Below are 144,179 nucleotides of genomic sequence, written 5' to 3' on the forward strand. Positions count from 1 at the left end.
TACACACCACCCCCTCCTGCTTCCCTTGTCCCCACCTCAACTGCTTCTCAGGCTCCCTCCTGGCATCCTCATGGTAAATATTCCTCAAACACCCAGGGGAAATTCTGATGCAGCTGGTCTGAGAAGGGCCAAGAATTTGCATCCCTTACAAGTTCCTGAGTGATGCTGCTGCTGCTGGTCCACAGACCACGCTTCAGAACCACCACTTTATAGAGGAAAGTTAGCCTTGGCCTGAGCCCTTCAGTGAATATAGCAGGCTCATCGCAAAGTGGGCCCCTGCCACCCAAGCTGGGGAAGGTTCTGGCTCCACTTGGGCTGAGCTCACAGCAGTGAGGCCTTTGACATTGGCTTGCACTGACTCTTGGCTAATTTTCCAACTTACTCCTAGTCATTGTTGCTGTGGCTAAAGAACAGAACATAGGCATTGAGGGTCATTATTGGTGCTCAAAGTGGAGGTAAGAGGCAGGGATGCCCATCAAAGGGTGTTCTGCCTGCTCCCAGGTCAGACTCAGGCCTTTCTGTTCTCCGCTGCATTTTCTCTTTGCCCCATCTTTCGTGTTTTAAGAGCACATCAAGCCATACTTCTTCAGAGACCTAAAAAATGTTATCTAGTAATTGCATTCAGAATTCTCCCTCAGTTTCCTCTGACTCCCTGAGCTCCATCCCCAGCACCCGCTTCTGGGTTGAGAGTCAGAGGACTCTCCAAGCAGGGCAGATGTCCCCCAAAGAGGAAACAGAATGCACGTATTCCTGCTATAGGAACATAGTGAAGTAGCTAGTCGTGTCCGACTCTTTGCGACCCCGTGGACTGTAGTCTGCCAGGCTCTTCCCTCCATGGTATTCTCCCGGCAAGAGTACTGGAGTGGGTTGCCATTTCCTTCTCCAGGAGATCGTCCCAGCTCAGGGATCGAACCCGGGTCTCCCGCATTGCAGGCAGACGCTTTAACCTCTGAGCCACCAGGGAATCCCCTTATAGGAACATAAGGACAGCCTAATACCGAGGCCAGGGTCATTCCGCAGGGTTGAGCCTCAGAGCTGCTAGGCTGCTTCCTCTTTGCCCTGCGTCTGCCCGAGGGGCTAAATAAATGAACTTCACCTTGGGCCCTTGCCAAGGGTCTGCCTGTTTCCCACAGCAGCATGGGCTGACCATATCTGCATAGGAAGGAGGGCTGACGTGCTTGTGCTCATGAATGTATGAAGTGTCTGAGGCAGGGGTTGACCTTGATCTTACTCAATTACTCAAAACAGCCACAGTTTACTAGAGTCTGTGGAACAGTCCCTGAATCCTTGCCTAGCACTCCAAAGATGCTCAATAAATATTTGTTGAGTGAATGAATGCATTCACTCCAGGATAATCTGTTCATTCCAAGAAATCTGACGCGATCCTGGCTGCTCTCATCTAAACCAAGTTTTTCCTGTTTCTTTTCATCTTTCCCTTTCTAAAGTTCTCAGATGGGGCATAAAACAAATCCTCTTTCATCCTGCCAGGGAACATGGAACATGGAATCAACACACACATGAAAATCCCTGACCATGGGCTCCCTGTGCACTCAGCCAACCCAGCCATCCCTCCAGCAGCCACACCACAGAGCGAGCCCATGGCAGCCCCCCAAATGAACATAAAGCTGCCTCTCCTTCTCTGGAGATCTGCAGCTCCTGGAATCTGCCAGGGCAGGTGTCTCCTGGCAACTGTGCAGGTGTCTCCTGGCAACTGTGCAGATGTCCCTCCCCTTGTAGATTCCTCGTGACGTGCGCCCTGCATTCTCAGGCCTCAGGAGATTTGGGGCCTCGAAGAAGGACTAAGAACAAAGAAGGGTCAGGGAAGTGAGCCAGGAGTCAATAAAAGCCAGATGAAAGATGTTTTTAATGAATTGATTTGATCACCAACTTGTAAAATAAACCTGCTTTTTGGAGCTAAGAGTTGGGAAGATCTTGCTCAACTCTGCTTCTTTCATGCCTGGTTCCCCTTATGGACCAAGCTGTCACCACACAGCCCTCCCCATAAGGTCACAGTGTTGCTGGGCAGACAAAGCCATCTTCATCAAATAGCCACACAACGTGACAATGTGGCAGAGGTTAAAGAAATCATTCTACAGCCTGTCACAGTATCATGAATGATTACTGGTGAGTTTGGTGTCACATTTTTCTAGCTTTGAATGAGTTAGAAAAAAATTTATAACCATTTACAAAAATGCTAAAGTCCATGTGGCTAAACTCACACCAAGTGCCCCCCACCGAATGTGCTCCTTTCCTTGGACAGTGTGACTTCCAGCCCCTGGCCTAAGAAGACTCCCCATATGCGGCTCTAGCAGGTAACTATTGCCCCCGAGGCCAGCCAGGCAGACATGGAGCATGCTGGATGAGACTGGATTGCGCTGCCCTACTGGGCCATATGACCCAAAATCAGAGCCCAGGTTTTCCTCTCTGGGCTCAGATGCCTAAGTGACTTGTTGGAGCAAAGCCCTGGAGCACAGTAAGCAGGAAGTCTGTTCACCACTCAGCCAAGGCTGGGGTCTACCACCCTCCCATCCTGGCCCTTTGCCTCCACAAATAAAAGGCAGTCCAGCTCCACTCTCTCCCACTCCTTCTGTCAACATCCAATGCACTTCATGACCTGGCATCTTCAGGGAACTCATGACAAAAAGAAATAGGAGTCAACCTGCCAGCAATTTTAGCCCAGACTGATGTCGAGGGAAATGTGATTGCTGCCCCTCGAAGCTGGGGAGGGGCAGGAACCCAGTCCTCCACCCCTCCCAGGGCTGACTGGGGCGTGGACACCTCCCCAGAAACCCATGCAAGGTCATGGGGCAGACCTTGCTGCAGACATTGGTTTTGGGAGCAATCATCCCAAAGTATTTTACAAGTGTATGAGTAAACACCAGCCTAAAGTGTGACTCTTCAGAGGAAAAGTGAATAATTAATCTAAGTTTCAAATACTGAATATTTTTCAATAAATGTTGATTCTATTTGTATATCTCCAATCCACAAGTATTATTGAGAAGGTTTGGAAATGCTATTGAAGATGAAGAATAGAGAAAACATGTTTATCTCACTTACAGCTACGTACAGCAGTGTTGTTAACCTAGACAATGTCCAGCTATGAGCTCATGTGGGACTCAGTCACAGAGATGCTTTCCATGTCTATTGTGCTTATGATGTTGAGCTGAGGGCTTTTGCCATGATGCCTTCTTCCTTTCTAAAAATGTGTTCATTAAAAAAAAAAAAAAAAAAACAGGATGTTTAGGTTGTGATATGGAGAAGGCAATGGCAACCCATTCCAGTACTCTTGCCTGGAAAATCCCATGGATGGAGGAGCCTGGTAGGCTGCAGTCCATGGGGTCGCTAAGTGTCAGGCATGACTGAGTGACTTCACTTTCACTTTTCACTTTCATGCATTGGAGAAGGAAATGGCAACCCACTCCAGTGTTCTCGCCTGGAGAATCCCAGGGACAGAGGAGCCTAGTGGGCTGTCGTCTATGGGATCGCACAAAGTCGGACACAACTGAGGTGACTTAGCAGCAGCAGCAGGTTACGATAACAAAATACCATAGCCCGAGGCTAACAAGCAACAGAAATTTACTTCTCATACTTCTGGAGTCTGGAAGGCCAAGATCAAAGCATTGGCAGATTCCTGGTTTGTGGACAGCGTCTTCTCACTGTGTCCTCACAAGGGGAAGGAGGCTCTCTGCTGCTGCTGCTGCTGCTGCTAAGTCGCTTCAGTCGTGTCCGACTCTGTGTGACCCCATAGACGGCAGCCCACCAGGCTCCCCCGTCCCTGGGATTCTCCAGGCAAGAACACTGGAGTGGGTTGCCATTTCCTTCTCCAATGCATGAAAGTGAAAAGTGAAAGTGAAGTCGCTCAGTCGTGTCCGACTCTTAGCGACCCCATGGACTGCAGGCTACCAGGCTCCTCCGCCCATGGGATTTTCCAGGCAAGAGTACTGGAGTGGGGTGTCATCGCCTTCTCCGAGGAGGCTCTCTAGGGTCCTTTATATAAGGGCACTAATCCCATTCCTGAGGGCTCCACCTTCATGACCTCATTGCCTCCTAAAGGCCCCACCTCCAAATATCATCACTGTCAGGGTTAGGTGTCAATATATGAATTTGAGGGGCACAGCATTCAACCTATGCATGCAGGCATGCTAAGTCACATCAGTAATGTCCGACTCTGTGCAACCCTATGGACAGCAGCCCACCAGGCTCCTCTGTCCACAGGATTTTCTAGGCAAGAATACTGGAGTGGGTTGCCATTTCCTTTTCAATTCAATCTATAGCAATGCACAAAGAAGAGAAAGAAAAGCAAGAAAGATGATGGAAGCATACACCCAGAGCACTACATGTTTGGTGACCACTGCATAAACTGCTGTGCTGGAGTGACCTCTAGTTGGGGGGAGGGTTGAGGATCTGGGCATCCATAAGATAGGCTAGAGGCTGTATGCACTTTCTAGAACCCCAGAGAGGGGCATTATGCCAGGAGAGGCCTCCACTTGCCCACACACATGGATCATTGACCAAGCTCAGTTCTGACTGCCAGTTACAAGCTGCTTGCAGAGTCTCTGACACTGGGTGGCACACATCATAGATGTAAGTGCCACGTTAGGGTTCTCCAGAAAAATGCCAGATGCCCAGTTCAATTTGAATTTCCAACAAACAACAGTTTTGGGGTTTTTTTTTAAAGCATAAGTATGTCCTAAATATCTCATGGGACATGCTTGTACTAAAAAATTATTCATTGTTAACTGGACATTCACATTGAACTGTGTGCTCTTTATTTTTACACATTAAATCTAGCAACTCGCTATACTAGGTGTGAGGCCCTCGCTATACTGAGGGCCTTTCTGGACCAAGTCAGGGTGCTGGGGACAGGCATCCAACCTGGCCAGGCCTCCCCAGACACTGAGACCAGGCATATCCCCGGTCAGGTGACAGCAGAGCTGCTCTTGAATGACTTCTGAGAGGATGGGCCCACCGAATCCATTCCACCAGTGTGGGAGGGTCCCCATGTCACCATTTCACTTCTGACATATGTCAGTGGGGTCAAAATAAACAGTAGCAAATTTAATGTGAAGATTAAGGGTGGCAAACTGATGCTAGAATCTAGATGCTTTATGTCAAATGTATTATTCTTTCTTTTTTTCTTTTTGAGGTCACAGATGTCAAGAGTTTAATGGCAGCAGGACTTAACAGAGAGTTCTCTTTATGAACTTTTTCTGTTAATTGGAAAAAGACTGCCATTATTTTATTTGACATGGAGAACATACATACTCAAGCCTGAGGACTGTCAAGGACCCATCAGGACACTGCTTGTTAATAGATTCACAACCCAGATGGAGACCCCAGAGATGATAGGAAAAGAAGCCAGAAAAGCAAGCCTTAGGCAGAGCTGGACTGGTTCACAAGGGCCAGAAGAGGGGCAAGCAGTGCTTTGGGAGAGGGGGTGTTCCCTAAGGATGCATGGTGTCTGTGGAGCACACGGCCACCTGGGGACCATGTGCTCCCACATGTGTGTGGCATTGTTGTTGTTGGGGGGCACTCTGGAGAATGCAGAGCCCAGATGACTGTCCACTAGAGCCCAAGGCCCTGGAGGGCAGTGAGCAGGGGCAAGTCAGGCAGACCCCAAGTGATGCTGAAAGCTCAGCTTCTCTGTGTACCAGTGCTGAGTTGAATCTTGGAGACAGAGTTTTGGGTAAAGTCAAAAAGAATAGCTTTCTTACTTTGCCAGGCAAAGGGGGCCTCAGCAAGCCAATGCCCTCAAAACCATCTGTCCCAACTTGGGAGACAATAGTGAGAAGTTTTACAGTAATTGTTCAAAGAGGACATGGTCAGCCTGTGGACATTCTTCTCATTGGTTGGTGTGGAGGTGAATGGGAGTCGGCATCATCAACTTTCTGGTTCCAACTGGTCTGGGATCTACATGTTTGTGGGCAGCATACCATTGTTAACTGTTGACTTCTCCCACCCAGAGGGTGTTTCAGTATCTGCAAAATAGCTCAAATATATTGTGGTGTATCTACTGATGGGGAATCAGGACCTTGCCCCAAGGCTGCTCTTAACTGTTTCTCACTAGTCTCACATACTCTCCCTTCCCTAATTTGTAACTGCTTGAAATCTGTCCATTGGAACCCAGGAAGGTTTGGAGGCTGAGTGAAAACTGCTTCCTATAACCAAAGAAATAGTGGACACAGAAAGGCTTTGTGCCCAGGAGCCCCACAGGGTTCTGCTCAGTATCATAAGTGGAAGGTGGCATGGGAGGTTAGCCACCAGAGAGAAGTCCAGGTTTGCTCTTGGCTTGCCACACAGAAGGGACCCTCTTGAGAGTGGCAGGGGGAGTCTGTCTGAAGGGTTGGAGACTAGAGCTGAGAAGCCCAGGTTTATTATCCTGGCAGAAGTCTTGAGGGGACCTCAGAGGCTGTTGGGTGAGTGTGGCCCAAGTGGGAGTGACTGGGGCCTGCCTGGCACATCAGCAGGAGGGGGCAGTGAGGATGGTGACAGAGCGACCACAGAGAGCGGTACCCACACAGCCGGAGTGGACAGGGCTGAAAGGAGCCACATACACGGTCTGATTTAGACCCTTAGGACATGGGTCAGGGGTTCAGCTCCTGCCTTTACCTGCTGTTGGCCAATCGGCCGGGTGCCTTCCACCACGGCCTGACAGCGGGTCTGGTCCCAGTTCTGGCACTGACTCTGTATTCTTTGGAGAAACCATGTCTCCGCTCAGCAGCTATTTTCACAGCAACACAGGAGACCCCCTTCATGTGCTCTGGGAAGTCACAGCTTCATGTCGGGTCAGCCAGGCTGGCCCAGTACAGCCACGGGTGTGGACCAAGCATGTGGCTTCCACGCAGGATGGCCAGCCTTGGCACCTGAGCCGGGCACACATCACCACAGCTGTCCCACCATCCTGCCCCGGTGTTTCATCAAGGGAGTCTGAAAGTGAAAACAACGGGAAGAAAAGTGAAACCTCCCAAAGGGGCAGGCAAAGGTCGCTTCGTGTCCCTTGAAATGAGACCCAGAGGAACCTTTGTGACTTCCGCATTCCTGTCTTCCGCCGCACTTCCTGCGTGGCTCTGGTTCCTGGCACACACAGCCCTGTAGAGGCTGTCATCATAGCCCTGTCAGCCAGATGGCTGCTCCACCCAACCCTGCGCTGACAAAGGGTCGTCTCCCCACATGCCAGCCGCACACAGAACCGAGCATGTGGTTCTGCATGTGGCTCTCACAGAACTCACACCTGTGCACAGGACCTGTCCTCAGGTACCCCCGCAGTTCTCCCCAAACACAAGCCTGCACACACCCCTCCCCCAGCTCAGCCCTCACACACCCATCCTGGCAGAAGCACACTCATGAGCACAGACACGGAGCACCCTGTGTGTGCTAAGTCACTTTAGTCACATCCAACTGTTTGTGACCCTATGGGCAGTAGCCCACCAGGCTCCTCTGTCCATGGGATTCTCCAGGCAAGAATACTCGAGTGGGTTGCCATGTCCTCCTCCAGGGGATCTTCCCCACCCAAGGATTGAATCTGCGTCTCTTGCATCTCCTGCATTGGCAGGCGGGTTCTTTACCACTAGTGCCATCTGGGAAACCCTGCATTCTTGCATATCCAGTCTCCCTACGTGTGCTCATGCCCAGTACACAGACACGTACACGGGCCTCTCTGTTGATGGCTATCAAGCCCTTGGGTGGCTATTCCTCTGTGCACAGGGCAGGGACACCAGCCCCTCCCTCCACTGCCATCTAGAAACGGTCTCCACCACCTTCCTGAGCTCAACCTACTGGGCGGGGCCCCATAACTGCATCTGGTTCTGTTTGCACTGACTCAAAGGGCACTCCCTTTGAGACCCCGCCCTTCGAAGGCCAAGCCAACACCTGCCAGCTGTTTTTCCCACACATTGAACATGCAGTGCTGGAGGAACTGGCATCCTGGCTACCTGGACTCTGGAACAAATCAATACGGTTCTTCTTATCTCTGTGTTAGAGAGGCTAGTCCAAGCTGTCAGAAACACAGAAACATAGACACTCGGGTTATTTGGAATGGTGGCTGTTCATTGGAAGGAAGAAAAGAGGGCCAGAGAGAGATGCATGGGCAGGACCACAGCAGTGTCCTGCAGTTGGGACTTGAGTTTGGGTTTAACCCTAAGAAGAGTGTCTGCCCCACCTGGGTCCCGGACACAGCACCAGACGCCTAGTGTGTGTTATCAAGGGGCGCTCACAGCAGCCTTATGCAGGAGTTCCCGTCACTGTCCATTCAAAGAGGATGGTGAGGCTGAGATAGTCTGTGGCTTGCCTGAAGTCCTGCAGCTAGTGAGTGCAGGGCTGGGACGTGAGCCCCGCAGTCAGGGGCCCGTCCACGTACCAAGGAGGCCCCGCAATGCCACTCCCAGAAGCTGGTGTCTGTGGCTCTCGACCTGGTGGATCTGCCTTTCTCTTGAGATGACTTCCCCCCGTCTTTGAGTGTTTGTCTGTCTGTCTCTGCTTCCTACTCTGTGTGTCTCTATCTAAAACTTCCAAGAGGGGACCCTTAGTATCAGTCAGATTCTAGCCAGTGCAGAACCACTCTGAAAGTAAAACGAGCAAAGTTTCAGCCAGACTGGACCCATGCTCCACTCCCTTCCTTCCCACAGTGAGCAGATGCCTTGGGGCGAGGCGCTCAGCTGTGGTCAGGACAGCTAGTCACTCTCAGATGCCCTGGGGATGGGGCAAGACACACTACCAACCCCAGGTTGTCCAGTGTGGTTTCAAATACTGTTATTGGAAATTTTTTCTGAACATATTTCTCATTTTCTTGACTTGGTGAGATTAATCTAGTAAGCATAATTGAATAGCTACAAAAACTAGTCAGGATTTTAATGATTCCTGGGGCATCCTTCTGCATTCCAAGTGCATCAAGCAGCCAAAGCAGGAGGGATGGAGAGCTGATGGTGGTGACAACCAGGAAACTCCCTAAACATCTTTTTAAACATTCTTGATGAGTTTTTTGCCTTAACGTTAATTTAGAGGCAACAAAGAGGCAAATTTAGAGGCTGCAACTCCCTGGCAGCAGGTTCAGTGAGCTAAGCGTCGTGGCTGCAGATGCAGGCAGGGTCCCTGGGTCAGGCAGCTTCCTTCGCCTGGGACCTTTCAGCCTTGGCTGCAGAAGGCCGCCCACATCAAGGGGCCTCTGGGGGCACCTAGGCGTGGAGGGTCCCGGGCCAGCTCCTCAGTCATCTGCATTGCCAGGAGCCTCCTCCACTGATAGAGGACAGAGGTGGGGGTCTCGGGTCACTCAGCCCGTAACACCCGCAAGCACAGGCCACCAAGCCACCCTCCCTTGGGACTGTCAGGAGCAGCCCATTTCAATTTGATCGTTTGCATAAATACATTAGAGACCACAGACTTCATGTCAGCGTGTGGTCCAGATCCTGTTAGAAAATATCCGTATTTATAGAGAAGCTTAAAAGAAGGAGCAAAAGTCCCAAATCCTTCACTGAAAATGACTGAGTGGGAGGGAATATTCACACCCAAAGCTACAATCTGGATTCTGGACTCTGCCTAACGTCAAACAGTATTCCCTGTGGATCTGAAACCCCACATGCTAGCAGCTACTGCGGAAGCAGGGCTTTTCCAGGACAGCCATCTCCTTGGGAGCTGTGCCCTGAACTGACCGAGGATGACTGACCTTTAGTCTCCTTCAGCCCAGGAGGCAGCTAGGCACGAGGCTGTGGGGCTGGAATTCAGACCTCTCTCCCCACGGACCTGGGCGCATGGGTGTGGGTGGCTGGGGGAATGTTGGCCTGGCCTCGGGCTCCTGTTTTCCTAAGTCAGGAGCCAAACGAGGAGATGGCTTCAGACCATGTGCTGCAGGCTGACAGTTACCCGACAACAGACCAACATTCACAGTCACCTCGATTTTTTAAGGAGTGCATGTCAGTGGCCTTGCTTGGCAAGAAAAACCTTGATTTCCCACCCCACCCCACTTATTCTACAGCAGAAATAGGAAACTTTTTACCAAGTTTTTACAGGATTCCTAGCCCAGCACCTGACTTGGAAACTCTTCCAAGAGGGTCCACCTTCACAAAGTTGATGTGTGGGTCTCAGTCCCCTGATTTTAGCCTGCATTGTTGACAGAAGCACTTTAAAGAGGTGTGGGATCTGAATGGGGACAGAGGTGGGTGATTCTGGGGGAGGTGAGAGGACCCACTGCATGTCATGACTAAATAAGGTCCACTACAGGAGAGGAGGGTCTGGAGATGCTCTGCCCCAGTGGAAGTGACCTCAGAGAGGAGTGAGGACCATCTGAGGACAGGTCCCCAGAGCCCTGCACTCTCATGGGAGGGGTCTGAGCCATCTCTGCCCAGAGGAAATCCCTCCACACAATCAGTTCTCCCAAATCCGACAGCCCAGAACCCGAGGCAGGGCCTAGGAGCATGAGAGGGCTGAGTGGGTGGGCACAGGGCCTTGGGCAGTGCCAGTCCTTTCCAGAACGAACAGGCACCTGCTCTCCTTGCACTGCCAAGAGGAAAAAGGTGAGCAGAGGCTGCCCTTCCCCTCTCAGTCAATGTAACCAAGACCCTCCCAGACACCTCTCCTCCTGAAACCTCAATGGGGTGTATTCCTGAGGGTCTTTGCCCAGAGCAGCCCCATGGTGCCACCAGGACTCCCCTTAAATCACTGAACATTTCCCTGAGAGACTCAACTGGACAACTCCAGGACCCAGGGAGGCAGCGGTTGAACTCAGGGCCCCAGAGGACTGATGTTGGGGTCATCATCAGTTGTAGGTTTGGGGAGGGGTTCTAAGTTGGAGAGGAAGTGAGTTCCTGGGCTTCCTAACATTCCGTGAATCTCATCCAGACCTTCTCTCTTAGTTTCCTGGGGCTGCTGTAACTGTAGTTCCACAGGATGGGGTGCTGACACAATAGAACTTTATTGTCTCATAGCTCTAGAGGCCAGAAATCCAAGGTCAAGGTGATGGCAAGGGTGGTTTCTTCTGAGGCTTCTCTCCTTGACTTGTAGACAGCTGTCCTCTCCCTGAATCTTCACACGGTCTTCCTTCCCTGTGTGTCCATGACCAAAATTCCTCCTCTTATAGCACTAGCCATATAGGATTAGAATGGTCCTAAGGACCTTTTTTAAATTTAATTACCTCCTTACAGACCTGGTCTATAAGCAGACACTCTTTTCACAGCAAACACCCTGGTCACAGAAAACACCCTTTTCCAACATCACAAGAGACAACTCTACACATGGACATCACCTAATGGTCAATACCGAAATTAGACTGATTACATTCTTTGCATCTGAAGATGGAGAAGCTCTATACGGTCAGCAAAAACAAGATCTGGAGCTGACTGTGGCTCAGATCATCAGCACCTTATTGCAAAATTCAGGTTTAAACTGAAAAAGTGGGGAAATCCACTAGGCCATTCAGCAATGACTTAAATTGCTTATGATTATATAGTAGAGGTAATGAATAGATTCAAAGGATTAGACCTGGTAGACGAAGTGCCTGAAGAACTATGGATAGAGGTTTGTAACATTTTACAGGAAGCAGTGACCAAAAGCATCCCAAAGAAAAAGAAATGCAATAAGGCAAAGTGGTTGTCTGAGGAGGCCTTACAAATAGCTGAGGAAAGAAGAGAAGTGAAAAGCAAGGGAGAAAGAGAAAGATATACCCAACTGAATGCAGAGTTCCAAAGAATAGCAAGGAGACAGAAGGCCTTCTTTAATGAACAATGCAAAGAAATAGAGGGAAACAATAGAATGGGAAAGACTAGAGATCTTTTCAAGAAAATTGGAGACATCAAAGGATCATTTCACGCAATGATGTGCATGATAAAGGACAGAAATAGTAAGGACCTAACAGAGGCAGAAGAGATTAAGAAGAGGTGGCAAGAATACAAGAAGAACTATACAAAAAAAGGTCTTAATGACCCAGATAAGCACGATGGTGTCCTCACTCACCTAGAGCCAGACATCTCAAAATGTGAAGTCAAGTGGGCCTCAGGTAGCATTACTATGAACAAAGCTAGTGGAAGTGATGGAATTCCAGCTGAGCTATTTCAAATCCTAAAAGATGATGCTGTGAAAGTGCTGCACTCAATATGTCAGCAAATTTGGAAAACCCAGCAGTGGCCACAGGACTAGAAAAGGTCAATGTTTACCCCAATCCCAAAGAAGGGCAGTGCTAAAGAATGTTCAAACTACCGGACAATTGTGCTCATTTCCCATGCTAGTAAGGTCAAGCTCAAAATCCTTTAAGTTAGGCTTCAGCAATACTTGAATTGAGAACTTCTGGATGTCCAAGCTAGATTTAGAAAAGTCACAGGAACCAGAGATCAAACTGCCAACATTTGCTGGATCATAAAGAAAGCAATGGAATTCCAGTAAAACATCTACTTACACTTCATTGACTATGCTAAAGCCTTTCACTATGTAGATCACAACAAACTGTGAAAAATTCTTAAAGAGATAGGAATACCAGACCATCTTATCTGTCTTCTCAGAAACCTATACATGGGTCAAGAAGCAACAGTTAGGCCTCTACATGGACTGGTTCAAAATTGGGAAAGGAGTACAACAAGGCTACATATTGTCACCCTGATTATTTAACTTATATGCAGAGTACATCATGCCAAATGCCAGGCTGGATGAATTATAAGCTGGAATCAAGATCGCCAGGAGAAATATCAACAACCTCAGATATGCAGATAACACCACCCTAATGGCAGGAAGTCTAGTCAAGGCTATGGTTTTTCCAGTGGTCATGTATGGATGAGAGAGTTGGACTGTGAAGAAAGCTGAGCGCCGAAGAATTGATGCTTTTGAACTGTGGTGTTGGAGAAGACTCTTGAGAGTCCCTTGGACTGCAAGGAGATCCAACCAGTCCATTCTGAAGATCAGCCCTGGGATCTCTTTGGAAGCAATGATGCTAAAGCTGAAACTCCAGTACTTTGGCCACCTCATGCGAAGAGTTGACTCATTGGAAAAGACTCTGATGCTGGGAGGGATTGGGGGCAGAAGGAGAAGGGGACGACAGAGGATGAGATGGCTGGATGGCATCACTGACTTGATGGACGTGAGTCTGGGTGAACTCTGGGAGTTGGTGATGGACAGGGAGGCCTGGCATGCTGCGATTCATGGGGTCACAAAGAGTCAGACACGACTGAGTGACTGAACTGAAACTGAAAGGCAGGAAGTGAGGAGGAACTAAAGAGCCTCTTGATGAGGGTGAAAGACAAGAGTGAAAAAGCTGGCTTAAACTCAGCATTCAAAAAACTAAGATCAGGGCCCAGTCCCATCACTTCATGCCAAGTAGATGGGTAAAAAGTGGAAGCAGTGACAGATTTTCTCTTCGCGGTCTCCAAAATCACTGCAGATGGTGACTGCAGCCATGAAATTAGAAGATGCGTGCTTCTTGGAAGGAAAGCAAGGACAAACCTAGACAGCATATTAAAAAGCAAAGACGTCACTTGCTGACAAAGGTCCATAGAGTCAAAGCCATGGTCTTTCCAGCTGCCATGTACAGATGTGAGTGTTGGACCATAAAGAAGACAGAGCACCGAAGAATTGATACTTTCAAATTGTTACTGAAGAAGACTCTTGAGAGTCCCGTGGACTGCAAGGAGATCAAACCAGTCAATCCTAAAGGAAATCAACCCTGAATACTCATTGGAAGGACTGATGCTGAAGCTGAAGCTCCAATACTTTGGGCACCTGATGTGAAGAGCCAACTCATTGGAACAGACCCCGATGCTGGGAAAGACTGAGGGCAAGAGAAGAGGAGGTGACAGAGGATGAGACGGTTGGATGACATCACTGACTCAATAGACATGAATTTGAGCAAACTCTAGGAGATAGTGAGGGACAGGGAGGCCTGGCGTGCTGCAGTCCATGGGTTTGCAGAGTCAGACACGACTTAGTGACTGGACAACAGCATTACAGATCTTACTTCCAAGTATGGTCACGTTCTGTGGGCAGCGCTTCAACATGTGAATTTGAGATGGCGTAGCCCAGCCTATAATGGAGCCCAAGCAGCCCAAGCAGCAAGCATCTACTTCTGGATGGCATCTGGGTGCTCCCTCCATAAAGGCAATCCATGTTGCCCACTGGGTATTTCACAAGTGCTTTCTGCTTCAAACCCTATAACCTCCCCTGGAGTCAGCAGAGAAGCATCCTCATCTCATTTCATAGATGAGAAAACAGGTCATGAGAGCTAAAGTTAGTGTCCCCAAGCCCCCTGCCAGGAAGTGAATGTTCTGGGCTGAGACTGGGCTCCTCACTCCTTGGCTCTGTTCCTTCAAACTCCCTGCTTCAGGGACTACAACATTTCCCTTTAAGGAAGGAAGAAAATATTTCCTCTGATAAGAGCTTAACACCCAAGTCAAGTTTGCAGGCTTTCAGGCTCCTCGTCCTATTTAATGTGCCAGAGCTTCTTCTAGTTAACATTTATTTGCTAAATAAAGTCACTTCTCCCTACATTTGGCTCTCACACAGCTGCCGTGAGCCATGCGCTCTGCAAGGCCCCTCATATGTATTATATCAAAAATTAATCATATTTCATAGATGAGAAATGGCAGCTTAAGGAGGCAAAACTGAGCTGCTGGTCAGTGCTGGAAGGGTGCAGTGAAACCAGGAAAGGGTGATTCACAAGCCCTTATCTTTCGAGGGTAGCAACCCTCAACAAATTCAGTTACTCAGCAAGTGTTTATTAGATGTCTGCTCCATGCCAGGCACTGTTCAAGGTGACACTCTAGTTGTTTGGGTTTAATCTATTTACAAAAGAGACACTGAGCCCTGTGTTTATGGAGCTAGAGTTGTCCAGAGGGAGACAAACAATAAATATAGTAAATAGGTAAATTGTATTATGGTTTCCCTGGTGGCTCCGTGGTAAAGAATATGCCCGCAATGCAGGAGACTTACAGGAGGCACAGGTATGATCCCTGAGTTGGGAAGATCCCCTGGAGGATGAAATGGCAATCCACTCCAGTATTCTTGCCTGGGAAATCCCATGGACAAAGGAGCGTGGTGGGCTAAAGTCCATGGGGTCGCAAAAAAGTCGGACACGACTGACTGGCTAAACAACAACAATAAAATTGTAATATATGTTAGAAAGTGGTAAGTCCTATGCGGCAGAGTGGGGGTGATCAGGAACACTGGGCTGGGGAGATGAAGTTGCAGTATTGAACGGGGTGCTCAGGGAAGGTGTTCTGGAGCGTAGACTCAGGAAGGAAGAAGTTAGACAATGAGGATGCCTGGAAAAGAAGGTCTGAGCAGAGAGAACAAGTGCCAAGGCCCTGGGCCTGGAGGGTGCTTGGTGTTTCGTAGGGACAGCATGGGGCCCTGTGGCCAGACAGGCAGGGACGAGGGTGAGGACGGCGTGGAGGGGAAGTCGGAGCGGAAAAGGGCCTTCAGGGGCAGGCTCACAGCCACTGCCAGGACCTGGGCTTGGTCTAGAAGCGGGACCTCGGCAGGGCTCTGAGCAGAGTAGGCAGGCATGGTCTGACTGCTTTCTAGTGGGATCCCAGCTGCTGTGTTGAGAATACCTGGCAGGGGAACAGAGAGGAAGAGGGGATACCAGTTAATAGGACATTGGCGTGGACAAGGTGGTCCTGATGCTGACAGACTCTGCTGCTCTTGTTGCTCTTTCTCCCTCTCCCCATCTCTGCCTCCTTCTTTTTGGAAAGTCTCTGGAATGTGGCAGACTACATTCCAGTCCTGGTGTCCCCAGTGAGCAGCTCTCTGGGGTCAGAGATAGCTGCTTCCATGCTCAGAATATCAGATTTCTCCTTTAGTAAATGAAATAAAACAGGGTTAATGATGCCAGCCTCACAGAGCAGTTGGAGAATCACCCATGGATGGATAGATGTGGGCGTTTCAGTCAGTTCAGTCACTCAGTCATGCCTGACTCTGCGACCCCATGGACTGCAGCACACCAGGCTTCCCTGTCCATCACCAACTCCTGGAGCTACTCAAACTCACGTCCATCAAGTTGGTGATGCCATCCAACCATCTCATCCTCTGTCGTCCCTTTCTCCTGCCTTCAATCTTTCCCAGCATCAGGGTCTTTTCCGGTGAGTCAGTTCTTCACATCAGGTGGCTAAAGTATTGGAGTTTCAGGTTTAGCATCAGTCCTTCCAATGAATATTCAGGACTGATTTCCTTTAGGATGGAGTGGTTGGATCTCCTTGCAGTCCAGGGGACTGTAAAGAGTCTTCTCCAACACCACAGTTCAAAAGCATCAATTCTTTGGGGCATTCGGTCCCAGCCAGCTCAGTCAAGGCCCCTCAGATTGGGTTTCTGAGCCCTTGATCCCTTGCCCCAAATGGGAACCCTCCAGACATGGGGCTCACAGAAGGATACAGTCCTCTGTGAGCGTCAAAGGCAGAGCCCGTGATCACTGGGGAACCAGCTTAGAGAGGCCCAGGAATCCAGGTATGAACTTCATGTCTTCTGATCCTCAGGGGAGGGGGCTGTATGTGAGCACTGGATCAGGAGTCCAGCAACCTGCATTTGTTTATTTTTTTAATTGAGATATAATTGACATACAACACTATATTAGCTGCAAGTGTACAACATAATATCTGTTTATGTTGCAAATGGTCACCACAGTAAGTCTAGCTAGCAGCAACCTGCATTTCTTCGTCAACTCTGCCACGTCCCAACTCAGCAGACTTGAGAGACGACATCTCTCTGGGCTTGTTTCCCCACCTGACAAATGCACATGTTGATAACATTTCCATGCTTCTCTCCAGCCTTCTGGAAGTTTTCTGGGCCTGAGAGGAGCCCGGGCAGTTGTGGAGTCACAGAGTTACTCACTTCCTTGTTTTCCTACATGACTTGGCCCTATTTCCTGGCTTCCACCTCTACCCAGTCAATAACTTGGTCTGAGCCACTTATGCGGGGAAAGCTGGTGAGCTGAGCTGGGATCAGAAAAGTGCCGGACAGACCTGGGCCACACAGCCTCATGCCCTCCCCTGAGGGTGGGCCCTGCCTCTAAGGAGATGTGTGGATAGAAGTTCATGAAGGTCGTGCTGGAAGGTCTCTTAGAGACCCTCAACTTACAGCGGGGAAGCTGAGGGTAACAGAGGGGAAGAGACTTCTCCAGGATCTCACAGAGGTCACTGGAAACATCTGTTTGTTTTTTAATAAACAAGAAACAGCCTTATTACAGTATAAGTAGCATCTATTAAACTCTACATGAAGTGGCGTTGGGTGAGTTCTGACACACATACATCCCATCATCCAGCTCCACAGTCAGGATACTTATCGTTCCCATCACGTGGGGACTTCCTTGGTGGTCCAATGGCTAAGATTCTTCACTCCCAATGCAGGGGCCCAGGTTCAATCCCTGGTCAGGGTACTAGATTCCACATGCCCCAACTCAGAGGGCACAGGCAACAACTAAAGATCCTGCATGCCTCAACTAAGACCAGGCACAGCCAAATAAATCAAGCTAAAAAAATTTCCCATCGCCTCCAGAAGCTTCCTCATGGTCCTCTGTCCTGTCTCCCTCACTGACACTCCAGGCAAACTCCAGTCTGCTTTCTGCCACTACCGACGCATTTTTGCATCTGTTTTAAGGGAGCACTGATAGGGCTGGTGGGCAGGCTGGGTGTGGCCTGGGAAAGACAGGGGCCACCAGGATTGCGGCCTGAGGACTGGAAGGCTGGGGCAGCCATACTTTGAGGTGAGGGTCAGGGAGCTTCATGAGCTTAGCCTTAGGCCTTAGGTGACCTGTCTAGTCATCCTTGTACGGGGAAGGCTCCGGGGCAGTTGGGCACAGGAGCCTGGAGTTCCAGAGTCTGGACTGGAGATCTGCAGAGAGGGACGGGAAGTCAAGGACCGGCCAGACCTCCAAAGAACAAGTGTGGTGACAGCGGGGCCCTGGTCTCCCACTGGGCAGTTGGTCAGGGCCAGCTCTCTACAAAACGTCTGCTCCCCTCCAGGGGTCTGGCATCCCTGAGCCCAGGGAAGTGGGTCCTCCAAGGGCAGAGTGTTGTTGCATCTGCCTGGTGGCCACACAGTGCCTGGGCCCTGGGAAGAGCAACTGAATGGGCAAGGAAAACTCCCTTTACCTTGCCAATATTTGCAATATTGGCAAAAAGTATGTGTCAGAGGAGGGCAAGTACCCAGACAATTATGACCACTTTCCATGGGCCTCACCTCTGGCCAGATGTTCTGCAGAAAAGGAAAAAGCAAAGTGACATTTGACTCGCCTTTCACGAACACTCCCTCAGTTGACCTCCCAGTAACCCCATCAGCTAGGTCCCTCCTTTACAGAAGAGGAAAGTGGGGCTCCAGAGAGAAGATGGCACCAGATGTGGACCCACTGCCTCCTCGGTGGTCCCTGGGGGCACGAAGGCTTGAGCAAATCTGCCTTGGGCCATCCCCAGCTGGTCACTGCCCTTTCCCCAGGGCTCCCCTCTCTCTGCAAATCTACTCCAAGACATTTTGTCCTGTTTGGACTAACTGCCCCACCAGCCCTATACCTTGGCACCGCACCCTGGCCTGTCAGTGTGAGCCCACACTTCCCACCTGCCCTGTCCTAAAGGGCTTTCTCTGGGCCATGCGTGATGCCTCATACTCCAGGTGTGTGCAAGGCCTCATGGCAGTATCTCCAGAAACCCCATGCGGCTAGAATATTCGACATAACTGATAAACACAGTTGAGCAGCTTTCACTGTGTCTGGCCAGGCACACAAGAGGCAGGCACTATCCTAATCCTCCCGCGCCTGGAGACAGGAGGTCCGTGGGTCAACCTCAGGTCGTTAAAGTTGACTGTGAGGCATGTGTGCTCTGGAAGAAAAGGGTCAGTGCATAGGACAGGGGACCAACCATTCCAGGATCCATAAAGGGGTTCTGGGGAAGGGAGTGGGGAGCTGGGGCCGAAGGAAGAGCAGGAGTCACCAGGGGAAGATGGAGGAGAGGTTATTCCAGGCAGAGGAGGGAGGGGGCAGAGCTGTGAGGGCCAGAGGAGGCCTGTGTGCCTCAAGAGGGGACACCTCAGGTAGCTGAGGATGTCCAGAGGGCAGGTGGGACCGGAAGCGGTGTGTCTTGTCCACCAGCAGAGACACACGCCCTTCCCTAGAGCGGCTCAGGGACTGGGAGCAGGCAGGGGCCCTGGGCCTCATAGCACCTTGCGGAGGGAGGCTCCCAGGTCAGTTCCTGCTCAGCAGAGGCCAAGTAGCTCCAAGAGCTCTGCCCAGCAGAGAGGGGGCCGCTAGTCCCCACTGCCTGTCCACTGTCGGCTCCAAGCAGACCAGGAGGCCCGGGCCTTCCTTCTGCTGTGAGTTTTCTGATGGAGGCGGAAAGGCCAAACCCTGGAATGTGCTGACCTCTGCCCCCTGCAAGGTCCAGGAGCTAAGGCCCATTCTTCCCAGTGCCAAAGCCCTGCTAAAGCCAAGGGTGGGTGTGGCCCAGCATGGGGCAGGCCAAGCAGGAGAAACATTTCCCCTAGGATGGTTCCCAGAAGGGTCTCCTTCAGCATCCCCAGCCTCCTTCCCTAATGAGGAGAGGAAGGCCCCTGAGGCCAGGGTCAGCACAGCATACCCCGGCCAGTACTGGCTCAGCGCTTCCTGGGCAGGGCCCTAGCCCTTGAAACTGGCGGCCCTGGAGCTCCTTTCAGGAAACTTCACAGTTGGTTTTGGAATCCACTCCTGTCACATAGGAACAGAGCTCTGTGGCCTGTGTTGGGAGGGAAGTCATGGGCGGCTGGAAGGGGAGGGGGCTTCAGGGCAGGGCCTGGGCGTGGGAAGAAGATCAACCTTGGAGGAAGCCCAGCCTCGCGCTCTCCAAGCCTCAGTGGCCTCATCTGTGACATGGAAACCACGACTGCTCTGCCAATGCCAAAGGAAAGCTTTGAGGTCAGGGGAAACTGTATGGTGCTTTCCAAGTGCGAGATGAGCCTCTTATCAGGCTCCAGTCACCCAAGGGGAGGACACTGAGTTAAGGTAGCAACAGCCCTCAACGTAGAGCTGAGAAGCTGCAAAGCTGGGGTTCTGCTGCCTGAGGGGCCAAGCAAGGTCTGAAGACTCTCAGCACCCCTCATCCTGAAATGCAGAGCCCTGGGTTTCTTTTCTCCAGATGAACTGGGCTCTGAACCCTCCTGGCAAGCCAAGACATGGGCTTGCACTGGGGCTGGTGGTTCTTAAGGGAATCCTCTGAGAATCCTCGATGGGAGGGGAAAACACAGACTCCCAGGCGGGTAGGGCAGGGATGTACAAGGATCCAAGCTAAGGACCCCTAGAGGTGTGTGTGCAAGAGTTAGTATTAGACTGGGAACTTAGAAGAAGGCAGGAACCGCTGCCAGGAAGCTCCCACAGCCCTTTGGCTCGTGAAGCCTTCCCCGTGGTGAGTACTTGAGAGTGAGGACCACACTTTCTTCCTTAGAGCCACAGAGTATGCCCAGATAAGGGCCTCTGTACGTGTGCTGGGAAAATGAATAGAACAACTCTTGGTAAACTCTCAACTCAAGTCTCATCTACCTTTGTCTCTGGCATCTAGCACAGCACCTGCATTCAGCTGGTGCTCAGTATATGTCTAGCGGCTATTTGTTTCCCCAGTAAACCCTGCCCTGGACTCAATACGGACTACCTGAGCTTTTCCAAGCACGTCTTTTGTTCTCCAGCCTCTCAGCCCCTGTTCCTTCTGTGGGAGCGTCATCCCAGGCCCTTCTTCACCACCTGACATTCTGAGCATCCTTTGTGGGCCCCCTTTCCCAGGAGGCCTTCTCTGACCAGACTGACTTCCACTCGGTACCATCCAAAGTCCTCCAAGGACTTTCCTCATCCCACAAGGGACTGCCAGGCTCTCAACACTCACCACACTCCCAGTCCTAACCCTTTCCCTAGCCCTCACCTCAACCCAACACCCAGCTGAGGGTCTGTCCTGCCGGGAAGAAGTCAGCCACGTAGCGATGGAAGTGTATCCATCCACTCTCCCCTCGGGGCCAGGATACGCCCCCTCACGCGCTCACCCTTTCTCAGAAGACATAAGAGAGGATGACAAAGTGAGAGGCTCTGGACCAGTCACCAACTCCACCAAAAGGAAGTGGTGGTTTTGAAGAGCCTTGAGCTGGTGGTCAGGACGCCTGGGCGGGTGACCTTGGAAAAGTCACACACAGAGCCTCAGATTCCCGTCTGTGAAATGAAGAGCTGGACCACATCTCATAAACTCTGACACATTGAAAGTGCCCTATCCCAAGAAGGAAATTCCCCACAATGGCTGGAAAACGAGGAGTGGGGGTAGTATGTGCTCAAGGGCCCCCTGTCTACCAGGGCCAGTCTCCCTCTTTCCCAGGACTGCCCAGGAGCTCAGGACACTGCCAGAGGGTGGGTGTCCCGCCCCTGGTCAGGTTTGCTGTATTTTGCTGTGTGGCGAGTCCTGGCCTAAGGTCAGCTGTCCCCCTGCATCCAAGGCAGATTTCCTAGGAGGGAGCCCTGAAATTGGCTCCCAATTTCGGAGGAGGGAGAACAAGTTGATTCCAGGGAAAGAATATATTTTCCGGAACATTTAAGACAGCTGTTGTTTCTGCGGCCTGCGGGGGTGCCCCTCACTCTGTCATCCCCAGAGTTGTTGGCTCCCCCGAATCCTTGGGACCTGGGAAAACAGTGTCCTCCTTCCTTCCCACCACCCGCCTCTTACTTCCAACAAGCAGCACTTCCTCTGGGATTCTCCACCTTGGACTCGCTCCAGGGAATTTCTGGAAGCATAAAATGGTGCAGACAGATTGTTTTCATTATGATTATTCTGGGTTTAACCTCCTGGCCCTGCGTCACTGAGAATTGGGGTCTCTTTGTTAGAACCGCATGGGGCAAGAGGCCTTTCTTTTTCTTCTGTTTGCTGCCCGAATCAGTCTTATTTTCCTTCCCTCAATTCTGGATCCTCTCCTGCCTGGACCCATTCCTCCACACGCCCTCCCTGCCTCCTGCAGGATTTGTCTAATGAAGCCTCAGGGTGACCCTGCTCTCCTGCCTGACCTGCATTGTCATCAAATCCTTGCTTCTCTCTGCGGCTGCTTTCCAATGTGAAACCAACCTCTCTGAACCCGCCTCTGAAAGACTTAGAGGATCTGCCAACATTTGGTCTGAATGTATTTTAACATGAAAATTTTCCTGTTCATCAAAATTGTAGCGAAAACAACACACTCACACAAATGTGTTTCATGTACATTTCAGTACATTGAAAACTACCAACACATTAACTTGGACTGCTGCAAGAACGCATTTTTTTGTACAGATCTCAAAGCAAGAATTTTATTTAATTAAAGGTTGTTCTAGGAACAGCAAGAGAGCTAATTTAAAAAATAAAAACCACACTTTTAACAATTGCAAATACTTCTCCACGTGAAACAGAATTTCTTAATCTGGTACAATCAAAATAGATGGCAGTGGTTCTCAGCTGGGGTGATTTTACTCCTGACACCTGACTCTGGAGGAAGGGCCAGTGACTATTGGCTACTGTCACCATGCAGGGTCTTGAGTTGTGCCGTGAGGGCTCCCACTCTGGGCCCACCACTCCTAGACCATGTGACCCCAGGCTCAGTACCTCGTCTCGCCAAGCTTAGATTTCCTCAACTGCAAGATGGCACCACAGTATCATGTATTTCATTTGGCTGTTGTGAGGATTAGATGGTATCATTTATGCCAAGTGCTTAGAACAGTGTCAAACACACAATCAGTGTTAGCCACCACCATCATGATTCCTGCAAATTCCGGCAGCCTGCAGGTAAGAACTGGCCATTGGAGGACCCCTGTTTGCCTCCCCGACTCCAGGGTCCTTGTCTTGCTTCACAGCCCAGCCCTGTCATGGCCTTATGTGGGGAGTGGGGGCAGCCTATTGGAAGGCACTCCCCAGAACAAAGCTTTAAGCAGCAGTGTCCAGAGACACAGACACCTGATGATTTTTCTGGCCCCAAAACTTACAGATGCCCAGACTCACAAAACCCCCTCCCCACTTCCTCTTTGAAAGCTGGAGTCCTACTGGGCTGAAGAGGAGCTGGGGGGGAGGGGGGATGACGGTTAGGGTTCAGGCTCAACCCTGACCTTTAATTTTGGTGAAGAGCCTCCTTGGAAAAGCTATTCAACCTTGGCAGAGGGGAAGGGAGTGTCCTACCAGGACACCAAGGGAAAAAGGTGGTGTTTACATTTCTGCAAACTCTATTGTTTGAAAGGACACAGAGCAGCCATTTCCCACAGCAATGGCCAATAGGGTCAGAATTTCTCACATGTTGCAGTGAGACCAGCCTGGCTGGGCTGTTTATTTACAGCAAAAAGCATCACTTTACCAAAATGATTTACTAAAAGCTATCTTCCAGTATCAAATTTGAGAATTTGCTCTAAATGTGACAAATGGGTTTACTTGCTGCAGATGGTTTTCCTGCAAAGAACAGCCAGGATAGGCATTAAGAAGATGCTGAAGCCCATTCTGGAGAAGGTTTGTTTTGCTGAGCCAGTTGGCAAGGTTGGGGGCGTTCTAGGTCTGTCCTGGACACCTCAGTGCCTTCCCCGTCTCCTCCTTCCAGGACTTCCCTCCCTCCCACAACATCTTCTGGCTCTTCCTTCAGAATTTGTCCAGAACTAGACCACCTCCCATCAGCTCCACCGCCACCCTGGCTCAAGCACCGCCGTCTCCTGCCCGAGTCATTGCTGTGGCCCCTCCCTGGTCTCCCTGCTTCTGCTATGGCCCCTCTACAAACTATCACCCAGAGAAAGGTCATTTTAAAACATAAGTCTGATGTCACTCTTCTAGAACATTCGAGTCCAGAGGACCCTTCCCAGCTCACAAGGAGTCAAATTCAAAGTCCTTTCTGTGGCCTGTATGCTGTGTTCCCACCCTGGCATACTCACCTGGGCCTCTTCTCTTACCACTTGGCTCACTCCTCCCAGGCACACTGGGCCCTTGTTCTCCCCTGAACACCCCCTGGTACAGCCTGCCATTCCTTCTGCTCCCACATGGCCTCCCTGACTTCCTTTGAGTTCCTGCTCAGGTGTCTTCTCATCGAAGAGCCCTTCCCTTACCACCCTGACAATTGCCAGTGTCCACCCCACTGCAAACCCAGGTTTCCTCCTCTATTTGCTTCACGGCATTGCTGAACCTTCGCTCTCTGCTCATCACTTACTTGTGTGTTGGTGGTCTCCCTCCCTGGAGATCCATTCCTAAAGCGCGGGACATTGTGGTGTTCACAGCTCTATCCCCACTATCCCCATCCATGTCAGGAGCTCAACCAATACCTGTTGAGTAAGTGATGATTAGGTGAGTGAATTCTGAGGGCAGCCCCAGACAGCTGTGATTCCTCTCCTCTGCCCACAGCTGATGGGGCCAGTGACCACCAATCCCCAGGTGAACCAGCACCCAGACAGGTCAGGAGGAAAACGCTCAGCCCTCTTGCATCATGGGGATTTGTGGGTCAAGTCCTCATCGGTCTCCACCTCCCTCTTTCTCAGTATAAAGAGATTAGCCAGGAGATAGTGAGAAAGAGAAGTTACCTGCCAAGGGTTCCCAGCTGCAAAGACTATGGCTCCCCACAGATCCACGGATGAGGCCCCGGGCTGTCCCAGCCCTCTGGTTCCAGGTGTCATCAGAAGCCACAGGCCTGGGCGAAGAATGTTCCATCTACACATATAACATCATGCCACTGGTCAGGATTGGGAGCAGGGTCAGGGAGGGTCACTGTGTGAAAGTGTTAGGGTTCAGGGTGGTTCTGTGTGAGACAGAGGAATGCCTTTGGTGGCTTTTGGCTGGTCCAATTGGTCAGGAAAATCATTCCAGAGAAGGAGGGCCAGAGAGCATGATCTCAACTTCCACAAGCGATCATGAACTTGGGAGGATATTCCAGGTAAAAGAAACAATATAAGAAACAGCAAACTGGTTTCCTGAGCAGGGACTGAGAAGCTGGAAATTGATTCTGTAGATGGGCTAAAGTGTAGGCTTCATGCTGGGGGCCAGGAAAAAATGACCCCAGGTTTCTCCAGCACCTGCTGTGCCAGGCCCTGTCTCGGTGCTAGAAGATGAATAAGGCCCAACTTCCCTCACCCTGTCACACCCTGCACAAGGTGGTGGGTGTCAGAAATACATGTGCAGCCAGCATCACGGCACACACACACAACATGCATATACAAATTGCACTTCCACACATACACAGAAAAGAGGCACCTGGATGAGAGCTGACTCAGTGGCCCTTGTCAAGTCTCCAAAATGATTTCTCCCAACAGAAAATAGGCAGTGGTGCCAGAAGATCCACTTGGCATCTCACAGGCTGCACCCAGCTCCCCTCCAGCAGTCCCCTAGAGCCAGGCTTTCACCTTGAAACAAATCTCTTTTTTCTTTTTCTTTTTTTAATTTAAATTTATTTATTTTAATTGGAGGCTAATTACTTTACAATATTATATTGGTTTTGCCATACATCAACATGAATCTGCCACGGGTGTACAAACACCATCCTGAACCCCCCTCCCACCTCCCTCCCTGTACCATCCCTCTGAGTCATCCCAGTGCACCAGCACCAAGCATCCTGTATCCTACATTGAACCTGGACTGGTGATTAGTTTCTTATATGATATTATACATGTTTCAATGCCATTCTCCCAAATCATCCCACGCTCTCCCTCTCCCACAGGGTCCAAAACACTGTTCTATACATCTGTGTTTCTTTTGCTGTCTCACATACAGGGTTATCGTTACCATCTTTCTAAATTCCATATATATGCATTAGTATAATGTATTGGTATTTTTCTTTCTGGCTTACTTCACTCTGTATAATAGCCTCCAGTTTCATCCACCTCATTAGAACTGATTTAAATGTTTTCTTTTTAATGGCTGAGTAATACTCCATTGTGTATATGTACCACAGCTTTCTTATCCATTCATCTGCTGATCGACATCTAGGTTGCTTCCGTGTCCTGGCTATAATAAACAGTGCCTCGATGAACATTGGGGTACACGTGTCTCTTTCAATTCTGGTTTCCTCAGTGTGTATGCCCAGCAGTGGGATTGCTGGGTCATAAGGCAGTTGTATTTCTAGTTTTTAAAGGAATCTCCACACTGTTCTCCATAGGGGCTGTACTAGTTTGCATTCCCACCAACAATGTAAGAGTGTTCCCTTTTCTCCACACCCTCTCCAGAATTTATTGCTTATAGACTTTTGGATTGCAGCCATTCTGACTGGTGTGAAATGGTACCTCATTGTGGTTTTGATTTGCATTTCTCTGATAATGAGTGATGTTGAGCATCTTTTCACGTGTTTGTTAGCCATCTGTATGTCTTCTTTGGAAAAATGTCTATTTAGTTCTTTGACCCATTTTTTGATTGGGTCGTTTATTTTTCTGGAATTGAGCTGCAGGAGTTGCTTGTATATTTTTGAGATCAGTTATTTGTCAGTTGCTTCATTTGCTATTATTTTCTCCCATTCCGAAGGCTGTCTTTTCACCTTGCTTATAGTTTCCTTTGTTGTGCAGAAGCTTTTAATTTTAATTAGGTCCCATTTGTTTATTTTTGCTTTTATTTCCAGTATTCTGGGAGGTGGGTCATAGAGGATCCTGCTGTGCTTTGTGTCAGAGAGTGTTTTGCCTATGTTCTCCTCTAGGAGTTTTATAGTTTCTGGTCTTACGTTTAGACCTTTAATCCACTTTGAGTTTATTTTTGTGTATGGTGTTAGAAAGTGTTCCAGTTTCATTCTTTTACAAGTGTTTGACCAGTTTTCCCAGCACCACTTGTTAAAGAGATTGTCTTTAATCCATTGTATATTCTTGCCTCTTTTGTCAAAGATAAGGTGTCCATAGGTGCATGGAATTATCTCTGGGCTTTATATTTTGTTCCATTGATCTATATTTCTGTCTTTGTGCCAGTACCATACTGTCTTGATGACTATGGCTTTGTAGTAGAGCCTGAAGTCAGGCAGGTTGATTCCTCCAGTTCCATTCTTCTTTCTCAAGATTGCTTTGGCTATTCGAGGTTTTTTGTATTTCCATACAAATTGTGAAATTATTTGTTCTAGCTCTGTGAAAAATACCGTTGGTAGCTTGATAGGGATTGCATTGAATCTATAGATTGCTTTGGGTAGTATACTCATTTTCACTATATTGATTCTTCCGATCCATGAACACGGTATATTTCTCCATCTATTAGTGTCCTCTTTGATTTTTTTCACCAGTGTTTTATAGTTTTCTATGTATAGGTCTTTAGTTTCTTTAGGTAAATATATTCCTAAGTATTTTATTCTTTTTGTTGCAATGGTGAATGGAATTGTTTCCTTAATTTCTCTTTCTATTTTCTCATTATTAGTGTATAGGAATGCAAGGGATTTCTGTGTGTTGATTTTATATCCTGCAACTTTACTATATTCATCGATTAGTTCTAGTAATTTTCTGGTGGAGTCTTTAGGGTTTTCTATGTAGAGGATCATGTCATCTGCAAACAGTGAGAGTTTTACTTCTTCTTTTCCAGATTCCTTTTATTTCTTTTTCTGCTCTGATTTCTGTGGCCAAAACTTCCAAAACTATGTTGAATAGTAATGGTGAAAGTGGACACCCTTGTCTTGTTCCTGACTTTAGGGGAAATGCTTTCAATTTTTCACCTTTGAGGATAATGTTTGCTGTGGGTTTGTCATATATAGCTTTTATTATGTTGAGGTATGTTCCTTCTATTCCTGCTTTCTGGAGAGTTTTTATCATAAATGGATGTTGAATTTTGTCAAAGGCTTCCTCTGCATCTATTGAGATAATCATGTAGTTTATGTCTCTGCTTTTGAATATGCTATCTAGTTGTTCATAACTTTCCTCCCAAGGAGTAAGCGCCTTTTAATTTCATGGCTGCAATCACCATCTGCAGTGATTTTGGAGCCCAAAATCACTGACAATGTGGTCCACTGGAGAAGGGAATGGCAAACCACTTCAGTATTCTTGCCTTGAGAACCCCATGAACAGTATGAAAAGGCAAAATGATAGGGTACTGAAAGAGGAACTCCCCAGGTCAGTAGGTGACCAACATGCTACTGGAGATTAGTGGAGAAATAACTCCAGAAAGAATGAAGGGATGGAGCCAAAGCAAAAACAATACACAGTAAATATTGTCAAATGAGTAATAATTCTTCTTAGGTTATATTGTATGATAAATGTTGCTAATATAGATATCCTGGAAATTGTGAATTCCTTTTTCCAGTGGTCATGTATGGATGTGAGAGTTGGACTGTGAAGAAAGCTGAGCGCCGAAGAATTGATGCTTTTGAACTGTGGTGCTGGAAAAGACTCTTGAGAGTCCCTTGGACTGCAAGGAGATCCAACCAGTCCATTCTGAAGGAGATCAGTCCTGAGTGTTCTTTGGAAGAAATGATGCTAAAGCTGAAACTCCAGTACTTTGGCCACCTCATGCAAAGAGTGAACTCATTGGAAAAGACCATGATGCTGGGAGGGATTGGGGGCAGGAGGAGAAGGGAACGACAGAGGATGAGATGGCTGGATGGCATCACCGACTCGATGGACATGAGTTTGGGTAAACTCTGGGAATTGGTGATGGACAGGGAGGCCTGGAGTGCTGCGATTCATGGGGTTGCAAAAAGTCGGACATGACTGAGCAACTGAACTAAACTGAACTGACTGAAAATTCTGATAGATCCTAGTAAAATTTGTCAGTCATGATTCTAGTTATTATCTTAAAGTGTTCTATGTCATAGCAGTAACCAAGTTTCTTTGTTAATTGCATTGTAATTAGATTTTAAATGTGCCTTAAGTCTTTTGTCATCATAGACAGTTATGGTTTTATTCTGGTGTTTTTGCAAAAATGCTTCCTCTTCAAGAAGATTAATAGAAAGGCTGCTGCTGCTGCTAAGTCACTTCAGTCGTGTCCGACTCTTTGCGACCCCATAGACTGCAGCCCACCAGGCTCCCCCGTCCCCGGGATTCTCCAGGCAAGAACACTGGAGTGGGTTGCCATTTCCTTCTCCAATGCATGAAAGTGAAAAGTGAAAGTGAAGTCGCTCAGTCGTGTCCGACTCCCAGCGACCCCATGGACTGCAGCCTACCAAGCTCCTCCATCCGTGGGATTTTCCAGGCAAGAGTACTGGAGTGGGGTGCCATTGCCTTCTCCATAATAGAAAGGACTTCTGGATAAATACAGGTTTCTGACTTTCAGATCATAATGCTGAACTGAGTAAGAAATTAAACAGTCCTAATGAGAAACGCGATGACTTCATAAATTGCTAACAAAACAAGTTAATTACATAAGACTGAGTGACTGGTGAATATGGTTATAGTTTTTAGTTTCTGTCTGAAAAACTACTGGTTTGTATCTACGTTTTCCAGGTATAAGGAAACCTTTCCCTCAAACAAATTATGACTTTGATAAATTATACCTTTGTAAGCAGAATTGCTTATAAACAATTCTGAGCGGCAAGAGGCGGCTGTGTGGTGCTGGAGCGGTGAGTGGCTGAGAGGAGATACCCTGCATCCAAGGTCAGTAGCAGTGACCATGAGGAGATACCACACGTCCAAGGAAAGGAGCAACAGCTGCAAGTTGCTGGAGCAGCTGTAAAGAAATACCCCACGTCCAAGGTAAGAGAAATCCCAGTAAGATGGGATTTGAGATGGGTGCTGAGAGAGGGCATCAGAAAGCAGACAGACTGAAACCACAATCACAAAAACTGACCAATCTAATCACGTGGACCACAGCCTTGTCTAACTCAATGAAACTAAGCCAGTCCAGGTAAGCCACCCAAGACAGACAGGTCTTGGTAGAGAGTTCTGACAAAATGTGGTCACTGGAGAAGGGAATGGCAAACCACTTCAGTATTCGTCCTTGAGAACCCCATGAACAGTATGAAAAGGCAAAAAGATAGGACACTGACAGATGAACTCCCCAGGTCAGTAGGTGCCCAATATGCTACTGGAGATCAGTGGAGAAATAAGTCCAAAAAGAACGGAGAGACAGAGCCAAAGCAAAAACAACACCCAGTTGTGGATGTGACTGGTGATAGAAGCAAGGTCTGATGCTGTAAAACAGCAATATTGTATAGGAACCTAGAATGCTAGGTCCATGAATCAAGACAAATTGGAAGTGGTCAAACAGGAGATGGCAAGAGTGAAAGTCGACATTTTAGGAATAAGTGAACTAAAATGGACTGGAATGGGTGAATTTAATTCAGATGACCATTATATCTAGTATGGTGGGCAAGAATCCCTTAGAAGAAATGGAGTAGCCATCATAATCAACAAAAGACTCTGAAATGCAGTACTTGGATGCAATCTCAAAAACGACAGAATGATCTCTGTTCATTTCCAAGGCAAACCATCTATATCACAGTAATCCAAGTCTATGCCCTGACCAGTAATGCTGAAGAAGCTGAAGTTGAACTGTTCTATGAAGACCTAGAAGACCCTTTATAACTAACACCACATAAAGATGTCCTTTTCATTATAGGGGACTGGAATGCAAAAGTAGGAAGTTGAAAAACACCTGGAATAACAGGCAAATTTGGCCTTAGAGTACAGAATGAAGCAGAGCAAAGGCTATTAGAGTTTTGCCAAGAGAACGCACTGGTCATAGCAAACACCCTCTTCCAACAGCACAAGAGAAGACTCTACACATGGACATCACCAGATGGCCACCACCGAAATGAGATTGATTATATTCTTTGCAGCAAAAGATGGAGAAGCTCTATACAGTCAGCAAAAACAAGACCAGGAGCTAACTGTGGCTCAGATCATGAACCCCTTATTGCCAAATTCATATTAAAATTGAAGGTGGGGAAAACCACTAGACCATTCAGGTATGACTTAAATCACATCCCTTATGATTATACAGTGGAAGTGAGAAATAGATTTAAGGGACTAGATCTGATACACAGAGTGCCCAACGAACTGTGGATGCAGCTTCATGACATTGTACAGGAGACACGGATCAAGACCATCTCCAAGAAAAAAAAAAATGCAAAAAAGCAAAATGGCTGTCTGAGGAGGCCTTAAAAATAGCGGTGAAAAGAAGAGAAGTGAAAAACAAAGGATAAAAGGAAAGATATAAGCATCTGAATGCAGAGTTCCAAAGAATAGCAAGAAGAAATAAGAAAGCTTTCCTCAGTGATCAGTGCAAAGAAATAGAGGGAAAAAATAGAATGGGAAAGACTAGAAATTTCTTCAAGAAAATTAGATATACCAGATCAGATCAGATCAGATCAGTTGCTCAGTCGTGTCCGACTCTTTGCGACCCCATGAATCGCAGCACACCAGGCCTCCCTGTCCATCACCAACTCCCGGAGTTCACTCAGACTCAGGTCCATCGAGTCAGTGATGCTATCCAGCCATCTCATCCTCTGTTGTCCCCTTCTCCTCCTGCCCCCAACCCCTCCCAGCATCAGAGTCTTTTCCAATGAGTCAACTCTTCGCATGAGGTGGCCAAAGTACTGGAGTTTCAGCTTTAGCATCATTCCTTCCAAAGAAATCCCAGGGCTGATCTCCTTCAGAATGGACTGGTTGGATCTCCTTGCAGTCCAAGGCAATCTCAAGAGTCTTCTCCAACACCACAGTTCAAAAGCATCAATTCTTCGGCACTCAGCCTTCTTCACAGTCCAACTCTCACATCCATACATGACCACAGGAAAAACCATAGCCTTGACTAGATGAACCTTTGCTGGCAAAGTAATGTCTCTGCTTTTGAATATGCTATCTAATTTGGTCATAACTTTCCTTCCAAGGAGTAAGCGTCTTTTAATTTCATGGCTACAGTCACCATCTGTAGTGATTTTGGAGCCCAGAAAAATAATGTCTGACACTGTTTCCACTGTTTCCCCATCTATTTCCCATGAAGTTGTGGGACCGGATGCCATGATCTTCGTGTTCTGAATGTTGAGCTTTAAGCCAACTTTTTCACTCTCCTCTTTCACTTTCATCAAGAGGCTTTTAAGGGAATATTAAATCAAAGATGGGCTCAATAAAGGACAGAAATGGTATGGACCTAACAAGCAGAAGATATTAAGAAGAGATGGCGGGAATACACAGAAGAACTGTACAAAAAAGATCTTCATGACCCAGATAATCACGATGATGTGATCACTCACCTAGAGCCATACATCCCAGAATGTGAAGTCAAGTGGGCCTTAGGAGGCATAACTACGAACAAAGCTAGTGGAGGTGATGGAATTCCAGTTGAGCTATTTCAAATCCTGAAAGATGATGCTTTAAAATGCTGCACTCAATATGCCAGCAAATTTGGAAAACTCAGCAGTGGCCATAGGACTGGAAAAGGTCAGTTTTCACTCCAATCCCAAAGAAAGACAATATCAAAGAATGTTCAAACTATCACACAATTACACTCATCTCACATGCTGGTAAAGTCAGTCAGTTCAGTTGCTCAGTCGTGTCTGACTCTTTGCGACCCCATGAATCGCAGCACACCAGGCCTCCCTGTCCATCAACATCGCCCGGAGTTCACTCAAACTCAGGTCCATCGAGTCAGTGATGCCATCCAACCATCTCATCCTCTGTTGTCCCCTTCTCCTGCCCCCAATCCCTCCCAGCATCAGAGTCTTTTCCAATGAGTCAACTCTTCGCATGAGGTGGGCAAAGTACTGGAGTTTCAGCTTTAGCATCATTCCTTCCAAAGAAATCCCAGGGCTGATCTCCTTCAGAATGGACTGGTTGGATCTCCTTGCAGTCCAAGGGACTCTCAAGAGTCTTCTCCAACACCACAGTTCAAAAGCATCAATTCTTCGGCACTCAGCCTTCTTCACAGTCCAACTCTCACATCCATACATGACCACAGGAAAAACCATAGCCTTGACTAGACGAACCCTTGGTGGCAAAGTAATGTTTCTGCTTTTGAATATGCTATCATATTCATATTGGTTGATGATAACTTTGGTTGGTTGGTCATAACTTTCCTTCCAAGGAGTACGCGTCTTTTAATTTCATGGCTACAATCACCATCTGCAGTGATTTTGGAGCCAAAAAAATAAAGTCTGACACTATTTCTTCTCCAAGTCAGGTTTCAGCAATACGTGAACCATGAACTTCCAGATGTCCAAGCTGGTTTTAGAAAAAGCAGAGGACCCAGAGATCAAATTGCCAACATCTGTTGGATCATCAAAAAAAGCAAGAGAGTTCCAGAAAAACATCTATTTCTGCTTTATTGACTATGCCAAAGCCTTTGACTGTGTGGATCACAATCAACTGTGGAAAATTCTGAAAGAGATGGGAATACCAGACCACCTGACCTGCCTCTTGAGAAACCTGTATGCAGGTCAGGAAGCAATAGTTAGAACTGAACATGGAACAACAGACTGGTTCCAAATAGGAAAAGGAGTACGTCAAGGCTGTATATTGTCACCATGCTAATTTGACTTATATGCAGAGCATATCAGGAGAAACTCTGTGCTGGATGAAGCGGAAGCTGGAATCAAGTTTGCTGGGAGAAATATCAATAACCTCAGGTGTGCAGATGACACCACCCTTATGGCAGAAAGTGAAGAAGAACTAAGGAGCCTCTTGATGAAAGTGGAAGAGGAGAGTGAAAAAGTTGGCTTAAAGCTCAATATTCAAAAAACTAAGATGACCATCTCTTCATGGGAAATAGATGGGGAAACAGTGGAAACATTGGGTGACTTTATTTTGGGGGGTCCAAAATCACTGCAGATGGTGACTGCAGCCATGAAATTAAAAGACGCTTACTCCTTGGAAGGAAAGTTATGACCAACTTAGACAGCATATTAAAAAGCAGAAACATTACTTTGCCAACAAATGTCCATCTAATCAAGGCTATGTTTTTTCCAGTAGTCTCTTATGGATGTGGGAGTTGGAGTATAAAGAAAGCTGAGCACCAAAGAACTGATGCTTTTGAACTGTGGTGTTGGAGAAGACTCTTGAGTCCCTTGGACTGCAAGGAGGTCCAACCCAGGTCATCCTAAAGGAGATCAGTTCTGAGTGCTCATTGGAAGGACTGATATTGAAGATGAAACTCTAGTCCTTTGGCCACTTGATGCAAAGAGCTGACCGATTTGAAAACGCCCTGATGCTGGGAAAGATTGAAGGCAGGAGGAGAAAGGGATGACAGAGGATGAGATGGTTGGATGGCATCACTGACTCAATGGAAATGAGTTTGAGTAGACTTTGGGAGTTGGTGATTGACAGGGAGGCCTAGCATGCTGTGGTCCATGGGGTCATGAACAGTCAGACATGACTGAGCAAGTGAACTGAACTGAAGCAGAATAGAGGGTTTCCAGGTGGCACTAGTGTTAAATAAACCCCCTACCAATGCAGGAGTTACAGGAGATGCAGGTTCGATCCCTGGGTTGGGAAGACCCCCTAGAGAGGGATATGGCAATCCACTCCATTATTCTTACCTGGAGAATCCCATGGACAGAGGAGCCTGATGGGCTCCGGTACATGGGGTCACAAAGAGTTGGACATCACTGAAGTGACATAGCATGCACGAATGCAACTAGAATTGAAACATTTACCTTTTTTTCTCTATCTGCTTCCTCCACAGATTGTAAACTCTTAAGTTCCCAGCAACGTTACCAGAAAAATAAGGAAAGCCGCACACTAACAGCTACAGAAAGCTCAACGTAATTGGGGGACCTTTAAAAAAGACAAATTAACCAATATATCTGTTAGGTGAAATCTGTGACAAGCCCTTTGTGTACCTTTTCTAGCCCTGATAGGATCTTTAAGAGTTCACTCAGACTCCTTATAAAATTTTCAGCAAAGAGTGTATATGATCAAATATAAATTATCAGGCCAAATTTTTGAGATCAGAGTTATTTTGCAAAAAAAATAGTCAATTTTGTTATATTTGGTAGAAATGAGGGTAATTCTAGAGAAGAAAAGATGTTTCAATGAATTTTAAACCCCAGTTTGTTAACAGAGGTCTATATTTACTACGACTCACTTCCTGGATAGTTCCTTGCTGTTATATTAAAGTTTAATCGAATTGTTAAAAGAACACTCTAAGTTTGTTTCTGAAGCTTTCTTTATGGTCCAACTCTCATATCCATACATGACTACTGGAAACGCTATAGCTTTGACTGTATGGACCTTTGTAGGCAAAGTGATGTCTCTCCTTTTTAATATGCTGTCCAGATTTGTCACAGCTTTTCTTCCAAAGAGTATTTTTAATATCATGGCTGCAGTCACCATCTGCAGTGATTTTGGAGTCCAAGAAAATAAAATCTGTCACTGTTTCCACTTTTTCCCCTTCTATTTGCCATGAAGTAATGGGACCAGATGCCATGATCTTGGTTTTTTGAATGTTGAGTTTCAAGCCAGCTTTTTCTCCCTCCCCTTTCACCCTCATCAAGAGGCTCTTTAGTTCCTCTTCCCTTTCAGCCATTAGAGAGGTATTATCTGAATATCTGAGGTTGCTGATATTTCTCCTGGCAATCTTGATCCCAGCTTGTGATTCATTCAGCCTGACATTTTGCATGATGTACTTTTCATTTAAGTTAAATAAGTAGCATGACAATATGCAGCATTGAAATACTCCTTTCCCACTTTGAACAGTCCATTGTTCCATGAGCTGTATGAAAAGATATGACACCAGGAGATGAGCCCCTCAGGTCGGAAAGTGTCTAATATGCTCTTGGGTAGGAGTAGAGGACAATTACAAATAGCTCCAGAAAGAATGAAGCTCCAGAAAGAATGGACCAAAGTGAAAACAATGCTCATTTGTGGATGTGTCTGGTGGTGAAAGTAAAGTCCGATGGTGTAAAGAACAATATTGCATAGGAGCACAGAATGTTAGATCCATGAATCAAGGTAAGGTGAATGTAGTCAAGCAGGAGATGGCAAGACTGAATATCAATATCTTTGGAATCAGTGAACTAAAATGGACAGGAAAGGGCAAACTTAATTCTGATGATCATTACATCTACTACTGTGGGCAAGAATCCCTTAGAAAAAAATGGAGTAGCCCTCAGTCAAAAGAAGAGTCTGAAATACAGTACTTGGGTGCAGTCTCAAAAACGACAGACTGATCTTGCTTCATTTTCAGGGCAAATCATTCAACATCACAATAATCCAAGTCTATGTCCCAACCACTGATTCTGAAAAGCTGAAGTTGAGCAGTTCTATGAAGACCTAATGCAAAAGTAGGAAGCCAAGAGATACTTGTAGTATCTCTTGTTTGGCTTTGAAGTACAAAATGAAGCAGGGCAAAGTCTTACAGAGTTTTATCAAGAGAATGAACTGGTCATAGCAAACTGATCATCGCAAAAGACATTTCTACACATGGACATCACCAAATGGTCAATACTGAAATCAGACTTATATTCTTTGCAGCCAAAGATGGAGAAGCTCTATACAGTCAGCAAAAACAAAACCTGGAGTTGACTGTGGCTCAGATAATGAACTCCTTGTTGCAAAATTCAGATTTGAATTGAAGGAAGTAGGGAAAACCACTAGGCCTTTCAGGTATGACCTAAATCAAATCCCTTATTGTTATACACTGGAGGTGATGAATAGATTCAAGGGATTAGATCTGGTAGACTGAGTGCCTAGAGAACTATGGGCAGAGGTTTATAACATTGTACAAGAGGCAATGACCAAAACGATCACAAAGAAAAACAAATGCAAGAAGGCAAAGTGGTTGTCTGAAGAGGCTTTACAAATAGCTGAGAAAAGAAGAGCTGTGAAAGACAAAACAGAAAGGGAAAGGTATACCCAACTGAATGCAGAGGTCCAGAGACTAGCAGAGAGAGATAAGAAGGCCTTCTTAAATGAACACTGCAAAGAAATAGAGGAAAACAATAGAATGGGAACAACTAGAGATCTCTTCAAGAAAATTGGAGCTGTCAAGGGACTATTTTATGGAAGGATGAGCATGATAAAGGACAGAAACAGAAGAGATTAATAAGACGAGGCAAGAATACACAAAAGAACTCTACAAAAAAAGAACTGAATGAACCAGATAACCACGATGGTGTGGTCATTTACCTAGAGCAGACATCCTGGAGTGTGAAGTCAAGTGGGCCTTAGGAAGCATTACTACAGACAAAGCTAGTGGAGGTGATGGAATTCCAGCTGAACTATTTCAAATCCTAAAAGATGATGCTGTTGAAAGTGCTGTACTCAATATGTCAGCAAATTTGGAAAACTCAGCAGTGGCCACAGGACTGGAAAAGGTCAGTTTTCATTCCAATCCCAAAGAATGGAAATATGAAAGAATGTTCAAATTACTGTACAAGTGTGCTCTTTTCAAATGCTAATAAGTTAATGCTCAAAATCCGTCAAGCTAGGCCTCAGCAGTATGTGAATCAAGAACTTCCAGATGAACAAGATTGGTTTAGAAAAAGCAGAGGAACCAGAGATCAAATTGCCAACATTCATTTGATCATAGAGAGAGCAAGAGACTTTCAGAAGAGCATCTACTTCTGTATCATTGACTATGTGAAAGCCTTTAACGGTGTGGATCTCCAACTGAAAAATTCTTAAAGAGATGGGAATACCAGACTACCTTACCTGTCTCTTGAGAAGCTTGTATACCAGTCAAGAAGCAAAAGTCAGAACTGGAAACAGAATAACTGAGTGGTTCCAAATTGGGAAAGGAGTATGACAAACTGTATATTGTCACCCTGCTTATTTAACTTCTATGCAGAGTACATCTTGTGAGATGCTGGGCTGGATGAAGCACAAGCCGGAATCAAGATTGCCAGGAGAAGCATCAACAACCACAGATATGCAGATGATATCACTCTAATGCAGAAAGTGAAGAGGAAGTAAAGAGCTTCTTGATGAGGGTGAAAGAGGAGAGTGGAAAAGCAGGTTTGAAACTCAACATTCAAAAAACCAAGATCAAGGCATCCAATCCCATCACTTCATGGCAAATAGAAGGGAAAAAGTGAAAGCACTGGCAGATTTATTTTCTTGGGGGTCCCAAATCACTGCAGACAGTGACTGTAGCCTTGAAATGTAAAGATGTTCACTCCTCAGAAGAAAAGCTGTGACAAATCTGGACAGCATATTAAAAAGCAGAGACCTCACTTTGCTGATGAGGGTCTGTATAGTCAAAGCTCTGGTTTTTCCAGTAGTCATGTATGGATGTAAGAGTTGGACCATAACGAAGGCTGAGCACTGAAGAATTGATGCTCTTGAACTGTGGTGTTGGAGAAGACTCTTCAGAGTCCCTTAAACAGCAAGGGGTTCAAACCTGTCAATCCTAAAGGAAGTCAACCCTGAATATTCATTGGAAGGACTGTTGTGAAAGCTGAAGCTCCAATACTTTGGCCACTTGATGTGGAGAGTGGACTCATTGGCAAAGACTCTGATGCTGGGAAAGATTAAGGGCAGGAGGAATAGGGGGTGACAGAGCATGAGATGGTTGGATGACATCACGGACTCAATGGACATGAATTTTAGCAAATTCTAAGATACCTTGGAGGACAGCAGAGTCTGGTGTGCTGCAGTCCATGGGGTGGCAGAGTCAGACAGGACTTAGTGACTGAACAACAATATGTGGTTAACACCAGGCTGAGGTCATTTAAGTTTTAAGGCCCCTCCTCCCTTAATCTTTTATTGTTTACTCACTAAGTCATCTCTGACTCTTGTGACAACAGACTGTAACCCACCAGACTCCTTTGTACGTGGGATTTCCCAGGCAAGAATACTGGAGTGGGTTGCCGTTTCCTCTTCCCAGTGATCTTCCTGACCCAAGGATCAAACCCCATCTCCTGCATTGGAGGAAGATTCCTTTATCTTGGGAACAATTAAATTATATTAAGGATAAACAACCTAGTAATACTAGGCTGGGTGCCTTATGGACAGTGCCAATCCCAGGTGGTGCAGTGGGAAAGAACCCTCCCCCCTTGCCCCAAGCCAATGCAGGAGATGCAAGAAATGCATGTATCTTTGGATTGGAAAGATCCCCTGGAGGAAGGAATGGCAACCCACTCCAGTATTCTTACCTGGAAAATTCCATGGACAGATGAGGCTGGCAGTCTACAGTCAATGGGTCCACAAATAGTCAGACATGACTGAGCATACACAAAGTTTATTATTTCCATGAAAAATAAAGATTGGTACAGAATAGATGAAGTCAATCTGAGGATATACTGGACTACACCTAATGAAAGTTCTTGGCTTCTTACTGATAAGTTAAATAATACTGCTAGCTATGTTACTTGTACTTTATCTGTTTTACAAGATTGTTGTTTCTTGCATTACCAAAAGTGTGACTGAGCCTCTGATGAAAATATTTTTATATGATATCAATGATTGTAATAGTATAACTTTAGATATGGGAAGATACAACAAGAGGGAATTTTTTCCTGGACCTAAGAGGTTAGTAAGACAGGTGATCCAGAGTCCTGGTTACTGTTGATAAGACCTAGTCCAGTAACTGCATTGAGTGGTCTATCAGTAAAATCTTTGACAGATCTAAAAATGAACCTTCCTAGCACTGTGTGACAAAATGGTCATGAAATGCCTCCTGAAGCATGGTCGAATTTAATACCAGCAGGCTGCTGCTGCTAAGTCGCTTCAGTCGTGTCCAACTCTGTGCAACCCCATAGACGGCAGCCCACCAGGCTCCTCCGTCCCTGGGATTCTCCAGGCAAGAACATTGGAGTGGGTTGCCATTTCCTCCTTCAGTGCATGAAACTGGAAAGTGAAAGTGAAGTCGCTCAGTCGTGCCCGACTCTTAGTGACCCCATGGACTGCAGCCTACCAGGCTCCTCTGTCCATGGGATTTTCCAGGCAAGAGTACAGGAGTGGGGTGCCATTGCCTTCTCCGATACCAGGAGGGGGCCCTATCAAATTGGCACTTGCCATCTACCTCTCAGCTCAGCTCAGTTCAGTTGCTCAGTTGTGTTTGACTCTTTGCAACCCCGTGGACTGCAGCACACCAGGCCTCCCTGTCCATCACCAACTCCTGGAGTTTACTCAAACTCATGTCCGTTGAGTTGGTGATGCCATCCAACCAGCTCATCCTCTGGTTCTCCTTCTCTTGCCTTCAATCTTTCCCAGCATCAGGGTCTTTTCAAATGAGTCAGGTCTTCGCATCAGGTGGCCAAAGTATTGGAGTTTCAGCTTCAACATCAGTCCTTCCAATGAACACCCAGGACTGATCTCCTTTAAGATGGACTGGTTGGATCTCCTTGCTGTCAAGGGACTCTCAAGAGTCTTCTCCAACACCACAGTTCAAAAGCATCAATTCTTCAGTGCTCAGCTTTCTTTATAGTCCAACTCTCACATCCATACAAGACTACTGGAAAAACCATAGCTTTGATGAGACGGACCTTTGTTGACAAAGTAATGTCTCTGCTTTTTTTTATTATTATTATAAATTTATTTATTTTAATTGGAGGCTAATGTCTCTGCTTTTTAATATGCTGTCTAAGTTGGTCATAACTTTCCTTCCAAGGAGTAAGCATCTTTTAATTTCATGGCTGCAGTCACCATCTGCAGTGATTTTGGAGCCCACCCCCCCCCCCTAAATAAAGTCAGCCACTGTTTCCACTGTTTCTCCATCTATTTGCCATGAAGGGATGGGACCGGATGCCATGATCTTAGTTTTCTGAATGTTGAGCTTTAAGCCAATTTTTTCACTCTCCTCTTTCACTTTCATCAAGAGGCTCTTTAGTTCTTCTTCTCTTTCTGCCATAAGGGTGGTGTCATCTGCACATCTGAGGTAATTGATATTTCTCCTAGCAATCTTGATTTCAGCTTGTGCTTCATCCAGCCCAGGATTTGCATGATGTACTCTGCATATAAGTTAAATAAACAGGGTGACAATATACAGCTTTGACATACTCCTTTTCCTATTTGGAACAAGCCTGTTGTTCCATGTCCAGATCTAACTGTTGCTTCCTGACCTGCATACAGGTTTCTCAAGAGGCAGGTCAGGTAGTCTGGTATTCCCATCTCTTTCAGAACTTTCCACAGTTTGTGGTGATCCACAAAAGTAAAAGGCTTTGGCGGAGTCAGTAAAGCAGAAGTAGATGTTTTTCTGCCTTCTACCTCTACAAGGAATAAATCATGTGCTGCTTCAGCTACTCATTTCAACACTCCCTGAAAGGAGTTTAAGGTGGACAGCAGAAATGAGGCATTCGTGCTTTGGAAAAAGACCTGGCAGAATAGGGCTTCAGATGGATATTTTCAAAGATCCTATTTTATGACCCCAATTCTTGTATCTCCTCATATCTAGAAAAGCACTTAAATTCTTCATGGTGATGTCCACTCCTTGTGACTAGCAGAAACCTTCTGCAAAATATATGTGCTTGAATGCATATACTCCCCTTTCACCAAAGGCACATATATACTGACCTTCCATTCTACCACTTTGGAGTAGTTTCTAGGAACTATTTGAGGTGCTGTCACCCAGGCTATAGTCCTTGTTATTGTTGTTGCTGTTCTGTCACTCAGTCGTGTCTGACTCTTTGCAACCCCATGGAATGCAGCATGGAAGCCAACTGCATGGAACCCCAAGGAAGCCAGGCTTCCCTGTCCTTCAGTATTTCCTAGAGTTTGCTCAAACTCATGTCCATTAGGTTGATGATGCATTTCAACCATCTCATCCTCTGTCACCCACTTCTCCACCTGCCCTGAATCTTTCCCAGCATCAGTCTTTTCCAATGAGTTGGCTGTTTGGATTAGGTGGCCAAAGTATTGGAGCTTCAGCATCAGTACTTCCAATGAGTATTCAGGGTTGATTTCCTTTAGGATTGACTGGTTTGAAGGGGCTTCCTTCATAGATCAGTTGGTAAAGAATCTGCATTCAATGCAGGAATCCAACTGCAATGCAGGAAACCCAGGTTCAATTTCCAGGAGAAGGAAATGGCAACCAACTCCAGGATTCTTGCCTGGAAAATCCCATGGACAAAGGAACCTGGTGGGCTAAAGTCCATGGGGTCACAAGAGTCAGACATGACTTAGGGACTAAACCACCACTGGTCTGAACTTCTTGCATCCAAGGCACTCTTGAGTCTTCTTCAGAACCACAGTTTGAAAGCATCAATTCTCCAGCACTCAACCTTCTTTATGGTCCAACTCTCATCTCCATACATGACTACTGGAAAAACCATAACTTTGACCATACGGACCTGTGTTGGCAAAGTGATGTCTATACTTTTTAATACGCTGTTTTGGTTTGTTATAGCTTTTCTTCCAAGTGAAATGGAGCAGGACACCGTGTCCCTGCCCACTCCTCCATCATGTTTGCCTGCCTTTTGTCTGTGGAAAACTTTAGTCAAAGAATAAGCTTAATCAGAGAAGTGATAAATGTGGAGATAAAAGAAAACAGAAGAGACTTAGGAATAATGTAGTCATTAAGCATCATCAAGGACCTTTATCAAGGGCTGTAGATAATATTCTGAGCCATACACTATGAGCTGTTTTATAGATACTAAAACCCCAGGTGGAGAAGATAACTACACGATGACCAGACTGTATCCAGGACATGAACTGCCACAATTCCAAGGACTGATCACAAAGAAATTTGAACAAATGGACCCTGGAACTGAAGATTAACTGTGCCTAAAATGATCAAGATGATGCTCGTCAGATCACTGATGACCAATTTGAAGATGCTTGTTAGAGCTGTGTTGTTTCTGCATGTAGCCTCTGCCCCACCCCCACTCTGTTTATAAAAGTTCTTACCCCACTGCTTGTGGGGAGAGTCAGCTTTTGGAGAGATGTCTGCCATCCTCCCCCCACCCCAGTTGCCAGCATCTGAAATAAAGCACTTTCATTTCCATCAACCTGGCCTATTTAAGCATCTTTAAATTTCATGGCTACAGTCACTGGCCCCAGCGATTTTGGAGCCCAAGAAAACAAAGTCTGTCACTGTTTCCATTTTGTCCCCATCTATTGGCCATGAAGTGGCCAATGGGACCAGATGCAATGATCTTAGTTTTTGAATGTTGAGTTTTAAGCCTTCTTTTCATGCTTTTTTACCTTCATCTAGAGACTCTTTAGTTCCTCTTTGCTTTCTGCCATTAGGGTGGTGTCATCTGCATATCTCAGGTTATTGACATTTTTCCTGGCAATCTTGATTCCAGATTGAGCTTCAGCCAGCCAGGCATTTCACATTATGTACTCTGTAAATAAGCGGGGTGACAATGTACAGAGTTGACATACTCCTTTCCCAATTTGGAACCAGTCCATTGTTCCATGTCCAGTTCTGTTGCTTCTTGACTTGCATACACATTACTCAGGAGGCAGGTAAGGTCAGTTTTCATTCCAATCCCAAAGAAAGGCAATGGCAAAGAATGCTCAAATTACCATACAATTGCACGCATCTCACACACTAGTAAAGTAATGCTCAAAATTCTCCAAGCCTGGCTTCAGCAATACATGAACCGTGAACTTCCAGATGTTCAAGCTGGTTTTAGAAAAGGCAGAAGAACCAGAGATCAAATTGCCAACATTCACTGGATCATCAAAAAAGCAAGAGAGTTCCAGAAAAACATCTATTTCTGCTTTATTGACTATGCCAAAGCCTTTGACTATGTGGATCACAATAAACTGTGGGAAATTCTTCAAGAGATGGGAATACCAGATCAGCTGACCTGCCTCTTGAGAAATCTATATGCAGGTCAGGAAGCAACAGTTAGATCTGGACATGGAACAACAGGCTTGTTCCAAATAGGAAAAGGAGTATGTCAAGGCTGTATATTGCCACCCTGCTTATTTAACTTATATTCAGAGTACATCATGAGAAAAGCCAGGCTGGAAGAAGCACAAGCTGAAATCAATGTTGCTAGGAGAAATATCAATAACCTCAGATACGCAGATGACACTACCCTTATGGCAGAAAGAGAAGAACTAAAGAGCCTCTTGATGAAAGTGAAAGAGGAGAGTGAAAAAGTTGGTTTAAAGCTCAACATTCAGAAAACTAAGATCATGGCATCCGGTCCCATCACTTTATGGCAAATAGATGGGGAAATAGGGGAAACAGTGGCTGACTTTATTTGGGGGGGAGGCCTCCAAAATCACTGCAGATGGTGACTGCAGCTATGAAATTAAAAGATGCTTACTCCTTGGAAGGAAAGTTATGACCAACCTAGATAGCATATTAAAAAGCAGAGACATTACTTTGTCAACAAATGTCTGTCTAGTCAAAGCTATGGTTTTTCCAATAGTCATGTATGGATGTGAGAGTTGGACTATAAAGAAAGCTGAGCACCAAAGAATTGTTGCTTTTGAACTGTGGTGTTAGAGAAGACTCTTGAGAGTCCTTTGACAGCAAGGAGATCCAACCAGTCCATCCTAAAGGAGATCAGTCCTGGGTGTTCACTGGAAGGACTGATGTTGAAGCTGAAACTCCAATACTTTGGCTACCTGATGTGAAGAGCAGACTCATTTGAAAAGACCCTGATACTGGGAAAGATTGAGGGCAGGACAAGGGGATGACAGAGGATGAGGTGGTTGGATGGCATCACCGACTCAATGGACATGAGTATGGGTAAATGCTGGGAGTTGGTGATGGACACGGAGGCCTGGCGTGCTGCAGTTCATAAGGTAGAAAAGAGTCGGACATGACTGAGCAACTGAACTGAACTGAAGGTGCTCCGATATTCCCATCTCTTAAGAATTTTCCACAGTTTGTTGTGATCCAACAGTCAAAGGCTTGAGTATAGTCAATGAAGCAGACGTTTTTCTGGAATTCTCTTGCTTCTCTATGACCCAACAGATGTTGACAATTGGATCTCTGGTTCCTCTGCCTTTTCTAAATCCAGCTTGAGCATCTGAAAGTTCTTGGTTCACACACTGCTGAAGCCTAGCTTGAAGGATTTTGAGCATTACCACATTAGCATGTGAAATGAGTGCAACTGTGCCATAGTTTGAATATTCTTTGACATTCCCCTTTTGGGGAATGGAGTCAAAACTGACCTTTTCCAGTCCTGTGGCCACTGCTGAGTTTTCCAAATTTGCTGACACACTGAGTACAGCTCTTTCACAGCATCATCTTTTAAGATTTTAAATAGCTTACCTGGGATTCCATCACCTCCACTTTGTAGTAATGCTTCCTAAGGCCCACTTGACCACACACTCCAGGATGTCTGGCTCTAGGTGAGTGACCACACCATAGTGCTTATCTGGGTCTTCCAGACCTCTTTTATATAGTTCTTCTGTGTATTCTTGCCTTCTCTGCTTCTGTTACATCCATACTGTTTCTGTCCTTCAGTTCAGTTCAGTCGCTCAGTTGTGTCTGACTCTTTGCAACCCCATAAATCACAGCACGCCAGGCCTCCCTGTCCATCACCAACTCCCAGAGTTCACTCAAACTCATGTCCATCGAGTCAGTGATGCCATCCAGCCATCTTATCCCCTGTTGTCCTCTTCTCCTCCTGCCCCCAATCCCTCCCAACATCAGGGTCTTTTCCAATGAATCAACTCTTTGCATGAGGTGGCCAAAGTATTGGAGTTTCAGCTTCAGCATCTGTCCTTCCAATGAACACCAAGGACTCATTTCCTTTAGGACAGACTGGTTGGATCTCCTTGCAGTCCAAGGGACTCTCAAGAGTCTTCTCCAACACCACAGTTCAAAAGCATCAATTCTTCGGTGCTCAGCTTTCTTCACAGTCCAACTTCTCACATCCATACATGACCACTGGAAAAACCATAGCCTTGACTAGACAGACCTTTATTGGCAAAGTAATATCTGTCCTTATTTTGCCCCAAATAAAACTTAACTCGCCACTCTTAGGTTGTGCAGTTTTTAAAGTTGACAGTGGCCAACAATGACCATTTTCTAGAGGACTGCCCAGCAGAGTGAGCAGGAGCCCTGTGTCCACTGTCACTCACCCCACAAATAGTAATTATTATATCAGCTCAGATTTGCTCCTTCACAGTGAATTGTGGCAAGGTTGTCTCTCATTTTTTTTTTTTAAACAAGTGTAGTAACTTTGATGTATCTGTAAGGCTTTCCTCACCTCCTCCCTGACAACAGGCCTTTCAGTCCCAGTGTTTCTGATTCTGACTCACCTTCCACTTAAATGTTCACACACTTTGACCCAAGATGCTGTCTACCATCTTTAGACATTTAAAAAACCAAGGTACAGATCATTAAACTCTCAGGTTACTCAAGTCATGATTTTCTCTCAACAGTCAAGAATAAAATGAGGAGAAACGCTGACCAAGCAGTTTGTCATTGGCTATCAACAACTAGAGAATCTACAATCCTATTTCGCCTCCTCTCCCCATACCTTTTCCATTTGAACATTAGGTTCCATCCCACAATCTGCCCAACACTTGGGAAGCTACAGAGAAAAAAATGAGATGCTCACGGGGTGGGAGTAGTGAGGTAGGAGAATGGGGTGTTAGTCCTGGAGAGGGCACTACTAAAGTTGGCAAAGACCCCCTACGCACCAGGCGTGTAATTCACGTCATCCTGACATCTTTCTTTCCTTTAAGACACTTGGCTGTTGTAGTTGGTGAGCACATTTGGGCTATACTGGAGGAAAATAATCCAGTCCACCAGTCCATGGAGACAAAAAGACTTGGGTGCAGTCTTAAACTTCTACCACTTACTGTGACCTCGAACACTTCATTTAATTTCCCTAAGCCTCAGTTTTTACATCTGTAAAATGCGAATCAGTATTTGCCTCCCAGAGTTGTTTTAGATAACATATGGTGTCTCGGCATAAAGTATTTATTAAAGAAACCCTCTTTTACCTGTCTTTATTTTTTTGGATATGTTAGGGTCTGCTCTGAGGCATCAGTCCCCAATATTTTCTGTCACTAGTGACCGGTTTAGTAGAAGACTATTTTTCCCAGGGCAGGGGGAGCTCGGCAGTTCAGGCGGCAACGCGAGAAATGGGGGAGCGGCTCTGCTTCCACCACTAACCTTCCCTGGCCCTGGAGTAGCGAACTCCTGCTCTAAGATACCTCTGATCCGCCGCCTCAAAGCCCTAGCCCTCGGCGCTTCGCCAATTCCCAGCAAAGGCAAAACCCGTCCTTCCAGCTCCCAAGCCAAGCTTCTGCCACAGCCTCCCTGTAACACCTTAGCCTCCGGGTGGGAGCCAACCACTACCGCCGCTTTCTTTCGTCTCCGCCCTCCGCCCCCCGCAGCTGTCGTAGCGTCACTTCCGCCGGAAGGTACGGGCACAACTGCGCGGTTGGCGCGAAAGTCGGTTCGCGGTTCGGCAACTTCCGGGTCTGCGTTTGCTTTGGTCGGGGGCGCCGCTGGGTGCGGCGGGTGTGCGCCGGGCTGGCGCCCGACCCCAGCCGCAGTCCCGCGGGCCGCGCGGCCCCCTACTCGCCGGCCGGAGATCCCCTGGCTCCACCGAGGTGAGTGAAGCTCAGAGTGAGCACCCAGCTCCCTCCTCACCTCGTGAGGGGGTGGGGAGGCGGGGCGGGGGAGGGGTCCTCGACGCCGCCTCTGGCCTTAGGGGCCCTGGATTCCGGACCTTGTAACCGGCCCCCGGACCGGTGGATGGGACACCAGAGAGCACGTGACTGGGGCTGGACCGATAATCGGACTTTTCCCTGGCAGCTGGGGAGCGAGAGCGTCTGGCCTTTTAGGGCCCTAACTTGGATGGCTGGCTTTCATGTTTATATTTAAAGTTCATTTAGTGAGGGCTTAACCTATGTCGAGGGCCGCAGATGACCTCAGGGACCTTAATCGTTCTGAGCATTCTCAGGCTAAATGAAATTGAATGGCCATCGGCTTAGGAGACTTAGAGCTCCAGAGCAAAGGTCCTGGATGAATTCAGTTTAGCAACATTAATTTCGTATTTTGATTTACGAAGACTGGTTGTTGTCATCTTTTCCCTTGATTTTGTCCACATTCCACTGTTTCCTACAAACCATAGTAAACGAATTCAAGGGCAAGACCAGAATGTTTGTCCTTCGGCATTCTTATTTGCGCAGAAAAACAGGTGCTTTAAACCTTTAACTTTATATGTAATGTGTTTTTGCTCTTGTTAATGGTTCCTTTATTTTGACAGTTCAGAAATGTCCAAAAATGACAAAGAACCGTTTTTTGTGAAGTTTTTAAAGTCTTCAGACAATTCTGAATGTTTTTTTGAAGCTCTTGAGGTAAGACTACTTGACAATGTCTTGCTGTGAATTCATTTTCTTGTTTCTAGTGTTTTTGACTTAGGCCTTTTATGTCTTAGTCATGGTTATTTTATTTTCATAATAGTTTTACTCTAGTCTACATTCGTAGATATCTCATTGTTAACACACTTTTGAATTGATATTAGTATATCATGTATTTTGGGGGGCTTGAAGTCTTTACTGACTTTTATATTGAAAGTGATGGGCCTACTAGTCTTAGAAATTAAGTAGTTTTCTTTTGTCTACTAACCATAGACCTTTGTGTGTTGAAAAAACTTGAGGTAGTCATATATTGGTTACACTTCAGTTTTTGTTTTTGTAAATTGTTAAAACTATGTTTCATTATATAGTTTCATGTGGGAGGATGTAGGGGTAGTGTCTCCCCTAGTAGCATCACCGTGGCCTGAGAAATTGGACCCCAACTCAGACTTACCAACTGGAATCTACTTTTTAACAAGATCTTATGTATGTTTAAGAAACACTTGTAGCACGTTTTTCTTTAAAGTTCATTCATTCAGCAAATAATTATTGTGTTCATCATCCGATAAGCACTGTTCAAATACTTGGGATACACAGTGGTTTAGATAATGAGAGCAGGCAAAGATCCATACTTTCTCAGAGTTTACATTCTGGTCTAGCTAGAGGAAATAAACTAATCAGATATATAAGTGTGTGAACTATATAGTATGTTAAAGGTGCAAAGTGCTGTGGGAGGAGAAATGGGAAACAAGTTAAAACATTCCAGAAGATGTTTGTTAAGGAAGAAGGGAAGTTTACAATTTATTTTAAATATAGTGTGATATATTTTGTGGAGAAGTTGGTATTTGCAAACACTTGAAGGAGGTGAGATAATGAGCCATGTGAATATGTGGGGAAGGTTTCAGTTTCAGGCAGAGGGGATAATCATGCACAGGCCCTGGGAAGGTGCTTGCAGTGACTGTCCTGCTTTATTGTGGCTCAAGTGTAGTGTGAACAGGAGATGTGGGATGAATGCTAAGGTTTGCTTCAGAGAGTAAAATAAAGAAGTAATGAGGGCCTTGTGGTCTCTTTTAAGGACTTTGGCTTTTTCTTCCGGTGAGATGGAGAGCCACTAGGGGAGTTTAATCAGAAGAGTATTATGAGCTGACTTACTCGTTTTAAAAGGATTACCCTAAGTATTTACTGAAAGGACTTCAAAATTTGTTAAAATATTTGAGTGCTTATTGGGAGCCAGGATATGTTGCCAAACAAGATAGATCATGAAACGTTCTTCCTACAAGGGAGAGAGACAAAAACAGTGTGTATGTATGTATATATAATATTATACATATTATATATGCTAGTATACATAATACTACATCTGTGTTACTTTCTTCGTAAAATTGGGAAAGAATATTTTAGAAAAGTGGGGTCAGGAAAATCATCTCTGAGGAAGTGACATGGGAGCAGATGCGGTTGAAGTGAAACAAGTCAGGTGAAGTCCTGGGGGAAGAGTATTCCAGGTAGCAGGGGGAGAAAGCAAAACCTCTAAATGAGGTCATACTTAGCTTGTTCCAGGTCTGGAAAGAAAGCATGAGTGGCTAGAGAAGAGTAAGCAAAAGGGATTAGAGGAAGAAGTAAGCATGGGAAGACAGAGACAGGCAAGGGCCAGACTCTGTGGTCTTGTAGGTGATTGTAAGAAATGAGGATTTTATTCTGAGTGTGGTGGGAAGCTCCTGGAGGTTTTGACCAGAGTGACATGACCTGATTTGTATTGTTGAAAAGATTAGTAGCTGCTGTGTGGAGAATAGATTTAGGGCAAAGGATGAGAAGGAACCCCTTTGGAGACTCCTGCACAGGCCCCGTGAGAGATTATGGTTCCTTTTGATAGGAAGAAGGCTGGATTTGAGATGGATTTTTAAGATAAGAGTTCATAGGACATAAATACAGGTGAATAATTTCATATGCATTCTTATTTTTTCTTTCAGTCAATAAAAGAGTTCCAATCAGAAGAATATCTTCAGATTATTACAGAAGAAGAGGCATTGAAAATAAAGGAGAATGATAGATCACTGTATATCTGTGACCCCTTTAGTGGTGATGCCTTTGATCATCTCAAAAAGGTTTGCTAACTTTTAGTGTGTTCTTTCAGGTACTGTTTTTGGTTTGTTTTTGCTGGACATAAGTTCTTTACTGGTCATCATGTATTTTGTATATTATGAATTGAGAGGAATCTTTTGGTTTTGAAAGATCAGAATAGTATTTTTAAAGTGTAATTATGTTCCAGTAGGCTTTGGTTGGGCTTCCCTGTGGCTCAGACAGTAAAGAATCCACATGCAATGCAGGAAATCTGGGTTTGATCCCTAGGTTGGGAAGATCCCCTGGAGGAGGGCATGGCAACCCACTCCAGTATTCTTGCCTGGAGAATCCTCATGGAGGAGCCTGGCGGGCTACAGTCCATGGCGTCACAAAGAGTCAGACACGACTGAACGAGACTAAGTACAGCACAGAACAGACTTTGCTTAATATGTGATTTTTATATTTCAGGGAATTTAACCTCACTAAGTATAATTTAACCCTATAGTAATGAAGTATTTACTGATGAAGTTCTAATGTACTTAAACCCAGTTTGATTGTAGAGTAAGAAAGGATTTGTTTCCTTACTGTCTTTACTGTGTGCTCTTGAATTTTAGTACCTGTGCTTTGTATAGGGTATGAAAACTTATATGCTAAAAGGAAGCGAATTGGGGATGAGCATTGCTAATATATCATTGAGCCATCTTATTTCTTTTTGTTGATTCTAGAGTCTACTGACTCATTACTTTTTTGGTGTCTGGACAAGAGAGAAGCATTGAAATAAAAGTAAACTGGCTATAATTCCATCCAAATTACAAAGAAGTGACTCTTGTTTGAAGGAGAAGAAAACATAGAAGAGTAGCTAGATGCAGTACTATACAGTATATGGAAGGTCTGTGCCCATGTTTGCCAAAAGCATTATTGGTCTTACCCTCCTTTTGGAAATAACACCTCTTGTCAGATAGAAGCAATAGCATTGAATACTCAGTTTTCTTATGACTGACCAAAAAGATAGAAATAGACATTTACCCTGTAGACATTTACATCAGTTATGTTTTGGTAACTTTGGCAACTGTAGGCTTTTTAGTCTGGCCTGGATGTGCTGATGTTGAGCAAGATTGTTAACTTTTCTCAGTTATCAATGAAAGTGATACCTTACGAGAAGTTTTTGTGGGCCTTTCTTGGAAAAACACTGAGTTGTGAACAGTGTTTAAAAACGAATGTAGAAACTACCTAGGGTTATGCTTTTTTTGTAGCATAATAGGTATTTTAGAGGGGAATTATTTGGGTTCTTACACTTCACTGCCTCATTGGCTGGGTGCTTCATTTGAACAGTAAAGGTAGATGTTTCCTAAATATTATGGCATAAGGCTATTACTAGTATCCCCTATTGCTAAGATTTTGTTTTGGAGATTAAAATTTTAATGGCAGTTTAGAGTGAGTGTAACTTTTGGAGCTTATTTCTTTTGATAGCCTCCGTTGTTTGATTTGCTTGTGTGTTAATGTGTGGTATGTCTGAGAAATTATATAACATGTGTTTGTTTTTTTAACAATTTGGTGGGTTTTCTGCAGTGATCAACTTCTCTAAAGAATTGGTAAATACAGTGTTACAAAATATAATTTTCTAAAACCGTCTCTTCCTACTTAATAATCTTTCCTTGTTTTTGTAGCTTGGTTGCAGAATTGTTGGTCCTCAAGTAGTCATATTTTGTATGCACCACCAGCGATGTGTCCCAAGAGCTGAACATCCAGTTTATAACATGGTTATGTCTGATGTAACCGTGTCCTGTACAAGCCTGGAAAAAGACAGAAGGGTAGGTGTTGCTGTATTAAGTGGACTATCGTCAATATATATTTGCACACTTAATTTTTCACTGTATAGGGGATGTTTTGGTGCTTATGACATGTAACAGAGTCTAGATGATATTGTATGTCTTTTTTTTATTTATTTAATTGGAGGCTCATTACTTTACAATATTGTAGTGGTTTTTGCCATACATTGACATGAATCAGCCATGGGTGTACATGTGTTTCCCATCCTGAACCCCCTCCCACCTCCCTCCCCATCCCATCCCTCAGGGTCATCCCAGTGCTCTGGCCCTGAGCACCCTGTCTCATGCATCAAAGCTGGACTGGCGATCTGTTTCACATATGGTAATATACTGTTTCAATGCTATTCTCAAATCATCCCACCCTTGCCTTCTCCCACAGAGTCCAAAAGTCTGTTCTTTACATCTGTGTCTCTTTTGCTGTCTTGCATATGGGGTCATCATTACAATCTTTCTAAATACTGTATATATGTGTTAATATACTCTATTGGTGTTTTTCTTTCTGACTTACTTCACACTGTATAATAGGCTCCAGTTTCATCCACCTCATTAGAACTGATTCAAATGCATTCTTTTTAATAGCTGAGTAATATTCCATTGTGTATATGTACCACAGCTTTTTTATCCATTCATCTGCTGATGGACATCTAGGTTGCTTCCATGTCCTGGATATTGTAAACAGTGCTGCAATGAACATTGGGGTACACGTGTCTCTTTCAATTCTGGTTTCCTTGGTGTGTATGCCCAGCAGTGGGATTGCTGGGTCATGACTGAGCAACTGATCTGATCTGATCTGATGGCAGTTCTATTTCCAGTTTTTTAAGGAATCTCCACATTGTTCTCCATAGTGGCTGTACTAGTTTGCATTCCCACTAACAGTGTAAGAGGGTTCCCTTTTCTCCACACCTTCTCCGGGATTTATTGTTTGTAGACCTTTGGATAGCAGCCATTCTGACCAGCGTGAGATGGTACCTCATTGTGGTTTTGATTTGCATTTCTCTAATAATGAGTGATGTTGAGCATCTTTTCATGTGTTTGTTAGCCATCTCTATGTCTTCTTTGGAAAATGTCTGTTTAGTTCTTTGGCCCATTTTTTGATTGAGTCGTTTATTTTTCTGGAATTGAGCTGCTTGTATATTTTTGAGATTAATTCTTTGTCAGTTGCTTCGCTTGCTCTTCTCCCATTCTGAAGGCTGTCTTTTCACCTTGCTTATAGTTTCCTTCGTTGTGCAGAAGCTTTTAATTTTAATTAGGTCCCATTTGTTTATTTTTGCTTTTATTTCCGTTACTCTGGGAGGTGGGTCATAGAGGATCCTGCTGTGATTTATGTCAGAGTGTTTTGCCTATGTTTTCCTCTAGGAGTTTCATAGTTTCTGGTCTTAACATTTAGATCTTTAATCCACTTTGAGTTTATTTTTGTGTATGGTGTTACAAAGAGTTGTAGTTTCATTCTTTTACAAGTGGTTGATCAGTTTTCCCAGCACCACTTGTTAAAGAGATTGTCTTTTCTCCATTGTATATTCTTGCCTCTTTTGTCAAAAATAAGATGTCCATACGTGCGTGCGTTTATCTCTGGGCTTTCTATTTTGTTCCTTTGATCTATATTTCTGTCTTTGTGCCAGTACCATACTGTCTTGATGACTGTAGCTTTGTAGTATAGTCTGAAGTCAGGCAGATTGATTCCTCCAGTTCCATTCTTCTTTCTCAAGATTGCTTTGGTTATTTGAGTTTTTTTTGTATTTCCATACAAATTGTGAAATTATTTGTTGTAGTTCTCTGAAAAATAATGTTGGTAGCTTGATAGCGATTGCTATAGATTGCTTTGGGTAATACACTCATTTTCACTATATTGATTACTAAGTCACTTCAGTCATGTCCGACTCTGTGCGACCCCATAGACGGCAGCCCACCAGGCTCTCCCGTCCCTGGGATTCTCCGGGCAAGAACACTGGAGTGGGTTGCCGTTTCCTTCTCCAGTGCATGAAAGTGAAAAGTGAAACTGAAGTCGCTCAGTCGTGTCCGACTCTTAGCGACCCCATGGATTGCAGCCTAACAGGCTCCTTCGTCCATGGGATTTTCCAAGCAAGAGTACTGGAGTGCGGTGCCATTGCTTTCTCCGTTTGTTTCTTTAGGTAGATTTATTCCTAAGTATTTTATTCTTTTTGTTGCAATGGTGAATGGAATTGTTTCCTTAATTTCTCTTTCGGTTTCTCGTTGTTAGTGTATAGGAATGCAAGGGATTTCAGTGTGTTAATTTTATATCCTGCAACTTTACTGTATTCATTGATTAGCTCTAGTAATTTTCTGGTGGTGTCTTTAGGTTTTCTATGTATAGGGTCATGTCATTTGCAAACAGTCAGAGTTTTACGTCTTCTTTTTCCAATCTGGATTCCCTTTATTCCTTTTTCTTTTCTGATTGCTGTGGCTAAAACTTCTAAAACTAGGTTGAATAGTAGTGGTGAGAGTGGGCACCCTTGTCTTGTTCCTGACTTTAGGGGAAACGCTGTCAATTTTTAACCATTGAGGGTAATGTTTGCTGTGGGTTTATCATATATGGCTTTTATTATGTTGAGGTATGTTCCTTTGGCCGCCTAATGTGAAGAGCTGACTCATTGGAAAAGACCCTGATGCTGGGAAAGATTGAAGGCAGGAGGAGAAGGGATGACAGAGGATGAGATGGTTGGATGGCATCACCAACTCAATGGACATGGGTTTGGGTGGACTCTGGGAGTTGGTGATGGACAGGGAGGCCTGGTATGCTGTGGTTCATGGGTTCGCAAAGAGTCGGACACGACTGAACTGAACTGATGTTCCTTCTGTGCTTGCTTTCTGGAGAGTTTTTATCATAAATGCATGTTGAATTTTGTCAAAGGCTTTCTCTTCAAAATTGAAAGCAGTGGACTCTTTTATTGCAAACTGGCTACTTAAAATTTTTTGCTTTGATTTTAAAAGGAAACTCACTTTTTTCTCTGTATTATCAATAAATTTGTCTTTGAGTCACCTTTTTCCACCATAGTTAATCTTTTAAAAAGGATTCTGAGATTTACACATATTTTTTCTATATTCAGTATGTCATTTGTATATTTTTAAGTATGTGCATCAGTTCAGTTCAGTCGCTCAGACATGTCCGACTCTTTGTGACCCCCTGGACTGCAGCATGTCAGGCCTCCCTGTCCATTACCAGCTCCCGGTATTTACCCAAAACTCGTGTCCATTGAGTCGGTGATGCCACCCAACCATCTCATCCTCTGTCATCCCCTCCTCCTGTCTTCAGTCTTTCTCAGCATCAGGGTCTTTTCAAAATGAGTCAGCTCTTCGCATCAGGTGGCTAAAGTATTGGAGTTTCAGCTTCAACATCAGTCCTTCATAGTATATTAAAATATATAGTGTTCACTGTAGAAGAAAAATGGTTAAATTCATGGAGTTGCAAAAGACAGACATAGGAAAATAACGTGCATAAAGGTAATTCTAAAATTTATACTTTATATTTATCTTCTAAAAAATAACTTCATGAATTATTTAACTTGTAGTGATGAGAAATATTTGTGTGTTCAAGCTAAGAACAACAGTGTTTATCGGACATTGTATTTAAAAATGGAAGAAATATTGTTTGATTCTGTATTAATTTTCTTTTGGGGCTACAGGAAGAAGTTCATAAATATGTACAAATGATGGGTGGACGCGTATACAGAGACCTTAACGTATCAGTAACTCACCTTATTGCAGGAGAAGTTGGTAGCAAAAAATACTTAGTTGCTGCAAACCTAAAGAAACCTATTTTGCTTCCCTCTTGGATAAAAACACTTTGGGAGAAGTCACAGGAGAAGTAAGAGATATTTTAGATATTTTCTAGATTTGAATAAGTGTTATCATTTTGGCATATTATGGGTTTTCATGGGGGGCGGTTTATGGTATCCGTTTGGGTGAACTCCGGGAGTTGGTGATGGACAGGGAGGCTTTTGCATGCTGCAATTCATGGGGTTGCAAAGAGTTGGACACAACTGAGTGACTAAACTGAACTGATGGATTTGTTATTTGGGACAAAAATTGGATCATTACTCTTTTCTCCAATGAAAACAAAAGATAATCTACAAGTTCTTATTATCAAGGTATAAGTTGTTAGGTAGACTGGGCTATGGACTTAACATTTGCTACGAGATAATAAATTCTTTGGTAATAGAATTGTTTTCAGCAGTGAACAATGATAAAATAGTTGAGAGAATCTGTGTGGCAACTGTAGCTTTTATGTTGCATTATCTTTCAATACCATGCCCTCATGTTGCTGCTGCTGCTGCTGCTGCTAAGTCGCTTCAGTCATGTCCAACTCTTGTGCAACCCCATAGACGGCAGCCCATCAGGCTCCGCCATCCCTGGGATTCTCTAGGCAAGATCACTGGAGTGGGGTGCCATTTCTTTCTCCAGCCCTCATGTTAGGATGGAGAATAAATTTTAGCCACTTTGGTATTTGTATTTCTTCCCAAAGGGAACATATTTAAGGTTGAATATAAACATATATAACCCATTAACTGAGATGTAATTATTCAGTAAATGTTAATTAAGCCCATTTTATGTACCTGTCCTGAACTAGGCATTAGGTAACTGGAGAGCAAAACAAGACATCATCCCTGGCCTCATAGAGCTTAGAGCCTATTTCAAAAGATAGAATTGAGTCTCCCTTAGAATTCGATTAACAACCAATACGTATTTAGTTACCACTGTTTAAATTAAGTAGGCATTTTCCAGTCTTCCTTTCAGCACCATCCAGCATATTCTAAACATGTCTCTATATTGGCATCATCATCATTCCTAGCCTGTTTCATGAGTACATCTACCTACCAGGGCAGCAGAATGATGATATTTTTGTTGGCATTCTGCCAAAAATCTTTGCTTATTATTTGTATAGTATAATGGAAGAATTAAAAGTCTGTCTTTTTAGTAGGCAACCAAAGAATCTTTGAATTTTTAGTTAGAATTTTAGACTTATAAGTTTGGAAAGTGCACTGCTTTGACCAGCATGGATTTATAGTTAACTGAAATATATGTATTTTTTCACTTAAAACAGTTTTATTTGAGGCTCTGAAACATTAATTTTTTTAGAGACATGGTTTGAGCTAGATGAGCAGTTAGTATAATTCTAAGTGTGCTTGTCAGTTTCCCTTAATATTGATCAAATTCCTAAAAAATGAGGAAAACATTAGTGTTACTTCTGTTGTTTGTCATTCTTCTGATAAAGTTTAAACTACCTGGTATTTTGATATCTTAATTTACGGGTTTTTTGTTTTGTTTTGTTCATTTTCCCCAGGAAAATAGCTAGATATACTGATATAAACATGGAAGACTTCAAGTGTCCTATTTTTCTTGGTTGCATAATCTGTGTGACTGGCTTATGTACCTTAGACAGGAAATCAGTTCAGCAGCTAACAGTAAAGCATGGAGGACAGTACATGGGACAGTTGAAAATGAATGAGTGTACACACCTCATTGTGCAAGAACCAAAAGGTAAAACTGTTTCCCAAATAGATGATAGAATATCTTTTACTTCTGATATTTCATAAACATGCACATTTCTTTTTTCTTTATTTTTGGCTCTACTGGGTCTTGTTGATGCATAGGCTTTTCTCTAGTTGCAGCAAGTAAGGGCTGCTGTCCAGCTGGAGTGGCTTCTCTAGTTAAGTGGCACAGGCTCTAGGGTATGTGGGCTTTAGTACTTGCAGTTCCCGGGCTCTAGAGCATAGGCTCAGTAGTTGTGGTTCACGGGTTTAGTTGCTTCGCAGCATGTGGGATCTTCCTGGACTAGGGATTGAACCTGTGTCTCCTGCATTGGCAGGTAGATTCTTTACCACGAGCCATCTGGGAAGCCCTCTAATAATAAATTTTAAAGGCTTGGCTTCATTTTTAATTGAATGAATTATCCTTACTGAGTAAACTGCAAATTTTAACTTGAAGATACACCTTGAAGAACATGAAACTACTAAAAGAAAAATATATTACCAGGAAAAAGAGTTCCTTAAAATTGCAATTAATTTTGGCGTTCTATAACCATTATAACTATTCTGGAGAATATTTTTACTGATTCTCTGAAAATATATAAAAATTGATGAGAACAGAGTTGTATTAACATTTTTATTGTCTCTTTTTACCTACACAGAGAGTTTTTACCTAGATATCAATGTTGTTTTTTTCTTCCTAGGTGTGACTGTGAACAACTGTAATTGCAAAAAAAATTTTTACATTTTATATTAGAAATATGTATTTTGAAACTACTTTCCAAAATGTTTTATTGTATCATGTCACCTTTGTTTCCATCTAAGCGTATTCATCCTCATATATCTCTATAAACTATAAATATACTGTTATCCCTTAACCCTATTCCTTATAGTATGAAACTGAGGGTCAGAGTCTCCTGAGCAGTAACTGCTTTAGATAGAATGGTTTCTTCAGAGTGTCAGAGCAATTTAAATACTTGTGTTAAGTAGGAATTGAAGTATATATACACATAAATATATGTATATGTATATATACACACAGTAATTAGTTTAAAAGTGAAAAGTGTAAAACCACTAAATTCTGTGAGTTATCCACATGTTACAGATTAAGAAGCTGGTTTAAAGAACTTAAGAGATGGAAGCTATATTCAGAAATTTTATTTCAGTTACCCCAGTAATGGCTTCTGTCTCTGCAATTTTGTAAAAGATAAACCCCTCACATAGCATGTGTATTTAACACAACACACATAAAATATAATTGGATAATAACCTAATATATTGCCTTTTAATACACTGTATAACATACCTTTGAAGAGTAATTGCTGGTAATTTTAATTTTGTTTCAGGTGAATTTTTTTCATAAGCTTTCATATAAATATTTCTGCAAAGATGGATTTTAATGGCTTGCATTTCTCTCTTTTTTAATTGACATAATAGGTCAAAAATATGAATGTGCCAAGAGATGGAATGTACACTGTGTGACCACGCAGTGGTTTTTTGACAGTGTTGAGAAAGGTTTTTGTCAGGATGAATCCATATACAAGACAGAGCCTAGATCAGAAGCAAAGAGTATGCCTGATACTTCAACTCCTACTGGCCAGATCAACACAATTGATAGTAAGTCTCTTTGGGATTAAGCAGTCATTTTTAAGACAGTTTTCTGTGTAAGGATTGATTTGTTAATAGGATCAATGAGATACAGTAGAGAATTCTCTCTTTTCTTACTTTGTTTCCAGGTGTAATTGTATAATAAAATAACCAAATTATATTAAAAAAAAATTAGTCCAGAACTTCTGCTATTTCATTTTCTAATGAATACCTACTTTCTTTCATATCCTTATATAATGCACAAGATAGTTAAAGAAATTAAGAATATTAATAAAGACTTAAGGGAATTAAGTTTTTAAAACTTGACTGGCATGTGGATATTAGTCCTATTTCTTTATTAGTTTGCTACAGTTGTTATAGATCATCTGTATTCATATAAAATTTAAAAAACATTTCTGTTTTGGAAGTACCATGTATACTTGTTGTTGGCAATATTACAAATGTTACCAAATTTTTTTCCAATATAACCTTCCTGGACCTTGAAGTCAGCAACTTCAGATTTTTATTGGAAGCCAGTCACTATTAAGAGAATATATTAAGTATATTTTCATTAAAATGAAGCTTAATTAGATTCATTTTCCCTTTTCATACTTGACCCCCAAGATTTCAGTAAAGCCACTTAAATTTTACTTTAGAGATTGTTCATGGCTCTTCTGGTATAAGAAAAGTTCACCTATAGGAAAATATGTGATTAGTTATTTTATTTCCATAAATTTATGCATCTTTGTTTTTAATATGTAGGTCGTACTCTTTCAGATGTCAGCCATATTTCCAACATCAATGCAAGCTGCATAAATGAATCAATATGTAATTCAGTTAATAGCAAACTGGAACCTACAATTGAAAATCTGGAAAATTTGGATATCAGTGCATTTCAGGCACCTGAAGATTTATTAGATGGTTGTCGGGTATGTCTTTATTATGTAATGCACTAAGCGATAATACACGTTGGTACTTGTAGCTTCACTCTGAAGACCCTTCAGAGTTGGGCTTGCTCCTTACCTACAGAAGCCCACCACTCAAGCTAAGCAAATGCACTCATTAGGCCGTGTTTGTCTTTTAGCTATTAGGGTCTCTTTGCTTGGGATGTACCTTTATATGTCATCCATTAAACTTCATATCATTTTTCAAATCTTCTTTGAACCCTCCTAACTACCTTAATCTTCCCATGTACTGTGGGGGTTTTTTTGGCTGCATTGGATCTTCATTGCTGTGATCAGGCGTTGTCTAATTGCTTCAAGCAGGGGCTGTGGTTCATTGTAGTGCCTTCTCTCGTTGCAGAGCCTGGGCTCTAGGAGCACAGGCTTCGGTAGTTGTAGCACACAGGCTCAGTGTTTGGGGTAAATAGAGTTAGTTACTCTGTGGCATGTGGATTTTTTAGACCAGGGATCGAATCCCTGTCCCCTGCATTAGCAGTATGGATTCTTAACCACTGGACCACCAGGGAAATCCTATCTACTGTATTTTGAGACCATTTAGTTTCTGAACCACTTAATGGATTTTTATTTATAATTGTCATTTATTGTTTATAATAAGTGAGACACTGTGCTGATTATTTCATATACATGTTAGTATGTCATATATAATCCCATTTAATTCCCACAAATAACTCAAATGGATATTATTGAGGCTGAAACTCAGAGGATTAAAGTTCTTGTCCAGAATCTCACAGACAGTAAGTAACTAGCCATTTACTCCACAAAGCCTGTATTTCTAAAGATTAGGTACACCACTTTGTTTAATATCTCTTGGGCTATTTAATTTTTTAGTGTCTGAGTAACTGTCTAATAAATGCCTTGATGGTAACATCTTATATATTTTTTAGAACTACTTAGTATATTTCTTGCTTGTAGACTGAATAGGCTATGCACTAATTCTCAAGGAGTTAGTTAACTAGTTAACTAGTTAAAGTTAAGCAAAGACTTAACTTTCTTATTTTAATCTTCAGGAAATTGGGCAAATTACCTTCCTTTCTATACTTTTAAAACTTAACAGTTTATTAATAGAATAGGAGGTGTTGTGTAATCTTTTATCTAGACTCTACTAATTCTGGATGTGACTTAATTATTCTTATAGGAAATGTATGATTACTCATTTTTGTTAAAATGTAATCTAGTGATGGAGGTTATTTAGTTTGGGATATAAATGCAGTTTGGAATAGATTAAGACATTTTAAAAGATCCATTTTGTAAAATAGAGAAGAAGAAGGTACAATATAGTAATATTGATTAAATTGATTTCCGTTCAGTTCAGTTGCTCAGTCATGTCCAACTCTTTGCGTCCCCATGGACTGCAGCACACTAGGCCTCCCTGTCCATCACCAACTCCCAGAGTTTACCCAAACTCATGTCCATTGAGTTGGTGATGCCATCCAACCATCTTATCCTCAGTCATCCCCTTCTCCTGCTTTCAGTCTTTCCCAGTATCATAGTCTTTTCCATTGAGTTAGTTCTTCACATTAGGTGACCAAAGTATTGGCGTTTCAGCTTCAATATCAGTCCTTCCAATGAATATTCAGGACTGATCTCCTTTAGGATTGACTGATTGGATCTCCTTGCGGTCCAAGGGACTCTCAAGAGTCTTTTCCAACACCACAGTTCAAAAGCAACAATTCTTCGGTGCTCAGCTTTCTTTATAGTCCAACTCTCACATCTCACATGTGCACATATTGATGGTTAAAAATAAGTTACTGAATATGTTTCATCCTCAAAGCGTTGTGCTTAGCTCTTTGACCTAATTTTTTTTGTTTAATAAACTATGAAAACTGTATTTCAGTATATAAGGAAGAAAACTGATTTAAATAGTCTAAGTTGGACTTGCTTGGTAGTCCAATCATTAAGAATCCACCTCCCAGTGCAGAGGACACAGGTTTGATCCCTGGTCTGGGAAGATTCTTCAGTGGCTCAGCAATAAAAAATTCACCTGCAATGCAGGAGACGAGGGTTTGATCCCTGGGTTGGGAAGATCGCCTGGAGTAGGAAATGGTAACCCACTCCAGTATTCTTGGCAGTAAAATCCCATGGACAGTGGAGTGAGCCTGGCAGGCTATATACAGTCCATAGAGTAGAAAAGATTTGGACACAAACTGAGCACGCTCGCACTCTGAGGCTTCCCATGCCGTCAGGCAGCTAAGCATATGTGTCACAGCTGCTGAGCCCGCACACCCTAGAGCCTATTCCCTACAAAAAGAGAAGCCACTGCATTGAGAAATCTGCACATCCTCACGAGTAGCATCCACCTGCCACAGCTAAAGAAAGCCCTCGCGCAGCAACGAAGACCCACACCACCAAAGAAAAAGCCTAGTATGTTGAAGTGGTCATGTGGTTAATCATTGGTAGCCGACCCCAAATTTAAACCTAGATTTTCTGAATTCACATATTTAACTCCAGTTTATTTCAGTAATTACTTGGAAATTTACAAGTAGTAAGACCAGTTTAAGAAGCTACCTACATTTTAGAAATTGCTGTGCACTAATATTCAGAAGATATTTGAATTATTCTGGTTTCTATTTTATTTAAATTTTCAGTACTTATCAGTAATGGGTAATAATGTTATGGGATTGTGAAGAAGTGATAAAATTTAAGAATTATTTAGAAATCAAAGTTTCAGAATATACTTCTTAATATATTTAAAATGTAAATGTAAAGGTTGCCTTATTTACACGTAATGGGTTTAGATCACACTTTCAATAAATAGATTTCTATTGAGAGAAATAGGCCATTTTAAATGTGTTAATCTAAAGCCAATTTTTTTTTTTTTTCATTGCAGATCTATCTTTGTGGTTTTAATGGCAGAAAGCTAGATAAACTGAGAAGACTTATTAACAGTGGAGGTGGAGTTCGTTTTAATCAGCTCAATGAAGATGTAACTCATGTTATTGTGGGAGATGATGATGATGAATTGAAGCAGTTTTGGGATAAATCAGCCCACAGGTTTTTTCAGTTTTTGATTCAAAGCAATTTCTACTCTGTAATGATTTTCCTTAAAATTGCATATCCTGGCAGTTATGGAAACTGCATGGTACATGGGATAATGGTATTTATGGTTTAAACTAATATATAACTGTACTGTTTTTGTAGGCCGCATGTAGTGGGAGCAAAATGGTTGCTAGAGTGTTTTAGTAAAGGCTACATGCTTCCTGAAGAGCCATACATCCACGTTAACTACCAGCCAGTGGAAATTCCAGTTTCAGATCCACCTGAAAGTAAAACAGCCCTTTTGAAAAGGAAGAACAACGGCTTCTCTAAGAGTGACTTTGTTCCTGAGGAGAAGCATGAGCAAGCTGATGAAGATCTGCTCTCTCAGTATCAGACTAATAACCCCACAGTAGGTAAGAAAGAATGACCAGTGTTAACAGTCATTAAATATTTTGGTAACAGAATACATACTTATGTGATTTCTGCCGGGTTCTTTAGAATTTAGGTTATACTAACCTCTTTCTTCCCTTGAAGTTTTATTTGTGTTACTTTTTTTTCTTTTAAGCAGGCAAGGCTAAGAGATTCTAGACTTTCTGAGTCCCTTTTTTCTCTTCAGTTCACCTGTACCTCTTGGGTCTGATTTTTAAATACTGTCACTTGGTTTGTGTGTTTGTAACATCCTGAGTTTATTACAGGGGTCAGTTCAGTTCAGATGCTCAGTTGTGTTTGACTCTTTGCAACCCCACGGACTGCAGCACGCCAGGCTTCACTGTCCATCACCAACTCCTGAAGCTTGCTCAAACTCACGTCCATCGAGTTGGTGATGCCATCCAACCATCTCATCCTCTGTTGCCTCCTTCTCCCGCCTTCAATCTTTCCCAGCATCAGGGTCTTTTCCAATGAGTCAGTTCTTTGCATCAGGTGGCCAAAGGATTGGAGTTTCAGCATCAGTCCTTCCAATGAATATTCAGGACTGATTTCCTTTAGGATTGACTCGTTTGATCTCCTTTCAGTCCAAGGGACTCTCAAGAGTCTTCTCCAATGCCACAGTTCAAAAGCGTCAGTTCTTTTTATGGTCCAACTCTCACATCCATACATGACTACTGGAAAAACCATAGCTTTGACTATATGGACCTTTGGTAATGTCTCTGCTTTTTTATATGCTGTCTAGGTTGGTCATAGCTTTTCTTCCAAGGAGCAAGTGTCTTTTAATTTCATGGCTGCAGTCACCACATGCAGAGATTTTGGAGCCAAGAAAATAAAGTCTGTCACTGTTTCTATTGTTTCCCCATCTATTGGCCGTGAAGTGATGGGACCAGACGCCATGCCATGATCTTAGTTTTTTGAATGTTGAGTTTTAAGCCAGCTTTTTCACTCTCCTCCTTCACTTTCATCAAGAGGCTGTTTAGTTCCTCTTCGCTTTTTGCCATAAGGGTGGTGTCATCTCCATATCTGAGATTATTGGTATTTTTCCCGGCAATCTTGTTTCCAGCTTGTGCTTCATCTAGTCCGGCAAGGTATTTGTTACAAGGTATTTTAACCTTATAACAAATGCCTATTAGTTTGTAATTGTAGCTTTAATGAGTATAATGCTGCACTGTAGACTACTGTCTCAGGATGTAGTCTTCTCAGTGTGCTAAACACAATTGCCAGTGAAAAGTTGTAAACAGCATTTCTACTTTTTAAATACTTTTTATTATAGAGTATTTAATTCATCCAAAAAGATATAAAGAATAATTTAACAAATAACCTTATACTACTAATCTAACTGTTTAAAAACTATAGGATATTCTGTTTGGTCAAAATTCTCCTGTGAATCCATCCTCATTTTCTTAGTAGTTGATAACATATATATATCTGTAAGTAATATACACACTGTTTTGTTTTGTGTGTATTTTAACTTACATAAATCGTACATGATATGTACTCTTTTGCTGCTGCTGCTGCTAAGTCGCTTCAGTCGTGTCTGACTCTGTGCGACCCCAGAGACGGCAGCCCACCAGGCTCCCCCGTCCCTGGCATTCTCCAAGCAAGAACACTGGAGTGGGTTGCCATTTCCTTCTCCAATGCATGAAAGTGAAAAGTGAAAGTGAAGTCACTCAGTCGTGTCTGACTCCCAGCGACCCCACGGACTGCAGCCCACCAGGCTCCCCGTCCACGGGACCCTCCAGGCAAGAGTACTGGAGTGGGTTGCCATTGCCTTCTCCCTAAACATGCAAGATACTCATCTCATCCTAGTAACTGGTTATGAATATATCACACTGGTATATGAACAATGCCATAGTTTATCTATTGCCCTTCCTGAGGAGATTTTTATTGTGGTTTTTTTGTTTTGTTTTCTAATAACAAACAGTACTGCTGAAATTGTTCTTGTGTGTGTCTCTGCACGTGAACAAGAATTTCTCTAGGGTGGGATGACTGATTCCTGGGATAAGTATGTCTTCTACTTTCTTACATAAAGCGTATTGCTTTCTGGAGTGTTTTAGTTTACCACTTTATACTAGAACAATAGTAAGTGTTCCTGTTGTTGCACATCCTTTTAACATTTAGTATTTCAAGTATAAGGCTTGAAATTCTTATTAATTTGATGGGTATAGAGTGGGATCTCATTGTGGTTTTAATTTTATAACATTGCTAATAAGGTAGAGCATCTTTTTGAGTGTTATTTGGCTATACTTTTGTTTTAATTAATTTATTTTTTATTGAAGAATAATCACTTTACACAGTTTTGCTGTTTTCTGTCAAACCTCGACGTGAATCAGCTATATGTATACATACATCCCCTCCCTTTTGAAACTCCCTCCCATCTCCATCCCCATCCCACCCCCTCTAGGTTGATACAGAGCCCCTGTTTGAGTTTCCTGTAAAGTAGGTTTTTTAATCCATTATTTTGTGGTTTGTGTTTTTTCTGTTTTATGTAAGTTTTCCTATCTGAAAGTCATAAAGTTGTATTTTAAAAGTCTTAAAGTTTTGCTTTTTCACATTTCGTCTTCAGTCCACATGGAGTTGATTTTTGCATTTGATAAGAAGCATTCAAATTATCAGTGTAAATAATCACTTATTCTCAAACTTTTTTGAATAGGCCATCCTTTGTCTACTAATTTGCCCTCTTGCCCCTGTCATTTATTAAGGGTCTGTTAAGTGGGGACCTGTGTTTAGGCTTTTTATTCTGTTCCATTGAGATACTTCACTGATAAACCATCTTATTTTAATAGCTTTTGTAATATGTTTTGATATCTGAAATGTCAAGGCCCTCCAGTTTCCTTTACAAAAGTTTCTTACCTATTCTTGAACTTTTGCTTCTATATAAATTTTTAAAATTAATTTGTCAGTTTGAATAAATCTGAATGGGAATTCGGTTGGGATTGTACTGAAATTATTTGGAGCAGGATTGACATCTTTACAATAAAAAGATCTTCCTGTCCATGAATATAGAATATCAGCATACAGTTTATGTTTTTCAATAAAGTATAACGAGTCATAAGATACTAGACATGCTATGTTACAACTATCCCTAATTTTTTGTATTTTGTGTCTGTTCATTTGATATTTTAATTCTTAAAATTATATTTTACTGATATACAAGAATAAAACATTTTGAATAAGAACATTTTGGGTATTGAGTTTTTTAAAAATTGTGGTAAAATATGCCTGACATAAAATTGACCATTTTAACCATCCTTAGATATACAGTTTAGTGGTATTAATTATATTCACATAGTTTTGCCACCATCATTACCATCCATGCCAGAACTTTATCTTCCCAAACTGAAACTTTATAGGCCTTAAATAGTAACTCTATATTCCTCCAGCCCGTTTCCTGGTATCCACCATTATATTTCTGTCTCTATGAATTTGACTATTCTAGTTAGCTCATATACATGGACTCAAGACAATACCTTTTGTGTCTGGCTTATTTCACTTAGCATTATGTCCTCAAGGCCATGTTTTAGCATGTGTCAGAATATCATTCCTTATTAAAGTTGAATAATACTCCACTGTATGTTGGAATTGTCTGTTCCATTTTCTGTTGATGGACACTTGAGTTGTCTCTACCTTTGGCTGTTGTAAATAATGGTGCTATGAACATTGGTGTACAGATATCTGTTCAAGTTCCTGCTTTCAGTTCTTTTAGATATAGTCTCAGAGGTGGAATTGATAAGTCATGGTAATTCTGTGTTTAACTTTTTGGGAAACTATCTTGCTGTTTTCCACAGTGCTGAACTACTTTACATCTTCACCAGCTATGCACAAAAGTTCTAGTTTCTCTATATCCTTAGAACATACTGTATTTCCTTTTTTTTTTTTTTCATATAAAAGTCATCCTAACGGATTTGAAGTGATATCTCACTGATGGTTTTGATTTTCATTTCCCTGATTAGAGATGTTGTGCATCATTTCCTGCTCTTATTGGCCATCTATATATCTTCTTTGGAGAAATGTTTATTCAATCGGGTTGACTGTTTTTTGTTCCTGAGTAGTAGGAGTTCTTTATATATTCTGAATATTGATCTCTTATCAGTTATTTGATTTGTATATATGTTCCCCCTTCTTTGGGTAGTGTTTTCACATTGTGTTCTTTGGTAGATGAAAGTTTTAACTGTGATGAAGTCCAGTTTATCTGTTTTTTTCTCATTGCCTGTATTTTTGGTGTCATAATTAAGAAATCATTACGAAAGCTAGTCATGAAACTTTCTCATATGTTTTCTCATAAAAGTTTTGTTTTTATTCTTCTTTAGAACTTTGATCTGGGTATTACATGCTTTTCCTCTGTTCATTGGAATTATCATATGGTTTTTCCTTCTTGCTGTGATAAATCGTATTAGATTTTATATTGTCAAATCAAGTTTAAATTCTTCTGGATGTGATATATTCATCTTTTTTACACATTACTATATTTAGTTTGCTAATATTTGATTTAGGCTTTTATCTACTCAGTGTGATACTGGCCTATACTTTTCCTTTGTCTGTTATCTTTGTTGGATTGTGTTATTAATTGAGTGGATTGAGGATTATTCTTTCTTTTTAAAAAAAATCTCAGTTTGTGGTAGATTGTGGGGTTATTTTTTCCTTTTTTTTTTTTTAAATCTCAGAGTTTGTGTATCATTGGGGTTCCCTATCCTTGAATGTGTGATGAAACTCATCTCTCTGGGCCTAGTGTTTCTTTGTAAGAAAATTTTATAGTACTAATTCACTTAATGGATATAAGACTGTTCAGTTGTGTTTTTTTCTGCATCAACTTTTGTAAGCTGTGTTTTCTAGGAAGCTTAATGGCTAATTTTAATAGTCGTTTTAGGAAACTAACTTCATTCATAAATTTATTTTTTCCTTCTGATTTCTTGAGTTGCACGATTTGCTTTCTTTTTTTTGTTAGTCTTTTTATCTAAGTATGTCAATAGATTTCTCTCAAAGTACTCACTCAACTAGTTGTATTTCAAAATATATTTTTTTAAATTATTTTATATTTTGATCGCACTGGGTCTTCATTGCTGCACACAGGCTTTCTCTAGTTTTGGAGAGCAAAGGTTCCTCTAGTTGCAGTGCACAGGCTTCTCATTGCAGGGCGTGGGTTCCTCCTTACGGGGACTTCTCCTGTGGAGCACAGGCTCTAGAGCACTTGGGTTCTAGTGGTTGTGGCATGGGCTCAGTAGTTGAGGCACATGGAGTCCACAGCATGTGGACTCTTCCCAGACCGGGAATCAGACCCATGTCCCCTGCTTTGGCAGGTGGATCCTTATCTACTTTACCACCAGAGAAGTCCCAAAAGGTCTTTTATGTAGAATTTTTGTAATTTGTTATTGTTGTTACTCACTCGCAGAGTCGTGTCTGACTCTGCCACCCCATGGACTGAAGCACTCCATGCTTTCCTGTCATTCACTATCTCCTGGAGTTTGCTCAAACTCGTATCCATTAAGTCAGTGATGCTGTCTAGCCATCTCATCCTCTGCTGCACCTTTCTCTTTTTACCTCTAATTTTTCCCAGCTTCAGGGTCTTTTCTAATGAGTCTATTCTTTGCATCAGGTCGCCAAAATATTCTGTTCTAAATGTTTTCTAATTTTATCATATATTTGGTCTGTGAGGTGTTTAGGAAGTAGTTTTTGTAAATATTTTTCTGTGCCTCAGAAAAATGTTTTCTATGATTATTTGGAAATTTTATACATTTGTATGATGTAATCAAGTTTTGTCAGTTCTATCTATGCATTAATGAAATAGATGTTAAACTCCTCTATTGTAATGGTGACTGTCACTTTTTCCATGCAGTTCTGTCACATTCAGTTCTTTTGTGAGTATTTTGAAGTCTTATTACATGGGGATCCTCATTTTCCTAATTTTTCATTTACTTAAGATCTATTTTATCTGATATTAAAACACCTATGCCTGCTTCACATAGGTATTTTTTTAGTGTGACTTTCTTTTAATTGAAAATTGGTTGATTTACATTTGTTGTTACTTGTAATATATTTGGATTATTTTCTACCCTCTTGTTCTGTGCTATTTGTCCCATTTTCCATGCTTCCTTGGTTTTTGTTTGTTTTTTTAACATTTTTGTCTTTTGGATGGGTTGAGCTTGCCTTTTCCTTCCCCAGATCACACTTCCAACTCTGCATCTTTCCCTCTACTGATTTGGAAGTTTATATATACTGTTTTATGTTTTCAGTGTTTACCCTTGAAAATCTAATGCACATCATAGCTTAAAATTTAAAATTAATTAGAATTTTTGTCTTTCTTGTGAATAATTTAAGAACCTTATAATGTTTATCTTCAGCATCACTACCAACCATACTCTCTACACATGCACTCATTAATATATTCAGCTTATGTGATTTCGTCTTGTATTTTCATTGTCCTTTAATCTCACAATTAGGCATTGTTGTTTTCTATATTCAGTAATTGTTTTGATTTACCAGCATATTTAGCTACTTCTTTGCTCCTGATTCCTTATTGCATCTGATCTCTCTCCTTTGAAATAATTTTCTTTTTTCTTAAGATATATCCTTTGGAAATTTCTGTTAATGTCTTTATTTTGCCCTTGTCCTTAAAAGACAGTTCTAGACAGTTAATTTGTCAGAGCTCTTGGGAGATATTTTTTCTTTGTCATCTGTTTCCATGACTGCTAATTAAGAAGTCAGATGTCAGCTTACTTGTCATTCTTTTGTAGGAAATCTTTTTTTCTCTGTTTGGTGGTGCTAATGGTTAAAAATTCACCTGCCAGTGCAAGAGACACAAGAGATGAGGGTTTGATCCCTGAGTTGGGAAGTTCCCCTGAAGTACCAAATGGCAACCTGCTCCAGTGTTTATGCCTGCAAAATTCCATTGATAGAGGAACTTGGCAGGCTGCAGTCCATGGAGTCGCAAGAGTCTGACAGAGCTTAGTGGCTAAACAGCAGCAGCATCTTTTTTCTCTATTTTTAATACCTTTTTTGTGTGTGTCCTGGAGTTTTACCATTTATCTGTCTTATTTGCAAATCATTGTACTTTTTGAATCAGAGAATTAGTGATTTTTTTTTCCTTTATTAGTTTTTAAAAATTTTTCATCTATTATGTGTTTGAATATTGCTTTCCTTCATTCTCTGTATTCTGTAACTCCCCTTTAGCTCTGTGTCCTTAATCTGTCCTTCTAATTTCATCTTTTTATTTATTAATGTAATTTCTTCAGATTTTCCTTCTACAACACTGTTTTTCTGTTTAGCTATTGCCTAATATGTTTAACCCATCCATTAAACTTTCACTTTCAGTATTTTTCAGTTCATAGAAGTCCTAGTTCTTTAAGTAGTGTGTTGTTCTGTATTTGTGGGGGGGTTTTGCTTTATTTCTTGAGACATTTTAAACCTCTTGCAACATCTGAATGAAGAACCGGGGTAGTTCTCTTGATTGTTGTTCATGATGCTTGGCTTCCTCATGTGTTTTGTGATATTTATTATATAAACTCTTTCTCGTTAGGACTTGAGGTCCTAAGAAGCCTGGGAAGAGAATTTGGTCCTCCAGATAAAGTTTATGATTAAACCTGCCAGGAGCCTAGGAATTTCCCAACTTAGGACACCCCTAAGTTACTTATTAGCTAGATGTTTTTGGACCATCAGGCCCTAACCTACTCTGAGGACCAGCCTATGATGACAGATTCCCAAGAGAGATGTATTGACAACCACCCCCCCCACCCCCTAAAAGCCAAAATCGTGTACTACTCATCTCTTTTTGCAGGGTGAACATGGTGGTGGTTGATTGGTTTTTGATGGACATTTTTACTGAAGGCATCTTCCTTTAGGGTTTCTGAGTGGAAAGCATATATTCTTCCCCACCTCTAATTAGTGTGGGATAAAAGGCTTGACTCCTGTCCCTCTACATGACATCCTTAAATCCTAAGGGTGTTGGTCACTGCGAAAATAGATGGTAATTGTTACCTTTAGTGATTACTTAATGCTCTGGATTCATACTTCCACTTCATTTTTAGCATTTGAGAATTTACCTTGCTTTTTTGCAAACTCAGCTTTGCATTTATAATGATACCTTTAATACTTCATCCTCTATTTTTAGGTGTTTTATGGTGAGAGGGTTCTGCATGTCTAGCTGGCCATATTTTTATTTATTTATTTTTGACATATTTTTAGAGAATTTCAATTTTCCTCTTTTTTTCAGCTTAAAACAATATTTAATAATCCACACTGTTCATGTTGTTCTGAAAAATGATTTTTGTCAGACCATTTCCTTATGCTTTAGTAGTGTATCATATCAGATCATCCTAATTTTTTAGGATGTTTTAGTACAAAAAGACCACCTATTGACTGGAAGCAGTTTTATGTGCTATCCTTCAACCAGGGTGGTTGTTGGAGTAAGGCAATTAGTTTCTCAAATCTTCCTTTCTGAAGCAGCTAGTAGTGTGCTGACTTTGAAAGGATTTGGTGATAGTAAATCTCAGTGAATCCCCAAGTACCTTTGAAAGAATGTAATTAAGTGTTTACTTCATGTTGAAAAAGCTATGAAAAAGTGTCTGTTGGGCTTCCAAATGACATCTGTTTGAAAAGAGGGTTCTATTAGTAAATGAACTGCTATAAAATGTGTTATTTTATTCTGAACCTTTAATAACTTCAGGGTTTTACTTATAATTTAGAAGAACATAGTATTTCTAGTTTGTTTTTATAGTATGTACTGATGTGTTCAGTCATGGCCAACTCTGCGACCCCATGGACTGTAGCCCACCAGGCTCCTCTGTCTGTGGAATTTTCCAGGCAAGAATACTGAAGTGGGTTGCCATTTCCTTCTCCAGTTTTTACTGTAGTATTCTAAAATTCCCGCTGGTTTCTTTGTTCTTACACCTCATCAATTACACAGAAACATCAAAGTTGTTTTTTTCCTCCGAGATGTGATTGTGAGCAATTTTAATGCAAAAAAAAATTTGTTTTTACGTTTTATATTATACATTTAAAACTGCTTTCTAAATGTTTTATAGTATCATGTCACCTTTATTTCCATCTAGGCTTATTCATCCTCATGTGTGCTCAGTCATGTCTGACTCTTTGTGACCCTTTAGACTGTGGCCTACCAGGCTCCTCTTTCCTGGCATTTTTCAGGCAAGAATACTGGAGTGAGTAGCCATTTCCTCCTCCAGGGGAACTTCCTGACCCAGGATTAAACCCTAGTCTCCTGCGTCTCCTGCATTGCAGGCAGATTCTTTACCTGCTGAGCCATTGGGAATACATCCCTCTAAATTATAGATACACTGTTATCCTTTATTCCTTACAGTATCAAACTGAAGGTCAGAGAATCTCCTGACATACTGATTAGTAAATGCTCTAGACAGAACAGCTTCTTCAGAGTCTCAGAGCAATTTAAATATTTGCATTAAGTAGAAATTAAAGTGTGTATATACATACTTTATTTTATATATATATGTATGCACACTTTATACTTTTCTCCAATAAGCATGACTTTTCACTTTTCAACTAATGACTGTATGAATGTGTATATACAGTAATTAGTTTAAAAGTGTAAAGAGTCATTTATATATGTACACACACACACACACACACACACCCATATACAGTAATTAAAATGAAGAGAGTTCTGCCTGTTGGAGATGAGGATAGAAATAAGAAGATGGCTTCCCTGGTGGCTCAGCAGTAAAGAATCCGCCTGCTGTGCAGGAGATGTGGGTTCAATACCTAGGTCAGGAAGATCCCCTGTAGAAGGAAATGGCAACCCACTTCAGTGTTTTTGCCTGGGAAATCCCATGGACAGAGGATCCTGGCTGGCTACAGTCCATGGAGTCAGAAAAGAGTGGGACACGACTTAGCAACTAGAACAACTATAACATAATGTTACGGACCCTGCAGTCAGACAAACTTTGGTTTATATCTCATTTCTGCCAGCTAATAACTGTGTGACCTTAGAGAAATTATATAACCTGTTTAGACCTGACATTCTTCTTGAAGGATGGGTGTAGATACAGCAATAGAACTAGCCTTATATTATCATAAGCATTAATTACATGCACGAAAAGCCCTTAAGTACAGTGCCTATGTTCCTGGTGGCTCTGATGGTAAAGAATCTCCCTGGAATGTGGGAGACCCAGGTTCAATTTCTTGGGTCGGGAAAATCCCCAGAAGGAAATGGCAACTCACTCCAGTGTTCTTGTCTGGAGAATCCCATGGACAGAGAAGCCTGGCAGGCTGTAGTACATGGGGTCACAAAGAGTCAGACATAGCTGAGCAACTAACTCTATGTAAATAGAAAAGAATCTTTGACTAGCCTTCAGGCTGTTGGAATCCCAGGAAGCAGGGCTTGGAAAATGCTGAAAGTTGCTCAGTTGTGTTTGACTCTTTGTGACCCCATGGACTGTCCATGGAATTCTCCAGGCCAGAATACTGGAATGGGTGGCCTTTCCCTCCTCCAGATCTTCCCACCCAGGGACTGAATTCAGGTCTCCTGCATCACAGGCAGAGTCTTTACCAGCGGAGCCACAAGGGAAGCCCCTTGAGGAGTTATTGGAGCTTCATAATTTTTGAGTTACTGCTACTGCTAAGTCACTTCAGTCGTGTGCGACCCCATAGACAGCAGCCCACCAGGCTCGCCCGTCCCTGGGATTCTCCAGGCAAGAACACTGGAGTGGGTTGCCATTTCCTTCTCCAGTGCATGAAAGTGAAAAGTGAAAGTGAAGTCACTCAGTCCTGTCTGACTCTTAGCGACCCCATGGACTGGAGCCCACCAGGTTCCTCCATCCATGGGATTTTCCAGGCACGAGTACTGGAGTAGGGTGCCATTGCCAGTTCGAGTTACTGGAGCCTCACAATTTTCTAGTATACTAGGAATACTAGAATACTAACATGATTGCTCTTATCCGAGGATGGTAATACTCATTGCTGTCTTGGGAACCCAGAGGATGGGGTAGGTCATATTCTTTCTTCATTGTATACTTATAAAGCCTTAGTTTTGTAAGTGTGGTCACAGTTCTTAGGCTCCCTGTTACCTTTATATCCTTACTAGGAGATAAACTTTATAAAGTAAATTACCTGTTAGAAAACGTTTCTTTTTCTTTTCCAGTTGAAGTTGCCAAGTCTGAAGTTGGGCTCTGTAGTGACTCTACTCATGTGGAGCCCCGTAATGATTCTACTCATATTTCTCTGCAAGAACACCAGTCTTCCATCAGTCATTGCCTCCCTGATGTTTCTACAATTACCGAAGAAGGTTTATTTAGCCAAAAGAGTTTCCTAGTTTTGGGGTTTAGTAATGAAAATGAATCTAATATTGCAATCATCATAAGAGAAAATGCTGGAAAAATTGTGTCCCTTCAGAGCAGAGTTGTTGCTGATTATGCTGTGGTTCCTCTGCTGGGATGTGAAGTACAGGCAACTGTGGGAGAAGTTGTAACAAACACATGGCTGGTAAGAAAACACCGCATCAGTTCAAATGTAGTATTGAAGGGTGTCTGAAGCTATATATCTTTGGCACTTTAGTTTTGGTAGACTGGTATTTGGGTTTGGGCACTGTCTGGATTTTGTTTTTAGCAAAGGAAATTATCAATAATAAAATACACAAGCTTCTTAGTCCTAATCCTGGTAGAATAGAGGGGCTACATCAGCAGCATTCTTTCCTAGGAAAGTGACTCCAGGTCTTCTCATATTTAGGTTTTCCCTGTTTTCCTACTACCAAAGCATGACATGCACTTATGTATTATTGCATCTTGTTGGCTTATCAATGATAATTTCAACCACTGACTTTTTCAACTTTCCAAGACTTAAGAGGAAAAATGATAACTACATTGGAAGAAATTAAATTTAAAGCAATATTTAGGAAATTCAATGATAAATCTGATTTTAATATCCTATATAATGACTGATACATTTTAATATTATAATTTTAAATGTATTGTGAATGAGCATATACACATTTATATTAATAAAATTGCTTTTCACTGTAACTGAACCAGTGTTAACCACTAATTGCTTATTTCAGGTTGATGATGATGTTTTTCTTGTTTTTAAAAGGTAATGTGTATAGACTACCAGACTTTAATTGATCCAAAGTCAAATCCTCTCTTCACACCAGTTCCAGTTATGGCAGGAATGACTCCTTTAGAGGGTTGTGTTCTTTCATTCAGCCAATGTGTAGGAGCTGAAAAAGATTCATTGACATTCTTAGCAAATCACCTTGGAGCCAGGTATGTAGTATTTTTAGTACTTGCCCTCTTGGTGTATGTATTATTTGTTTTTACTTACTGAAAAGCATACAAATTAGCATTTCACTGGATTTCTTATAATATTTATGAGGAGTATGTTGCATATCTGATGTGGTGGCTCAAAGTGGAAGGGAGAGAATGATGTTAGACAAGTACTTAGCAAGTATTAAGACTACAGGCATTAATGCTTACTACCAAGAAAAGGAATATTTAAAGATACTGCTTGTCTCAGTGTTATTTCCTTCTGTGTGCCATATTCTTTTTTAGTATACATTGTTTCTCTGCAATGCAGTGTTAAGCAGAAATAATGAATACTTTAGGAGAAAGAAAATGAATTTAAAAGTTCTTTAAATTAGCCCAACCCCTAAGTGAACTTTAATGGTGGCTGTTTAAAAAAAAAGTAGAAAACTGTTACATAAATAATTGTAAATGGACTAACTTTCACATTAAAGGAAAAGTTCTTTTAGATTATATCATGAAACAGCACTTAAAATACTTTAAAACAAGAGCCACACCTAAACCAAAGTGATTCAGAACATTTGGGGAAAAAGTAAAGATGGGCAAAGATATGTGAAAAGAGAGGGGTACAATTTTATTATCAGACAAGTTTGAATTCAAATTGAAAGGCATTAAACGGGGAAAAAGCATGTTGTAAATAAAGAATGCTATTTACACTGAAGGTTTTTAATTTCTAAAAAAATTAGAAATGAATAGTAGAAATGGAAAATGAAGACTGTTATCAACTGGACATTTTAGAACTTTTTAATAACTCTTGGTTCAAAGAGGAATTCAAAACCATTTATAAGCCTAGATATCATTGTCAACCTAATAGTAACAAGCAACACCAGTACCCACATTGTGACCTTAAAATACCATTTCCCACTAAAAGAAAGTAAAGCTTAGAGAAATGATCAGTTCTACGTCTGGGGCAGAAAAGATACCAGTGAGTCTGGAACCTTTTGTCAGAATGGAGAACAAATATATTATTGAAGACTACTACGAAGGGTTGTGTCAAAAGGACCACCACTGGCCGAAGACAGGAAAAGTGTCAATAGCAGCAGTGGCTCCAGACATCATCAAATAATATTTCAATCATGATTTCATAATGGCACCAAAAAACTAAGTTAATTGGCCATGTTTGAAGGATGCTAGGAAACCAACTCATTATTTTTGAAAGCTGGTAAATGAGGAGAAAGGATCTGGTATTTATTCTGCCTTCCTGTACAGTCTGTATCAGACTGTATCCATAATAATAGATAAGACAAAGTTTCCCTTTATAGAGGTATTCCAACAAATGAGTGAAGAAGAAATGGTAAAATTTTGACTCCTAATAAATGGAAGAATCTAGATATTGAAAACCAACATTCACAAAATAAAGAGAAAACTAGACATATGCCTCCTTATGAAGAATATACAACCATCTTGAAACAATCTTATCAAAATAATGAAACCTCATGATCCAGTATCTTCAACAGATATAAAGGGGGCATGGAAAGAAGAGGGAACCTGGAAGCCAAAAGACATAAAAAATGAAATGTAGTGTTTAAGGGTGGGAAGTGATAAAGAAAGGAAGTTCAGTTCAGTTCAGTTGCTCAGTCATGTCCGACTCTTTGCAACCCCATGAACCGCAGCATACCAGGCCTCCCTGTCCATCACCAACTCCCAGAGTCCACCCAAAACCATGTCCATTGAGTTGGTGATGCCATCCAACCATCTCATCCTCTGTCATCCCCTTCTCCTCCTGCCAGCAGTCTTTCCCAGCATCAGGGTCTTTCAAGTGAGTCAGCTCTTCGCATGAGGTGGCCAAAATATTGGAGTTTTAGTTCCAAGATCAGTCCTTCCAATGAACACCCAGGACTGATCTCCTTTAGGATGGACTGATTGGATCTCCTTGCAGTCCAAGGGACTCTCAAGAGTCTTCTCCAGCACCACAGTTCAAAAGCATCAATTCTTCGGTGCTCTGCTTTATAGTCCAACTCTCACATCCATACATGACCACTGGAAAAACCATAACCTTGACTAGATAGACCTTTATATCTACTACTGTGGGCAGAAATTCCTTAGGAAAAATGGCGTAGCCATCATAGTCAACAAAAGAGTCCAAAATGCAGTACTTGGATGCAATCTCAAAAACGACAGAATGATCTCTGTTCGTTTCCAAGGCAAACCATTCAATATCACGGTAATCCAAGTCTGTGCCCCAACCAGTAGCCCTGAAGAAGCTGAAGTTGAACAGTTTTATGAAGACCTATAAGACCTTCTAGTACTAACACCCGAAAAAGGTGTCCTTTTCATTATAGGGGACTGGAATGCAAAAGTAGGAAGTAAAGAAACACCTGGAGTAACAGGCAAATTTGGCTTTGGAGTACAGAATGAAGCAGGGCAAAGGCTAATAGAGTTCCGCCAAGAGAATGCACTGGTCATAGCAAACACCCTCTTCCAACAACACAAGAGAAGACTCTACACATGGACATCACCAGATGGTCAACACCGAAATGAGATTGATTATATTCTTTGCAGCCAAAGATGGAGAAGCTCTATATAGTCAGCAAAAACAAGACTGGGAGCTGACTGTGGCTCGGATCATGAACTCCTTATTGCCAAATTCAGACTGAAATTGAAGAAAGTGGAAAAAACCACTAGACCATGTATGACCTAAATCAAATCCCTTATGACTATACATTGGAAGTGAGGAATAGATTTAAGGGACTAGATCTGATAGAGTACCTGATGAACTATGGACAGAGGTTTATGACATTGTAAAGTAAGGAAGTGATAACTATAAATATCCAAACAGTGGCTGCTATTAACATGGGAGGGGAGGGGTGGTAGTAACAGAAGAGGCATATTGGAGAGGTTCTGGAGTGACTGGTAAGAGTCTGTCTTCTGACGTGGGTGGGGAAAATAAGGGTTTTCATTTTATAATTCACTAAATCTTATATTTCCTTTTTTGCTGTGTTCTATACTTTGGTTATACTAAACAATAAACTTTTGGAAAAAACAAATTGTAGAAAAGAACAGTAAGAAAATATGGCAGTAGACTAAAGCAGTGCTCATAGAAAAATTCAGCAAACTGATTACATAAAATACTAATATACAGAAGTCACTGACCTTCATATGTGCAGCTAGTTAGAAGAGCTAATGAAAACAGAGGTCTCTTACTAAATCTGTAGTAAGAGATAAATAGGTAGCAACTGATATGTAATCTTAAAAAGAAAGGAAATGAATGAACAAAATAAAACCAAAATAGACTCATAGATACAGAGAATAAATTAGTGGTCACCAGAAGGGAGGAAATGGCAACCCACTCCAGTGTTCTTGTCTGGAGAATCCCAGGGATGGGGGAGCCTGGTGGGCTGCCGTCGATGGGGTCTCACCGAGTCGGACACGACTGAAACGACTTAGCAGCAGCAGCAGAAGGGAAGGGAATAAGAGGCTGGGCAAAATTAGTGAAGGGGATTAAGAGGTACAAAATTCCAGTTATAAAATTTAAAAGTCACAGGGATGTAATTAGATTTGGTATTGATCTTTTGTAATCTATTTAAATGTTGAGTCACTATATCATACACCTTAAACTAATATTGTATGTCAACTATATTTTGATTTAAGAAAAAAGTTGAAAGTGAAACTTGGAAGAGCTACGGAAACTTGTAAAATGCTATTGAGGGAAACAGGACTTGAAGAGTATAAAAGATGTACCTGTTCTTGGACAGGAAGACTATAAACATTATAAAGGAATTGTTTAGAGAGGGCAATAAGCAGACTAATTCTTAAATTCATAAGAAAATATTAGCAAGCAGGAAAGTCATAAAAATTCTGAAATAGAATTGTTATTTAAATATATTTTGTAAACCTCACTAGATAATAGTATGTCTGTAAGTAGCAGAAAGTTAAGTGAACAGACAGAAAGCATAGAAATAGACCTAAATACAAATGAATTTAGTATATGATAAAGGTGATGTTTCAGCTTATTGAGGAAGAGATAATTCAATAAAATTGGAGCAACATCTCATACCAAAATAAGTACCAAATTAATTGATCAGTGGGTTAAATGTGAAAAATGAATCCTTGAAAGTACTAGGGAAAATGTGGGATACTTGACAAAATCTTAGAAGTGAGGAACTAGACCTGAAACCCAGAAGTCCTAAAAGACATTTCTGTTTGTATCTCAAACGGTGGTGTTCTCTTTAATATTCTGTGATCTTGAGGAAGACGCTTAATTTCTCTGCATCTTTTCCCAGGTTGTATCTTTATGATAACTTGTAAAATATTGGTATTTCACAAATACTGAGAGGATCCAATGATATACTTGAAAATGCTTAGAGAAGTTGGGGTGTAGGGCTAGAAGTTGTGTTATTCATACTCATCCTTTGCTCCCCTAGTTGTTCCGTGTCTTTTACTGGGAGGAAAGACAAGGTGGGTAGGTGGGTGATGACCAATTAAATAGATGATCTTTCTGGTTATTTCTTGTAAGTCTGGTTTAATTTGCTTATTTTTAAATAATTAATTTTTTAAAGTTTAATTTTAACAATACATTTTTATCCTAGAGTAGGTATTGTAAGAGGATTAGCTTAATTTAAGAAATATAACCAACTTTTAATGTATTTTCTTTACTTAGAACTCTGACAACACCATTGTATTAGAAATGTCATTCTTTGCCAACTATTATGCATATGACCATTTGCTTTTTTTTAAAATGTAACTTTCAGTGTTCAAGAATACTTCGTTCGCAAGTCCAATGCAAAGAAAGGCATGTTTGCTAGTACACATCTTGTTTTGAAAGAGCCAGGTGGTTCTAAATATGAAGCTGCCAAGAAGTGGAATTTACCAGCAGTCACCATAGCTTGGCTGTTAGAGTCTGCTAGATTGGGAAAGAGAGCAAATGAAAACCATTTCCTGATTGAAAATTCATCTAAAGAAGGTTAATATTTTTGTTTGTCATTTTATATATATTTTTACAGTTTGGTTTCTGGGATTGTTGTTCAGTTGCTAAGTCGTGTCTGACTGTTTGTGACCCCACAGTTTCTGGTATATGAATGTGCTAAAACTTGTTTTTCAGACAGTTCATTAAGATTTCTCCCTTTAACATGAGCCACTGTTGGGCACCCATTATTGGGGAGAGGGGTGAGCAATATAAGTACGTTCATAGCAGAAATGTTTAATTTATAATTGTACTATCAAGTGTAGGCACAATCTGAAAGCTAGAAGGTACAAACAGTATGGGAGTGTTCGAGGGTCTCAGTGTTTGAATCTAAAGATGTGAGCTTGGATCGCATTTACTGTTCCTTCTGTGAGTAAAGTGCTGTCTATTCCTATTTTAGTTTTTCCTGTCTATGCATTTTATTCTATTCCAGTCTGTTCCTGGACTTCTGCATCTTATCTCTTGCCCGCCTTGTGCTTGCTTGTTCCTCCTTGTCTTTCAGCTCCCAGCTTAGATATCACTTTCCCTGGAATATCCTTGATTTATAAGTATGGCCTTCTCTTGCCATAACACCATGCCTCTTTTGTAGCTCTTATCCCAGTGTTACCATTCCAGTTTACTTTCCTGTTTCCCTGCTCAGCCATAAGCTCTGAAAAGGCAAGGAGTACATGCATCTTGTAAATTATATATTTTCATTGTCTAGATTGGACCTGGCATGGAGCAGCCATCTAGTAAGTGTTCTTGATAAATGTTGAAAAATGGTAGGAGGCAGAATGGGAGGACACAGTAGCCTCTCTTATATAACATGAGGGCATCCCAGGTCACACTTTAGGGAACCTTGGGAACAGCTCTCAAAGCTATTACTTATTACTTTTCTCTAGATAAACTGGGAATTTTACAACTGAGGTGAAGTAATGTTTAGGTCATATTAAAATCTCATTAAGAACTTTTCAAAAACTTGACTGTAGTTGTTAACTCTGAGTACATATAATTGGGATTTTCTTTTTACTCTGCCATTGACCAAGATGATATTAACTTCTTGTTCAATCACTAAGTCATGTCTGAGTCTTTGTGACCCCATGGACCCAGCACACCAGGCCTCCCTGACCTTCACTGTCTGCCAGAGTTTGCTTAAGCTTATATCCATTGAGTCAATGATGCTACCTAACCATCTCATCCTCTGCCACCCTCTTCTTTTGTCTTCTGTCTTTCCAGTGAGTCAGCTCTTCACATCAGGTGGCCAAAGTATTGGAGCTTCAGCTTCAGCATTAGTCCTTCCAATGAATATTTAGGGTTGATTTCCTTTAGGATTGACTGGTTTGATCTTCAAGGGACTCTCAAATGTCTTCTCCAGTATCGCATTCTTTGGCACTTGCTTATATAATTTTGGGCAAATTATGAGGTTTATTGAGAATATTTTAAGTTATAACAAGATGAAACAGGAAATCTAATTTCATTCATTATTTCAGTTGATTTGCTTGTCTAACTCAACATATATTTTAATGTCTGGTTTATTTCTTTGAAAGTAAGTTTATAGCTTTGTGGTGTGAAGTGTACTTCACATGAAAACTAATAGGAAGATAAAAACATCACTTCTTGTATGCCTCTTTAGAGACAAGAAAATGACATCAGTGGCTCATATTTATTTCTTTTCATTTTAAATCTCTAGAACAAAGTTTGGAAACTGAAACAACAAATGAGGTGAATCTAAATCCAGATACTCCAGAGCATCCTGTAACACATCTGGAAACTCAGAGAAAAACAGCCGTTACACCTTTAGATATGAACCGCTTTCAGAGTAAAGCTTTCCGCACGGTGATGTCACAGCACTCCGGACAGGCTTCAGTGTCCCCTTCCCCAGGACAGTCACTTCAGAAGGAGCCCTCATTACACCTGGATACGCCGTCAAAGTTTCTGTCCAAGGACAAACTGTTCAAGCCTTCCTTTGATGTGAAGGTGAGGCTTATAGAAAATGGTTCTGGAGATAACAGTTTTATAGTTCATAAAGTTAAAGCACCAAGTTCTCCATCACTTAGTTTGTAGTAGTAACTTCAGAAATATTGGCAAATAGATTCATGATAATGAGTCCCTATGTATACCCAGCGTTGAGGTAACAGCTAGAGATATATATGGTGTGAAATCAGGACATCTGGGTTCAAGTTCTGTGTCTGTTGTGAATGGTATGATTCGCAGATTGTTTAATATATTTGAGCATCAGTTCTATCTTTTGTACAAATAGGATAATATCACTGAAAACCACACACTTACTGTAAGAATCAAGTGAAATTGTGTGATAAATAGTTTCATAAACTGTACAATTACATAGACACATTGGACTTAGGTTTTGATTCTAGGAATACCCCCAGTGCACTTTCTGAAAATGTTATCTCTTTACCTTTCAGTCATTTGCCCTAAAAAGATGAGTTAAGTGTGCATCTTTCTTTGATCTTCTGAGCATTGGAATATGGCTCTCTGTTTAAAAAATGCATTCACAAATTAAGGTTTAATTCAGCCTTCTCAGATAGTTTTCTTTCATTCCCCAAAGATAATTTTCTTCACTACTCCTTTAGTAGTTCTTGGCCTTTCAAATAGCTGTGCGAACCATGATTTTTTTTATCCATGAACCTTTGCAAAAGTATTGTGTGGTTTTACTCATAGTATGTTTTGGAGCAGACTTAAAGTTTGCAAGTTGTTCATCTTCAGAAAATAAACATAAATTGACCTGGGACAGTTTTCTCCAAGCTAAATCTTTGATCACATTTCTTCTGAAGTAATATTTTTACTGTAACACTACTTATGCTGTGAAAAGTAGAGGGAAAGCACTGGTTTGGGAATTGTGAGATCTAAAATCAGGCCTCTGCTTTGCCTCTTACTGCCTTTTAAGGCAAGTCAACTTCTTTGTGTTTCATTATCCCCATCTGTAAAATTATGGAGCATATCTAGATGATTTCTAAGGTCTCAAAGCTAGTAATATTCTTTGAATAGTAAATGGAATAATAATAGGCAAGATAGTAGAAATATTTCTGTTTGTTGAGACCATTCTTCTACTTTACAGTGAAAAACTGATGGTTCTGAAATAGTCTCAGTGAAGGTATAAAGCACATTTAAAGGTTTTATTGTTCAGTCATAATGTGTTTAGCAGTGTCTCTCTCTTGTGATATATAAAATAGTACTTCACCTTGTACTCAGTGGTCTTTAAATTAATGTAACAGATGGGCAAAAAAGAAAAATCTGATTATCTACTCTGCTCTCTAGTACGTGGTGAAACACTGATGCTTTGCTCATGAGAATATATCAGTGTTGGTGCATGCATTTTGCTTACATGGTTTCCTTTACCTGTGCAAATTGTGTGTGTTCAAGGTGAATATTCATCACTTGAGCACTGGCTAAATACTTTCTGCTGTGTATATGGAATACTCTTCAGATGGGAAAGAGAATGAGCACAAGTCCTGAACAGCAGTGACTAGTGCTCACGTGGGAATTGGGGTGGCTTGGGAATAGGCATATATTTTGTACCTTTGAAGATTTTTCATAATCCTCAGCTCAATATGACTTTTTAATCCTCCTTATTGTTCATGTCTAGTTTATATCCATCCTTGCTTACTTGTTTCCTTCTGTGTTTTTTGCTTGTTTACTTGTTTGTTTTGTTTTTTTTTGTATCATTTTAACCAATTTCAACTGTGAAGTGAAGTGGCTCAGTTGTATCCAACTCTTTGCGACCCCATGGACTGTAGCCTACCAGGCTCCTCTGTCCGTGGGATTTTCCAAGCAAGAATACTGGAGTGGGTTGCCATTTCCTTCTCCAGGAGATCTTCCTGACCCAGGGATCGAGCCCAGGTCTCCTGCATTGTAGGCAGATGCTTTACCGTCTGAGCCATTTCAACTGTAAGATCAGACAAATGTGGTAAAATACTACTGAAAATGTATTAAGCTGCTTGGTCTCTTTGAACCAGTTTGTTGGACAGTATGGAATTGTTTTCTTCATTATCTATATAGATACAGATAATACTTCATTCTTTTTATTGTTGTTTGGAGGAAAGCTGGAGTAGGTTAAAGCTATAATCCAGTTAATACTGAGGATTATTCCCCTTCTCTCTTTACCTCTTTTTTCCCCTTTCCTTTTTCTGTTTACCTCTGTCTCCCCTCTTCTTTCTCTCCTTTTCTCTTCCTTTTCCTCACTTCCTTCCTCTTCCTCCTCCTCCTCCTCCATATACACAGGATGCTCTCGCAGCCTTGGAAACTCCAGGAGGTCCCAGCCAGCAGAAAAGGAAACTGAGTACACCACTCTCAGAAGTCATCGTCAAAAACCTGAAACTTGCTTTGGCAAATAGCTCTCGAAATGCTGTTGCTCTTTCTGCCAGCCCTCAACTGAAGGATGCCCATTCAGAAAAGGTGGAATTATATCTCTTATTAAAAGGAAGTTTTAGATTTAAAAAAAACATTTGAAATAATAATGATTGATCTGTTTCTTTTATTTTCCATGGGCAGGAAGATGCTCCGAAGCCACTTGAGAACGTTGTGGTGTGTGTTAGTAAGAAACTCAGTAAGAAGCAGAGTGAACTAAATGGGATTGCGGCCTCTCTAGGTGCAGACTACAGGTAGTTGGCACGCATTTTTTTTGGTGGTGATATGAACTCAATTTATAGGGAAACCTAAAGCTGTTGTGAGCATCTATTTAAAAAAAAAAAAAAAAGCATTATTTTGCCTTTTATTAATAGTTTATCATAGTATCTACAAAATCCAATTTTGATTTAATTTACCTCATCCTTTTAAGATACCCTCTCCCATATCAATTCACTCTTACATGTATGTTTTTAGGGCATATTTAACAAATATATGAGAACATACTTTGTGACACTATTTCTAAAAATCTGGGATCCGTGAATGAGTACAGTCGAGAAAAAAAATCCTTGTCTTCAAGGAGTTTTTTTAATACATTTAGGTCGGAGATTTTAAGCATGTTTCTTAGTGATTTTCAAATTAGAGCCCTTCTGTGAGTACTGCTAAGTGCTGCAGCACTCCTGAATTAAAATGGTCTTTTTGAGGATGTTTAATGCCTATCGTTTTTACTTTGGAGTCATAGATAACCACTCTCAACCTGACAGCCCATCTAGAGACAGGTCCCTAGCACAAATGGCATCAGTGTCAGGGATTGAGAGACCCTTGCCTATTCCAGCCAGTGCTGAGTTGATCGTATTCCTTCATTGTCTGTGGTACTCGCTTGCTTGATCACTTGTTTTCAGCAGTTCATAGTTAGCATAATGATTGGTTTACAATTAACAAACAGTTTGAGGAATATGATTAGCTTTATCTTTCCCTTTTGGTAAGTCATTTCAGTTATCTTTTTGATGGAGAAATTAAATCAGGAGAATGGAAAAATAAAATATATTTGTGTGATTATAGGCACCTTAGTGTTTCATTCATCTATTGTAGAAGAGTAAAGCTTTCTTACTTATAACTATTATTTGTATTGTCTATATATTGTTCTTACCTGGTTGCTGAGTGCTCAATATGAGGCAAGTATTATCTCATACCATTCTCACAGTAGCCCTAAGAGCCCTAAAAATTGAATGTGTCCATGGGGATTCTGTTTAGATGTAGACTTATGTAAGATTTAAAAAACGCATATAGGACTTGTGTTTTTATAAGATTTAAAATGCCAGTCCTGGGAATTCCTGGTGGGTCCACAGGTTAGGATTCTGCACTTCCACTGCTGGGGGGCCAGGTTCTATCCCTGGTCAGGGAACTAAGATCCCACAAGCCACACCAGACAGCCAAAATAAATAAAATGCCCCAGTCTTCTCAATATAAAAAAAAAATACATTGCTGAAATCCCTAAATAGAATCTAATACTCAGTGGCATTACTTTGGAATTTGCATTAGGTATATTCCTGAAGTAAATTTCTGAGACTTGATAATTAATGAGAGGAAAGAACTCTTATTATGCAGAGGTTACAGTATGTATGTGTTCCTAGGGTAATTGGCTCTCAAGTGCTGCTGTTCCAGATGTTCCCTTCCATACGCACCAAAGAGATCAGTGATACTGTCTCCCACCTGCTGACAGTTAAAATCTAGACCAGATCTTCCTGACACATCAGATATAGCACTCCCTTTTTATTACAGATATTTATACAACATTCCTTCTACTAAAATGGATTTCATAAATCTAACTTTTATAATTAAAGTCAGTAGAAGGTACATAGTAATAGAATATACATTAAATATGTAAATGCCTTTGTCTGATAACACAGAGGGGAATGGAGTATTTATATTTTTGCATACATAGAAAGAGCACTTCAAATGTGATAGCTGGAAGACTGAAATAGATATGGAGACTCAGATACCATAAACAGGATTTCTGTTGGTATTATGACTACCATGAGTTGTTCACATTTAGCAAACTAGGTTAAGGAAATATTAAATGGGAAGAAATCGGGAGCACAGTGTAATAGCTAAGAGTGTGCATTTTGAAGTCAAAATTGGCTCTACCTCTTATTCACTGAGTATGTTACTTAATCATGTCCTTCAGTTTGCTTATCTATTAAATGGATAAAATAATACAGTGTTTTAGAATTGTTGTGAGAAATGGATGGATAATGCTGTGTAGAGTACACAATATTATGGGCACAGAGTGAATGTACAGTGACTAGTGGCTGCCAGCAGCTGGAGGATAGGTTGGATACTTAACTGGAAAATATCTTTATTGTTATATCACCCGTATGAAGTGATATTATAGAAGATGTTTTAAAGAATATCTTTCTGCGTCTCTCTCTACATTTATATATTGAGAGATATGCGTATAAAATTTAACAGTGAAAGTGGAGTCTGTCATTTAGTGTTTTTGCTTACTCTGGTTCCTGAAAGGTTTTGGGTATTCTGTTTATAGAGAATAATGATAAACTAATGTCGTTATCTCTCTCAGGTATTCAGGCTTTTGTGGGTTTGATTGTTTTAGGTGGAGTTTTGATGAGACAGTGACTCATTTCATCTATCAAGGACGACCAAATGACACTAATCGGGAGTATAAATCTGTAAAAGAAAGAGGAGTACACATTGTTTCAGAGCACTGGCTTTTAGAGGTAAGCATACTCCCCGCGCCTTTCTGTTAAATGAAAACATAAACAGTACTTCAAGGCACAAATCCATTTCTCTGTACATAAACAAGTTTGATAACCTTATTTAATTGCACATTTCCTTTCTTTGGCATCAGAAACTTAAGGTCTTTAATCCTTAAATGCTTAGTAAATCTTTAATGGGTATTCTTTCAGATTGTCTCTGATTCTTTTTGCTAGTTAAAAATGATATGAAAGAAAATTTTGTAATGCTTTGAGGAGAATTAATTTAGCATGCCAATACAGTTTCTTTTCTTTCTTCTTCTTCAATTTTCCTTCTGGGTATTCCCTGAAATGTGATTGATACTTTGGCAAAAGCATAGAAATAGAATTAGATTTCATACTTTAGTGGGCAGGACATTTAAAAGTGAGGACAAATTGTTACTTGTATAATGGAATTTTAAAGTCAACTACTTTTCAAAACTTTAATTTTGTGAACTTTTGCCATCTTAGAATTCCTTAACATCTTTTAGTTACTAAAATTTTTTTAGTCCTGTTTTAAAGCACACCATTGTATTACAGTGTGCCCAGGAGTATAAACATCTTCCCGAATCTCTTTATCCACATACTTACAATCCCAAAATGAGCTTGGACATCAGTGCAGTGCAAGATGGCCGACTCTGTAATAACCGACTACTTTCAGCTGGCTCTGCAATGAGGGATGATGAGGTAAACGATACAGATGATACATTTACCCCCTCTTTAAGCTGAATGTACAGTCATATATTGCTGTGAAGCCTTACACAGGGCTTGGTTTGAGAAACTGTAATTTTTCTCCTTCAATAGCCAGATCATATGCCTCTAGAAGAAAATGATATAGACAATATGACCACCAGTAATAAAGAACTAACAACATCAAATGGAAATGGGAGGAATGACTCTAAAGGAGGTAAAATATTTTAAATTACAAACAAAATTTATAAATGTGTATCTTTCATACTGAGGGCTTCCTTTGCATCAGATGAACAAATAAAGTTATCTTCTATGTTACTAAATAGAAGTAAAGCATATATTAATATTTGAGGATTGAATTGAGGTTCCATGCCAATCATTAATTAATAGCAAAACTTTGAGTGATAAAGTGTGAAACCTGTAAAATGTGTGAAACTAGGTATTCTACAGAGTTAGTGTGACACAGCTGTATTCTCTTAAACATAGGTAGAGATGGTAATTTTTCAAAAATTGGTCCTTTGATTCAAAAAGTTTCATTATATGCACAATATATTTTAACATAAATTCACATGGTTTTAAAGGTACAGAAGGAGGTGTAAAGAGTTTCTCTTTATCTTTCTGATGTTATTTATTTATTTTTGGTTGTGCTGGGTCTTCATTGTCATGGGCAGGCTTTCTCTAGTTGCGGTGCACTGGCTTTATTGTAGTGGCTTATCTTGTTGTGAAACACAGATTCTAGGCACAGGAGCTCAGTAGCTGTGGAGTAGCTACTTAGTAGCTCGCAGGCCCTAGCGTGCTCAGGCTCCAGTAGTTGAGGCAGGCACGTGAGGCTCTAGAGTACGGGTGCAGTAGTTACAACACATGTGCTTGCTCTGCAGCACGGGGGATCTTCCCAGACCAGGCATCCCACCCGTGTTCCCTGCATTGGAGGGGAACTCCTATCCACTGTACCACCAGAGAAGTCCTCTGATGTTATTGTCTTATGATTTCTTCCAGAGCTGTTTTATGAGTGTACAATTATAAACATGTTTTCTCCTTCCCTCATTTAAAAAAATATATAAATATTAAACTACTATATATATTGTTTTATACTTTGATATTGATATTGTTATTTAACAGTTCAACTTGTGGAGTGTCATATTAGGACATAAGGAGCTTCTTCAGTCTTTTTCCCTTTTTTGGCAACTGTATAGTATTCATAGTATGAATGGCTCACTTTGTTTAGCCAGTTCCTTGTTGATGGGCATGTTGGTTATTTCTCTTGTCTTGCTATTATAAAGAGTGGTGCAGCAATGAGTAACGTTAAAGCTCTAGGTGTCCTCTCTTTAATGGATTTAATGGATCAGTATTTTCTATTTTCTTTACCCTACCAGAGCATTCCCTATGATTTACCTGTTTAGTTAGTCCCACTCTGTTCATTCCAAAAATGTTTATTTAGTACCTACTTGAATATTTAGTCTATAAAGAAACCAAAGATAAACATGTTGTGGTCTGTGTTTTCAGGGACCATAAGGGAAAATCATAAATGACTGTAATGTATGTCAGGGTGTGGTACAGAGCATGAGAGGATCAGAAACTGGCAGGGTATCTGCAGAGGGATGATGACCATGCGTCTCAGCAGTGTCTGCAGAGGGCTTCCTGATTATTTCCTATTCCATCTCCATAGTAAGGGCTGCCTTTATGTCTTGGTTCTGCAGTATTCATAGTCTTAGTACAGTACTGTAGCCTATAGTAAATATTCAGTAGATGTCAAGTCAATAAATCTGTATTCAACTAAATCTAGACAAAATAGTTAATATGAATAAGGTGTGCTAAAGAGAAACTTACCTTGATTGGTATATTTTTGTTTGTTTCAAGCTCTGACACAGACTTTGGAGATGAGAGAGAACTTTCAAAAGCAGCTTCAGGAGATAATGTCTGCAACTTCAATAGTGAAACCCCAAGGGCAGAGGACTTCCCTCTCAAGAAGTGGTTGTAACAGTACCTCTTCAACTCCTGACAGCACCCGCTCTGCCCGCAGTGGACGAAGTAGAGTCCTAGAGGCACTGAGGTCTGTCCCTGTCACTGATGGCAGAATAGCTTTTCCTTCCTCCCTTCCTTGTTAACTTATCCTTCTTTCATTTCATGCAACTCCAGAATTCTTATTTGGGAATAGGAAGCAGAGGTGTGTTCCATACCAAGGAACTGCTTCCACTGAGGCATGATTAATACATTTTATTACCTCCCCTGAGAAAGACATGATTTAAGATCCAGTTTGCCTTGTTTGAAATGGATTGAATGGTAGTCCTCTCTGTTCTGTGTATTAGACTTAAATAATATTGCTATTAGACAGTAAGTGCATGTGTATGTGTATATATATATATAAATTTAGGCAGTTTTCTTATTGGATTACATGTTATTTTGTATTCTCTTTATAACTCTTATCTTCTAGGGAAGGTGATTACAGATCTTAGTGTGATGTGATTTAAGTTCAATAGAAATAACTTCATCTTTTCCTTAATAGAAAAATACGATGAAGGTTAATGGACTTATATCTTGAATTGATTAATTGAAATATGCATTTATCTATATTAACTGTATGTTTCATGAGGCTGTTTCTTTAGCTGAGTACGGAGCAAAAATGATTTTCTATTTAATACACCTCAGGTCATATTTTACATTTTAGAGAGCCTAAATCTTGTGCCAAAGTCAGTAAGTAAATATATTCTGAGAGTAAAAGGCCATCTTCCTTGTATTTGAGGCAAATGAACACTTTAGGAGTGCCATCAGCTTTAGCAAATTATTTTTATTAATAATTCTTTATGTATATGCATTGAAATATTCAGTATACACATTGAAGGCAGGTATTGGAATTCTTTTTACTTTTCAGTGAAATTGGTACACCATAAAGAGGAACTAAAAAGCCTCTTGATGAAAGTGAAAGAGGAGAGTGGAAAAGTTGGCTTAAAGCTCAATATTCAGAAAACTAAGATCATGGCATCTGGTCCCATCACTTCATGGAAAATAGATGGGGAAACAGTGGAAACAGTGTCAGACTTTATTTTGGGGGGCTCCAAAATCACTGCAGATGGTGACTGCAGCCATGAAATTAAAAGACGCTTACTCCTTGGAAGGAAAGTTACGACCAACCTAGATAGTATATTGAAAAGCAGAGATATTACTTTGCCAACAAAGGTCCATCTAGTCAAGGCTATGGTTTTTCCAGTGGTCATGTATGGATGTGAGAGTTGGACTGTGAAGAAGGCTGAACGCCGAAGAATTGATGCTTTTGAACTGTGGTGTTGGAGAAGACTCTTGAGAATCCCTTGAACTGCAAGGAGATCCAATCAGTCCATTCTAAAGGAGATCAGTCCTGGTGTTCACTGAAAGGACTGATGCTGAAGTTGAAACTCATACTTTGGCCACCTCATGCGAAGAGTTGACTCATTGGAAAAGACTCTGATGCTAGGAGGGATCAGGGGCAGGAGGAGAAGGGAATGGCAGAGGATGAGATGGTTGGATGGCATCACTGACTCGATGGACATGAGTTTGAGTGAACTCTGGGAGTTGGTGATGGACAGGGAAGCCTGGCATGCTGTAATTCACAGGGTTGCAAAGAGTCAGACACGACGGAGGGACTGGACTGAACTGAACTGAAAACATGTTTCACTCTAGTTCTCTATAAAGCTGGCTTACCTTAGACTCTGAGAGGTTTGGTTGTTAGTAACCAAAAAACCTTCCTTAAAAGCAGCCTATAGATACTAAGTACACTTCCTACGTAATTATAGTTATTGTTTAATTACAGTTATTGTTTCCAGTGATTAAAAATACAACCTGTGAATGGTCAGCAAAATAACCAGGTTTCTAAACATGTTTCCCTAAGCCTATATAATTGAGAAAAGTCCCTTTTCTAAATGCTGTAATCATTTTGGAATTTTTTAAAATTTCCTACAGTAAACTTACCCTCTGAAGTTGAGATTCAATGTGCTTTATTTTCTAGGTAAAACATAAGTTTCTGGGAAAAAAATTTTTTAAATAAAAATTTCCCTAAGTTCAATTATTGAATAAGTATTTTCAAGTTGCTTACTGGGTGCTAGATGGTGGACATTTAAAGGTGAACCACCAATTTGCCATCTAACTTAACAGAAGTTATGAGGACGGATTTTGTTATGGCTATCTGTTATTAAAATTGTGACTTCTGTTCCTTAGGCAGTCTCGTCAAACAGTACCTGATGTCAACACAGAGCCCTCCCAAAATGAACAGATCATTTGGGATGACCCTACAGCCAGGGAGGAGAGAGCAAGACTTGCCAGCAATTTGCAGTGGCCTAGTTGTCCCACACAATACTCTGAGCTTCAGGTTGATGTTAAAAAACTGGAGGATTCTCCTTTCCAGGAGCCTTTACATGATTCAGAAATTGCTGAACAGGGTAATGAGAAAGAAATCTATTTAATTGTTTGTATTAAGTACATGTTGACTTCTTGAAAATAAATAGATAAGCACTTCGTGGTTCTCTGAATTGTACATGCCAACAAAAACTTAATAGATATATTTGGGCTTAAACTTGGAAGTCAGATAAATAATTATAAATTGATGTAATTTATCATACTCTGGTTGGGAGAATTCCATGGACAGAGGAGCCTGGCAGGCTACAGTCCATGGGGTTGCAGAGAGTCAGACACGACTGAAGTGACTTAGCCACATAGGCATCATAAATTGAAATATGTATTTTGATTAAATTTGGAAGTTAAGGATTAGGCATTTTTTCCCCCAGACATTTTTCCAGTTCTTTTTGCATTTGTGTAGTTAATGCTTGATTTTTCTCTCAATCATCTTGTTCATTTAAGTCTTAACTCCACCTAGCATTTACCTACATTTCTTTAGAGCTGTATGAGTTTCTTTCTGAATTCCCTATATTTTTCTTCCTTGGACTTTACCTTGAAAACAAAATGCTTCCTGTTTCTCATCATTGGTCATCTTTCCCCCCCTCTTTCTCTTTCTGATCACATGAGTATTTCTCTATACTAGATGTATAGATTTATCTCTGCTTCTGATTTTCTCATAAAATTGCTCTCATTTTTAAAATCTGATTTACATTTTACTGATGAAGGTGTGGTATTTAAAGAGAGAAGCACACAGATAACACCATTTGCCATTTTAATTGCTTTCATTTATAAGCTCTAGAAATAGGCTACTTCTTTTGCATGTACATTTTACATTCTAGAATTTCTGTTTAATTTCATCTTGGTTAAGACAGATGAGAATATTTCCCAGACTTTCTTCTTAGTCATATTTGGATAACATCACACTGTAGCATTTTATTGCCCTCAGCTGTCTGTGATCCTGGGAACGTATGTGTGACCGGAGCCCCAAAACACCCGATCTCTGAAGAACTGGAAGCTCCAGTGAAAGACAGCCACCTGATCCCTACGCCTCAAGCCCCCAGTATTGCCTTCCCCCTAGCCAACCCACCTGTGGCTCCACACCCTAGAGAAAAGGTTTGTTTATCCTTAGTATGGTGATAAAACTTTTGGATATTGCTGTTACGCTACATTCAGAATTTTTTGATATCAATATCAAGGTTTTGTCATATGTTGAAAACTTTATTTCTTTGTACTTTATTATAATCATTTCTGCATTTGATGACTCAGAAAACTAAGTAAAATGTTACTGTAAAAGAACCATAGACTTGATAGCTGTTTTGATGTTAATTTTTTTCTAAAATAAACTTTTCCATTCCAGATTATAACAATAGAGGAGACTCATGAAGACTTAAAAAAACAGTACATATTTCAGTTGTCATCTCTGAATCCTCAAGAACGTATTGATTATTGTCATCTGATTGAAAAACTAGGTACAAGTATCTTACTTACGTCGAAAATGTAACCTTATTTGGAAGTCAAATGTAGCTAACTATTGATTACCATTTTTAAGCTGTAGAAATTGAGATTAGAAAGATGAATAACTTGTCTCAGGCCATACAGCCTCTCAGCAGTAGAACATAAGTCTTAGGATTTAAAGATTTAAAGTGAATCCCATCATTCAGGTGTAAGAATCTTGTCCTACTTTGAATGTTCATTGTTGAAACTCTGGACAAAATCAAAGGAATTATATAGTTAAAAACTACATTTTCATGAAGTTGAAGGTACACTGATATCCAGACAGGAGCTCCTCCTGCTGTGATGTTCTTATTCTACTGGTTGTCAAGCTCTTCCTGACCATTCTGGAAGCAGCATACTAGAAAGCTAAACTTCCTAACAACTACTTTAAAAAGTAAAATGAAGCAGGTGAAATTAATTTTACATATGTATTTTATTTATATGTGTACTTTATTTAATATTTACTTTATTAGTATATGCAAAATATATTCAAAATATTTTATTCAACATGTAATTAGTATAAAATATCAGTGAGATAATTTGCCTGTTTTCTTACTAAGTTTGAAATCTGGGATATATTTTACATGTACAGCACATCTCAACATCTCAATAGGGAGTAGCTGTGCTTCAGGTGTTCAATAGCCCCATGTGACTAGGAGCTACTGTATTGGACAAAGCAGCCTTATAGAACTTAATATGACAACTTGACCTAGAGAAACATTAAGAAATAATGATTGTTTTTAATAGTGGCCCTGAATCATCAAGAAAAGATTAAAGGTCCTTTAGTGCTCTCCTTTTAAGTTTGTGGGACAAACTTAAAACTCCTTTTAAGTTTTTTTTTTTTGTTAAGATTTCTTTCAGATACAGTTGTGTACTTAAGAAGCTGTATGTTTTGGAAACTTCACTCATGTGGAACATTTGTTTCCCAGTCATACAATAAATTAGATGGAGATAAGTCAGAATTGCTAAGCGTTACCTAGAGCTACCAAATGGAGCACTTTCAAGTGTGTGTCTTCCGTAGAGTGTTCCATCTCTGTAAACTATGCAGCTAGCAGAGACTTGTCTAGAAGAGAGCAGAGGCAGATGAGGGCAGATTGCTGAACTGGGAGTCTGTGACTAGAGGGTTTTTGATACTAGACTGCAGAGAGTCCCATCATTGTATAAACGAAGCAGCCGTGGCCAACTGATGTACATAAATAAGTTCGCCTGTTGTCTGGGTTATAATAAATTCATTACGTAGAATTAGATATTGATATTAATAATGGAATTTTTACCTTATTGTTCTTTAGTCACTGTGATCCTGGGTTAGTTACTCTATACCTGTGTCCTCATATGTAAATTGTACATAATAGAATATTCATAGAATAGTGATGATTAAATGCGTCAATACTTTAAACTCCCTGACTTGTATAGTAAGTGCTCAAAAGTATTGCCGCTCTTAATTATGAAAGTCATCTGTAAAGCATGAGTAGAGTTCCATTGTTTTGTTAAAAATCTCAAGAAGTCCTTGGTACCACACTGCCTAACCTCTAAAATAGAAATAAAAGCATGCTTTACATATGCTTTCATTTACTTAGGCCTTCTTCTTTCCTCAAAGTCAGACTTGTTTCTTACATATCTGAGAAGAGGGATCAGCTCTCACCATCTCCTTCATCTCTATTTACCTAGCGTGTGTTTTCCTCCTGAGCTGCTGTGTTGGTCTACTGACCTTATTTCCACTAAAAGCAGGACAAAAATTTTTTTTCTGTATTTAGTCTATAGATGCCCATTTTTGGCCTCCCTCTCCCTGGTGACACATATTCAGTGCTTGAAAACTGCTAAGGTAGTTGAAAGAGACTTAAGAGATGTGAACCTAAGAGAGGCTTAAGAGAGCAACCACTTGCAGTTTGTTGCTCTTGTTTGTATTCATTTCCTTTTTTTTATCTTAATTGTAACCAATTTCAGAGAAGCAGGAAATTTTGAGTAAACATTTTATAAAAATACTCATGTAAAGTAATTGTCCGGGGTTTTGTTTATTTAATGCAGTTCATTTATAAATAACTTCTCTGCATTCCTGGGCTCGATTCCTGGGTCGGGAAGATCCCCTGGAGAAGGAAATGGCAGTCCACTTCAGTACTCTTGCCTAGAAAATCCCAGGGGCAGAGGAGCCTGGCGGGCTCCAGTCCATGGGGTTGCAAGAGTCGACGACTTAGCGACTACACCACCACCACTGCATAGTGAGGTACATTTTCCCTCAGAAAAGGTTACGAATCAATAAAGTATCGATTTTTCTCTAATTAAGGTGGATCAGTGATTGAGAAGCAGTGCTTTGATCCCAGCTGTACACACATTGTTGTGGGGCATCCACTTCGCAACGAGAAGTATTTAGCCTCCGTGGCAGCGGGAAAGTGGGTACTCCATCGCTCCTACCTCGAAGCTTGCAGGACTGCTGGGCGCTTCATGTCGGTGTGTATGCAAATTAACGTGAAGGGTCATTTTTCTTTAAAATTAAATGTCTTAATAATTGATTCCAGCACATAAAATATTAAGCTAGTTATTTGAAATATTTTGGTTTGTAACTGACCATTGCAGTAATATCTATCATGTAGTTTTTGAAGTTTTCAATCAAGATAACCTCAGGGATCTCTCTTGTATAGACTAGTAATCAAACTGTTAATATATACCTCCTCCGAGACCATGTCCTTCTGTGACTTTCATCTTATAGTAGGTAAAGCCCAGTAATCTAAATATTACCAGTTGCTAAGATGAAGCTAGATGTACATGACTTTCATATGAAGGCAAATTAATCTACATTTCCTCCATGCTCATAAATTGATGCTTGTTTAGTACTCTCTGTATTTAAAGGAACAAAATGTGTAGCTTGTAGCTCTTACTAGATTGGGGACTCTTTGAGGACGAATTGTAGAAATGCAAAAGTTTGTTGAACTAATTCTCTAGGAAGAAGACTATGAGTGGGGAAGTAGTTCCATACTTGATGTTTTGACTGGAATCAATGTACAGCAACGAAAACTAGCACTTGCAGCAATGAGATGGAGGAAAAAAATCCAGCAAAGACAAGAATCAGGCATTACTGAGGTATTAATCTATATAATTATGTGGGTAGTATAAATGGCATTTGATGCCATGACTAGTCCAGATTTTAATTTTTAATAGATAACCTGTATTACAAAGTAAGAATAGTTCTATTTGTCTTTTATTCTTTGATTGATATACTTAATTTGGGCATTCTAAATTGAGCTTAGTGTGATTCCTAATTCTTCTAATTGTGATCAACAGTAATATATATTTAGTGTTGATGGCGCTCTTAAAAATCATTTATATGTGTAAAATGTGACCCATACTATATTTCTTCCAAAGAATCTTTTCAGCCTCTAGCTTCAGGAGTTTTCAACTTGGGGTCCACAGATTATCAAATCATATATCAAAGGAGTTTATAGATCAGATTCAGAAAGGCTGTACACTTTTGATGGGAAAAATACATCTTTATTTTTACAAACCTCTAATTGAAAGTTTGCATTTCCTTCATTATATAAGTCTAGGCAACAAATCACAACACTGTTAACAGTGCTGTGACGTTCCCCACAGAAATCAGGTATTTTTTTTAATGTGTTTTTTTATTTGGCTTTGTTGAGTCTTACTTGCAGCGTACAGGATCTTCACTGCCTCACATGGGGTCTTTCCTCGTGGTGCACGAGGTCTCTAGTAATGGCTTTCAGGCTCAGTCGTTGCAGTGTGGGTTTAGTTGTTTTGCAGCATGTGGGATCTCCAGCAGGGATCAGACTTGCATCCCCTGCATTATAAGGCAGGTTCTTAACCACTGAACCACCAGGGAAGTCCCAAAAATCAGATATTTTTGCTTGCATTATGTTTGCAACTTGAAATATTGTTTATGTTCATCACAACTTTAAAATTATAATACATATAGACCTCCTCGACTTGCAGTGGTTTGACTTTATGATGCTACAAAAGTGATACACATTCAGTGAAAAGCATATTTCAAATTTTGAATGTTGGTCTTTTTCCAGGCTAGCATTATACAATGCAGTACTCTCTGGTGATGCTGGGCTATAGCAGCAAGCACTGTGCCCAGTGAGCCACATGATCGTGGGGGCAGTAAACAACTGATACAGCCATTCTGTTTTTCTGTATAGTATTCAGTGAATTACATGAGATATTCAACTACTTTATTATAAAATTGACTCTGTGTTAGCTGATTTTGCCCAACTAAAGACTTCTGTGTTATGAGCATGTTTAATGTAGACTAGTAAGCTATGGTTAGATAGTATTACTGACTCAAAGGACATGAATTTGAGCAAACTCTCAAATTAGTTAGTGGACCTAGTGGAGACCAGATGCGCCTGGCGTGCTGCAGTCCTTGTGGTTGCAGTCAAAGACACAGCTTAGCAACTCAACAGCAGCAGCAGTGAGACTTCCCTGGTGGTCCTGTGGCTAAGGCTTCGTGCTCCCAATGCATGCGGCCCAGGTTCAATCCATGATCAGAGAACTAGATCCCACATGATGCAACTAAAAGTCCCATGTGCTGCAACTAAGACCCGGTGCAGCCAAATAAATAAAGTTTTAAAAAACAGTAGTAATCTATGATGGTTAGTACATTAGGTGTATTTAAATGCATTTTTTACTAAATGGTGTCTTCAACCCTCTGATGGGTTTAAGGTAGAAGCACATCTATTATGTCACAAATTTTTTAATATTTTTATAATTTTCAGTAAAATGGTTTCATTTGTAATACTTTGTTTTATTTTGAACATTTATAAAACATTCATATGGTATGGAAATTACATTTCAATAAAGGTGTTATTTTTTTTTTAATTATTTGGAAAACAGATCATAGGTTTTACTAGACTGCCAGATGGGTCCATGCCTCACAAAAAGGTTAACAATACAAATTATGTCATCTTTTATGTTATATTCTGAGTTCTCTGCTATCTCCAAGTCCCTGTTAGCCTTGATTCCCTTTATTTTAGAGTAATTCCACAAGCTTCTGTTAACTGTTAATTCTGTACTTAAATTTCCAATTTGTAGTCATTTTCAAGGGAAATAGTAGTGAGGCTTCATCTAATCTAAGAAGCCGTGTTTTAGATTCTACAATTAGATTAGTTGTAAGGAAGAAAAATACTACCAAAAAACTAGGCAAATGTCAAGTCACTTTGTTTTACTGTTACCTAATTATTAAATCATTTTTTTATTCTTTAATTATTTATTGATGGCCAACTGTATGCCAGACACCATGACTGTGTGCATCAGAGTGTTCCAGGCAAGATAGTTATCAGTTCATCAGAAGTAAAACTTAATAAGATTATTCACTTACATTAAACTAAGACTACAGAGAAAATAATGTTTTTATATTGTCAAATTATTTTCCAAATAATTTCTACACTGATTATTCTTTATTTGCAGGGGGCATTTAGCGGGTGGAAAGTTATTTTACATGTTGATCAGTCCCGAGAATCAGGATTCAAACGCCTACTTCAGTCAGGAGGAGCAAAGGTTTGTATTGAGTCAACTTAACTGGATTTTTTACAATTATTTCTAACCAAGGTTGCTGTGATCAGTTCTTGATTTTCTGTACTTTATGAGATGGTAATCCTTAGATGTAGCTTATACAGTTGAATTACCTTGGAACACTGATAGATTGTGGTGCTTTTTGTTTTTTCCTTAGGTGCTGCCTGGTTATTCTGTATCTTTATTTAAAGAAGCTACACATCTCTTTTCTGACTTTAATAAACAGAAACCAGATGACTCAGGAGTTAATATAGCAGAAGCTGCTGCCCAGAATGTATACTGCTTGAAAACAGAATACATTGCTGATTTTCTTATGCAGGTTTGTAAAATCCTGTCCTTGACAACCTCTCTACCAGAAACATGCTTATATGCATATAGATATAACTATACAGTAAAACCCTTGGTTGGTATTCATAGAATGTTAATCTCCCATTAGTCTCCTTGATTCAGCCCTTTCAGTTTCCATCTATTTTTTTAAAATAATGAACACACGTAAACATTTGGCCTGGAAGGTAAATATGAAATAGGTTTAAAAATCTGGAGACCTCTAAAAACCTTAAAAGTGCCCTCTAAAATGTTGGACTCTAAAGAACACAGAAATTGATTCTGCGAATCCAAGGAGAGACATTTACCCAGGGTCCTTTCTAAATTTTCTTGACCTTTTTGCTTTGTTGTTGTTTAGTTGCTAAGTCGTGTCCAACTCTTTGTGACCCCATGAACTGCAGCACACCAGACTTCCCTGTCCTTCACCATCTCCTGGAGTTTGCTCAGACTCATGTCTATTGAGTGAGTGATGACATCCAATCATCTCATCCTCTGTAACCCACTTTTTCTTCTCAGTCTTTCCCAGCATCAGGGTCTTTTTCCGGTGAGTCACCTCTTCCTGTCAGGTGGCCAAAGTATTTGGAGCTTCAGCGTTAGTCCTTCCAATGAATATTCAGGGTTGATTTCCTTTAGGATTGACTGGTGTGATCTCCTTGCTGTCCATGGGACTTGCAGGAGCCTTCTCCAGCACCACTCTCCTCTTTTACCCTCACCAAGAGGCTCTTTAGTTCGTCTTCACCATTCTGTTTCAGGGATATATCAAGAGGTTCTTTAGTTCTTCTACTCCCATTAGAGTGCTACCTTTTGCATATCTGAGGTTATTGATATTTCTCCTTGCAATCTTGATTGCAGCTTGTGATTCATCCAGCTGGGCATTTCACGTGATGCACTCTGCATAAAAGTTAAATAAGCAAGGTGACAGTATAGAGCTTTGATGTACTCCTTTCCCAATTTTGAAATAATCTGTTGTTCATGTCCAGTTCTAATTGTTGCTTCTTTACCTACGTAGAGGTTTCTCAGGAGGCAGGTAAGGTAGTCTGATATTCCCATCTGTTTTAAGAATTTTCCACAGTTTGTTATGATCTACACAGTCAAAGGCTTTAGCATAGTCAATGAAGATGTTTTTCTGGGATTCTCTAGCTTTTTCTATGATCTAATGGATGTTGGCAGTTTGATCTCTGGTTCCTCTGCCTTTTCTAAATCCAGCTTGTACATCTGGAAATTCTTGGTTAACATACTGTTGAAGCCTAGCCTGAAGGATTTTTGAGCATCACTTTGCTAGCATGTGAAATGAGCACAACTGTGTGGTAGTTTGAACATTCTTTGACTTCGCCCTTCTTTGGGATTGGAATGAAAACTGACCTTTTCCAGTCCTGTGGCCACTGCTGAGTTTTCCAAATTTGTTGACATACTGAGTGCAGCACTTTTAACAGCATCATCTTTTAGGATTTGAAATAGCTCAGCTGGAATTCCATCACCTCCACTAGCTTTGTTCATAGTATTGCTTCCTAAGGCCCACTTGACTTTGCACTCCAGGATGTCTGGCTCTAGGTAAAGGACCACATCATCATGGTTATCCGAGTCATCTTTTTTTGTATAGTTCTTCTGTGTATTCTTGCTACCTCTTAATCTCTTATGCTTTGGTACATTGTGAATACCTGTGTTAGATAGTAAGGGAAATCATGCACTTGCTACATGGAAGGCTCACTATATTCCTGTTCAGAATTGGCCTTTGTTGGCTATTTGAATGGGCAAAGAAAAATCTTGATACCAGAGTACCTAAAATGCCATCAGGAATCAGTGAGATACGACACATTATAAATGTCTTACCACAAAGGATTTCAAATAGAAGGAAGTCAAAACTCAACCTGGTTTGTAATTGTTGCTGCTTGCGTTTGGAAGTTGGTCAGGAATTAATAGAAGGAATGCCTGAAACAGATATCAAACCTGTTATAAAGCAGTGAAGTGTATTGACTAGGAATTAGTAAATCAGTGCTTGTTCTCCTTGAACATCTAAATAAATACATATATATATATATAAAACAGGTATACATGATTTATTATTTTTAAATGACAAATTTCTTGAGGTAAAAGAACACCATGTATACAAGAGATCGTGAAGATTTATTCTAAGAGCCATCTCTGATGAATTCATGATTCATTAGAATGCTGTGTAAAGAAGGATTCTGAGTTTGTATCATTAGCAGTGTCTTTGTTATCCTTGCTCAAATTAGAATCTTCTCAGTGGTAGCATTTCTTTCATTAGAGAATGAGAGCTTTATGATCCATTTAATTTCCCTTTTAGTTGCTAGAAACTCCGGGGAATTTTTTTTTAATATAATTTTCTCCTTTCCCTTTATTACTTGATTTTTTCTTTTATTTTGTGGACTGTTCAGTTCAGTTCAGTCGCTCAGTTGTGTCTGACCATTTGCGACCCCATGAATCGCAGCATGCCATGCCTCCCTGTCCATCACCAACTCCCGGAGTTCACTCAAACTCGTGTCAGTCGAGTCGGTGATGCCATCCAGCCATCTCATCCTCTGTCGTCCACTTCTCCTGCCCCCAATCCCTCCCAGCATCAGGGTCTTTTCCAATGAGTCAATTCTTCGCATGAGGTAGCCAAGTATTGGAGTTTCAGCTTTAACATCAGTCCTTACAATGAACACCCAGGGCTGATCTCCCTTAGAATGGACTGGTTGGATTTCTTTGCAGTCCAAGGGACTCTCAAGAGTCTTCTCCAACACCACAGTTCAAAAACATCAGTTCTTCGGCGTTCAGCTTTCTTCACAGTCCAACTCTCACATCCATACGTGACCACTGGAAAAACCATAGCCTTGACTAGACGGACCTTTGTTGGCAAAGTAATGTCTCTGCTTTTGAATATGCTATCTAGGTTGGTCATAACTTTCCTTCCAAGGAGTAAGCGTCTTTTAATTTCTTGGCTGCAGTCACCATCTGCAGTGATTTTGGAGCCCCCAAAAATAAAGTCTGACTCTGTTTGCACTGTTTCCCCATCTATTTCCCATGAAGTGATGGGACCAGATGCTATGGTCTTCGTCTTCTGAATGTTGAGCTTTAAGCCAACTTTTTCACTCTCCACTTTCACTTTCATCAAGAGGCTTTTTAGTTCCTCTTTACTTTCTGCCATAAGGGTGGTGTCATCTGCATATCTGAGGTTATTGATATTTCTCCCAGCAATCTTGATTCCAGCTTGTGTTTCTTCCAGTCCAGCGTTTCTCATGATGTACTCTGCATAGAAGTTAAATAAGCAGGGTGACAATATACAGCCTTGATGTACTCCTTTTCCTATTTGGAACCAGTCTGTTGTTCCATGTCCAGTTCTAACTGTTGCTTCCTGACCTGCATATAGGTTTCTCAAGAGGCAGGTCAGGTGGTCTGGTATTCCCATCTCTTGAAGAATTTTCCACAGTTTGTTGTGATCCACACAGTCAAAGGCTTTGGCATAGTCAATAAAGCAGAAATAGATGTTTTCTGGAACTCTCTTGCTTTTTCCATGATCCAGCGGATGTTGGCAATTTGATATCTGGTTCTTCTGCCTTTTCTGAAACCAGCTTGAACATCTGGAAGTTCACAGTTCATGTATTGCTGAAGTCTGGCTTGGAGAATTTTTGAGCATTACTAGTGTGTGAGATGAGTGCAGTTGTGGACTCTTACTATACTGTAATTTGGGTTTTTTTTAATTAGTTTATTTTAATTGGAGGCTAATTACAATATTGTGATGGTTTTTGCCTTACATTGACATGAATCATCCACGGGTGTATATGTGTCCCCCTATCCTGAACCCCGCCTCCCACCTCTCTCCCCATCCCATCTCTCTGGGTTGTGCCAGAGCACCAGCTTTGAGTGCCCTGCTTCATGCATTGAACTTGCACTGGTCATCTGTTTCACATATGGTAGTATACATGTTTCAGTGCTATTCTATCAAATCATCCTACCCTTGCCTTCCCCACAGGATCCAAAATTCTGTTCTTTACATCTGTGTGTCCAGTTCCATTCTTCTTTATTAGGATTGCTTTGGCTGTTCAAGATTTTTTGTGTTTCCATATAAACTGAGAATATTTGTTCTAGTTCTATGAAAAATACCATTGGTAGCTTGATAGGGATTGCATCGAATCTATAGATCGCTTTGGGTAGTATACTCATTTTCACTATATTGATTCTTCTGATCCATGAATATGGTGTATTTCTCCGTCTATTTGTGTCATCTTTGATTTCTTTGATCAGTGTTTTATAGTTTTCTTTGTAGTGTCCTGCTTTGTCTCTTATCACGGTCTTTATTTCAAAGTCTATTTTGTCTGGTATGAGTATTGCTACTTCTGCTTTCTTTTGGTCTCCATTTGCATGAAATATCTTTTTCCAACCCTTCACTTTCAGTCTATATGTGTCCGTTGGTTTCAGGTGGGTCTCTTGTAGACAGCATATGTAGTGTCTTGTTTTTATATCCATTTGGCCAGTCTTTGTCTTTTGATTGGGGCATTTAGCCTATTTACATTTAAGGTAATTATTGAGAACTATGATCCCATTACCATTTACTTGTTGTTTTACATTAGATTTTATAAACCTTTTCTATGCTTCCTGTCTAGAAAGATCCTTTAGCATTTATTGAAGAGCTGGTTTGGTGGTACTCAATTCTCTCAGCTTTTGCTTGTCTCTAAAGCTTTTGATTTCTCCTTCATATCTGAATGAGATCTTTGCTGGGTAGAGTAATCTTGTTTGTAGGTTTTTCTCTTTTATCACTTTTAAGTGTGTCCTGCCATTCCCTTCTAGGCTGAAGAGTTTCTATTGAAATATCAGCTGTTATCTTTATGGGGATCCCCTTGTGTATTGTATGTTGCTTTTCCCTTGCTGCTTTTAATATTTACTCGTGTCTAATCTTTGTTAGTTTGATTAATATGTATCTTGGGGGTTTTTGCCTTGAGTTTATCCTTTTTGGGACTCTGTGGGTTTCTTGAACTTGAGTGGCTATTTCCTTCCCCATTTTAGGGAAGTTTTCGACTATTATCTCCTCAGGTATTTTTTCATGCCCTTTGTTTTTGTCTTCTTCTGTGATACCTATGATTCGAATGTTGGGGCATTTAACATTGCCCCAGCAGTCTTTGAGGTTGTCCTCATTTCTTTTCATTCTTTTTTCCTCTCTGCTTCATTTATTTCCACCGTTCTATCTTCCACCTCACTTATCCTCTCTTCTGCCTCAGTTATTCTACTGTTGGTTCCCTCCAGAGTGCTTTTGATCCTCAGTTATTGCATTATTCATTATTGATTGACTTCTCTTTATTTTTTCTAGGTCCTTGTTAAACATTTCTTGCATCTTCTCAATCCTTGTCTCTAGTCTGTTTATCTGTAACTCCATTTTGTCTTCAAGATTTTGGATCATATTTACTATCATTATTTTGAATTCTTTTTCAGATAGACTCCCTATCTCCTCTTTGGTTTGGTGGGTATTTATCATATTCCTTCACCTGCTGAATGTTTCTCTGCCTTTTCATTTTGTTTATATTGCTGTGTTTGGGGTGCCATGTCTGTAGGCTGTAAGTTCATGGTTCCTCTTTATTGTGGAGTCTACTTCCTGTGGGTGGAGTTGGACTAGTGGCTTGTCAAGGTTTCTTGATTGGGGGAGCTTGTTTCTGTGTTCTGGTGGGTGGAGCTGGATTTCTCTCTGTAGTGCAGTGAAGTGTCCAGTAGTGAGTTTTGGGGGGTCTATGGGTTTGACATGGCTTTGGGCAGCCTGTGTTTTAATGCTCAGGGTTGTGTTCCTGTTTTGCTGGAGAATTAGTGTGGTATGTCTTGCACTGGAACTTACTGACTCTTGGGTGGAGCTTGGTTTCAGTGTAAGTATTGAATCTTTTGGGTGAGCTCTTGTCTATTAATGTTGCCAGAGTCAGGAGTTCTCTGATGTTCTCAAGTTTTGGAGTTAAGCCTCCTGCCTCTGGCTTTCAGTCCTTCTCTTACAGTAGCCTCAAGACTTCTCCATCAATACAGCACATATGATAAAACATCTAGGTTAATGGTGAAACAATTCTCCACAGCCAGGAACACCCAGAGAGATTCATAGAATTACACAGAGAAGAGGGAGGAGGAAGATAGAGGTGACCAAGAGAAAAGGGGGAGTCAAAGGGGAGAGAGCGATCAAGCCAGTAATCAATTCTCTAAGTGCTCTGCACAGCCCAGAACACCCAGTGAGATTCACAGAGGTAAGTAGAGAAGAGAAGAGGAAGGTAGGAGATAGAGGTGATCTGGACGAGAAAAGGGAGAGTCAAAAGGGGAGGGAGCAGTCAAGCCAGTAATCAAATCCCTAACTGAAAATGAATACTGAAGATAGATTCTTAAAGGTACAAAATTGATAATACCAAAAAGCAAGATTAGAAATCTAGAATAGACTCAAAAATACAATATAAAATACAAAAACAAAATCCATCACAATATTTATATATATGTGAAATTTACTTTAAAAAATACGGTCCTTTTTTTTGCTAGGTAATACTAGGTTATGAAAATCAAAGGAGTAATAAAGAACTTAAACTTTCTTTAAAAAATTAAAAAGTCATAATAGTAAAAATATATCTAGGAATTTCTCTGGAGCTGTTGTGGGCAGTGTGACGTTAGTTGAGTGTCAGTCCCTTTTTCCAGCTTGTACTTGTTTTGAAGGTCTATAGGTCCCCCTCCAGTGCACAGTCAGTATTAACCACAGGGTTTTAATGCGTTGCACCTGTCTCTTCCACAGCGGTTCCTTTTTCTGTTTATTTTTACTTCCTCTGTTTGCAAATCTCTTCAGTGTCTAATTTCTGCCCTGACACAAGGGGGTGAAGGTGGCTACTTATTTAGGCTCACTTGTTCTGTGTTTTGGGAAGGGGGGACACTGCAAACAAATACCACTGGCATGTTTGGGGAGTGCTCACAGTGTGTGGACCACCCTGGGTTTACCACAGCCCGGGGCAGCGTGTGTTTCCCAGGTCTACACTGCTCAGACTCCAGGGTGCTCTTCAAGGACACTGTCCCAAGTGGGCCCTACATTTCATGCAGTCCCCAAGTCTAAGCTGCTCAGGTTCTCGGGAGCTTTGCAGGGGCACAGACCCAGATGGGTTGTGCATTCTGTGCCTCCCAGGTCCGAGCACCTCAGGCAACCCAGTGCTTGATGAGCACACTGTCCCAGAAGCACCATGCATCTTAATCACCTCCCTGGTCCTGGCCTGTTGGTTTCCCAAGTATGCTGCGAGAGCACCATCACAGGTATGCTGTGTGTCTCTGGGGAGCTAATCTCAGGCTGTAACACTCCTGGCAGATGTCAACCATCCAGGAACCCAGGAAGACGTAGCTAGCAACTGGGAGTCTGCTCACAGTTTGGTAGAAGATGCAGTCTCCAGAGCTGAGATTGCAGCAGCCCCTTGCCTTCCGGCTCTGGCTCTGTCTGTCGCACACCTGCCTCTCTGCCTCTTGGGAGAGAGAGCCCTATATTGCAGCTGGCTCGCACTCCTTTGGTATTCACTCATCTTTGTTCTGTGAGTGCATCAGGGGTGACTGTGCTGTGTTAGAGCCTTTCTCAGGAAAGTTGTTTTTTTTTTTTTTTCCTGTCTCTCTGGTGACCCCATGTTGCAGTCTCATGTTAGCTCTCTCTGATTGTCATCAGGGCATTCAGGCCCATTCCTTACCCTAAGGACCAATGATGCTGCCACTCCTCCCTGCCCAGCCCCCACTCTCCGGTGGTAGACGCAAGCATCTGGGCTACTGTGATGCTGGCAGTGGTGGTTAGGTGTGTATTCTGTGGGGTTCTTTTTTTTTTTCTCCCAGTTATGTTGCCGCTCTGAGATTACAAAACTCCCCACAGACCCACCTGTGAGAGGGTTTCCTACTGTGTGGAAACTTTTCCTCCTTCACACTCTCTCCCCAAGACAGGTCTCCATCCCTAAATCTTTCGTCTCTGTTTCTGTGTTTTATATTTTGTCCAACCTCCTTTCGAAGAGAATGGGCTGCCTTTCTCGGTGTCTGGTGTACTCCACCAGCGTTCAGAAGTTGTTTTGTGGAAGTTGCTCAACATTCAGATGATCTTTTGATGAATTTGTGAGAGAGAAAGAGGTCTCCCTGTCCTATTCCTCCACCATCTTGGGACCGCCTCCCCCTAAATATATTTTTTAGAAATCTATTTGTTGAGATATGAGGTTTTAAAATTCTACTAATTGAATAAGGGGCAGGGATTAGGGGAATGTAGAGGAAAAGGCAACCCACTCCACTCTTGCCTAGAAAATCTCATGGACGGAGGAGCCTGGTGTCCATGGGGTCGCAAAGAGTTGGACACAACTGAGCGACTTCACTTTCAGAGAGGCTCCTGTACTTCATCCCTCCAGAAGTTACTGATTGTTTCAGGGATATGGCTGCCATCTAAGATAGGACCCAACATAGATGAATTGCTTAATTTGTACTGTGTCAAGTGTTTGTATGTGTACTATATAATTTGTTGGTATTTTTTCTTACATATGAAAGAGTGTATAGAAAGTATTTCCTGGTTAAAGAATAGCAGAATGTCATCCAGGCACCCAGGATAAAATATAGATTGCTAGTCTCATACGACCTCCAGTTGCTCCTCTCTGGTTATTTGTATCCTTGCCTTTGTCAGGGTTGATACGTGTGTCAGGTTCTAGATATCTGGAAAAATGCATTGGGGGAGTAAACTGCCCTGTATTTCTGCATCTGAGCTCATCATTGCCTCTCTGTAGGTCTCAGGAGTAGGTCAAAACAGAAGACATTTATAGAGTGAGGCAGCAGGCTAAGGATGGGAGAGCAGCAGCTTCATGTCAAGTTCATGGCCAAGAGAAACCAAGCAGAGGTAGGACCCTGAGATAGGCTTACCCCAGTGTTCTGATGTCAGGTTAGAAACTAGGTGCTGTGGCTGCAGGGAACTTCGTGATAACAGATTTCAACATGTCTTCAGTTGTGTTGCTTCAGTTTGGATGGTCACCCTGTATCTACTTCTGTACAGTGCCATCATCCCAGGAGCTCCATTCACTGCCCTTTGTCTCTTCTAGTAACTTTTGTCTCCTTGCTTCTAGTATTGCTATTGAGTAGTCTGAAGCCATCTGATTTATAATCCTTTATATGTAACTATAATCTAATAGGAAGTTCTTTTTTTTTTTCACATTTTCTTATGTCTGAATAGTTTCTGTTTCCACTAAGCTGTGTTTTCACAGCTGGGTTTTCATCTTCCATGTTAGAGGAATTTATCAGATATCTAGTAATTCTTGGTTTTCTATACATGATTAAGACAAGGGGGTAAAATGCTGTTCAAAAGTATTGAGCACATTTGCATCTTGTCCATTTTGAGCTGGGTGAGATGGTTTGGGTGGACTAATTATTGGACCTCCTCTCCTAGATTCATAACAGTGATTCATTTTATGTACATATTGCAAAGTGATCCCCACAGTAAGTCCGTGTACAACCACAAATTTTTTTTATATTGTGTGTTGAGAACCTCCAAGATCGACTCTCAACGAGTTTCAAATATACCATGCTGCTGACTGAAGTCGGACACTTCAGTCATGTCCGACTCTGTGTGACCCCATGGATGCCAGCCTACCAGGCTCCCCCGTCCCTGGGATTCTCCAGGCAAGAACACTGGAGTGGGTTGCCATTTCCTTCCCCAGTGCATGAAAGTGAAAAGTGAAAGTGAAGTCGCTCAGTCGTGTCTGACTCTTAGCGACCCCATGGACTGCAGCCTACCAGACTTCTCTGTCCATGGGATTTTCCAGGCAAGAGTACTGGAGTGGGGTGCCATTGCCTTCTCCGAAATATACCATACAGTACTATTCATTATAACCGCCATGCCGTGAATTATATCCCCATGACTTACATATATCAAATTTGTATCTCCTAACCACCCTCATCCTTCTTGCTCACCCACCCCTCAACCCCCTGCCTCTTTCAAGCAACCATCAATCTGTTCTATCTGCTGAGTTCTGAGGGTTTTGTTTTTTAGATTCCATTTATTAAAAAAACCATATAGTATTTGTATGTCTCTGTTTGACTCTTTTTGCTTAGCATAGTGCCCTCAAGGTCCATCCATGTTGCCACAGTTGGCAGGGCTTCCTCTTTAATGGCTGCCAGTATTCCATTTAGTCTGTGTGTGTGTGTATATGTGTTTGTACCAGTTTTCTTTATCTATTCATTCATTTCTGGATACTCATATCTTGGCTACTGTAAATAATGCTTCAGTGAACACAGGAGTGTAAAGATATTTTCAAGTTAGTGTTTTTATTTCCTTTGGATAAATAGCCAGAAGTGGAATTTTTGGGCCTTATAGTAGTTCTGTCTTTGATTTTTTGTGGAACCTCCATACTGTTTTCCATAGTGGCGGTAGCATTTACATTCCTACCAGTGGTGCACAGAGGTTCCCTTTTCTCTGCACTCTTGCCAACATGTGTTGTTTCTTGTCTTTTCTATGTAAAAGTTATTCTCTCAAGTGTGAGATGTTATCTCATTGTGGTTTTGATTTGCATTTCTCTGTTGATTAGTCATGTTGAGCACTTTTTCACGTACCTGTTGGCCTTCTGTATGTATGTCTTCTTTGGGAAAATGTCTGTCAGATCCTCTGCCTATTTTTTAATGGATTTTTTTCCCCCCACTGTTGAGTTTTATGAGTGTTTTGTATACTTTGGATATTAACTCCTTATCAGATACATAATTTGCACATTTTTTCTCCCATTTGACAAGTTGCCTTTTCATTTTGTTGATGGTTTCCTTCATTGTGCAGAAGCTTCTTGTTTGATAATCTCACTTGTTTATTTTTGCTTTTGTTGTCTTTGCTTTTTGTGTCAAGTAAAAAAACCAAAACCACTGTCTAGAAGCTTGCCACCTGTTTTTTTCCTAGGAGTTTTATGGTTTCAGGTCTTATGTTCAAGTTTTTAATCCATTTTGAGTTTAGTTTTTTGTGTGATGTAAGATACTGAGTTTCATTCTTTTGCATGTGGTGATTTAGTTTTCCCAACACTGTTTATTGAAAAGACTGTCTTTTCCCTGTTGTATATTCTTGGCATCTTTGTTGTAAATTACTTGACCATGTATGCATATGATTATTTCTGGGTCTCTAGTCTATTCCATTGATCTGTTTTTAGGCCCATAGAGTGTTGTTCAGTCGCTCAGTTGTGTCCAAGTCTTTGTGACCCCATGTACTACAGCACACCAGGCTTCCCTGTCCTTCACCATCTCCCAGAGCTTGCTGAAACCCATGTCCATTGAGTCAGTGGTGCCATCCAACCATCTTGTCCTCTGTCATCCCCTTCTCCTCCTACCTTCAGTCTTTCCCAGCATCAGTGTCTTTTTCAGTGAGTCAGCTCTTCACATCACATGGCCAAAGTATTGGAGCTACCAATACTTTGGTCCTTCCAATGAATATTCAGGATTGATTTCCTTTAGGATTAACTGATTGGGTCTCCTTGCAGTCCAAGGGACTCTCAAGAGTCTTCTCCAACACCACAGTTCAAAAGCATCAATTCTTTGATGCTCAGCTTTCTTTATGGTCCAGCTCTCACATCCATGTATGACTACTAGAAAAACCATAGCTTTGACTAGACAGACTTTTGTTGGCAAAGTAATGTCTCTACTTTTTAATATGCTGTGTAGGTTTGTCATAGCTTTTCTTCCAAGAAGCAAGTGTCTTTTAATTTCATGGCTGCAATCACCATCTGCAGTGATTTTGGAGCCCCCCAAAATAAAGTCTGTCACTGTTTCCATTACCCATCTATTTGCCATGAAGTGATGAGACCAGATATCGTGATCTTAGTTTTCTGAATTTTGAGTTTTAAGCCAGTTTTTCATTCTCTTTCACTTTCATCAAGAAGCTCTTAAGTTCCTCTTTGCTTTCTGCCATAAGGGTGGTGTCATCTGCATACCTGAGGTTATTGATGTTTCTCCCTGCAATCTTGATTCCAACTTGTGCTTCATCCAGCCCTGCATTTCACATGATGTACTATTTTGATAACTGTAGCTTTGTAATATAGTTTGAAATCAGGGCACATGATGCTCCAGCTTTGTTGTTCTTTCTCTAGATAGCTTTATTTGAGGTCTTTTGTGTTTCCATACAAATTTTAGGATTGTTTGTTCTATTTCTCTGGAAAATGCCATGGAATTTTGATAGGGATTGCATTGAATCTGTAGATTGCTTTGGGTAGCAAGGACATTTTAACAACATTAATTTTTGTAATCCATGGGCACAGATTATCTTCATTTCATCAGTCTTACTGTTTATAAATGTAAGTTGAATTTATTGCCCAGTGTTTTATTCTTTTTGTTGCAATTATAAATGGGATTATTTCTTAATTTTTCTTTTATTAAAGTTTAAATTATCTTTGTTGTTAAATGAATTTCTTGAAAGGGAACCCTCTTGTACTATTGTTGGGAATGTAAATTGATACAGCCACTATGGAGGATAGTGTGGAAATTCCTTTAAAAACTAGGAATAAAACTACCATATGACCCAACAATCCCACTACTGGGTATATACCTTGACAAAACCATAATTGAAAAAGACACATGTACCCCCAGTATTTGTTGCAGCACTATTTATGTGTGTATATATATATGTATGTATATATGTATATACCTGTGTGTGTATATAATGGAATATTGCTTAACCATGAAAAGGAGCACATTTGATCCAGTTGCTAAGGTGGATGAACCTAGAGCCTATTAGAGTGAAGTCAGAGAAAAATATTATATATTAACACATATATATGGAACCTAGAAATATGGTACTGATGAACCTGTTTGCAGGGCAGCAATGGAGACACAGAGAACAGACTTGTGAACACAGAAGGGGTGGGAAGGAGAAGGTGGGACGCATGGAGAGAGTAGCATGGAGACATACACACAGCCATAAGTAAAATAGATAGCCAATGGGAATTTGCTGCATGACTCAGGGAACTCAAACTGCGGCTGTGTGTGTGACAACCTAGAGGGGTGGGATGGGGTGGGACGGAGGTTTAAAGGCAGGGGACATATGTATACCTATGGCTGATACATGTTGGTGTATGGCAGAAACCAATACAATATTGTAAAGCAATTATCCTCCAATTAAATATTTTAAAAAATTGAGCAGAGGGGAATAGCTTTCTTATAAACAGGATATAGCTGGGACTTGGTTTTTATTCTCTAGTTTAGTCTACAGTGTAATTACCAATACTGGATTTTCTTTTTTGCCATCTGTCTTTTGGTTTGTCTCTCAGTTCTTTGTTCCTCAGTTCTTGTTTTTTTTGGTATTTTTTTAGAACTCCATTTTATTCATTGTCCTTTTCTTGTCTGCACTGGCTCTTCATTGCTGTGTGAGCTTTCTGTAGTTGCAGTGAGTGGGGTCTACTCTCTATTTGTGATGTATGGGTTTCTCATGGCTGTGGCTTCTCTTGCTGAGGAGCAGGGGCTCTGGGCACATGGACTCCATAGTTGCAGCACATGGGCTTAGTTGCTCCATGGCATGTGGGATCTTCTGGACCAGGGATTAAACCTGTGTCCCCTGCATTGGCAGGTGGACTCAACCACTGGACCACCAGGCAAGTCCAGCGTCCATTCTTTTTAAAGCAACAACTTCTCTGCTTTTTTTGGACACGTGGAAGTGTTTTGCTCTACTGATTACAATGCACTTAATTTTTCATAATCTTTCTAGAGTTACTATTGTACCACTTTGCATAAAATTTAGTAATCTTGGAACCATATAGATTAAATTGCTTCCCTTGTTCTTCAAACCAGGAGTCAGTAAACTATAGCCCACAGTCCAGTCTATTGCCTATTTTATAAATAAAACTTACAAAGTTGAAACCCAGCTGTGTTCATTCATTGACATATTCTATTTGGCTGCTTTTGCACTACAACTGCATACATAGTTGAGTAGTTGCAGCAAAGATTTGCAACTACTAAAATGTTTAATGTGTGACCCATCTATCTGTTATAACTCCACAGTTTTGTGTAATACTTTAAGTTTTGCCTTAAACAGTCTTATTTATTTTAAGGAAATCAGAAGGGAAGCCTTTTATATTTACCCTAATATATATCATCTTAAATGTTATTTCTTTCTAAAGAGCTAAGTTTTTGTGTGGTTCATTTTCCTTCAGCCCGAAGAACTTTCTTTAGTTTGTAATACAAATATGATGGGGACCAATTCTAGTTTTCTTTTTTGAAAATGTCTGTTTTACCTTTATTCTTGAAGATTTTTGATAGGATATAGAATTGGGGGTTGAGTTGTTTTCTTCTTCTAGTACTTTAAAGACTTCATTCTCTCCTGGCCACTTTTATTTCTGATAAGAAGTTAATGGTAATTTGAATTGTTCTTTATGCAATATGTCATTTTTCCCTCGCTTCCAGGCTATCTCTTATGCTTGGCAACCACTAATCTTTTTTTTTAAGAGGACACTAAAAAAAGAATTATTTCGCTGTGTGAGGTCTTAGTTGCAGCACATGAGATCTTCATTGCTTCACGCAAGATCCTTTGTTGTAGCACATGAACATCCTGATCGTGGCACACAGTCTCCAGTGTGTGGGCTCAGTAGTTGCAGTGCGTGGGCTTGGTTACTCTACAGCATGTGGAACCTAGTTCCCCAACCAGGGATCAAACCTGTGTCCCCTGTGTTACAAGGTAGATTCTTAACTGCTGGACCACCAGCAAGTCCCAATTAGTAATCTTTTGTCCATTTCTATAATTTAATGATTTTTTAAAATCTTAAATAAATGAAATTACTAATAGTGTGTGAACTTTGGCAGTTGGCTTTTTTCACTCAGTAAAAGTCTTTTGAGATTCATCCAAATTGTTGTTAGTATACACTTTTATTCCATTTTATTACTGAGTGATACAGATATACTACAGTTAATCTTTAACCTGTTGAAGGCCATCTGGGTTATTTCTGGCTTGGAGCTGCTAGGAATGTTTGTATAGTTTGTATGTGAATATAAGATTACACTGCACTGGGATAAGTGCCCAAGTGTATGTTTCCAGCGTGGGCATATTTTACATTCCCACCGTCAATGTCTGAGTGATCCAGTTTCTTTGCATCCTCATCTACATTTAATTATCATTTCAGTTGGCATATAATCTCTCATGGTTTTAGCTTGTGGCATTTCCTTAATGGCTAATCAAAGTGAACATCTCTTTGTGTGCTTTTTTACCATGTTTATAATCCTCTTTATTGAAATGTCTCCTCATGTCTTTTTGCCTATTTTGTAATTGAATTGGTTTTACCTGTGAGAGTTTTTTTGTAGCAGATACTCGTCTTTTGTTGGATATGTGTTTGCACATATTTTCTCCATCTCGGTTTATCTCTTGACTTTTATACTCTTTTTTTTTTTGGCTGTGCCACACAGCTTGCAGGATCTTAGTTCCCCCACCAGGGGCTGAACCCGGGCCCCGAGCAGTGGAAGCACTGAGTCCTAACTGCTGAACCAACAGGGATTTCCTACCTTTATCTCTTAACAGGATTTTTTGCAAAACAGAAGTTTAAAAGTTTTTACAGTTTTTATACTTTATATGACCCATTTCCATAAAACATGTGAAAGTCTCTAAGTTGTGTCCGACTCTTTGTGACCCCATGGACTGTAGCCCACCAGGCTCCTCTGTCCATGGGATTCTCCAGGTAGGAATACTGCAGTGGGTAGCCCTTCCCTTCTCCAGAGATCTTCCTGATCCAGGGATTGAACCCAGTGCTCCTGCACTGCAGGCAGATTCTTCACCGTCTGAGCCACCAGGGAATCCTGGTTGTGAGGTTTAGGACAAAATCATCAGGGGGTTGGCTAGGGGATTTTCTGCCTCAGAATATCCAGTTGCTTTAGAACCATTTGTTAAAGAGCAAATGGTTAATCCTTCATTTAGTTGCATTTGTACCTTTTTTTAAATTTAGATGTGGGTTTTGTGTCAGTCAGAATAGATTCCATCAGTCTATGTGTCTTTCCCTCTGCAAGGTTTTTTTTTTTTTTTGCAAGACTCAATTAGTCCTAATACTCAGTAATGATTCCTTTCTCTTTATTCCTCTTTTTCAAAATTGCTGTTGCTATTCTAGTGCTTGTACTTTTTTTTTTGCTTGTATCTTTATATGTAAATTTTTAAATAAGCTTGTTTGTCTATAAAAACAGCTTGCTATGGTTTTAATAGGAATTACACTAAACCTACAGGTGAGTGTAAGTGTTTGACATCTCCAGTCTGTTAAGTCTTTCAGCCCTTAAAGACAGTAGGCAGTTTGCTCGGCTGACATTACACAGTAAGTTGCAGCTCAGATCTCAGTTGGGTTCTGGGGGCCTTACCTTGAGTCTCTGACAGACATGATTTAGGGGTCAAGTAAGAATTTGGTCAGTGTTTATAATACAGAGTTGGAGCTCCCCTCAGATCTTCTGGAATTTCCCACCTCATTTTCTAGTGCTATGGTGCCATTCTGTCCTGTGGCTCTTCAAAATTTTCTGTTTTAGCCAGTCAACATGACATAGACAGGGGCATCTCCCCTGACTAAAAGCTGTAAAAAATGAAAAAGAGGATTCGCCCTTTTCATTCCTTTCTTTCCAGAGGTCAGCCCCCCCTCCCCCCATTTGGTATTTGCCTGATTGTTTCTTCTACAGTGTCTTAGAGTAGTTGCTTTTCGTATATTCTGGTTGGAAGTTATACTTGTTAAACTTTGGAGGAGTTGGATTGAAAGGCATTTACCCAGTGTGGTGGTGATTCCTTGTGTTCTCCAGTCTACCATGTTGCCAGGAATAAACTGCACTTATAATAGCTGTTTTCTTTTATGTTGCAATATGGCTGTGTGGAAGAAAAATGCAAAGGATTTTGGAGTCAAGTGGAGAGGTACATGAATTTGGCTTTGCCACCTGCTAGTTATATAACACTGTGTCATTTAACCTTTTTTATCTGTAAAATGGAGAATAAAAAACCTATCTCACATGTTTATTGAAAAAATTTTTTAAGGTTTTCAGAAACTTGCATCTCACTTAAATGATAGCTATTAATTGTATTTTATGTTTTCTCTATTCTGTTTTTTAATCTATATTTAATCCATTAAGATCTGAGCTAGCCCACCTCTGCCTGAGCTGTAAACTCATTTTTCCAATAAAAGGTGAAATTTTGTTACATGGGATCTGTTCATTAAGGGTGACGAATGCTAAGTAGCTATCTTGGAAGACTGATGTTTTAAGTTTTTTGATTATAAAGCAGAGTAAAGGAATCTATTACCTTATTAACAGTTTGAAATCTGAAAAAAAAAAATTAACAATGTTGGGTTTTTCCCCTTTTATAGGAATCCCCTCCTCAAGTAGAAAATTACTGTCTACCAGAAGCTGCTTCATTTCTTCAGAATAAAAAGGAACCTGGGCCTGGATTCTCACAAAAGAGGAAAGCTCCTGCAGAAAAAAATAAAATCAAACGACCCAGAGTACAGTAATTATATTTACTCAGTTACCAAACATTAAATGTTTTTTAAATTAATAACTTGATGACTGTGATGGATTTGTAATTTAAAGACAAGAACCTGGAGAATTCAGCTTCAGTATAGTGATGAAGCTTGAAGTTAGTTTTCAACACCTGAAATTTTAATCACTGAAATATTAACTGATCCTAATAGAAAGTTACCCGAAATAACAAAATGCAGCTCCTCAGCTAGCTTGTCGTTAAACCATATTGATGTGTGTGATGTGGGTTTTTATTTATTTGCTTGTAAGTATCCAAGTGTGTAGTTTAGTGGAAGTTTGAGCAAGGTGTTAGATTTTGCCTTAAAATGTCTGCTTTAATTCGTAACAAGAAAGTTATCAATTGGGATTCATTCATATTTTCCCTGATTTTTAGCTTCTTACCATTTTATCTCTTCTTAACAGGAGCCTGAGCACAAGGTTTAATGTGGAACTGAGGCTTTAAACTTAAGTGCGTGTGTATATATGTATATGCATGTTTGTACAAATCTCCATGATGTTTGCCAAGTTTGAGGCCAAAACTTGGAAGATAAAGACAATAAAGAATAAAAGTAGTGACTCAAAGTAGTTGTTCAAATAGATAATTAAAAAAAAAAAAATTCTGGTAACCATTCTCGTTGAAGCAAATAAAAGATTTGTAAAACAGCTTAAAAATAAATCTAGTTATGTTTCTGATGTTGTTTATGTATAATTATTAGGGCTTCCCTGGTGGCTCAGTTGGTAAAGAATCTGCCTGCAATGCAGGAGACCTGGGTTAGATCCCCAGATTGGGAAGATCCCATGGAGAAGGGAACGGCTACCCACTCCAGTATTCTGGCCTGGAGAATTCCATGGACTGTATGTATAGTCAATGGGGTCGCAAAAGAGTTGGACATAACTGAGCGACTTGAACATACACATGTAGAAATTTGCTCTGGTGGGTTAAAAAAAGGAAGAACTATAGAACTGCATTAGCCTCTATTAATCTAAACCTAAACACCAGATACTACATGCATGGCCACAGTTCTCTAAATGTAAGGCTACCTCACTTTGTTTAAGGGACTGTAATTTTGATGTAAATTGTTCAGTTCCTAGTAATAATCTTTGAAAGGCAAACTCAAATGTTGATGAATTAAAATCCTTAATCTGAACACCAAACCCCTGAAGTTTTCATCAGATTTTTCTCTAAATGAAGTAGGGGTTATCACTGCCCTTCAGTCTTTTTAGCTTTGAGCTAATTCACGCCTTCAATTCAGTTCAGTTCAGTTCAGTTCAGTTCAGTCGCTCAGTCGTGTCTGACTCTTTGCAACCCCATGAATCGCAGCACGCCAGGCCTTCCTGTCCATCACGAACTCCCAGAGTTCACCCAGACTCACGTCCATCGAGTCAGTGATGCCATCCAGCCATCTCATCCTCTGTCGTCCCCTTCTCCTCCTGCCCCCAGTCCTTCCCAGCATCAGAGTCTTTTCCAATGAGTCAACTTTTTGCATGAGGTGGCCAGAGTACTGGAGTTTCAGGTTTAGCATCATTTCCTTCAAAGAAATCCTTAGGACAACACAAATTCTTACACCAGCAAACAGGTAGCATTGTCATATAAACTGTACTCCTGCCCTCCTCCAAACAAAAAACCCATAGACCTGGTTTTATTAGCACCATTTTGTGTTAGCTGTCATTTCATTGGCAGTTTGAGGTATGATTCTCTCTGAATTTAACTACTTAAAAATTCTTTGAAATAGGTACTCTTTTCTTGATGAGCACACTGTTTCCAGAACAAATATTATTCTACTATTTCTCTATCTCAGAATAAATGAACTAATGTAGCATTGTCTTTTCTGCCATGATTATGAACTATTTTCTCTGTTCAGGCCTTAATGTACAATTTTAAGGCTCCAGATCTCAGCTTCTCTTGACTCTCCAGAATCTGTCTACACCCTGCATAACACATTTTCAGTCAGGTTTTGACTCTTAGCACTGTAAATGTCTTATACCAGCGAAGTCTTCTTACATGCAGATAATTCTAAGCATAGGTAGATATCTCATTTAAAAAGGAAGAAAAAAACTTTCCTTGATTATTCTGACTTTCTCCTTAGAATTACTGTAGTATTTTAATCTATGACATTTAAATTAGCATTTCTTATATTTCCCTGTGACTTCATGTGCATTACTCTGGCCTCATCACGATTCACTGATTCAACAAATATGACTCCTCAGCATGTAAGGTAGTTTGTGGACTTCAGGAGCAAACCGCTTAGCATACATGCTCCCTCAGAGTTAGAGGTATGGCCCTCAGTGCAGACACTACACTCAGTTATCCTCGGATTTAGTATTTATATTTCAGGTTGAATTTTATCTTCCTCAGCCCACTAAAGAAAATTTCACAGATTGACACAACCCGATATGTGACTGTACTTGGAGATTGGCCTTTAAGGAAATAATTAAGGTTAAATGAAGTCCTATGAGCGGGCTTTAAGGAGAGACCAGGAGTTCATGGGCACAGAGGAAAGGCCACATGGGGACACAGGCAGCTGTCTGCAAGTCAGGAGAAGATGCTTTACCAGAAGCCATCTCTGGCAGCATCTTGACCTTAAACGTCTAGCCTCCAGAACTGTGAGAAGTTTGTTGTTTAAGCTCTAGTCCATACCTGTTCATTTTGAGACAGGAGGGGAAGGGACAGGACAAAACCTCTGGACAGTGAAGGAGGCCACAGCTATTTATTAGCCTGCTGAAAAGGCTGGAACTGGCTGAAACCAAGATGACTTCAAGAATAATCTGGTCATTGACATTTAGCTTATACTTTCATTGTAATAAAATCACTCAGATGGGAAAAGTGGGCAGTGGCCCAATTTCTGGAAAAATCCCATCCTTCCCTGAAATAGCGAGAGTATTCCTCCCAGCCATTAGCCTATGAAATTATTCAGCCCATAAAAAGCAACAACCCCATGGCATGAGTCCAGTCTCACTTTCTGAAGAGGTTCTGCCAATGGAGTGTGCATCCCTCAAACTCACTTTCACTTTTTTGGGGGGGCTCATTTGTGAAGTCTTTGCTGCATGAAGCAAAAGATCCCTTCTTAGCACTCCGTCCCAGGACCTGATGTTTCCCTCTCCTGCAGCAACTTAACAGATGAACCTTTAACTCAGAGGTACTTCCATAAGTGTTGCTTTATAGTAGAGGTTGGCAAGCTTTCTCTGTAGAAGGTGGAAAATGAACTTTTAAGCAATGTGGGCTGGTCTTTGTGGCATTTTTCCTCCAACCCTCTAAAATATAAAAACTATCCTGAACTCAAAGCCATATGGAAATAGGCAGTTGACCATAGTGTGACCCCCACTCTAGCCTCAAAAATACTTTTAAATCTGTATTTATTGACCTGTTTTACTGGCATGTCCCCAGCACCTCAAACAATGGATGGAATAAGCAGATAAAAAATAAATATTTTTAAATCAATTCATGTTTCTTGGGGGAAAAAAGTCTGTCAACAAGCAAGGCACACAGCTCTTTGTTTTTCTCCCACTCAAAAAGTAGTATCCTTTTGGCATTTAATGCTTATTTAGCATTTGGGATTCTGTAATTGAAAGTATTGAGTGTTTTAAATTTGTGAGGTATTTATGGGAAGAAAAGCCAGGAGACAGATATGTTTTTCAAGGCATAAAGGAAAAGCAATAGACTATTTTGCTTTTAATATAATAGCAATATTTCTAAAGCAATAGAAACTGATAAAGGAAAGAGAATCAGGCAGTTATCCTACGAGTATGACTGCATTTCAGGATAACCTGACAGTTGAGAAAAGGCCCTATAGAGTAATTCCAGGCAGAAAGTGCAGAAGAAATGATAGAAGGCAAGCCATTTTATAGTTTCTAATGAAATCATAGATCTAAGCAAAGAGGGACTTTTATAATGATGGGTCAAGCTGATAATACCTGAACTCACTGGTCACAAAAAGAGTCAGACATGCCTCCTGATGTGATGTAGCAGGAAATAGAAAACATCTGTAATCTTTCCCTCAGCCCCATGACTTGGATTTGATCAAGCTTCCAGATCTTAATAAAATCAATTAACATTGAGTAAGGAGAGATCTGGGCTTCCTTTATGGCTCAGCTGGTAAAGAATCCACCTGTAATGTGGGGGACCTGGGTTCAATCCCTGGGTTGGGGAGATTCCCTGGAGAAGGGAAAGAGTACCCACTCCAGTATTATGACCTGGAGAATTCCATGGACTACAGTGTTCTTTGGAAGGAATGATGCTAAAGCTGAAACTCCAGTACTTTGGCCACCTCATGCAAAGAGTTGACTCATTGGAAAAGACTCTGATGCTGGGAGGGATTGGGTGCGGGAGGAAAGGGGGATGACAGAGGATGAGATGGCTGGATGGCAATACCAACTCGATGGATGTGAGTTTGAGTAAACTCCGGGAGATGGTGATGGACAGGGAGGCCTGGCGTGCTGCAGTGCATGGGGTTGCAGAGAGTCAGACACGACTGAGCCACTGAACTGAACAGTCCATGGGGTCACAAAGAGTCAGACACAACTGAGCGACTGTCAAGGAGAGACCCAGTTCAAAATGATGATGTTCGTGGATCCTATGTCCCATGGACACACTGCATCCTATATACAGAACAATTTCCTCTGAAAGAGCCACAAAAAGTGGTTGCTACATATCAGGCAAATGAGAAAACCACATCAAAGCAGGTAGGGGGAAGCTGAGACACAGTCTCACCATAAACCCCACCCCCAGCATGGCACCCACAATCAGAAGCAGACTGGCACACCTGAGCTTCTCCCTGGGGAACAAAGGCTTTGAACTCCACATCTGACATCCCACATTTTAAGACCTACACCTGAGAGGCAAGCTTCTGAAGTATCTAGCTTTGACAGTCAGTGGAGCTTGTTTCCTCAAGACTCACAAGGCTACAGTTATCTGGGAATGCAGTGCAGAGGCAGACCGAAAAGGGCCAGTCTTTCTGTAAAAGAGGCCCAACTGCTTATCGTAAAGCTTTGAGGTTTGTATTACAAGTGGAATATAACTTAAAAATTGTGGGAGAAGGCAATGGTACCCCACTCTGCCGGGGTCCAGCCCCGGTGGATCCAGGGAATTCGAAGCGGGGACGGTGTCGGCGAGGATCAGGAAACAACTGCTTAATTAAATGTTAATTAAGGATATAAAGAGTAATAGAATAAGGATAGCTGAGTGAGGAAATTCAGTGGAGAAAAGAGGCTGAATAATTCAGCCAGAAGGTGAGAGAAAGAACAACATGAGGTGACCAAGTTTCTGTGAACAAGGCCCGCACTTTATTTTCCAAAGTAGTTTTTATACCTTAAGTTATGCATAGAGGATAATGGGCGAAGAGGTAGAGTCAGGCAGCAAGCCAGGCTTTCTTCCTGCAAACTTATCATATGCAAAAGTTTAGGTGATTTGCATCATCTTCTGGCCCGGAGGCCTGTTAACATTTTAAGACCCTTTCTTCAGAAAACTTACTTTTCTCTAAAGGTGATTAGTCAAGTGCCACCCTCCAAAAGCATTAGATAAAGTTGCATTCCTACAGAGCAAAGGTGTGGTGGGCTATAACAAGAAAAAGAATTAACTCAAGGTCCCAGGTTACAAACATTAAAACTACTACTTACACCAATTATATTAATCAATACACTGCCAGGGACACAGCAGGTAAGGGATATGGAAACTTAGCAGCAAACATTGGCCCAACAAGTGAAAAACCCTTCACCAATACAATTTCTAATCAATCTTTTAACTGCTCAAAGGAATCTGTATTCAGACAGTTTAGAACATCTCATGCCTCTCACAGTTGGGAGGCTCTGAGCAATCACATGTGGCCGGAAAAACCTATTCAGGCAGGCTAGAGGATTTTCAAAGGAGTTTGTAGGTTGACACACTGTAACATCCAGGAATTATTAACTGGAGCTGTAAGCTAACTCTTTTTTCAGAGAGGTAGTAGGGGACAGCCCCCCGTAAAGTCAGAGGTGTAGCTGAAAGCACAAAGCAGAAAGTAGGCAGACTCTGGTTTTGGGGGCAGATGCTCGAGAATTTCCAGGGGGACTCCTGAGGCTCAATCCCACCTTCGTGTATGCCGAGCCTCCTTCCTCATGACCTTTGCCATGGGCGGAGTTCCTCACCCTGGCTCCTGGAAGTGATAAGACTTCAGTTGAGCTATTCCAGATCCTGAAAGATTATGCTGTGAAAGTGTTGCACTCAATATGCAATATGCACTCAATATGCAATATGCCGGCTCCCGGCACCACTCCAGTACTCTTGCCTGAAAAATCCCATGGATGGAGGAGCCTGGTGGGCTGCAGTGCATGGGGTCGCTAAGAATTGGACACGATTGAGCGACTTCACTTTCACTTTTCACTTTCATGCATTGGAGAAGGAAATGGCAACCCACTCCAGTGTTCTTGCCTGGAGAATCCCAGGGACGGGGGAGCCTGGTGGGCTGCCGTCTATGGGGTCGCACAGAGTCAGACACGACTGAAGCGACGCAACAGCAGCAGCAGCAGCAGCAGCAGGGACCATATTGGTATAAGAACAGACATGTAGACCAGTGGAATAGGGAGTCCAGGAATAGATTGTGGCATTAAGAAACAAAAAGCATCGAGAGGGGATATATGTGTACTTAGAGCTGATTCACTTTGTTGTATAGCAGAAACACAACACTGTAAGGCAGTTATCCTCCAATTAAAAAAAACAAACACTGTGCTAGGCCAAGACAGTGCATCATTCTTGCAGCCCTCCAGCTTGGAAACTGAGGTTTATCACCTTTGCTGCAAGACTTTGTTAGGTAGGTAGAATAGGGAAAAGGAGTCCAAAATGGTGGTGGCTAAAAGACAAGGAAGGTCAAAGGGAGGTCCAAGGACCGGAGTGAAGACTTCACGCAGAACAAACAGCACTCTTGGCTAAGCCCAATTTGCATAGGGCAGGCCCAGGTGGAGGAAAAAAACATATAAAAGGAGGAGCCAAAGCGCTGTCTCATGGACTCTCTCTCCCGCATGCGCGTGCGCACTCTCTCTCTCTTTCTCCCTCCCCACGCACTCCTCCACTCTCTTCTCTTTGAGTCTTGGATTCTCCTGCTATCTTATAAATAAAATGGAGCTGTAACACTGATTTGCCTAAGAGCTGTAACACGGTTTGTCCAAGACCCAAGAGCTGTGATGCGCCGAGGGCTTTAATGTCCGTTGCTCCAAATCTTTGTTGTGACAAGACAAAGAACCGAGGAACATACACTCGCGTGACAACTTGAACTGTCGAAGAAAACAGTAGAAGCAACTTCATCTCTGTCTGGTCAGGGTTAATTCTGAACCTCCTAATTTCTTAAGGCTTTTGTGAAAGCTATTATTCTTTATGTGATTTAACAGTCACATGTTTTTTTTTTTTTACTATGTGCTTATTCGTTTTTTCTGTCTTCATATATCACAGTAGAATAAACCTGAGTTGCATGAAACAGTAAAAAAAAAAAAAAATTGTGAACCACTGTTGTACACTTGTGTATCAACTGTACCTCAATAAAACAAGCAAAAGCTTTGGCCTGAGGGGCAGGCATTTGACACAGATGTTGCAAGGAGGGGCGGCCCGAAAAGGGGCTCTTGTGTAACATTCAGAAATGAATTGTCAGAGGAGACATACACGCTGACAAAACAAGAGACTTTATTGCGAAGGGCCTCCTGAGTGGAGAACGGTAAGGTAAGGGGACCTGGGAGAACTGCTCTGCCACGTGGCTTGCAATCTTGGGTTTTATAGTGATGGGATTAGTTTCTGGGTTGTTTCTGGCCATTCTGACTCAGGGTATTCCTAGTGGCACGCGCATCGCTCAGCCAAGATGGAGGGCATTGAGAAGGAGTCTGGAAAGTGATAGGATACGTGTCATCTCCTTTGACCTTTCCCAAATTCTTCCAGTTGGAGGTGGCTTGTTACTTCTGTGTTCCTTACCAGGACCTCCTGTCATAAAATAACTCATGCAAAGGGTTACTGTGGTGCCTGGCCAGGGTGGGCAGTTTCAAACAGTGTGTTTCCCCTAACACAAAGAGGTGACAACTGAAGCACTCTCCAAAAGACCGAGGCCACCACACCTGCCTTTTGTACACTCTCTGCCTTGCTCCAGATCTCTGGTACCTCCCAGAAAGGAGCCTATACATTTGCCTGGTGCCCTGATTTTGGGAGGATCCACCCCCACACAGAACACCTCTTCATCACCTGGTTCTAGTAGCTAGTGGGGCTTAGTCCTGCAGGTCCCGTAGGACAAATGGACAAGAGTTCTTAAACAGCCATCACTCCCAGGGCACAGCAGGGAGGCAATAGACTGAAAAACCCATTCTTTCTGTAAAAGAGGATTGGTACTTATTTTCATTGCTACCGCCTGGGGGCAGGCTTCCAATTAAACACACATTGAGAGGCCTCATGAAATACTTATCTAAAGTCTACAGAGGCTGGTTGGAGCCATCTTCAACCTCTCCCTCTGCCTCTCTCCTAGTATCTCCTAGGAAGGAATTTGTGCTCATGCCTGGCACCCACGTTTTTGTGGCTGCTCCCAGGGGACACCCCTTGGTCACCTGGTTCCGGTGGTCAACAGGGCTAACACTCACAAGTCCCACACTATAACAAATGGAGAAGTTTTTTTTTTAACCAGCCATCATCCCCAGGGCACGTAAGGAGGACTGAAACACGCCCAGTCTTTCTGTGAAATAATTCTATTAGCATGTCTTCATAGCTTTGGCCTGAGGGGCAGGCTTCTAATTAAACACACACCAAAGGTTTGACTACAATCTTCTCCAGAGACTTCAGGGGGTGAACACCATCTTCACACTCTCCCTTCTGCCCTACCCTAGGTTACTGGTACCTCTGAAAGAGCTGTGTACACGTCTGATGCCCTGACTTTTGTGGCTACCACCTAGAGGACACATACTGTGATAGCCTAGTTCTGGGCGTCAGCAGGACTTGTGTTCACAGGTTCAGTGGGATGGTAGCAAACAGTTTTGAAAAGGCTATCACCCCAGGGCTCAATCAATGCAGAGAAGCAGACAGAACTGCTCTTTTTCCAGTATTCCCCTGGAGAAGGTATATTTGCATACTTAAAAAGCTGCTTCCCAAGATTCTGACTTCCAGTCAGCCTGAATCTTGGGTGCTGACTGAGATCCTCCTCTTTGGAACACTGAGAGGTCTTGGCACACCCTCAAGTACTGGGAGCCACTATGAACAAATTAGTCTACTTGAACAATCACAGAAGTTTGAAGGACAACCACGAGCTACAGCAGGGTTGAATAAGTTTCATCTCCAACACAAGCACACCTCTTCAACACTAGAAAAAATGGTTGCTTTATCTAATGTACAGAAACCAATAAAGAGAGGCAAGAAAAAAAGAAACAAAGGAATATGTTCCAAACAAAAGAATAAACTAAAATTTCATAAGACGACCATAATGAAACAGATGAGTGATTTTGCTGATAACGAGTTCAAAATAACAGTCATAAAGATGTTCCCCAAGCTCATGAGAATTGTGAATGAGCAAAGTGAGAATTTCAACAGAAAAAAAAAATGTAAATATTAAACTGAAGTCATAGAGCTGAAGAATGCAATAACTAAACTTTTGAAAAATACAATAGAGGGTTTCAACATCAGACTAGATGAAACAAACAAGAAAAAGATCAATGAACTTGAAGACAGTTCAGTGAAATCCATTGAATTAGAGCAGCAAAAAGAAAAAAGATGAAGAGTAAAGATAGTTCAAAGGACTTACAGAACAATATAAAGTAGACCAACATTCACATTATATGATTCCCAGAAGGATAGACAGAGAGTTGCTGAAAATTTTCCTAACCCTGGAAAAGGAAAAAGATATTCCATATAAGATGAACTCAAAGAGACATTATAATTAGGGTATCAAAAGTTAAAGACAACAAAAGAGTCTTAAAAACAGCAAGAGATAAAACAACTTGCTATGTACAAAGGAACCCCCACAAAGATCATTAGCCGATATTTCAGTGGAAACTTCCCAGGCCAGAAGAGAGACTGGCATGATATATTTAAAGTGCTGAAAGAAAAAAATACTGTACTGGCAAAGTTGTCCTTCAGAATTGAAGGACAGGTAGAGAGCTTTCCAGACAAGGAAAAGATAAAGAAATTCATCAACACTAGACCAGACTTACAAGAAATGTTAAAGGAACTTCTTTAAGCTGGGGGAGGGGGACATTAATTAGTAACAAGAAACATGGAAGTATAAATCTCAGTTACAGATAAATATATAGAGATAAATCATAGTAAAATTCAGAATAATGTAAAGTTGGTGAGTTAATCACTTTATAAAGGTACTGTGGTTAAGACAAAAGTAGTAAAAATAATTATAACTACAATAATTTGTTAATAGATACATAAGATTAAAAGATGTAAACTGTGACATCAAAAATACAAAACATGGTGAGGGGAGTAAAAATGTAGTCTTAGAATGAGACCAAAATTGTTATCAACTTAAAATAGACTGTATAAATAAAAATATAAGTTGTTTTATGTAAGCTCATGGTAACCACCATAGATACACAAAGAGAATCAAAGCATACCACTATGGAAAACCATCAAATCAATAAAGTAAGAGAGCGCAAGAAGAACAAAGCTGAAATGGAACCAAATGAAAGCTGGAGTGGCTATACTTATAGTAGACAAAATAGACTTTAAGTCAGAGACAAGGAAACTCAATATACAATGATAAAAGGGTCAACCCAACAAGAGAATATAATATTTTTAAGAACTAATGCACCCAACATAGAAACACCTAAGTGTATAAAGCAAACAACACACATAAAGAAGTAGACAGCAATATAATAGTAAGGGATTTTAATATTCCACTTTAATCCATGAATAGATCCTCCAGACAGAAAATAAATACAGAAACATGGACCTTAAATGACACATTGGATCAAATGAAGTTAAAAGACATATATAAAACATTCTACTCAAAAGTAACAGAATACACATTCTTCTCAAGTGTTCCTAAAACATTCTCCAGCATGGATTATAAGTTAAACCACACACACACAAAAAATCAATAAATTGAAGACCAAAATCATACCAAGCATCTTTTCTGACCACTATGATATGAAACCAGCAATCAATTACAAGAATAAAACTAGAAAATCAACAGATATATGGATATTAAACTACATGCTACTTAACAACAAATAGGTCAAAGAAGACATCAAAAGGGAAATAAAAAAATACTTTGAGACAACTGAAAATGGAAATGAAACATATCAACTCTATGTGATGCAGCAAAAGCAGTTCTAAGAGAGAAGTTCACAGTGATAAATGCCCGGGGCTTCCCTGGTGGCCCAGTGGCTTAGATTCCATATTCCCAATGCAGGGTGCCCACTTTCAATCCCTGGTTGGGGAACCAGATTCCACATGTTGCAACTAAAGATCTTGTGTGCCTCAACTAAAAGATCACTCATGTAGCAACATGTGACCAACATAGGATCATGTAGATCCCAACAGAATGCCGCAACTAAGAACTGGTGCATGGAGAAGGAAATGGCAACCCACTCCAGTATTCTTGCCTGGACAGAGGAGCCTGGCGGGCTGCAGTCCATGGGGTTACATGACAGTATGTGTGCATGAGGGTGGAGGGTGACGGGTTGGTAGCAACAAACTGGTAGAACTAAAAAAAAAATAAAATAAAATGTGGTGCAGCCAAAATAAATAAATATTAAAATAAAAGAAGAACTCCTCAATAGTGATAGATGCCTTATTAAGAAATAAGAAAGGTCTCAAACAACCTAACCTCAGACCTCAAGGAACTACAAAAGAAGAACAAACTAGTCTAAATTTATAGAAAGAAGAAAATAACAAAGATCAAAGCAGAAATGAAGGAGAGACTAAAAGACAATAGAAAAGATCAATGAAACTAAGAGCTGAGGTTTTTCTAAATATTTTATTTTTGTATAGTCTAATTCATCTTTTATTTATTTATCTGTGGATGCTCCGGGTCTTCATGGCAGTGAGTCAGGGCTACTCCTTAGATGTGGTGTGCAGGCTTTTCATTACCGTAGCTTCTCTTGTTGCGGGGCAGGGGACCTAGGGCATACAAGCCTCAGTAGTTGTGGCTCACGGGGGTATAGGCTCAGTAGTTGTGGTGCACAGGCTTAGTTGCCCCGTGGGATCTTCCCAGAACAGGGATCGAACCCATGTCCCTACATTGGCAGGTGGATTCTTAACCACTGGACCACCAGGAAAGTCCCTAAGAGCTGTTTTGTTTTGTTTTGTTTTTATTAATTTGCTTATTTTTGGCTGCTCTAGGTCTTCATGCAGGCTTTCCCTATGGGGAAAAGCTTTCCAATGGGGGATACTCTTCGTTGCAGTTCATAGGTTTCTCACTGTGGTGGCTTTTCTTATTGTCAAGTATGGGCTCTAGAGCCCTGGCTCAATAGTTGTGACACACAGGGTTAGTTCCTCTGCAGCATGTGGAATCTTCCCAGACCAGGGATAGAACCCATATCCCCTGCATTGGCAGGCAGACTCTTAACCACTTGACCACCAGGGAAGCCCAAAGATTCATTGATTGATTTTGATTGATTGACCTACTAAGAGCTGATTTTTGAAAAATGAATTATCAACTATAAACTAAAGAAAACAAATCTTATCTAGCAACACCAAGAAAATAAAAGAGGACTCAAATAAAGTTAGAAATGAAAGCAGAGACATTACAATAATACCACAGAGATAAAGAATCATGAGATTCTACTATGAATACTTAAATATCAACAAATTGGACAATCTATAAAAAAATGAATAAAAGTATAGAAATATACAGACTATGAAGAATAAGTCATGAAAAAAATTTGATTACACTGATTAAGGAGATTGAATTAGTAATCCAAAACTTCTCAACAAACAAAACTCCAGGGTCAGATGTTTGTACTGGTAAATTCTGGTAACTTCCAGTGAACATTTAAAGAATAGCAACCCTTCTCAAACTCTTTCAAAAACATAGAAGAGGAGAGAAGACTTCCAAACCAATTTTATAAAGCCAGCATTTACCCTGATATGAAAACCAAAGATAGAAGAAAAGAATATTACAGGCCAACAATGAACATAAATTCAAAAATCCTCAACAGAATATCAGCAAACTGAATTCAGCAATACACACAGAAATTATGACTAAGTAGGATTTATTCCAGAGATGCAAGGGATAGAGGTGGTTCAATATCCACAAATCAATCAATGTGATATATTAACAAAATGAAGAATAAAAATCATGTTCACCTCAATAGATGCAGAAAAGGCTTTTCACAAAATTCAAATGTTAAAGTTTAAATTTAGCATCCAGTGGATTTAAAATTTAATGTGCATTTAAAAGATTCTCAGAAAAGTATGTAGAGAGAGAATGTGCTCCAACATAATAAAAGCCATTCATGAGAAGCCAACAGTCAACATCATACTCAGCAGTCAATAGCTAGAAGCTTTTTCTCTAAGATTAGGAATAAGACAAAGATACTCACTCATGTCACTTTTATTCATCATATTATTGTGATATTGGAAGCCTTAACCAGAGCAATTAAGCAAAAGAAAGAAAGAAAAGGCACCAAAATTGAAAAGGAAGTAGTGAATCTGTAACTGTTTGCAGATGACCTGGTGTTAGAATAAGAAAATCCTAAGGACTCCACCAAAAAACTATTGGCACTAAATAATGAATTCAGTAAAGATGCAGGACACAAAATCAATATGCAAAAATAAGCTGTGTTTCTATATGCTAAAAAGGAACTATCAGAAAGAGAAATTAAGAAAATGACCTAAGACCTATATGCTGAGAACTGTAAAGGATTGATAAAGGAAACTGAAGATGATCTGATCCAAAGAAATAGAAAGATGTCCCATGCTCTTGGATTGAAGAAATTAATATTGTTAAAATGACTACCCAAAAGCAATCTATAGATTTAATAAAATCCCTATGAAATTATCCATGACACTTTTCAGAGAACTAGAACAAGTAATCCTAAAATTTATATGAAACCACAAAAGATTGTTATTTTTCCTCAGCATTGCTTTGGTAATTCTTAAAATATAGCTCTTCCAGACTTTGGACAATATTACAAAGCTACAGCAATTAAAACAGCATGGCACTGGCACAAAACAGACATATAAATCAATGGAAGAGAATAGAGAGCTCAGAAATAAACCCACACACCTATGGTCAATTAATCTATGAAAATGGAGGCAAGAATTACAATGGAGAAAATCTCTTCAGCAAGTTGTGCTAGGAAAGCTTTTAGACTGCCTTATGGCAAATCTATGAAATTAGAACACTCCCTTCATACCAATATATCCAAAAAAAAAAAAAAAATTCAAGAAGGTTGAAAGACCTAAATATAAGACATGACACAATAAAACTCCTAGAAAAGAACATAAACAAAACATCTTCTGACATAAATCATAAAATATGTTCTTAGATTAGTCTCTCAAAGATGAAATAAACAAATGAGACATAATCAAACTTATTCGCTTTTGCATGGCAAAGTAAACCAGAAACAAAATGAAAAGACAATCTATAGAATGGGAGAAAATATTTGCAAATGATGTAACAGACAATAGATCAATTTCCAAAATATATAAACAGCTCATACAACTCAATATAAAAAAGAAAACCAAATAACTCAATCAAAAGAAGGGCAGAAGGCCTAGATTTTTCTCCAAAGAAGGCATACAGATAGCCAACAGGCACATGAAAAGATACTCAACATCACAAATTATTGGAGAAATGCAAATCAAAACCACAGTGAGATATCATCTTGCATTGGTCAGAATGCCTACCATCAAAAAAATTTATAAATAATAAATGCTGGAGACTGTGTAGAGAAATAGGAACTCTCCTATACTGTTGGTGGAATGTAAATTGGTGCAATCACATGAGAAACAGTATGGTGGTTCCTTAAATATCTAGAAATAGATCAAGCAGTCCCACTCCAGAAAAGACAAAAACTCTAATTCAAAAAGATACACATGGGACTTCCCTGGTGGTCCAGGAGTTAAGATTCTGTGCTTCCAATGTAGGGGGCATGGGTTCAACCACTGGACAGGAAACTAAGATCCTACATGCCACACAGGGCAGCCAAAAAAAAAAAAAGATACATGCATCCCAATTATCATGGCAGCACTATTTACACTAGCCAAGATATGGAAGCAACAAAAATATCCATGAACAGATGAATGGATAAAGAAGATATTACTCAGTCATAAAAAAGAATGAAGTAATGTCGATTGCAGTGACCAGCCAATTTGGATGGACCTAGAGATGGTCATATTAAGTAAAGTAAGCCAGACAAAGACAAATATCATGATATTGCTTATATGTGGAATCTTAAAAAAATATACTAATGAATATATATAAAACAGTCCTAAAATATGTATAGAATTACAAAAAATCTGAATAGCCAAAGCAACTTGAAAAAAATAACAGTTGGAAGCATCATTTTTCCTAATTTCAAACTATATTACAAATATATAATAATCAATATAGCATGGTATGGACATTAAACCAGACACACGTATCAATGGAATAGAGTAAGCCTACACATGCGTGGTCAGTTAACTTGCAACACAGCTGTTAAGGATATACAATGGGGTAAAGATAATCTCTTCAGTAAATGGTGATGGGAAAACTGGCAACCACATGCAAAACAATGAAACTGGACCACTATCTTATTCCATACACAAAAGTAAAACTCAAATGGATCAAAGACTTGAACATAAGACCTGAAACCATAAAACTCCTGGAAGAAAACACAGCAGTGATCTCCTTGACATAGGTATTGGTGATGATTTTTTTAGATTTGACAGCAAAACCAAAATAAACAAGTGGGACTAAATGCTTCTGCACAGAAAAGAAAACCATCAACAAAATGAGAAGGTAACCCATCAAATGGGAGAAAATTTTTGCAAACTATGTACCTGATAAAAGGCTAATATCCAAATTATAGAAGAATTCATACAATTCAATAGCAAACATCCAAACTGATTAAAAACGTGGGTAGAAGGTCTGAATAGACATTTGTCCAAAGAAGACATACAGATGGCCAACAGGTACATGAAAAGGTGCTTGATATCACTTATCAGGGAAATGCAAATCAAAACTAAACGATATCACTCACACCTTTAGAATGGCTATCATCGAAAAGGCAGAAATAAGAAGAGTTGGTGAAGATATGGAGAAAAGGGGACACTTGTCCCACTGAGGGTAATATAAATTGGTGTAGTGACCATGGAAAACAATATGTAGCTTCCTTAAAAAATTAAAAATAGAACTACCATGTAATCCAACAATCCAATTCTGGGTATCATCTAAAGAAAATGAAAACACTAACCCCAAAAAACTGACCCCCATGTTCATTGCAGCATTATTTACAATAACCAAGATAAGGGAGCAACCTTAGGTGTCCTTTGATGGATGAATGAATTTAAAAAATTGGTAAATACATACAATGGAATGTTATTCAACCATAAAAACAAGGAAATCTTGTCATTTGTGACCTTGGGGGTATAATGCTAAGTAAAATAAGTCAGATGGATAAAGACAAATGCCATACGATTTCACTTATACATGGGCTCTAAAACAAAACAAAACTCATAAAGAGAACAGATTGATGGTTGCCAGAAGCTGGGGTCAAGGGTGTGAAATGGGTGAGTGAAGGTGTTCAGAGGTATAAATAAGTAACTCCTGGGGAATGTAATGTACAACACGGTGACTATTGTTAATAACATCGTATTGAATGTTTGAAAATTGCTGAGGGTAGATCTTAAAATTTCTCATTACAAGAAAAAAATTTTGTAACTATGTATGGTGATGGATGTTAACTAGACTCATTGTGGGGACCATTCTATAATATATACAAATATCAAATCATTATGTTGTATACCTGAAACTAATATGTTACATATTAATTTTACCTCAAAAAAACAAAAAATATAGGCTACCACTGAGTCCAAGTTTCAGTCAACCAACCAAGTAATATGTTAGAGCTCTCAGTGCTAACACTTTAGGTCTAGAATCTCTGGTTAGTGAACCCATATGAATGGATTCAGCTCAATCTAGTAGTATATCCTCTTCTCCTTGCTCTGAAAGTCACTCCATTATGTCTGACTCTTTGTGACCCCATGGACTTTACAGTCCATGGAATTCTCCAGGCCAGAGTACTGGAGTGGGTAGGCTTTCCATTCTCCACAGGATCGTCCCAACCCAGGGATCAAACCCCCAGGTCTCCCGCTTTGCAGGAGGATTCTTTACCAACTGAGCTATCAGGGAAGCCTGCCACTACTGCTGCTAAGTCACTCCAGTCGTGTCCGACTCTGTGTGACCCCAGAGACGTCAGCCCACGAGGCTCCCCGTCCCTGGGATTCTCCAGGCAAGAACAATGGAGTGGGTTGCCATTTCCTTCTCCAATGCAGGAAAGTGAAAAGTGAAAGTGAAGTCACTCAGTCGTGTCCAACTCTTAGCAACCCCATGGACTGCAGCCCACCAGGCTCCTTCGTCCATGGGATTTTCCAGGCAAGAGTACTGGAGTGGGTTGCCAGTGCCTTCTCCAATCAGGGAAGCCTAATGCTCTTCAAATACATACCCACATGTATATTTCAGAATTATGCTAATATATGTTAGGGAAATCTTAATATTTTTTCCCTTTTTGGGTTACTTACTATGTGGGTGGTGGTGGTGGTTTAGTCGCTAAGTCGTGTCCAACTCTTGCGAGCCCATGGACTGTATGTAGCCTGTCAGGTTCCTCTGTCTGTGGGATTCTCCAGGCAAGAATACTGGAGTGGGTTGCCATTTCCTTCTTCAGAGGATCTTTCCAACTCAGGAGTCAAACCTGGGTCTCCTGTACTGCAGGCAGATTCTTTTACTGTGTGGGCAGTGGCGTCAAAGAAGTTCTTGAGAATGGGCATGTCTTTGCATGAGAATTTGACTCAAATGAAGAATCTCCAGATTTGCCAAAAAAAAAAAAAAAAGCCATCTCGGTTAACACAGGAAAATAAAATTATGTCCACTGACAAAGAAGGTTCAGTTTAGTCTGAGTCTGGCCAGAAGTTGCCATTCCAAGTTTCCCCATCTCTCCCAGTCAGTGTCCTAATCACATAAGCAAGTTAATGATTTTGTGAATTCAACGGATGTTATAATTCTGCACCCTGCACAGTGAAGTTTTGTTTGATTTTCAGCAACATCAAGCCCCCTGGCTCCATGAAATAATTCTCTTAGGACTGCCATGGATGCTCTTTGTTCCTTGGACTGTGACTTGAGCTGAGAGTTTAAGGGCTCGAGCTTGTCATTTCTTCTTGTAAGCACTCCAGTGCAACCCCACACTAGCCCTTGCAGACATCATTACTGCCGTTAAAGTCAAATGCAGCCCAAGTTCCAGGGGCTCATGAAACACTTCAGCGGACACTTCATCCCAAGCAGAGGTAGTAGCTGAACTGCTATGCATGTCATGGATTATAACTATCTCACTGCCTAGTGGCAAGGAGCTCAATTTTGCTTGAGTTCAAAGGTACCACCAAACCAATCCCCAAGTCAGATCTTTGAAGGTTTTTCTCCTGAGACCATTCCTGGTACCATTTCATTCACCAGGAAACAAATGAAACCAGTAATTTAGACGGGAAAAATCTAAAGAATTATTACCTAGTAAAAGTGGTTAACATTTAAGAAGGATAAAAGAGTATGCTAAGACATACATCAGTAGCAACTATAGAAAGCAGCCACAAGCCCTAGAGTTGAGGAAGAGTGAACAAGAAAGGAACTTATAGGCCAATGGTACAAGACCGAAAGTCCAGAGATAAACCCATGCACCTATGGGAACCTTATCTTTGACAAAGGAGGCAAGAATATACAATGGAGAAAATATAGTCTCCAATAAGTGGCGCTGGGAAAACTGTACAGCTACATGTAAAAGATGAAATAAGAATGCTTCCTAACACCATACACAAAGATAAACTCAAAATAGATTAAAGACCTAAATGTAAGACCAGAAACTATAAAACTCTTAGAGGAAAACAGAGGCAGGACATCTATGACATAAATCACAGCAAGATCCCCTATGACCCACCTCATGGAATAATGGAAATAAAAACAAAAATAAACAAGTGGGACATAATTAAACTTAAAAGCTTTTGTGTAGCAAAGGAAACTATAAACAAAGTGAAAAGAAAACCTTCACAATAGGAAAAAATAATAGCAAATGAAACAACTGACAATGGATTAATTTCCAAAATGTACAAGCCGCTCATGCAGCTCCATACCAGAAAAACAAACAACCCAATTAAAAAGTGGGCAAAAGACCTAAATAGACATTTTTCTAAAGAAGACATACAGATGGCTAACAAACACATGAAAAGATGCTCAACATCTCCCATTATTAGACAAATGCAAATCAAAACTATAACGAGGTATCTCCTTGCCCTGGTCAGAATGACTATCATCAAAAAATCTACAAACCATAAAAGCTGGAGAGGGTGTGGAGAAAAGGGAACCATCTTATACTGTTGGTGGGAATGTAAATTAATATAGCCACTATGGAACACAGTGTGGAGATTCCTTAAAAAACTAGGAATAAAGCTACCATGCATGCGTGTCTGCTCAGTCGTTTCAGTCTTGTCCGACTCTGCAACCCCATGGACTGTAGCTAGCCAGGGTCCTCTGTCCATGGGATTCTCTAGGCAAGAATACTGGAGTGGGTTTCCATGCCCTCCTCCAGGGGATCTTCTGGACCCAGGGATCAAACCAGTGTCTCCTGTGTCTCTTTCATTGATGATGGATTCCTTACTGTTGAGCCACCAGGGAAGCTCAAAACGACCATGTAACCCAATAATCCCACTACTGGGTATATACCCTGAGAAAACTATAATTGAAAAAGACACATGTACCCCAATGTTCATTGCAGCACTATTTACAATAGCTAGGATATGAAAGCAACTTAGATGTCCACTGACAGATGAATGCATAAAAAATTGTGGTGCACATATACAATGGAATATTACTCAGCCACAGAAAGGAACACATTTGAGTCAGTGCTAATGAAGTGGATGAACCTAGAGCCTATTGTACAGAGTGAAGTAAGTCAGAAAGAAAAAAACAAATGTCATATATTAATGCATATATATGAAATCTAGAAAAATAGTACTGATGAATGTAGTTGCCGGGCAGCAATGGAGACACAGCCATAGAGAACAGAGTTGTGGACGTGAAGAGGGGGTAAGAAGAGGAGGGTGGGATGATGAGAGAGTAACATGGAAACATGTACACTACCACATGTACAACAGATAGCAGAGGAGAATTTACTGCATGACTCAGGTAACTCAAACTGGGCTCTGTGACAACCTAGAGGGGTGGGATGGGGTGGGAGGGAGCTTCAAGATGGAGGGGACATATGTATACCCATGGCTGATTCCTGTGGATGTTTGGCAGAAACACAATACTGTAAAGCAATGATCCTTCAACTAACAATAAATAAACTAAAAAGAAAGGGACTTAGAAACTTAAAGGCAGGGTCCCTCTCAAGGCTGAGGTTCAAACCTGGGAGGGGAGAGTAAGGCTGCACTGCAACAGCCAACCTGCTAGTGTCAAAAAAAACCTGCTGGTGGATATGGGCTGAAGTAACAACTGGAGGGTGTGAGCCACGGCTGAACCATGAGGGCTACATGACAATCTGCCCAGAGGACAGGAAGAAAGGCATAGTCCTGTTGCTAACTCTACCGTTTTCCTCCAGCTCCCTCTGTTGGCGAAGCAGAGCTGTGTACAGGATTCAGATTTCGTTGAATCACAATGCAAGGCGAAGGAGGGCAGCTTTGGAAACTAAAGTCTATCAATTAATAACAGGCACACCACTTATTCATAGGAGTTGTAGGAAAGTAATCTGCTAAATTCAGAATGTGGGCAATTCTACAAGCCAAATAACCAGAATTGTAAGAATACAATGGGAAAATCATGGGAGCTTAAAGACTAAATGCAATAGTCATTCTTGTCTGGTTTCAAACAAACCAACTGAAAAGCATCAGGAGAAATCAGAGTAACACCAGCAGGACACTTGATATTAAGAAAATGTTAGTTGTTTAGGTGTGATAATGGTGTTATGGTTAGGAATCTTTATCACTCGGTGAAATATTTACAGATGAAATAGATCTGGGATTAGCTTTAAATGAATCCAGGAAATGGGGAACATGTTCCCAGGTGAAATAAGAGTGACCCACAGACTGATCATTGTTGAAGCTAGGTCATAGCCTCAAGGACATTTATTATACTATTCTCTATTCTAATGTATTTGGAATTTTCATCATAAAATATCCTAAAAAATAAAATCCCACATTCAGAAAAAGATTTAAAGATAATACAACTCACCTCAGTGTCAGGAACTCTATATTCTGCTGCTTTGAGAGGGAGATAGTTAAGAAGCCAGCCTCAAAGGCATCCATGCCGGCTTTGGGATGGGAATACAGCAAAGGCATTTCCAAACCCAGCTTGAAGAAACATTAGTTTTCTGCTTTATTTCTTTAGCCTTAAATCTAACAAGAGGAGTGGAAGCAAAGCCTCATGGTTAAGAACACACCAGAGTCAAAACAGGTGGGGTGGAATCCTGGCTCCTTCATCACCTGCCCTGTGATTCAGGCAAGCTTATCTAAGCTTTCAGAAGCTATTTTCCCATCTTTAAGGGATTGCCAGGAATTAAATGAGTAACATTTGTTACATGTTTTGCACAGTGCCTGCCCCAAGGTTAAACACTTTATGAGTAATTTTTTAAAATTCTAAAAAAATGATTTGCTATTTGATACTCTTGCTAGACTGGAGCTAAGGTTAAAAAAATATATGAAAGGAAAAAAAAATATATGAAAGGAAGATGGGAGGGTCAGAGAAGGACATAGGAACATAACAGAAGCTGCAACCTGCCTTTAACCCCATTACACTAACATGGTGCTACTGAGGTGGGGAGTCCCTGACATCCAAGTTTAATTCAGGCTCTAATTAAAGCCATACATTTGAACTGTAAAATTAGAGAAACCCAGGAAGACAACTGCAATAGTTTCATCAATTTAAAACCAAAGACAAGCCTAAGAGGCTTCCTCTCTGTGTCCATATGCTATTCAAAAGGATGCTTCAGTGCAACCCAGATGACCCCTAGAAGGTGACTGAAGTCAACCACCAGCCCAAAGTGTGGTCAGTAAAGAGCCTGAATTTCCAGTGCTGAGTAGGCAAATTGATAGTGCAGTTGCTAAAGCCTGTCTCTGGTAAAGTTAATCCTGTTCATTTCATAGTCACCTGGGAGAACTACAGAATTGCAAAGAAACCCTTAAAACCCAGAGGTGTTCTTACTAGCAACATAACGGAAGGGCAAATTTAAAGTATCCAGGAGTGATGTAAGGCAAGTTAAGATTTACAGTGAGTAACTTCTGGAATGGTCAGATTTATTGTCAAGACACAAGAGAGACAAAGTTAGTGTATGAGAAGGAAAACAAAGGAACTATAGTAATTATATTGATGGTGAGGTAGTTTTCTTGGAAATGAGAGGATATATTTAACAGTTTTTATACTGATAATTACTGAATGATAAAAATGTGTATGTAAAAATTAAAAAAAAAAAACTGTATTTCAGCTGCCCACACTGTTTCAGTACCCATTCCCCACCCTCACCCCTCATTTCACACTGTCTGATAATGCAAAGATGCTTGGTCCTTGGAAGGAAAGCTATGATGAACCTAGACAGCATATTAAAAAGCAGAGACATCACTTTGCCAACAAAAGTCCATATACTCAAAGCTGTTTTTCCAGTAGTCATGTATGGATGTGAGAGTTGGACCATAAAGAAGGCTGAGTGCCAAAGAATTGATGCTTTTGAATTGTGGTGAACCTTGAGAGTCCCTTGGGCAGCAAGAAGATCAAGCCAGTCGATCCTAAAGGAAATCAATCCTGAATACTCATTAGAAAGACTGATGCTGAAGCTCCAATACTTTGGCCACCTGATGCAAAGAGCTGGCTCATTGGAAAAGACCCCGATGCTGGAAAAGATTGAAGGCAAAAGGAGAAAGAGGTTGGTAGAGGATGAGATGGTTGGTTGGCATCACCGACTCAAGGGACATGAATATGAGCAAACTCTGGGAGATAGTGAAGGACAGGGAAGTCTGGTGCTGCAGTCCGTTGGGTTGCAAAGAGCTGGACACAACTTAGCGGCTGAGCAACAACAATAATACATTTAGAAATATGATAATCCTTTTTGGACTAAAAATGCAATCAAAAGGATTTCCTATATAACTGGCCATGTGTTTTCGCGCTCCATCACAGAGAGACAGATTCTCTCTTTGACATACTTTGTGGTTCCCATATTTTGCCACATATTAGAATTAACTGGAGAAAAGAAAAAATCCCTATGTGCCATTCATAGCCCATACCAATTAAATCAGAATACCTGGGGTAGGGGTGGGAATCGGGCATCAGTGTTTTTAAAAAAGATCTCCAGGTTCTTCCAAAATGAAGCAGTTCCAGAACCGTGGATATAACCCATAGAGTTGCCTCACTTCTTTGGAAGAAAATCAGCTACAGTCTTTTTAGGGATGATATACTGTCTAAACTTTGGAGTTGAAAATCAAGGACACAAAGTCTCTGTCCTGAGGTAATGTTTTGAGTTTCCATACACTCACATTCAAAATAATTGATAGTTTATTTTGTATGTTTGTCTGCCTACATTAAAAAAAAAAGATTTTAAAAATAAAAGTTTGAGTTTTCTGGGGGGGAAAAAAAAGGTAAAGTTATACAACAGAAGTTAAGAGATGGTATAGAAAATTATTGTCTGATAGCTTGTCGTAACGAAGTAAGAAAAGGTAAAATATCCTGGTTTAGGTTTTGAAACTTGAGAGTTTGGGGTCTGTAGGGAAATAAGCCAAGATGGCACGGTCAGGCTCTCTCACCCCATAGCCTCTCACTCTTGCCCCATGAGTTGTAAGTTGTAAATAATGATTATGTAATGGCTGGGATCACTTAGAGCACTGCATCTGTGTGTCACGAGGTACTTGCTTGGCCATGAGCTACTTTTGTTCTGTAAGCATATATAAGCTCCACCTGGAAAGCCCTTGTGGGTTATGTTATGTGATGGCTGCTGCATCAGCCAGGAGGGAATAAATGTGTCTGCAGTTCCTATGGCTCCTTGAGTGTTCTTCCAGCTTCCCTGCTCATATCTTGCCTACCATGGGTTCAGCAAACAGTGTGCACAGTGAGATACAGTGAGACATGTGGTGTAGTCAGCAGGATCAGTAGACAGGGTCAAAAGCCACTCATGTTTAGAGAAAATCAAAAGACCATGTTTCCTGAAATGGCACTGCAAAAATGTAGAACATCACATTAAATATTTGCAATAAATTTTAAAAATCATTCCCTTAGCTGAATCTGCTTGCTACCTGTTTTAGGGAGAAAGTGGCTGCCTTCTTAGCGGTGCTCACCTGATACTAAAGCTGTCTACTCAGCCTGTTACCAATTAAGAAAGACTATGGATGCTGCTTCATTCATACTTAACACATTGTCTTCCACCATATTTGGAGACAAAGGATTTTATCCTTACACTTTAAAAAAACTTTTACTAGAATATATGTTGCTTTACAATGTTGTGTTAGTTTCTACTGTATAGCAAAATGAATCAATAATATGTATGTGTGTGTATATATATATACACCCTCTTTTTTGGATTTCGTTCCCTTTCAGGTTACCACAGAGCACTGAGTAGAATTCCCCGGGCTATACAGTAGGTTCTCACTAGTTATCTATTTTATACATACTATTAATAGTGTGTATTTGTCAGTTCCAATCTTCCAAATTCATGCCACCCCCTGCTTTCCCTTTGGTATCCATCAATGTGTTCTCTATGTCTGTGTCTCTATTTCTACTTTGTAAATTTGTTGTTGTTTCATTCAGTTGCTAAGTTATGTCTGACTCTTGGCGATCCCATGGACTGCAGTATGCCAGGCTTCCCTGTCCTTCCTTATCTCCTGGAATTTTCTCAGTCTCATGTCCATTATGTTGGTGATGCCATCCAAGCACCTTACCCTCTGTCACCACCTTTTCCTTCTGCCCTTGATCTTTCCCAGTATCAGGGTCTTTTCAATGAGTCAGCTCTTTGCATCAGGTGGTCAAAGTATTGGAGCTTCAGCTTCAGCATCAGTCCTTCCAATGAATATTCAGGGTTGATTTCCTTTAGGATTGACTGGTTTGATCACCATGCTGTCCAGGGGACTCTCAAGAGTCTTCTCCAGCCCCCACAATTCAAAGGCATCAATTCTTTGGTGCTCAGCCTTCTTTATGGTCCAACTCTCACATCCATACAGGACTACTGGAAAAACCATAGCTTTGAGTATATGGACCTATGTCAGCAAAGTCTCTGCTTTTAAATATGCTGTTTAGATTTGTCATAGCTTTCCTTTCAAGGAAAGAGCATCTTTCACTTTCCTGGCTGCAGTCAACATCTGCAGTGATTTTGGACCCCAAGAAAGTAAAATCTGCCACTGTTTCCACTTTTTCCCCTTCTATTTTCCATGAAGTGATGGGACCAGATGCCATGATCTTAGTGTTTTGAACGTTGAGTTTTAAGCCAGTTTTTTCACTTTCCTCTTTCACTCTCATCAAAGAGGCTTTTAGTTCCTCTTTGCTTTCTGCCATTAGAATAGTATCATCTGCATATCTGAGATTGTTAATATTTCTCCTGGTAATCTGGATTCCAGATTGTGATTCATCCAGCCTGGCATTTCACATAATGTACTCTGCATATAAGTTGAATAAGCAGAGCCTCGATGTACTCCTTTCCCAATTTTGAACCAGTCTGTTGTTCCATGCAAGGTTGTGACTGCTGCTTCTTGACCCATATATGGGTTTCTCAGGAGACAGGTAAAACGGTCTGGTATTCTCATGTCTTTAGGAATTTTCCACAGTTTGTTGTGATCTACACAGTCAAGGCTTTAGTGTAGTCAATGAAGCAAAAGTAGATGTTTTTCTGGAATTGCCTTGCTTTCTCTATGATCCAACAGATGTTGGCAATTTGATTTCTGGTTCCTCTACCTTTTCTAAACCCAGTTTGTACACCTGAAAGTTCTTGGTTCACTTACTGCTGAACCTAGCTTGAAGGATTTGAGCATTACTTTGCTAGCATGTGAAATGAGCACAATTGTATGATAGTTTGAGCAAGCTTTGGCATTGCCCTTCTTTGGGATTGGAATGAAAACTGACCTTTTCCAGTCCTGTGGCCATTGCCAAGTTTTCCAAATTTGCTGTCATTCTGAGTGCAGCAGTTTCACAGCATCATCTTTTAGGATTTTAAATAGCTCAGTTGGAATTCCATCACCTCCACCAGCTTTGTTTGTAGTAATGCTCCCTAAAGCCCACTTGACTTCACACTCCAGGATGTCTGGCTCTGTGCTGTGCTGTGCTTAGTCACTCAATCACGTCCAACTCTTTTTGACCCCATGGATTGTAGCCCACCAGTCTTCTCTGTCCATGGGGATTCTTCAGGCAAGAATACTGGAGTAGGTTGCCATTCCCTCCTCCAGGGGATCTTCCCAACCCAACGATCAACTGGGTGAACGATCAAACCATCATGGTTATCCAGATCATTAAGGCCTTTTTTGTGTAGTTCTGTGTATTCTTGCCACCTCTTCTTAATCTCTTCTGCTTCTGTTAGGTCCTTACCTTCTCTGTTTTTTACTGTGCCCATCTTTGTATAAAATATTCCTTTGATACCTCCAATTTTCTTGAAGAGATCTCTAGTCTTTCCCATTCTGTTGTTTCCCTCTTTCTTTGCATTGTTCACTTAAGAAGGCTTTCTTATCTTTTCTTGCTGTTCTCTGGAACTCTGCATTCAGTCGG

At 41.0% G+C, this 144,179-nt stretch overlaps 1 protein-coding gene across 4 annotated transcripts; it reads left to right on the forward strand.

Moving 5' to 3' along the window:
* The first annotated feature begins 47,039 nt into the window (after window positions 1–47,039).
* On the forward strand, window positions 47,040–118,020 carry TOPBP1 (DNA topoisomerase II binding protein 1). Of its 4 annotated transcripts, none has more exons than XM_005201960.5 (28): window positions 47,040–47,182; window positions 47,842–47,932; window positions 49,900–50,034; window positions 51,658–51,801; window positions 55,461–55,642; window positions 57,119–57,315; window positions 58,740–58,919; window positions 59,667–59,818; window positions 62,679–62,842; window positions 62,990–63,240; window positions 74,364–74,704; window positions 75,308–75,480; window positions 80,208–80,419; window positions 82,089–82,375; window positions 84,638–84,811; window positions 84,908–85,017; window positions 87,375–87,498; window positions 88,054–88,200; window positions 88,318–88,420; window positions 90,061–90,253; window positions 92,392–92,612; window positions 93,515–93,681; window positions 93,926–94,037; window positions 96,344–96,507; window positions 97,000–97,137; window positions 99,481–99,570; window positions 99,743–99,904; window positions 117,177–118,020. In XM_005201960.5, exons 2-28 carry the CDS (start codon window positions 47,849–47,851, stop codon window positions 117,318–117,320), a joined length of 4,551 nt encoding a protein of 1,516 aa, XP_005202017.1. In that variant the 5' UTR covers window positions 47,040–47,182; window positions 47,842–47,848; the 3' UTR covers window positions 117,321–118,020. The 4 variants fall into 4 exon arrangements, with proteins under 4 accessions (XP_005202017.1, XP_059742057.1, NP_001193695.1 ...); XM_059886074.1 differs by having other exon boundaries at window positions 47,847–47,932; window positions 59,652–59,818; NM_001206766.2 differs by having other exon boundaries at window positions 47,057–47,182; window positions 59,652–59,818; window positions 117,177–117,739.
* The last annotated feature ends 26,159 nt before the right edge of the window (window positions 118,021–144,179 follow it).

This window comes from Bos taurus, chromosome 1 (assembly GCF_002263795.3).
Source record: "Bos taurus isolate L1 Dominette 01449 registration number 42190680 breed Hereford chromosome 1, ARS-UCD2.0, whole genome shotgun sequence".
NCBI classification, from domain to species: Eukaryota; Metazoa; Chordata; class Mammalia; order Artiodactyla; family Bovidae; genus Bos; species Bos taurus.

Coding starts and splice junctions, on each gene's coding strand:
- TOPBP1 (XM_059886074.1), top strand. CDS start 47,849: ATGTCCAAAAATGACAAAGAACCGTTTTTTGTGAAGTTTTTAAAGTCT. Junction 47,933..49,899: donor GTTTTTTTGAAGCTCTTGAG/GTAAGACTACTT, acceptor TTTTTCTTTCAG/TCAATAAAAGAGTTCCAATC. Junction 88,201..88,317: donor CTGCAATGAGGGATGATGAG/GTAAACGATACA, acceptor CTCCTTCAATAG/CCAGATCATATGCCTCTAGA.